General features: G+C 35.7%; 1 protein-coding gene across 1 annotated transcript; it reads left to right on the top strand.

Annotated features, from left to right (window-relative positions):
- The first annotated feature begins 35,750 nt into the window (after positions 1–35,750).
- Positions 35,751–95,034, top strand: LOC149578448 (triosephosphate isomerase, chloroplastic-like). The gene is made up of 9 exons (XM_089829188.1): positions 35,751–35,996; positions 37,137–37,163; positions 38,250–38,319; positions 53,299–53,422; positions 91,351–91,435; positions 91,696–91,828; positions 91,953–92,126; positions 93,987–94,069; positions 94,631–95,034. The coding sequence occupies exons 1-9, from the start codon at positions 35,826–35,828 to the stop codon at positions 94,685–94,687; spliced, it is 924 nt and encodes a 307-aa protein (XP_089685314.1). The 5' UTR covers positions 35,751–35,825; the 3' UTR covers positions 94,688–95,034.
- Positions 95,035–144,179: the final 49,145 nt, after the last annotated feature.

Here is a 144,179-nt window from a genome sequence, read left to right as displayed (position 1 = left end):
GCTTCCAATCTTGTTAGTTGTCCAGGGGTCGTGGCTAAAAGTCTTTCAAGGATTTGGTTCATAGTCTTAAGGGATACCCTATTAACAAGGTTGGTGTTGGATTCCTAGGAAAGAGGAGGATCAGGCAGCCCTCCACTAGATCCTGCCAGTGAATCCAAGACAAAAGATAAATCCTACTCCAACTCTTTAAAAATCAAAGCCTCATTTAGCCTATTCTTCTCAGGAGAGGAAATCCCCCCCTTCTTGACCATTTTGGGAATTGCAGTGACTTCATTGCTTTGAAGAGGGGAATCCTACTTCTCCAAAACATTATCTTTGTCTTTAGGCTTATCCCTACTATCATTTCCTATTACATCCCCTATATTCAGGTTCCCATGAGCTAAAACATCTAAAGGGCCATCTTTGGCCCTACTGTCTTTCCCTGTTGTGGCCCCAAAGTTCTTGTTATTAACATTTTCCCCTTTCCATACTTTATTGGGTGCATTAACTTTGTTCATGCCCACTTTGTTTTGGGCTTTTCCAGACTTTCCTTTCCCTTTGAATATTGGGCAGGTACTCGCTTTATGGCCTACCTTTTTGCAATGAAAACATGCAAAAGGGACACTTTCATAGTCAATCTACTAAACTCTTCTTCCCAAACAAGACTAGAATTCAATCACTTGGGGCATATCTTGTCCCTTGGTCACTGTTGTCACAAAAGTTTGCACCTTTGTCCAAAGTTTTAACCTAAGGACAACCTTGTGAAACATGGAAACAACCTCCAAGTTGTGGGACTTGAACTGTGAGGTTGAGTCTCCGAAGAAGGCTGACTTCCTTTACTATTAGGGTGTACCTAACTACTGTTGGAGAGGAAAAGGGAGAAGGAATGCATATAAGCAAACCTACCTATTCTAACCTAAGGGGGGTGATGCACCAAAAATAGAATGTTCAAACCAATCTCTACCCATACATGCACTATTGAACCATCATGACACCAAAAGATATACACATCCAGACTTGCTTTAATCTAACAATTACATGTAGATAAGAAAAACCAAAATGAATGACACAAGGAAAGAGAGGATTCACTTATATACCATTCATAGGCCAAAAGAGATACAGTCATGCAAGATTGCAAATATCTACAATACACCAATGAGAGGAAAATAGTTCTTGCACTTCACATCAATGGCTAAAGGAGATAAGAATGTCATACAATTCAAAGGCAAAGGAGATTTACAATGAAATTATAAAGCAATATCAGAGAAAACAAAGAAGAGTCAACCTCAACAAAATCTACAAAAATTGCCTTTATAGCTTAGGCATAACTGAGATGTTCTCTAACTGAAGTTACTCCACAGCCACTGCCATTAAGTATCTTTAGAGATTTGGAGAAAATCTAATTTGGGCACAAATTCAGATACAATGAAATCTAATATTTTGTTGAAATAGGGCCTTGATAGAAACATCGCCATTAAACCATTCTGACCAAGTGGATGGATAAATTGGGGTGGTGGAACATTCTCCTACTATTTACTAGGTTCAACATTCATTCGAGAGTAGTTGGAATTGATCGTGAGGATCAAATCATGCAAGAAAACTCGATTTCTGTTGTTTCTGGCTCATTAGTCATCAAAGTCAAAAGTCAACTGAATCTTGCAACCAAAATGGGCCACGCGAGCCAATAATTTCATTTCATTTTACCACCCCGTAAAGTCTCCACGTGGTTGACCACATCTTCCCAATTAACTAAGCCACCTTCCCAACTTAACCGCGATGTCACATAACCATTAGCCTTAATCGTTAATGCCTTAGTCGGGCCCATAAGGGCATGTGTCCTTCAGGCACTTTCCTGCATTGTTTAATTACCTTACATCTTCATAACGTGGGAAAGCGTTGATCATTGATCTTCATAAGATCAACAATCATGAAAGATCTTCATTATACTGTGCCTGCCCTTAATACTTCTGGGCCCACGAACTACTCAGCATACACCTCAGCATGACCTGGCCCCACCTGGTATCACCCTGCAGCTTATGAAATCAACCTAAACTCACAAAGACACATGGCAATGAGGCACTTTCTCGTATTCCTTAACATCCTTGCATCTTCATAATGTGGGGAAGCGCCCACCATAGATCTATTTGAATCAGACGATGGATCTTGTTGCACAAATAGAGTATCACCTTTTCAAACCCACGTGCTCTGACAAGTGCCATGATAGAGAATTCATTTATTACCTTTGAGAAGAACAAATGCATGATGTCATTATCAGCTACGTGTCACGAAGGGGCTTGCCCACATTACTTAAAACTCATGCACTTTCATATTATGGGCAAGTGCCAACCCTTGATCTTTGCTAAATCAATGATCACAATGCTTGAACTGTAAAGTATTAATATCATTAAAAGACCAACCAATGACATCGCAAGAAATTCAAAACGTGCACGAGGAACACTAACAACTCTGCAACAAGTCTTATTGCTTCTGAAAACCAAGAACTTTTGTGGCACACTGAGGTTTGAACGTCAACAAGGGCTACGTGGCATAAAGGTGCTTGCCCGCATTAGGTAAAGGTAGTGCATTTTGAGAAAGCGGGAAAGCTCCCACCATAGATCATGAAAGATCTGATGGTGAGGGAATTGCGGGCAAGCATAAACATTAAAGTGCACAGTCACTTAGAAACAAGGAAATACATTAAGGTTTTATTTCATTTATTTTCATATTTCCATGGCATTTTGAATACTTAAATATGGAAAGTGACCGTTGGGTGGGCTCAAGTATTTGAATTCAAATTTTTGGCAAGAGGCAAATATGGTTAACATTTCTGGCGACTCAGAGGGGATGCAAACCAGCTATGTGTATGACTAGCGACCCTACACATCCATTGGGCCATAGATTCGTAAAAAAGGTGGATCTTGTGCATTATGAAATCCTAACCCTACCTCTGTGGTAGTAAAAAACTAAAAGCTCTGTCTCTGCTCCTCTGCAAACTCAGCAAAACACATGTGCTTATGCACTTCTTGGAAAGCTGAAAACCAATAGGAAGAAAACTAAGCTACCTATGTACATGAAATCTTAACCCCTGTCAGAAACATGGTTTGAGATAGATCCCATTGACTGGGATAGGCAAAATTTCACTACCAGGCTTGCTTAATTGAAAAGCATTACCCTGCTTGCAACTGACAATCACATAGGGACCACTCCATAGTGCATCAAATTTTGAGTATCTCCCTGGCTTTGCCCTGACTGCATCCCATTTCAAAACCAAATCACCTTCTCTAAAGATTCTGACCCTAGCCTTCTTGTCAAAGCTCCCTTTCACCTACCGTTGATGTGTTTCTAGGGTCTGCATGGCCTGACTTCTTTTCTCTTTCAGCTCCATCAGCTCTTCCATTCTCATTGTCATGACATCATCTTCAATTAGCTCCAACTGATGAGCTAGTTATAGGGATGGGAATTCTAATGAAATTGAAAGCCTTGCTTCTCTGCCATATACCAACATAAATGGTGAATTTCCTATTGACCTCTTAGGTGTTATTCTGTCAGGCCATAGTACAGTCCTCAACTTTTGATGCCAACACCTCCAATTATCCTCTATAGTTCTTTTCATAATCCTAATCAGGTTTTTGTTGGATGACTCAGCCAAACCATTGCCTTGAGGATAGTAGTTTGAGGATGTGCTCAAGTAGATATTATGGTCAATTGCCCATGCACAAATCTGAGCTCCTACAAAAGATTTTGCATTATCTGAAATAATGGTTGAAGGGGCACCAAACATGGTCACAATTCTGTCAAGGAACTCAACAATTGAAGATTTTGTGACGTCCTTCAATGCAACTACCTCTGTTCATCTGGTGAAGTAATATGTAGTAGCTAAAATCCATTTGTGACCAGAACTAGAAGAAGGATTGATAGGGCCTATGAAATCCAATCCCCATCAAGCAAAATGTTGGTCCACTTGAATGGGATGAAGAGGAAGAGCTGCAAGCTTTTGCTTACCAGAGAAGAAGGCACATTTTTCACACTTCCTCACATACTTATGACAATCATAGAACAGGGATGGCCAGTAGTAACCAGCCCTCATGATCTTCATTGCAGTTGTCCTTGCCGAGAAGTGACCACCATTAGGACCATCATGAAGCTCTTTAATCATTCTTTCAATTTGGTCTATTTCAATGCATCTTAATAGAGCTCCATTATATTCTTTCCTGAAAAGGATACCATCAACTATGACATAAGGAATTGACTGTAATCTATACTATCTCCTTTTAGTTCTATCTAATCCTTGAGGATATCCGTTGCCTAATAAGAAATTCCTCATATCATCCATCCAATTCCTTGGGTCATCATTTCTTGTCTCTTGTTGTTCTGTTAGTATCATAACAACTTCCTTATCCGATTCCTGATATGATATCATATGTTTACACAACCCCCTCCCTCTTACCAGCTTGGTGATCTGGATGTCAACATCATATTCCATTACTTTAGTAATCCAACCATCTCTCTTCTCACTAATATCTTTGTTCAAAAGGAAATCCTTCACACTCACATGGGGTTCTATCAAATGAATTTTATTATGAGACAGGAGTTGTCTAAATTTCTTTAAAGCTCTATTGATTGCAAGGGCTTGCTTCTCTACATAGTTGTATTTGTTTTCATACTCTTTAAGCCCTTCACTAAAGAAGGCTATGGGATGCTCTTCATCTTTATCATTTGTTTGAGTCAAGACAACGAAAATGCTTGACTCACCACCTAGGGCATAAAGGATGAAATCCTTTTCAAAATTTGGATTAATGAGAGTAGGGGCTGAGGTTATGGCTACCTTGATCTCTTCAAAACTTTCCTTCCCTTCTTTGGTCCATGCAAAGACCATACTTTTCTTGAGCATAGCTGTAAGGGGTTTTACCATGGTAGCAAGATTAGGGATAAATCTTCTCACAAAATTTATCCTACCAAGGAAACTTTGCAACCCTTTCTTATGTTTAGGAAGAGGGAGAGCAAGTATTGCTTTTGTTCTTTCTAGATCAATGCTTAAACCATCCTTAGATACAATGTGTCCTAATAATTTTCCTTGATTGGTAGCAAAGACACACTTGCTTGGGTTAAGGGATACCCCAAACTCTCTACACCTTAAGAACACCTGTCTCAAATGATCAAAATGATCTTCTAAATTCTTTGAATACACGATGATATCATCAAGGTAAATTAATACAAACTTTTCAATCATGTCTTTGAAGGCCGTCTCCATTGCCTTCTGAAATGTAGCACCTATATTGGTTAGTCCAAATGACATCTTACAATAAGCATAGGTACCCCATTTGGTGGTAAATGCAGTCTTCTACCTATCAAACTCTTTGACCAGCACTTGATTGTAGCTAGAAAATCCATCAAGAAATGAAAACCTCTTTGAACCACTGACCTTGGACAAAATCTACTCCATGGAAGGGAGAGGATGATGATCTTTGAGGGAAGCTTGGTTAAGGTCCCTAAAGTCCACACACAATCTAATTTCTTCATTCTTCTTCCTAAAAGGGACAAGGTTTGCTACCCATGACGAGTGCTTGATGGGAAAAATTATACTGGCCTCAATCAATTTGGATAGCTCTTTTCTCATTAAGGGTTCAATTTTAGGATTCACTAGCCTCTATTTTTGTCTTACTAGTTTGACATTATCAATTAAATCTATGGTATGCTGAAACAACCTTGGGTCAAAACCCTTCAAATCATCATACATCCAGGAAAATACTTCATTAAATTCTTGAGATAGATGAATAAAACTTTCTCGCTCGATCTCAAAACATACTTTCCCCATGTTTAAGGATTTTTCGTTAGCAACCATGACTGGGGTGTGATCGTCTTCGTCAGCAGCTAGGTTCATGACTCTGCCTCTTGCTTGGTCATCATGATTGAATAAAATCTCTAAGGTAATGAGACCCTTAGGAAATTTTTTGGAATTGAGATTAATGATTTGATTACCATACTGATCTTGTAGTCTTGACTGGTTTCTATTTGAAAATTTTGCTTCATTCTGCAAGAAGCTTACAATTTGTTCATCAGATTCAAACACTTTCCAATGGATGTTGTTGTCAAGGATGGCAGGCCTTACTACCATTTTGATTTGTTGCTTCTTCTTCTCCTCAAGATTCCTTAGCACATCATGAGATGCACCTATTGTTGCAAGTCTATCAACATATCTATTTTCTTTTCTAGGGATGCTTTAAATATTAAATGCATCGAAACCCTCAAGAAAATCCCATACCCTATGTTTATAAGACTTAAGCAAACCGTTCTTGGTGATATTCTGATTTCTCACTTCATTAACCACCAACTCACTATCTGCATATACACTTAAGGCTTGAATTCCTCTTTTCTGAGCAAGTAGGAGACCCTGAATCACCACATTATTAGTGCAACTGAACTGGAGCGTAAAGGAGAAGTAGTACCTTACTTGTGCAGGAGAAATCAACATTACACCAGCCCCTGATCCATTCTTATTCCTTGATCCATCAAAGTACATACTCCGTATCTCACTCAGATCTTCTTTAGTCTCCACAAGATTGGGAACTAGAGCATCCTTTTGTAATATACAATATGTGCTGATGCCTGTCTCAAGGGTTTCTGACATAGGATCAAATTGATATGCATTGGCCCATTCATCTAAGAGAAAATCAAGTATCTCTACTAGGGAAGTAGTAGGCTCATTCATTATGTCATTCTCATCCATTTATAACATAGTGCAATTCATGTTGATGAGATTAGGGGTGTAGGGTTCAGTATGATGGAGGGCTAGAGGCTCTGCACTGATTGAAGCTTTGGTCCCATATCTTTTTCTAAAAGACATATATGACCAATAAGAAGATATGTAACCACCTATTTGGGTAGTGAAGTCTCTTGACAGACAGATGGCAAAATGTGTCTTGACTTCAGCAATGAATATATCTTGAGTTACAGTACAACTAGGGCATGCATGTAGGGCCATTTCCACATTAGGATCCCTACAATCTTGACAGTACTACCATCCAACTGTAATACATCTCTAACAATGGGCTGATATTTCATTTCCAAAACATCAACAACACACCTAGGCATCACTAAACTACTAGCCCCTGAATCAATCATGCAATTGTGGACTAGTTTACCCCCTATAATTAGAGAAACATAAAATGGAGGGGGTCTAACCTTTTTACTTATTTCTACCTCCTTTGATGGCTGTACTAGGCTTGTGGCACTTTCCATGCTGGGTGGCTGACCCTTTGGTTCAATACTTTCCAATTCTTGCTGCAGCAACCTCTTTTGCATGGGTATAGTAACAAAAGCATCCCACATGGAAATATTCACATTTGTCTTCTTCATTTGTTCTACCACACTTAATGGCATAGTAGGTACTTTGGTAGAAGCCTTGGGAGCTGCATTTGTAGAAGGTTGAGATGGAACAACCTGAGGATCACTTACATCCTTTCTGCCATTATTTTGCCTTTGCTGCTGAAAGGTATTTGATTGATCATTTATTGCTTGTTCATGAGGTATTGCATTTGAAGTTGAGGCATGATTAGGAGGAGGAGGGGTAGCATCTTCAATAGCTCTTCTTTTGCTCCTAGTGTTGTGAGCAATGGAATCTTGGTTTAAATTACAATGTTCCTCCACCTGATGATTCATAAAGGAGCAATCACCTTGTCCTTGCATATACAAGACATCTTTAAATTGGTCCTCCTTCTATGATTGTCCTGTTGTAGGCTCTTGGATGGTCAAAGCCAAATAAGATTCCACCTTCTGACACATGCAACGGGCATAGGAGTAGTTACAGGAGGGACAAAAATCTTGATCTTGGGCCATGTTGTTTTGAGGAACTATAGCCCTACTTTGGTTTACATTTGAGGTTGAAGCATGGCTATTCTACCTATTCTGATCAAAAGAATTGTTCCCATGATTATGATTTGGAGGCCTACCACTATTCAGAGTTTGATATTGCAATTGATGAGCCTTACTACCTTGAGCTTGCTGTCTCTCTAAAGTCACCACCTTGTTGCTCACTTTCTGCATCACAGAGAAGCTATCCTCCAACTTCTTCTCTTGGCCCTGCAATCTTTTATCTATGTTCTCTATGTTCAGCATCATAGATTGCATCATCTCCTTGATTTCATCTATTCCATTTGAAGATGTGGAATTTTGAGTGACTAGAGCAAGGGATTGTGATGTGGAAGTTGTGGGAAGAGGAGCCATTGTTTGTTGGTGATTTGGAACGTCATGGAAGAAAGGCATTGGAGGCCTTGGAGCTAGCTTACCTCCTTGTATTAGGATGTTTTCTAACTTTATTGCTATGTCAGCATTAGGCAAGGTATCTCCTCCCATAGTTTGGATTGTAGTGGCAATGTCACTGTTAAAAGCTCTGAGGTAATGCAAGAAGGCATTACCAGGGGTAGGCTTTACTGAAGTAAGTTTTCTATCCCATGTCTTTTGAAATCTATAGTTGAAATTAGTCATACATTCATGGGGGGCTCTTTTTATAGTAATCAACTGCTCTAAAAGTGACAAATGTTCACTTTTCTCCTCAAAGTGTTTGCACAGTCCTACTCCTAATCCATCCCAATCTGCTATAGAACCATGACCCAAACCTCTGTACCATTGTAGTGCTTTTCCTTTCAAGGATGAGGCTAGAAGCCTAACTGCAACATCATCTTCTATAATAGCATGGATATTGCAGATATTTGCAACTTCTTGAATGTGTTCTAAGGAAGAGATAGAAGTTTCACCAGTAAATTCTGGTATACTTTTGAGTGCAGCTATTGGTATGTCATGTCTTTGGACCAATAAAAGAGGACTTCCACCATTAAAGGTGGCAAAAGCATGAGCTCTAGGTTGTGCAATATAGACAAGTGATCTATTGATATGTGTTGATGGCAATCTAGGCTGAGATCTAACAACAAGAGGAGTAGAGATGGATTGCACTCCTAACTGGTGATAAAGATACTTTAGTATTCCTTCTGTAATCACCTAAAAATGGTCATCTAGACTATTAGCCCCCTTTTCAACATTTTGGCTAAATTAATTTAATCACTTGCCTAAGCCAAATTGCTAATAATCAATTTATTTGATTATAACCTATAGTTTGACTATGTTATCCTAAGTTCATTATTTGATTAAAAGAACATGTCCCCTTTTAATTAAATAAAAGACCCCATTCTTCTAACCCACTTAAAGTGCACACATAAAGTCCTTTTTCTATTTTGCAATTAAAAGAAAAGGCTTTGTGACTTTTGTCTTATATGACAAGTGAACTTATATTCTATTGGTTGACTTGTGTGTGCACATGGATCACTCCTCTTTTTGAATTCCACCGTTGATCATCCGCCATCTTCATCTTGATCTCCACCATCCGTACATCTTTAAAAGGGATAGAGCTTTCCCCTCAATCCATCCTCATTTGAATATTGTTATGCTGTAGGTTTTCTAACAGGTCTCTTTGGAGCTTTGCGGAGAACTTCTCATTTCTTGTCTCATTCTCTCATTCCATCACATTAGCATAAGATCATATGGCATTCTTAGCATAGTTGCATTTTAGTTTAACTTTGATTCCTTTGCAAATAATTATATCACATAACTTAATATTTGGATTGTAACATTCCCATCTCATTGTTAGCATAGCTTGCATTATGCATCTCATCCTAATCTAGTTTCATTTTTGCATTGCATGATCTAAGAGTTCTTTGACACTAGCACTCTTGCTCTTGTCTAAAGAATCTCCCATTTTGTGGTTTACTAGCAAGGGTTGTATTTCTAAGGCTCAGCTGAGAGCTCCTATATACTCATTTGTATGCCCCTTGCACTCCATGACTAGGGAGCTCTAAGTCGGCATTCGAGCTTTCCAATCTATGGAAAATTTCGGATAGAATGATTTAGAGAAGTGCACCTTTTCTAGTGTACATTTTTGGCGCCCACCGTGGGGCAGGACTGTACGTTTCGCCCTACTTTTTCTTGTTTTTGCTCACATTTTCCGTACTGCTCTGTATTTTCTTTTTTTTTACAGTCGCAGTATTGGGCGACATTTTTCCAGTATCGCGCGACAGTTCACAGTACTGTCATGCGACACTTTTTTGGAAATAGTGTCACGCTTGCAGCCTGTATATTGTCGCCCTCTGTGCAGAATTATGTCGCACGGATAGAGTAAAAACTGTCGCCTAGACAAAAATTGTCGCCCTCTTATACTGCGAAGTATCACGCGACTTTTGTTCAGCAAAAAGTATCGCTTGACATTTTTTTGCTCGTTCCTTGAGGAATTTGATCAAATTTCTTCGTAGCTGGCTTGCTGTCATCTTTAAACATATTTCTAAACTGTTTTACAGAGGTTTAATTCACGGTTTTTATGATTATTTTGTGCTAACTTATGGGCTAACGAGTTGTGATTGCAGGTTGCTTTTTTTTTTTGTGAAGAAAATATTGAAACCTTGCATACAAAAAGAACGCATGTCAAAGCTTCAAATGTGCAAGGGCTACTAACATTGTTTGCAGGGCTGCCCAAAGCATAAAAACCCAAACTTGCTTTATTTTTTGTTTCCATGTGCGGCATTGAATAAATTGTTCATCTTTTATAGGCACATAAAACTTGTGATTGGAATCTTTTGGTAATAGGAGAGTATGCTCTTCACCCTTGTGGTGAATCAGAAATCTTGACTTGCCATTTGATTTCAAAAGCAAGGGGTAATTGAATCTTCTTGGCATGCTTGGGAGAAAATGATTGGAATAGGAGAGTATGCTCTTCACCCTTGTGGTGAACCAGAAATCTTGACTTTCAAAAGTTGATCCACTTTGTGTAGTTAGAATCCTTTAGAGGGCCTGCTCTCCGACAACCTGAGAGGAACGACCCAAGTGGGGACAAGCTGATTACCTGGCTCTTCCAACCCACTATAAACTCAAGGCTACCAAGGACACAAAACTTTGGTAGATGTAGTGTTTGTCTTCGCCTAGTGTGATTGCTTATGGAATTTCGACCATAGGGTAATCACTAGGCAAGAATGTTTAAGGTACTCTTGTGATCGCGAGATCGGTTACTCATCGCAAGGTGAGGTGTCCCGTAATTGGGAGCAAGAGGAACACTATGAACGGAAGCCCTATCTAAACACCCTAAGTTAGTAACTACCCTTTTTAGCCGCTCAACTTCTTGGTGCAAGGATCGATCCTAGTGAACTACCCGGATCACCCCAAGATTTACACTCACCATATGTGTTCTCTTGGTTATGCTTGTGGCATTTCCATGACAAAGCCAATATCTCTTGTGGGAAACCACTTAGTGTGAGGCAAAGGAGCATCAAGCGTGGGCCAAGTTGTTGAGTAAAGAACTATGTCCTTTAGGTAGATATTGCTTGATGTGTTCTCGAATGTGCTAGACTTGTGGAAATCTTTGGAACATACACATGATGATAATTCTAGAGAATTCTTTTGAGATGTCACATATGCTTGTATCATGCAAGGTTGCTTTGTCCCTTGCTTGATTTTTTGAAGACTACTCCATGTGTCACTATCTTGCTTGGAAAGAAATTGCTTTTGAACATCAAACTTGCTATGCTATCAACTATTGTCAAACTTTGTCAACCAAGTCAAAACATCAAATGCAAACATTTTCTTGTGTTTCTTGCTAAGGGGAGTCTCATCATTTTATTTTTATTTTTTGTCTCTAGTTCTTGAACATGCTTGAAGTGGCTCTTTGGTCTTAGCGCTCTTGGTCTTTTTGTCTTCATGGTCTATGTCCACTTGCTAGTTATCTTTTTGCTGAAATGGTTGCCTTGATTTCTTGACTACACTCTTGGGTTGGAGAGTTGTTCACTTGTCACCCCGCTTGCTCTATCTATTTGGCTATTTGGGCATCTTGCCTAGCTATTGACTTGAGTCATTCATGTCATAAGTTTCTTGGACATATTGTTTGACAAGTCGCTTTAATCTCTCTCTAATATCTTGGCAAGTGAACACTCTACCTCCTATAGTTTCAACATCAAGTTATCTTCTAGACTATTTTATGCTTGCCTTTGCATCTAAAATTATGGGATCTAAACCTTGTGCTACCAAACTTCAACTAAATCTAGATGATCATGATATCCTTCATGTCACTAAAGAGTTTCAAGATCTATATGTGCAATATAAAGAACTAGAAGAGACAAATGATCTTTCTTACCTTCATCTCTCTAAGCACGTGACATAAATGAAGTCTAAACTTGAGAAAAGGTTAGAGGAGAAGATTGCATCATTACATCAATCTTCCTTAAGGTCTTTACATGCATGCGAGTCACCTTATTTGAGGTCATCCTCTTCTTCTAGGTCTACATGCTTTACTTCAAGCCATCAAATGTCTTCATCTTCTAGATCTAAAGACCTCTTTAGAGAACAAGCAAGTGATACCTCCTTTGAGCCTATGCTAAAATTTCATGATGGACCTATCTTTGACCAAGACAATGATGAAGACATGTATGCATGCTATTCACTTGGGAAGCAACCAAAGGACTCTAGACATAATTTTGAGAGAAATTTTACTCCCTTGGGGTATTCTTATGATGACATTTTGAGAACACTTCTTGGCACCAAGCTCATCATGTTGCCTAATTCTAGCTCCTATGTAAATCCGTTCTTGGATACCTATTGTGCCTATCACCAATCGAATGACCATGCTACTTCTAATTGTATGGAGCTGAAACATAAAATCCAAGATCTCATTGATGATGAGATTATTGATCTTGGAACCTCTAGTGACTCATGTGCTAAGGATACTTCTCTTGAGCAAGATTACATTGATGAACCTATGTCTAGTAGTGGCTCCATTACATCTTCCACTTCTTCCAACACTCGTGCATCTCCCAACACTTCAAATCTTTCCAACATGGCTCCATCAAATAAAGAACCTAATGCTTTCCACATTGACTATGTGTATCCTCAAGGGCTATCTCTAAAAGAAACTCAAGCTAACCTTCACTTGGTTGCAAACCTTTTCCATGCTACTAATCCTAAACATCCTCAACCTTCATGCACTACTACACCTAATCCAAGCACTACTCCATTCACTCTTCATTCTCCCTCGTCCTTATAAGTTGCTCCATGTCAAGAGGGCTCTCAAAATGAAAAAGCTATAAATGTTAAGAAAGATCAAGATCCAGCACCCTTTCATCTCCTTCAAAATGTCACTCCTCCATATCCTATGTCTTATCCACCCCCCAAGTATGATGAAGATACCACTTCCATTATCTCCCTTCAGCTTACTGAAAATTATGAGAAAAGTTCTCTTCATATGCTATCCAAAGCTACTTGTCAAGATCAAAGCATCCCCTCATGTTCTACTTCTCCACATCCACTTCAAAATTGTGCTCAAGCTTCAAGTGCTACTATTAAAAATGTTGTTCCTATCAAAGGTACTCATGAGTCTATTGATGGCTTTGACCACGTTGCTCACTCTGAAGATGTTGATGTCCCTTTTCACTATCCATTTGCATCTCCTAAATCTATCCTTGGTCCTTATCCATCAAAGCTAAAGCCTTCAAACCTTCCATCTATATTGGGACCTTATGTTCCTTCATCTCCTACACTTTCCACTCCTAGCTCTCCCATCATACCTCAAGATCAACAAAGAAACTCATCCTTGATGACTTTTCACCCATCTATACATCTAAACCAGTCATATCATCCTTATTCATTAACAAATCCCAAGTCCTTTGGAAGTGAGAATAAACATAAGAATCCATCAAAAAATGAAGATCACTATGTCCCATCTAATCGACATGTGAATGCTAAGAAGGAGAATGCACAAAAGAGACCGCAAAGGTCCACTATTAAAAAAGCCAAATCAAAGAAAATATGGGTTCCTAAATCCATTATTGAAGAAATGTGTTTTGAAGTATCCAAAGGAAAATCTAAAGCTATATGGATTCCCAAGTCTCTTTTAAAGGACTTGAATATTGGAAATACTTCAAAGTTGACATTCAAGCTTCCAAAGGCTTCCATTCCATCTTCTTTCAAAAATCTTTCTAAAAATATTCCAAAGCCTTCCACTCCACTTTTTTTCAAATCTCTTCTACCACCTCATACATCCAAACGTCAAGCTACTTCATCCATGATTCCTCCATCATTCCAATACCCTTCAAGGTGTGTGTCAATGTTGATCTTGTCCAATATTTTAGCTACATGAAATCCTCTAAAGCTTACACTTACTTTCTATACATGAACTATTATCCTCCATATACTCTTCCTACTTCCATTTCTCTTTCATCATCCTATCAACATCTTTGAGCATAACTTTCTATGGTCTTGTCTTATCATGACTTATCTTTCCTATAGGAGCACTGTCTACATTCAAAAAGCTTGAGCTCTTTCTAAACATTCAAAAAAAGAAAAAAAAATAGAAAAAATAGAAAAAATGAAAAAAATGAAAACAAGTAAAGAGAAATAAATTTATCCTGTGGTGAAAACTACTTCTTGTGGCACCTTGGATAAGTACCATGATGAAAACCTGGCAAACAGGCGTCATGCGTAATTCTTCCATCATCCATCTATCCCCTCTTCTCTCTTTGATCTTGACAATGTTGAGCTATCTTTGCATATTGGCTATCTTATCCACAAGATTTTCTATTGTGCTCTCCCATTCACTCATAGCCTCTATCTTAAGCTTTATTCTTATTGCTCTATCCCATTGCTATACTATCTAGTTGACCCCTTGGTCTTGATCACGATAAATCAAACATGGTTCTCATAGGCCTCTTGACATGTCTACTCTCTTGGATTGCACGCTTTCATGCTATCTTACTTATTGGCTTCCATCACTTATCTTATATGCTATTGCACTTGTTGGCTTCACCGCTTATCCTACACACTATCTTGCTCATTTCTTCCATTGCTTATCCAAAACATGCTTCATATGACTATTTCACCTCTTTCCCTAGCTTGGGTACTCTTGAGGAGTCAGTTCTTGAGGATCACTTTCACTTGCTTCATATTCCTTTCTTATGCATCTTTGCTTATCCATTGGCTTGTTTATCCATCATGTCCTATACCTTGCTAGACATAGGGAGAAAATGATGTGATCTTCCTTGAGAACTAGTGATCTCTAAAACCTTCTAAAAAACTTTTTAAAAAAAAAAATCATATATGATTGTGAAAAAATCCTAAAAATCAGAAAATGTCCTGAAAAAAAGATCTTCTTAGTGAAAACCTAGCAATAGGCACTTTGATGTATCACCAAAAAAATCAAAAATACAAAAATACAAAAAAATTGAAAAAAGTCCTGAAAAAAACTGTCAAGTGGTGAAAATCTGGAAACAGGTGCTACTTGAGACCCTTGCACCTCTGTCTATCAGTCTCAATCACCTATTTTGCTACACATTTCCTAGCTTGGAATTGTTTCTTGTCCTCATCTTGGGGGCACAACTGCTTAGCCTATTGAGGTATTCTTGTGCATTAGGGTTTCTTGGAAAACTCACAAAATAGTGTTTCTCAACACTTCCCCCACCTTGACATCAAGTGTTTTTCAACACTTTTCAGATAGTTTACCTACGGTCTCCGATGTCGCGATATTTCTCACTATCAGAATCAAGTCTTGAAGAAATGGTCAAGTGACTTGCACACACACACTTTAACACTTAAACGACTGAGCTATGCTGATCTTTATCTACTTTGTGTGTTGTCTATGATGATTTCTTTTCCATGTGTTCCCTCTCTAATAGTCTTTCAAGGATGTCATTGACTAGAAGACTGGGGGCATGTGACATATTTTCTTGATTTCTACTTGTGGGTATACTTTGTTTGTCTATAGTGTTGTAAGCATTTATGCTTGTCCTATTCAACACTTTGACTTATAAATGTATCATCCTTTACTGTTTCGCAAGACCGCACTCAGGGTTTATCGTGGTGCTTATGCCTTGATACAGGTGTAATCTTGCTAAATTAAACTTAGGGAATCTAATCATGTAGTTATCTTGACTTACATGTCTCTGATGCTTAGATTGGATTTCCACATACCTATCTAATATCGATCATATTCATATCCTCATAGTTATACTAGTGATGGTTGTATGATCTCATGATGTCCCTAATAAATGCTCAATGATGAAATTAAGAGTCTAAATGTTATGCACTTCTTGCTGGTAAACCACTTTGCATACTAGCTTGCATTTTAGGTTCATTATCTAGCTTAGTCTTGCATCCTTGCATATGGGGAGAGCTCTCTTTCTTCATCTTTTTGTGGACATATCAGCTAACTCCTTTCATATATTTCTTTACTTTCTTCTTGTTCATGTCTTTTCACCTTCTTAATCTTTCACTTCATCTCTTTTTTCTATCTTATCATCACATTATATAAAGTTTTGACCTCTTAAATAATTTTGACGTCCTAGATTCATTTTCGGGATTGAAATCCAAATTCGAGTTCATCTTGATGGTCAAAATTGTCTTTTAAAATTCTACTTTCTTCTGAGCAGTTAGCTGACCTTTTGAGGTCTAATCTCTGAATCATCACTGGGGCTTCATTTCTTCATGTCTTCATCATTTCCATACTTCATATCTACTTAAATTCATCATTTCATGTCTAAAATCACCTTTCTACTCATTTTGACCTAATTTTTATGCTATATCCTTCAAGGTCAACTCTAGTCAAACTGGGGTATTTTATCAATTTCTTATAGTCATTCTTGGGTTCTAATCATCTATCTGTCATCTTGGACATTTCTCTATTCTAATTTTCTCATGTCTAGCGAATTTTTGCATCCCCTTACCTCATTTCAATTTCGATCCCAAGGGGGCAGAAATACTCTATCACTGCTTAGGAGCATTTGTTTGATCTTCTCACTTGCTCTCACTCTATCCGCTTTTCTAAGTGTTAGCATTCTTCTTGAATTCTGACATCATCTTTTCCTAGTGTTCAGTACTACCACTATTAGGTTGTACATTCAGGACTTGCTATCTATTTTTGCATTTCATTCTTTGAAATCAGATATCTATATCCATCACTGCCTACTTGGCTTTCTATTTTCTTTGACTTAATGTGTTCCCAAATCGATCACGCATTAGTCAAAGAGGGGCAAATGTAATCACCTAAAAATGGTCATCTAGACTATTAGCCCCCTTTTCAACATTTTGGCTAAATTAATTTAATCACTTACCTAAGCCAAATTGCTAATAATCAATTTATTTGATTATAACCTATAGTTTGACTATGCTATCCTAAGTTCATTATTTGATTAAAAGAACATGTCCCCTTTTAATTAAATAAAAGACCCCATTCTTCTAACCCGCTTAAAGTGCACACATAAAGTCCTTTTTCTATTTTGCAATTAAAAGAAAAGGCTTTGTGACTTTTGTCTTATATGACAAGTGAACTTATATTCTATTGGTTGACTTGTGTGTGCACATGGATCACTCCTCTTTTTGAATTCCACCATTGATCATCCACCATCTTCATCTTGATCTCCACCGTCCGTACATCTTTAAAAGGGAGAGAGCTTTCCCCTCAATCCATCCTCATTTGAATATTGTTATGCTGTAGGTTTTCTAACAGGTCTCTTTGGAGCTTTGTGGAGAACTTCTCATTTCTTGTCTCATTCTCTCATTCCATCACATTAGCATAAGATCATATGGCATTCTTAGCATAGTTGCATTTTAGTTTAACTTTGATTCCTTTGCAAATAATTAGATCACATAACTTAATATTTGGATTGTAACATTCCCATCTCATTGTTAGCATAGCTTGCATTGTGCATCTCATCCTAATCTAGTTTCATTTTTGCATTGCATGATCTAAGAGTTCTTTGACACTAGCACTCTTGCTCTTGTTTAAAGAATCTCCCATTTTGTGGTTTACTAGCAAGGGTTGTATTTCTAAGGCTCAGCTGAGAGCTCCTATATACTCATTTGTATGCCCCTTGCACTCCATGACTAGGGAGCTCTAAGTCGGCATTCGAGCTTTCCAATCTATGGAGAATTTCGGATAGAATGATTTAGAGAAGTGCACCTTTTCTAGTGTACACCTTCTTCTAGGATTTGAAAATGAAAGCTCTTGGTACTAAAATTTACCTCTAGAAGATGCCCTTGTTTCAGCTTTGGGCATGAATTACTGCAACTTTGGTCTGGAACCAAATGTATTTGAAGCTCAGAGTCGCCAAGTACTTGAAGAATGAATCCCTTGAAGGCTTGAACACCGAAGCTAGTACTATCTCCTCGGTATTAATCTTAAAATCTTCCTTTTGACACCAGTAGACTTGAAATTTTCTGAATACAGTCCCATCGGGCATGCCAAAAACTATTGTCACAAAATTTTGCACCCTTTTCCAAAGTTTATACCTAAGGACAACCTTGTGAAACATGGAAACAACCTCCAAGCTGTGGGACTTGAACTGTAAGGTTGAGTCTCTGAAGAAGGCCGGCTTCCTTTACTATCAAGGTGCACCTAACTACTCTTGGAGAGGAAAAGGGAGAAGGAATGCATAGAAGCAAATCTACCTATTCTAACCTAAGGGGGGTGATGCACGAAAAATAGAGTGTTCAAACCAATCTCTGCCCATACATGCACTATTGAACCATCTTGACACCAAAAGATATACACATCTAGACTTGCTTTAATCTAACAATCACATGCAGATCAGAAAAACCCAAATGAATGACACAAGGAAAGAGAGGATTCACTTATATACCATTCATAGGCCAAAAGACATAGAGTCATGCAAGATTGCAGATATCTACAATACACCAATGAGAGGCAAATAGTTCTTACACTTCACATCAATGGCTAAAGGAGATAAGAATGTCATACAATTCAAAGGCAAAGGGGATTTACAGTGAAATCGTAGAGCAATATCAGAGAAAACAGAGAAGAGTCGACCTCAACAAAAATCTACAAAAATTGCCTTTATAGCTTAGGCATAACTGAGATGTTCTCTAACTAAAGTTACTCCACAACCACTGCCATTAAGTCTCTTTAGAGATCTAGAGAAAATCTGATTTGGGTACAGATTTAGATACAATTAAATCTGATATTTTGTTGAAATAGGGCCCTGACAGAAATGTCGCCATTAAACCATTTTGACCAAGTAGATGGATAAACTAGGGTGGTGGAGTGTTCTCCTGTTGTTTACTAGGTTCAACATTCATTCGAGAGTAGTTGGAATTGATCGTGAGGATCAAATCATGCAAGAAAACTCAATTTTCTTCATTTCTAGCTCATCAGTCAGTAAAGTCAAAAGTCAACTGAATCCTGCAACCAAAATGGGCCACGCGGACCAATAATTTCATTTCATTTTGCCACCTCGTAAAGTCTCCACGTGGTTGACCACATCTTCTCAATTAACTGAGCCACCTTCCCAACTTAACCACGATGTCACATAACCATCAGCCTTAACTGTTAATGCCTTAGCCGAGCCCATAAGGACACGTGTCCTTTAGGCGCTTTCCTGCATTTTTTTAATTACCTTGCATCTTCATAATGCGGGAAAGCACTGATTGTTGATCTTCGTAAGATCAACGATCATGAAAGATCTTCATTATACTACACCTACCCTTAATACTTCTGGGCCCGTGAACTACTCAACATACACCTCAGCACGACTTGGCCCCACTTGGCATCAACCAGTGGCTTATGAAATCAACCTGACCTCACAAAGACACGTGGCAGCGAGGTGCTTGCTCGCATTCCTTGCATCTTCATAATGTAGGGAAGTGCTCACCATAGATATGTTTGCATCAGACGATGGATCTTTCTGCACAAATAGAGTATCACATTTTCAAACCCATGTGCTTTGACAAGTGCCATGACAGAGAATTCATCTATTACCTTTGAGAAGAACATATGCATGATGTCATTATCAGCTACATGTCACGAAGGGGCTTGCCCGCATTACATAAAACTCATGCACTTTCATATTACGGGTAAGCGCTAGCCCTTGATCTTTACTAAATCAACGATCACAATGCTTGAACTATAAAGTATTAATATCATTAAAAGACCAACCAATAACATTGCAGGAAATTCAAAATGTGCACATGGAACACTAACAACTCTGCAACAGGTCTAACTGCTTTTGACAACCAAGAACTTTCATGGCGCACTAAGGTTTAAACGTTAGCAAGGGCTACATGGCACAAAGGTGCTTGCCCGCATTAGGTAAAGGTAGTGCATTTTGAGAAAGCAGGACAGCACCTACTGTAGATCACAAAAGATCTGACGGTGAGGGAATTGCGAGCAAGCAGAAACATTAAAGTGCACAGTCACTTAGAAACAGGGAAATACATTAAGGTTTTATTTCATTTATTTTCGCATTTCCATGGCATTTTGAATACTTAAATATGGAAAGTGACCATTGGGTGGGCTCAAGTATTTGAATTCAATTTTTTCACGAGAGGCAAAGATGGTTAACAATCACCCCAACGCATATTCTAGCATATGTGAGCAGTTTCTTGGCTGTAGTGACAAGATCAATAGACAACAGTTCTCCAAAGGATCTAGCTATACCATCAAAGACATCCTCATGCCAATATTCTAAAGGAAGTTCAAGCAGCTTAATCTAGATCGGTGCCTGGGTTAGGAAGTCGTTGTTCAAGTCTAAGTTAGAAGTCCACTTTTGGAGGATGAGAGTAGACTTGCCCAAAGACCAGTTTCCCACACACAGGATTATAGAGTAGTCCTCTAAGCAAGAGAACTCAAAAGTCATAAAGCCCTTAGCCATGGTCATAACCTCAATGTGCCCCTTCAACTCCCATTTGTTCCTGGCAAAGATCCTAACTAGATCTATGTTGGGTCTAAGGCCAATGAATTTGCTCACCAAGGTAGTCGCCATACTCAAGATATTATGGTCAATAATTTCTTTGGGGACTTCTAGAGAAAAGATTCCCTTCTCCTTATCTGATTTATTGATGATTTTGGGAAAGGCCAACTTACCTGTCAACTTAACCCTGAAGAGATTCAACCATTGACCACAAGCCCTTGGGGTCCCTCCTCCTGAAGACCTAAGGATAGGAATTTCACCTAGGTGAGGTTGCAGATCATGTGGGTCCCCATCCTTTTAGGCATCGACATCTTGCCCCGCCTTGTCCTGCTCTGCAACTACAACTTGTTCCGCGATTCCTATTTTCTTTAGATTCTTACTTAAAGACCAATTCAAATTTCTGCTCTATTCCTCTCTACTCACCATTTCTCCACATTAGATTTGATGTAAAATACCTTAGTTATTACCAAGTGATTACTTAGTTATTACTAAGTTGTAGTATAATGTAAAACAACTCGCAACACAAAAAATATTCACATAATTAACATCCTGATTTTTTAAATGGGAACTATGTGAAGAGAAAAACCACCTAGGACTTGCGATCCAAAAAATTTCACTCCTTTGAAGTGAGCTCTACTAGGAGCCAACCTTTTTACAGGTTAGAAACACATTGTTAATGTAACCTTGTTAGAGGATTCCACCAAAAGATCATCTAGACCTTATCACTCCTTGTACTTAACTAAAGAGTGGCTTGACTTTAAGAACTTGCAAACACCACTAATCAATGTTACCATATAGGATTTCATAGACTTGTTAGGTCCACTCAATTCTTTCCAAGATTTTTCGCTACAATGGTTAAAAAGTAACAATAGAAATGATTTGTCAAGAATAACAACTAGCTTTTCTTGTTTTGATCTTTGTTCCTTGCTCGTCTCTATATAATCTCCTTTCACTTTGAACTTCTGACTAGTTAATTTACTCCTTCTCTTTCTCCTTCCTCTACTCGGTTCACTTGGCTCAATTATCTTCTTTTACCTTCATCAACTTCACGCTTTGATCTCCTCTCTTGCATTCGATTAGCAACATCGACAACAAAACAAAACCAATAATACTTCAATCAACAATATGATCAGTAACCTAAAATTGTCTTAGTCTCCTCTGTAAATTATTTTCTCAATGCTTCCAGATCCTTCCATCTTTTACCACTCAATTACAATCATCGATCTTAGGTTCGTATTAAATTTCTAGATTCAAACTCCATACAATGAATTTAGACAACCAAAAAATATAACTTTCATAGAACTTTGTGTCCATCCTTATCCTTCTTTAATGACCGCCATCAAATCCTTCTTGAATTTTTTTGGTCGTAGATTTTGTAACAAAATTTGACTCGTGCCTTAGACCATCTCAAACTTTCCAAATTTTCATTAAAAGTCGACCTTAGATTTTAATTCTTCAAACTTGTTCTTCCAGTTGTTACTTGACAAATATAACATTTACTCAGGTAATATAGTACTTGGTTATTACAAGACTTGCTTAGGAAATACTATGTTTTCCTTCTCCTTTTCCAATCGCTCGGGCAACATTGTAGTTACACGATGAATGCAGTCTCCCTTCATTAACCTTATCACTCAGTTAAGCTTCTTCGATATATTATAGTAATATATGATTGTAAAATAATCAAATCAATATTACATTATCATTATCCAACTCATTCAACTACCCATTGAATACCTTACATATTACTCGTGTTTTCATCATACTCTCTTGAAATCCTCTGCATCAATCAAATGATATAGTGCTCTATATAATTAGCATAATGTTTAACTAACTAAGACTTCAACATCAATGCCAATATAACAACAATCATGACTCTCATACATACATTCATAGCATTATTAGTTAGGGCTAACAATCTCCCATTATCAATTACATAATTATTTGGGGCTAAAATCCCCCTGTTTGGCATTGATGGCAAAGCATAACAAATAATTTTACATTACACAAAATTACATAAGATAATCAAAAGTATGCATTGTTAACAATACAACTGTTCAGATCTTTGACTTCAATCTAGTTTAGCAGATGTACTATGTTTGTATCTTCAGAAACAATGATCTTCAACATTTTTCCCTTTAGAATATGATCTCTTGTTTTAGTTTCAGTCTTCAATCTAATCTTCATCTCTATTTAGTATGATCTATCCCCCTTTGGATAAACTTCTCTCTTTATTGTTTCTCTTTCCTCTCCTTTTGATCATCTTTTCAATCTTCTGATACACTTCTCTTCCTTTTCAGTATATTCTCCCCCTTTGACAACAAACTTGATACTTAATGCTTATTCCTCCCCTTTGACAACAATGCCAAAGGTCTTTATAAATTTCATCATGAAACATATAAAACCTAGTAGTTATCCTTGTACCTTGCATGTACTGATTACATCAGTTTCATCATAGTGAACTTCACAACTTCAAAATTTCTCCTAAAGCATGAACTCTATACATCAACTCCGTAAAGATTTTGCAATTCATCCATGAATTGATGCAACATGCATCTTCACCTAGTAAATATTAGATAGGGGCAAGACCCCTAGTTTACCTATTAGATACTCAAAAGCATCCTTAGGCAATGGCTTCGTAAAAATATATTATATTTTCTCCTTTTACTTCACATATTCAAGCCTTGTTTATATTTCACTCTCTTCTCCACCTGTATTTTTTCTGTCATCAACATTACCAACCCAATCAACATCTATATAAACTTTAAGATTAAAGTCATCCTCTTGTTTATACCATAGGCCATAATCTTTAGTTCCTTTTAGATATTTGAATATCCTTTTCACAATAGTCATGCGAGTCTCCCTTGGGTTAGATAAAAACCTTGCAACAATTCCAACAACAAGTGAAACATCTAGTCTACTATGTATAACATACTATAATTTACTAATCATGGTTTTGTATTGTGTCTCATTTACCTCACTAGTAGTGTCTTCTTTTGATGATTTCACTCCAGTCACCATGGGTATACCGACTAGCTTAGATTCATCCATCCCAAATATTTTCAAGATTTCTTTCATATACTTAGACTGAGTCACATATATACCTTTATTTGTTTGATAGACTTGCAATCCAATGAATTTTTTTATCTCACCAAATATTGCCATTTCAAATTTAGTACTCATTTGTTCCACAAATTACTTACTCAACATGTCATTTCCTCCAAATATTATGTCATCAACAAATATCTCAGCAATCAACACCGTATCTTCATATTCATTTTTCAAATACATATTACTTCTTTCACTTGTTCTAGCAAATCCAATATTAATCAGCTAAGAGTGTAATCTTTCATACCATGCTCTTGGGGCTTATTCAATCCATACAATGAATGTTCAACTTGCAGACCATGTTCTTCTTTCCAAGTTCAACGAATCCTTTAGGTTGTTCAATATATACTTTCTCCATAAGTATTCCATTTACAAATGCATATGTGACATGCATTTGATATACCTTGAACTTGTTGTAGATAGCATAAGTAAACAATGTTCTTACTCCTAATCTTGCCACAAGTGAGAAAGTTTCACCATAATCAATTCCTTTTTCTTGTGCATATCATTTGCAAACCAATTTTGTCTTGTTGCTTACCACTTCTCCATTCCCATTCAACTTGTTTATGAAAATCCATTTAGTTCTAATTACATTCTTATCAGAAGGTTTCGGTACTATTGTCCAAGTATTATTCTTCTCAATATGGTCAATCTCCTCATTCATAGCACTAACCCAACATTCATCATGTAATGTAGCTTTCACTATTCTTGGTTCAAAATCAGCTAGTAAAATGTACCTTCGCTTAACTTTCTTCTTGTTTGTACTTTGACACTTCTATCTCCAATTATGAGTTTAGGAGAACGATTCTTTCTCACATATTTGGCCAATACAGGTTCAGTTCTTTGATTTTCAACATTTTTTTCACTTGGCAGGAGTTGAATTTATTCTTTGAGTTCAATTTCCTAATGCTCGGATAAAGAATTTTGTAACTCGGGCATCATTATTTGGTTCTCGATAGCTCTGTGTTGTAACTTGGGTAGAATGTCACATACCTCTTCATAAACATAGACAAACTTGTTGTAATCTTCATGTTCCTTCTTGATTTCCACATTGTTCTTCTCTACAAACTCATCAAATCTTACATTTGCACTTTTAGTCATATTAGTAGCTTTGCTCAAACATTTATAAGATTTACTCTTAGATGAATAATAAAGGAATATACCTTCATCTCCTTAATATCAAATTTACCATTCCTTGCATCCTTGTGAATATAATACCTACTTCCAAAGATTTTAAAATAACTTATATTTAGTGTGTGACCATACCAAAGTTCATAGAGAGTTTTGTTCCTTCTTTCCTTCAATTGAACTTCGTTGAGAGTATACACATCAATAATAATTGCTTCTCTTTGGAATATTTGAGAAACCTCATTCTTAATCATCAAAGTCGTTGCACAATCCATAATTTATCTATTTCTCCTTTCAACAATACCATTTTATTGTGGTGTCCTTGGTGCATATAACTATCTTTTAATACCATTCTTAGCACAAAAGTTAGTAAATTCAATAGACATAAACTCACACCACCTCTATAAGATCTTAGACATTTCAATGATTTACCACTTTCCTTTTCAATTCTAGCTTTATACTATTTGAAAATATCAAAATCATGTGATTTCACCTTCATGAACATAACAATCATCAACAAACAATATGAAATGTCTATTACCATACTAATTATAAACACCAATTAGACCACATAAATCTATGAGTACTAGTTCCAGGATATCATTTGAAGTGTGTAACTTGCTAGAAAAACTAGCCTTTGTCATCTTATCGAGCTAACATTCCTGACACCTAGCATTCTCTAGTTTTTGCAAATTTATTAAGCCTCTTGAGATTTTTACCATGTTCTCAAAGTTTACATGACACAACCTTTTATGACATAGCCACGCATTTTCAATTTTAGCAAATAAGCATGTCTCAGCTGAATAAGTTACCTTTTGTTTGCATTCCTTTTCCAATCAAATTATTGTCATCATTAAAGATCTTGATCTTTCTTTTCTCAAATTCCAAGTTGTGACCTGAGTTATTCAACTATATAATAATCAAAAGATTATACTTAAGTCCTTAAACCCAATATGCATCATCACATATGATCTTATCATTCATCATTAGTGATCCTTTACCTTTCACTGGGCATGGAACATCATTACCTGGCTTAATTATTCCACCATAATCAATTTCTTCAAATTTATCAAACTTACTTAGATCACTAGTTATGTGATGTAATTAACCACTGTCAATAATCCATGAGTCATTATTACTAACATGTGAAATAAGGGCAGTTTCACTTTCATAACTTTCACCATTTAGATCTTCCTTGATTGCAATATGAACCATTTCAACTACTTCCTTGTCATCATCAAAATTGAATTTGGTGTGCTCTTCCTCAACAATGTAGCATGACTTCTTTCTTTTGTCTTTGTAGTCCTTGTTCTTCCTGTACTTGAAATCTTTCTTGTCATTTCTATCATTTCTATCAGACTTACTTCTATTAGGACATTTATCAACAAAATGACCAACCTCATTACATTTGAAACAAATCAAGGGAAATTTGCCTTTGTATTCACCTTTACCTCTTGACAAGCTTCTTGCAAGAAATGCTTCAAGTTCATGTAGATCATCTTCATATTTAGATTTTACTTTCTTCTTTACTTTTCTTCTTTTTCTTTGAATTTCCAATGGCTAGTGAAGACATAAATGCATTTCTAATTGTAACCATACTATTTTCATAATTTCTCAACTCAAATGCAGTCATCTAACCAACTAGACTATCAAGTGTCAATACAGGAATGACTCTCACTTCTAGGATAGATGAAACTTTGATAGCATAAATAGACAGGAGAATTCTAAGAACTTTACTTACAATTCTAGAATCAATGATAGTTCCTCTAGCAGCTCTGATTGCACTTACAACATCTTTAATTCAGTTTACATACTGAGCATCATTTTCACCTTCTTTAATTCTCATGTCATCATACTTACCTATGAGACTTTCAACTTTGGCTCTTCTTACATTATCATCTCCTCCATATACAAGTGTCGATTTATCCCACATATGTTTGGCATTAATACACTCCTTGATGTCATCAAACTTGGCATCATTGAGTGCATATGCAATCTCAATCATCGTGCTATTATGATTTCTTTTATGATTCATTTGCTCCACAGTTAGAGGACCAACAAGTGTAGCATATTCATGTTCCAACCAATGTGAGACATTATCTCCAATTCCAGATAGATGCAACTTCATTATGCCCTTCCATGATGAAAAATTCTCCTTGTTCAGTCTTGGTGCATCTCTGTTATACATCTTTAATAGTTTTCTCAAGTTCCTTTAAACTTCTTTCTCCAAGCATTGTGCTTTGATATCAATTGTTAGATAAATGAGAGGAGGGTGAATCAATTATGTTCACTTATCCACAATCCCTTCAAACAATTGCAACACCAACAAAACTTTATCTATAATTACTCGGTGTACGCATACAAATTGTCATTAAACTCTTTTAACCAATTTGCTTCAAATTGTCAACTTATTGTTCTTTTCATTATTGCGAATCAGTAAAACAACTTACTTATTATCGAATTGTAGTATAATGTAAAAATATGTAAAACACCTTGCAACACAAATAACATTCACACTATTAACATCATGATTTTTAACATGAAAACCTTGTGGAGGGAAAAACCACCTAGGACTGACAACCCAAAAATTTTCAGTCTTCTAAAGTGAGCTTTGCTAGGAGCCAACCTTGTTATAGGTTACAAACACATTGTTAATGTGACCTTGTTAGAGGATTTCACCAAAAGACCATCTAGACCTTATCACTCCCTGTACCTGACTAAAGCGTGGCCTAATTTAAAGGACTTACCAACACCACTAAATGATATTACCATATAATATTTTACAAACTTGTTAGGTCCACTCGGTTCTTTTTGAGATTTTCTACTACAATGGTTAAAAAGTAACAGTAGAAATTATCTATTAAGAATAACAACTACCTTGCTTGTTTAGATCTCTATTCCTTGCTCTTGTCTTTGTTTGATCTCTCACTTTGATCTCTTTTCACTTTGAACATTTGACTGGCTGATTTACTCCCTCTCTCTCTCTTTCCTCTACTCGATTCACTTGGCTCAACTATCTTATTTTACCTTCCTTAACTTCACACTTTGATCTCCTCTCTTGCATTCAATCAACAACATCAACAACATAACAAAACCAACATTCCTTCAATCAACGATGTGATCAACAACCTAAAACTATCTCAATCTCATCCATAAATAGTTTTCTTAATGCTTTCAAATCCTTCCATATTTTGCTAGTTAATCACACCCATCAATATTAGGTTCATACTAAATTTCCAAATTCAAACTCCATACAATGAATTTAGACACTCAAAAAATATATCTTTCTTAGAACTTTATGTCCATCCTTATCCTTCTTGAATTTTCCCAGTCCTAGATCTTGTAACAAAATTTGATTTGTGCCTTAGACCATCTCGAACTTTCCATGGTTCCATCGAAAATTGGCCTTAGATTATAATTCTTTGAACTTGTTCTTCTAGGTATTACTTGACAAACATAACAGTTACTCGTGTAATATAGTACTTGGTTATTATTATACTCGCTGAAGCAATACTCTATTTTTCTTCGCCTTTGCTAATCACTTAGGCAACACTGTAGTCACCTAGTGAATACAGTCTCCCTTCATTAACCTTGTCAGGCAGTTAAGCTTGTGTTCTTCAATACATTACAATAATATATGATTGTAAAACAATCAAACCAATATTACATTATCTTTGTCCAACTCATCCAAGTACTTGTTGAATACCTTACATATTACTTATGTCTTCATCATACTTTCTACAAATCTTCTTCATCAATCAAATGATATGGTACTCTACTGAATTAACATAATGTCTAGCCAACTAAGACTTTGACATCAATGACAATATAACAACTAACATGACTTTCTTATGGATATTCATAACATTATCAGTTAGGGCTAACAATCTCTCATTATCAGTTACATTATCAGTTGGGGATAATAATAAGGATTGATTAAAATTTAATAACAAAATTAAATAATGGATTTTATGGTCCAAATAGGCCCTATAGGAGTACCAGGGTCTTAAGTAACCACTAGGGAAAGCCACATGAGAGCACGAAGGTACATGATTTCTAGACATAATCTCAACATATAAAAGACTACATGATGGCACTCATATACCCTGCACCCTAGAGAACTCTCCTCTCATGTTTTGTGATGATACTTTCCAGGCTTTGACATTTGTGTTTTGATATTCATATTAAGATATTGGACCTTTAATATTCTCATTGTATTATGTACTTTGAAGTTAATACTTTGTTAGTTATACCTTGTTGGGCTTTGGTCTTTGTTGTTGAGTTGACATGGGATATCCTACAATCTTAGACAACCCTAGTTTCATGTTTGGGCTTTGCTTATATCTCCTAGCACAGGGGAGTGGACCTTTGTGGATCCACATGATTGATGGATGACTTGTATTCAATCTCTATTTGAAGCTGCTAAAGATCATTCTTTATAACTTACATTTCAAAGTGTTGCATTACAAAGTGATGATTCTATGCAAATGTTGAAAATTGTGATATATTGTGTACTAGCTTGTAAAGTTGTGGGAAAAAGGGTATCTCTAGGAGAAAGGAAAGGGATGAAATGCCATATTTTACATATACAATTTTCGAAGAAATTGTCTTGTAAATCTTTTGATGTTCATAATGCAAATAAGTAACTATAAAACAGTGGAACATGTGTTTATATAATATAAAAAGTTATCTTTATGTGTGTTGTCTTTAAGCATGTGGAATTCAATAAAAGCAACAATAGTTTCTTATTATAATTGTTAAACCTGATTATTTAAATATATACATATGTAAACTTAAGAACAAGGGGTGATCTAACACTCAAACAAAAGCTAGGATTTTATAAGAGCAAGTCTTGTTGCAAATTCTTCATATTTAATGTATGGAATATTTAAAGATGACCAATAATGTTCATAATAGAATGAGTTGAATGGATAAGAGTAAAACATGTAACTTACATTCTTATGGCATGTTTATCTTATGTAATTCTTAAGCTGATGGATTTCATTTATGTATCAAATTAAGTAGCTATGCATTGACAAATTGGATTATAGCATTGGTGTTAATGTTGGGGAACCTAAATTGATGTCTAATCTCACCTTAAATATAAAATTTGATATACATATTTGAGTAAGTAAGGTTTTAGAGAAATAATAGTCAAGATTTTAGTACTTTTAAACTAGACCTTCTGGATTCCTTAGTGGGGGCATTATAATTAGCCCATCATCTCATATAACACTGGCTCTTAAATACATAGCCAAGTTATATGTGTCAAAAGTAGGGAGAACATCCAAGACCTACACCAACATGTTGACAAGAATCATTATAATGCATTAGACAAACAACTCGACCCTCACTACATACCATAAATTCATGACAAAGATTGTGGTAGAGAGTGATATACGAGCACAAGAAACATCTCACATGTTGCAAAAGTTATCCTTCAAAGCTTTCAATTGACCTTTCACAACTTTGAATGTTGGAAAGAAAGTGTTACATTGAATAATAATGACAACATATGCAAACCATGTTCTCAACAAATAATTATATGCCTACTTAGAATGACACCCATAGCTCAAGGGAGTACATCAATTAAATCTTATTTATTCTACAAATCGCAAAAAGTACAAAGGAAAAATCCATGGTCAATGTTTATCCAAAGTTCTACACCATTCCATAGAAGGACTTCAATCACTACAAAATATTCTATTAGAGCGAGATACTCTTATACATACATTTTTGCCATATAGAAAGTGATACAAGACTTGTTAAAGCTACAATAATTGAAAATTGGAAGCTAAGAATGTGACCAAATACAATGTATGACACATTCAGAACATCATCTAAGAGGAAGGTATTAGGTGACAATGATGAAGAAAGTGTCAGTGATACAACCATGGGACAGATATAATAGATGAACAAATGAGAACTTGTTTCTCAGATGGGACCCTCAAACAATGCCAACCCAGATGAACTTGACATGCTTCATAGGTATGAGTTTGATACAAGCTGAAGATGGGATCAAATAAGAATACCTTACACAAAACTATAATGCAATTCATGAATGGAAGTAAAGCATATTGCCATGGGACGAGGCTATGGTATTTGACAATGAAATTTCAAACTATGCATTATTAGCAAAGTAAGAGGTAACACTTGGAGTAATTGCAAACTGTAGCAAAATCCCCTATGTTAGCCCACTTACACAATCATTGAAGAATTAGACTAGACAAGAAAATCCTATTGAATAATACGTGTAAGAAATGCACTCAATACTAAGCCACTATAACAAAAAATAACTTCTTACATTGATTCAATAGGAATAATTGTGTTCAATATATACATACAACAACAATACATTCACTGCTAGGATACCTATTAAAGAAATGCAACCACACCAAGGACATGCATTAACAACATTCTGAGAGGAAATGAAGGACATAAGATATATTCTTATTGATGAAATGAGTTTCATAGGGCCAAAATTGTTACTGAAAATAGGCAATAGGCTACATCAAGCATTTCCACTTACACAATCATTGAAGAAATAGTTAGGACAAGAAAGCCCTATTGAATAACACATGTAAGAAATTCATCAATACTAAGCCACTACAACAAAAAAAAAACTCCTCATAGTGATTCAATAGGAATCATTGCAGTCAATATGTACATGCAACAACAATACATTCAATGGTCGTATACTTATTAAATAAATACCAATCACTGCAAAGACGTGCATTAACAACATTCTGAGAGGAAATGAAGGACATACGATATATTCTTATTGATGAAATAAGTTTCAAAGGGCCAAAATTGTTACTAAAAATAGACAATAAGATACATTGGGAATTTCCACATAGTCAACACCTAAGCTTCAGTGGCATTTCCATAATCTTTGTAGGTGACTTTTTTCACAATTACCATATGTGATGGATAAACCCATATAAACATCATAATCACACATGAGGGCATTATGGTAATAGTTTTGACCTTGCAAATAATGTTTAGACAACATGAAAAAAGTACAACACAAACACAATTTCATCAAGTATTATAGAATATACAAAGTGCAAACATACATCACAAAGATTGGTAGCTCCCAATGACTCGCACAAACAAATATGTTGCATTAAGGAAAATGAGATAATTTGACAACTCGATGCACCTATTTTCTATCAATGATATAGTTAGGTTGCACAATAAAATAATGTAAAGCTATCTAATTGCAATAAGTAGAACAATAAACACCTAATACACAATAGATATTGTAATTGACGATGAATTGTTGGACACTACAATTGGAGAAATTGTTATGCTATCATTGATGTCAAACCTATTGGTAAGATAGAGTGTCAAACCTACTAGAGAGATATTTACTAACATTGTAGAGTGCCATATCATTTGATTGATGAAGAGGATTTGAAAAGAAGAGATCATGTGATGACCTCGTGAAAGGTTGAGTTGAGATGTGTTAAGTATCATGGAAATACAATGGGCACTTGATAAGTTAGTCCTTGACAAAATAATGTGTTGTTCAATGAATACATGAGGTAAAGAACACAATTGGATGAAGCTAAGAGATGAAACAAGTAAAAAGGATAAGTTTGACCGAGTATCAGTGTTGTACAGTCAATGAAGGAATTGAAGCAGAAGATTAAGGAACTTAGTAGAAGTCATGGGAAACTGTTCAAGTCGAGAAGTTAGTTATTTATGAGCAAATGTATATAAAAGTGTAGTTGCGATCGAGTGTAGTAATGGTCAAGCGAGCATGTTGATGTCGAGTAAGAAAGTGTAGTGATTACCGAGTTACACACTGATGATTGAGTTGAAGAACACAATGATTACTGAGTGACAACATAAGATATAGCTTTAGAAAGATTTGAGTTTGAGGCCAACACAGTTGAAATTTTGAATCAGTCAAGTGTGTAGAAGATAAGGATTGATGAGCTAACATATTTAATGCATGAGGAGAGTTTGTTATGTGATCAAAGGCAAGGATTTGATCAGAGGTTTCTAGAAGGAGAAAAAAAAGATGGAAGGATTCGATGAATATAATTTAACCCTAAGATCAACAATGATGTTTAAGTGATAAAAGATTGAAATTACCTATTTAAGGATACATAAGGAATGAATTTCAAGGTTGGTTCATGGTTGATTGGTGATCTTAAGGAGAAGCTATGAAGAGGAGAACAACAGTGGTGAAGTGTGAAGAGTTTGTGAAGAAGTGATTTCTTGAAGAGATGCCAAGCAAATTAGTGATGGAAATATTAATGAAGGCCAGCCAATGAACTAACATATGAATGAATAGAGATTTGAATTCACAAAGTAAGTTGTACTTTATAGATCAAACTTATTGTTCCATTCTAACCATTGTATTAGTCCAAAATCCTTTAATCAAGGTTGACCTAACAACTATTTTGTAAATCCTTTAATCAAGGTGACATTCTAATGGAATATTCTAAAGTCCTCTAACAAGGCCACTCCTAACAGAGCGACTAAATTCTTTAACATGGTCACATTTAAGAATGAGTTGTATAAACTTAAATAGGGCTGGCTATTAACTGAGCTCACTTTAGAAAAGTGAAAAGTTGGTATCATGTTACTTGGTAGTTTTTCGCAAATTGGGTTTCCATGTTAATCTTGGTGTCAAAGTGTTATTTTTATGAGTGGATGTTATTGTTTTACATGCTATACTTTACAATAGTTTATTTACTGACACACGACACATATAGAGACATAGAGTTAAGATATTGCATGAAACATTAAATTGCTGATGATATGCTATAGGGACTGAGTGGGTATCTGAGTTTGATTAATCTATTTGAAGTGATTAAAGGTTGAATTGGTACATCTAGACCTGAGGATAACTGATTCAGTAGATCCCTCTCAGTTATTCTAAATCATTATAACATGAACAACTTTAAAAGAAGGATTAAGTTACAAAGGACACCACATCATGTTGACCATAAATATATGGACACAAACAAGCCTTGTATATAGAGCTTTCGACGAAGTAATTGACATGGTTTATAGTCATGGCTTTAAACTACCAGATGTTCCAATGTGTGTTCTAGCAAGGATAAAAAATTACAACCTTCCACCTTGAAACCAAGCCAACCCCAAGGTTGTGTTGATACCAACAATATCACTGGAAAGTAGAAGGCTCATACCCCTCGCAACGACATGTCTTATAACAATGCACAAATATCAGGGGCTAACACTACAAAGATCAATAATAGACATTGCAAAGATAGAGATGCAAGGCCTAACATTCACAACTATGTCTAGATTAAGGTTATTACATGACATTCACATCTAATTAATGTCATCCTTTGAGAGATATTCCAAAATGGAAAATAACCCAATACATGATAAATACAAAAAAAAGATGAGGCTCTATTGCAATGACTCTCTCTCTCTAAGAAATCAAGGCATGACATAATTTTCCTACCTATGTGGTACAACTTTTTGAAGACATGACATACAATCAAGCATACAAATTCAAATGTAAAGAACAAGTCTACTATAAATTTTGCGTAAGAAATATGTATTGAAATGACATTACATATAACTTTGCCAACGTATAGAGATTGCATCCATAAATATTCAATTTTTCCTTGCATTCTTTGTTGCATCAGCTATAATCCAAACAATTGTACCCAACAAAAGTAATTTCAAATCTTCAAACTTCATGCTATTGGTGGTTATTAGTCCAACTCTGCTTCTATTGCGAGGGATAAATTGAGATTGGATCTAAACCTCAAGGGAACTAAGCTATATCAAAAATTTCTCTTATTTTCTCTTGCATCAACTATAATCAAAATAACTAATCCCAACAAAAGCAATTCCAAATCTTCAAACTTCTCCTCTTTGCCAAATGATATATACTAGAGAACATATCTAACTATCAACATCATCAATGCACCTCATAGGTGCAAGTGCCAATATTTAATTCAAAACGAGTAAAATATGCATTACATTATAGGGAATTAAGATTGAATTACACATGCAAATGTTGCATTTGTTCTATGTACTTTAGCTATACACTCATTCATTTATTTATACAATGTTTCAATTTTTTTGCTTGGTGGAGTCTATAATCTTGGTAGGTGACCTCACGCATTACCATCGTGTCAATGGACAAGCCTATCTACACATCACATTCACACACAAGAACATTGTGGGAGCAGGTCATCATAGTTGTCACCTTACAAAAAAATGTTGTGACAAGAGGGTGAAAGTACAACATAGACACAGTTTTGTCAATTATTATGGAATATACTAAATAGAGAGTCACAATAAGAAGATTGGTAGCCTTTAATGACTTGCACAAACAAACATGTTAAATCAAATAAAAAGAAATAATTTGACAACTCAATGCACCTAATTACTACCCATAATTTAGTGAAGCTCAAAAATAGAAAAAATGTAGGAAAATGTTTTAAACTATGTTGTTGCAATAAATATTGCGCCCCAAACACAATAGACAATGCAACAAATGATGAACAACTTGAAAAATGGGTACTAGTATGGAGGTCAAATTTAGGCGGAGTCGATGGTAGTCAGAGTGGTGAATGTACCCGTCGTTCAAAGAGAGAGTGGTGAATGTACCTACTGCCATTCCCCTCGTCCGAGGTAGAGAGAACTTACAAAAATATTGGGATGATCGCCGTTGGACTGTTTATCGTTTAGTCAGGCATAGAGATAGGCATTTCTATGTGTGACTCTGGAGAAAACAAACATTTAATGCTGTACGACCTCCCTTTCATTCAACTGCTAACTACTATTTATACGGATTGAGACACCGTTCTATATTTCGCTCTTCCGTGTGTCGTGCAACCCTAAAACTGTGGTGTATTTTCTAAGACACAGACGCAGAGCGAACAAGGAAGGATGGCGGCCATGATAACTGCATCATCTGCCTCGGCCTCTGCTTCTGCCTTACTTGTGAAGAGCTCGAGGCCACAAATCCAAATGCAGAGGAGGCTTCAGCTTCAGCTTGTGGGCACAAGCAAGGCCAAGCCCACACGCGGAGTTGTCACCTGTATGGCAGGGACCGGCAAGGTTTGTCAATATCTCTGATGTAGGACTAAATCTATTTAGATTACAAATCTTGAAGGATCTAACTTTAACAGGCCAATGCAGTTGTATGGCATAGCTTTTTCGATTGAATGCCTTTACCGATCATATATCACTCTTCCTCTGACGTCCTTGGGAAGTGGGAACGCTGTTTTGGGGATGCAAATTCTTTTGGTTTGGAGGTATTTACAGCCCAGATTTGCGATGGATTAGAATCTGGGTTCATCTCTTACATTGTCAGGCGTTAGGCAATACTTGATTTGACTCTGTGTGAACTAAACTTTCTTATCAATAGATCAATTGAACTAATTTCCTTTACAGAGTGGCGATTCAAATAATCTAAACATGTTAAACACAGCCAACGTTCAACATGTGCATATAATGCGCTGAATTTGCAATCACAATCCACTCATTTTTATTATTTGGTCTCTTATACGGTAAAAATCTTCTATTCTATTACAGCATTTAAGAATATTTTAAGATTGCTACAAAAAAATTTGCCTTTTAAGTTTTGAATTCTTATGTGTCAAATTAAACAACTATCTTGCTTTTAAAATACGGGCTGCTGGTCGAAGATGCGTCCTTATGTGTACTGGACTTCAGGGATGCCACCCAATCAGCGGAAACATGGAACTCTAGGATTTTATGGTCAAGAAGGTTTTTCTTTTGTTATTCACATTACAAATATAGAACTATTTGATGTTATTCCTTACCATACATAACGTTTACTCACAACCCCAATGTTTATAAGTGTGTGTGATGTGTACGTGTGTGTATATATTGCGATGAGCAGACATCAAGTTGAAGCAATCTACTCATGGATTTTATGAATTGATTTCTCTAGAAAGTAGTTGAATTTAGCTTTCCACATTGTTGGCTTGGTAATTATGTCAAACAGCTGTATTGCTTTATGGTAGAAGATATTCCTGTTTAAATTTTTAAGTCGCTGACTTGGTAATATTGAGTGAGAGGAGCATTTACCTCATGTAATCAAAATGACAACCTTTTAGGTAGGACTGAGTATAATTTCATTTGTTTCATGAGATTCCGTTTCTTAATTTCATTTTCCACTTGACTAATTTTTGTCCATAGCATGGCACTAATATTTTGCTTTGATTTTGACAGTTCTTTGTCGGAGGGAACTGGAAATGTGTAAGTATCATCATTTAAATGTCTTTTATTGTCAGTTTTTGAATAATTTATTTTTTCGATTGATGCTTGCATATTTCTTACAGCAAGATAATTCATTCAGCACATTATAATGTATATGCACTCCTCCTCTCTTCTAGTTTGCTTGGTTGGTTTGTTTCCTGTCTGAACTTGTGTAATTAAAGCAGAGTTATTTAGTTTTGGTGAGCAGTCAAGGATCTTAGTCCAATTCAGGGGCTTAAGTAGTCAAATGAGTCTGAGGAAAGTACAAAATGAACTATAAAGTGAAAAAAAACATTAAAAGAATTTTGTATAAATATATTAAATATAGTTTTTAATTGCTGAGTTTTGCCTAGGTTTGGTTGAGTTTCCATTTAGTCCAACTTGAAGTGCAAAAAGAGCTTGCAGAGTCCAGAGTCTCAACACTATGGATCAAAATAACACCAACACTGCAAATTACATGTGATGTACATTGAATATATATTATTTTTTCTTTTGTTGACGCGCTTCTTTCAAGCAACAGTATGCAGATCTAAGAGTTGTATTTTCTTATTTAATTTGTAGTTTTCTATGTAAGTACTGACATCTTGAACTGTCTATTGAAATTGTACCCAGAATCAAGATGCCACAGTTAGGAAGAATAAAGCACACATAGAAATTTGTTTCGTTCTTATCTTCTTCTTCCTCATTTCATTTTTGTCCTCTTACCTTTATGCATTCTTTACTGCAGACATGTTTTAATGGCCGTAAATAATATATTCACTGCCTCTTTTTTTCTTTGTTTACCATTTAAGGTTTCCCCAACTTGTCTAATTGTTGTTCTTCTTGCATTTCTTTGAGTTTTGAGTTCACTTTGAGTCTAGGGCCCTTTTTTCTTTAGTTCTTTGTTATTGTAAATTTGTAATAGTTGTATGTTTCAGTCCTTTTGAGACCTATTATTTGCCATTTGTGGACATTAATATTAGTTATTTCGTTCTTATTTGCTGAATCTAGAATCTAGAACCATAAATTTTTTTGAGCTTGCAGTGGAGAGTAAGTGATTGGCCTACACAAGCCTTATGATCCTTTTGAACTTCAACTGTATTACAGAATGGCACAAAAGCTTCCATTTCAAAGCTTGTGGCTGACTTGAACAGTGAGAAATTGGAAGACGATGTAGGTAAGAAATGGAAGCTGTTTTCTTGTTGGATATATCTTCCTATGCTGTCAACTGATTAGTACATGTCTTTATGCAATAAGTGTTTTCGCATTAGTTATGGAACAATGAAGAGAAGATTTATTGATTGTATCCCACAGTTGCAGTTTTTTCTACAAATATTAGTGTAGTTTTGATATGATTCTGTTTAACAATCTGTATGTGTTGGCAGAGTCAGGACATTAGGTTACTATATTTCTCTACTTATCATTTCTAGATTTGCCATAAAGTAAAAAAGATACAATTCTGGAAATTTTAGATGTATGTTCCAGTTATTTAGCTATGAAAAAGTTTTTAAGTATGGTCACATTCAATTCCTTTCTTAGGAAAAAAAGGAAAGGAAACTTGGAGCTACCTAGCCTTCACCTGTTTTGTTCCATTGTTTTCTGTTATACATTTTTTGGAAAGGAATTCTCTTAAGTTCTGCCTTTGCAAAACACAATTAACAAAAAGCCTTTAAAGATTACCACATTCAAATGAATACAGTTTCTAATATCTTGTTTTGAAGTATCAAAAGAGCTACTCATCAGATATTTGAGCCACACTGAAATGGAATACAAAATGTAATACCAAGTCATAAGTCAATCTTCTAGGATTGTATCACCATTGTTTGGAAATCCCAATTGATATATGGTCGGGATATTTTTAATGTTAAAAAAGCAAATGATTACTTGATCTATATTGTGAAGTTGGACTTGTATTAAAAAATTTAGAAGTATTTTGAAAGAAGTGATGTTTTGCAAGGATATATGTTTAACATTGTAATAGAGATAATGATCTTGGATTGGAAATTGTTTTATTCCAATCAGAATGGAGTGTTAAACAGAGTATTTGAATTTCTATTAGTGACAAGATCACCATCTACAAATAACATATTATTTGTGCGATTGTCATTGTGGGTTTTACTTGACAGCTGTGATTGTTTTTGCATGTTTCAAAAACACTTGAGGATTAATGAAAGGAAAGAATGCCATTAGGATGCTCCCAATGTTCCTATTTGTAAGAGACATAAGATTGGTTGTAAGCATATAAGTGTGAGGAAGAGAATCAATAAGCTAAGCTGGTTATAGGAACAAGAGCTAGTTCAGTGTAGAGAAGAACATGTGTGACATTAGGAAAAACTTGTATGACCTGCTTGATCGAGAGCTTTTTGTGGTTACTTTGGGCCTTTGATAATTAGAAGGAGAGGATTGATTTCTATTGGAACTAGGAGTAAAGCTTATTCTTATGGGGACAGTTGAAAACTATATTACAGGGGAAAAATCATCTTTATATGGTGTCAAAAGTGGAATATATGTTTACAATTATTCAATCCTCTTGGAAAGCTATGCAATTTTAAAAGAAGACATATTGCTTTGAGTCCATGTTAGAATGTTATGGCATTGGGAAAGTTGCCACTGAAGCTCATGGGATGTGGTTTGACCTACAAAAATGATGATTTGTTAATTTCTAATTTTTGACAGCTAGCAAAGGTTGTATAAGTGTCCTATGTGGCAAGATAAGCATCAAAGACTGACTAAACAAGGTTGTTTAAGTGTCCTATGTGGCAAGATAAGCATCGAGGAAGTGGAATATGTTTATAGTTATTCCATCCTCTTGGAAAGCTATGCAATTTTAAAAGAAGACTTATTGCTTTGAGTCTACGTTAGAATGTTGTAGGATTGGGAAAGTTGCCATTGAAGCTCATGGGATGAGGTTTGACCAACCAAAATGATGATAAGTTTATTTTAATTTTTGATAGCTAGTAAAAGTTGTATAAGTGTCCGATGTGGCAAGATAAGCATCAAGGACCGGCTAAATAGCCGAATATTTGTACAAGCTAGGCATTCGTCGGGTGTAAATGTTAGGCATCAATGTCTATCATGTGCCGTATTCCATGCTCCACATCCTTTGATATCTCCGTAATTGCACATCCCATTGTTGACAAAATTATTAATTCTGTCCATAACTGTATATATTTTTATCTGATGATAGAAAGGAAGTGGCCATTCAACAAAGATAAAAACCTAAGTGTCTCCCTTAGTAAAAAATGCATTTTAATTTGCTGCCTTTTAGATGTTGTGATGATAAAAATATTATATAGTTCAAATAAATTAAAAATTTATGTAAAAAGGATGATTGTAAAATATTGTTATATCTTTAATTTTTCTTATTGTATTGTATAAATTTATTTATTATTTTTGTATTTGTAAATCCCTTAGTGTGTTGTGCGCTCTAATGTACATATTTTAATAATGATAAAAAAATTGTATAGAAATATTTAAATAAATAGAATGAATGTAGAACATTAAGTATGTAGTATATATGTTTATTTTAATAGAATTTTTTTATTAAATTTAAATATAAGATTATGTAGCATATATTTATATTATTATTATATTAAAATATAATCTTTTTTCATTTTCTAATTTTTATATATATATTTAGTGATCGGTAAGAGGCCAAAGCCAAGGTTAATTATTATTATTTGTTATGATTAATTATTCCGATTATTAGTTAATCTCAAGTAGTTTGGAACCCAAGACCTCCCAGATATTTACCGTTGTGTTGTAGGCTCTGGCCTTAATCTTTATATATATTGTATATTAAATTGCAGCTAAATTAAGTATATAGTTACAATGCTATCAAGCTCAATATATTGTTGTTTAATAATTAAATATATAATAATCATTATATTTAATTTAAAATTTCAGTCCCTTTATATTTCTAATTTATTTTCATATAATTTACATTAAATAGCATTTATAATATTCTTTTATTTTTTAGATTTATTTTACCAATCTGAATTTTCTAAGATTCATTTTACCAATTCATTTTATTTATTTTTTGGAGGAGTTACGAAAATATTTGAAGATTCTATCTTATTGATTTTAAATATTTGAATTTCTTATAAAAATTTGAGACAGACTAATTTTTTAATCAAGATTCTTGAAGTAAAATTTATAATTGATGGATATCACAAATAAATTGATCAAAAGAATAAAAATTATAATATCAAATACAAATTAGCAAAACAAAAGTAACATTAAGATCAACATAAACTTTGAATAGAAGAAGGATAATAAAAATTAAAAAAAATTATTAATAAAAAATTAGATATATTTTATTCAATAATTTTTAATAGTGTAACTTAATTGTTTAATAATGAAAACTAATATTATAACATATATATAATAATAATAATAATATTTTACAATCATCCTATTTACATAAGTTTTTAATTTATTTGAAGTACATAATATTTCTATCATCACAACATCTAAAGAACAAATTAAAATGCATTTCTTACTAAGGGAGACACCTAGTTTTTTATCTTTGCTAAATGGCCACTTTCTTTCTGTCATTATATAAAAATATGTACAGTTACAAACATAATTAATAAGTTTGTCAGCGACGGGATGTGCAATTATGAAGATATCAAGGTGTGCGAAGAATGGAATATGACACAATGGCATACATCGTCGCTTAAAAATTACACCCGATGAAGGCCTATGTAGCTGGTGCAAATATTCGTCTATTTAGCTGGTGCCAGATAAGCAAAATGCCAACTGATGCAGATCAAGAGTGGAAAATCCCCAATGGAGATGTCCAAACCTTGTACCAAAGAGTCACACAACAAAAATAGATCAAGATGCAATAGAACAACAATATTTTATTAACGGGAGATCCAATTACATTGAATAATCATCTAAATGTTTTGGGCTGTAAGGCCTTCCCAGTTACGACCACTGCAAAGGAAATCCACTAAGATCCAATCCTAAATCTACCAAGTCCTAACCCCGCTAGAGCTTTTGCAAGGATTCTTTCTCGATCCTAAATCCCCCCTTTTGATGCCCTCATACAATCACAAGCCCTAAATTTATACACATTAACCACTGTAGGTTGGCATTCAAGATAATATATATCCCAAGACAAACATATTAGACTGGTTAGCCTAAATTCCAAATTATTACAATAATTAATTAATTTCTTAGGAGTGACCCAACCATTGGGTCACCCACACATAGGTCCACCCCGAGATCCAGTCCCATCAAATGAAAACTTCCACCATGATACTCATCAACAAACTGGTGAGCATGACTGAACCGGTGATGTGAAGGATACAACCAGTCAGATTGGTGAACATGACTGAACAGGTCATATAGAAAACACAACTAGTCAAACTGGTTGGCTAAGAATATGTTAGACCTCACAATTGACAACACTTGAAGAAGTGCAATTGTAGACACAACCTCTACGAATAACAAGTCATAAACCCTTTTCATCGTGCATGCTAGGAATCTCCACAAATCAACCACACACAAAATCTCTGTAAACTGTCCAAAACAGCGGAAGACCAAAAAAATAAATTCCTTCAAGATAATGCACAATTGCCAAGAACCCAAGATGCTCTTGCATCACCAACATCCAAAACATGACGACAATGATAATCATGACAAAAGTGCCATGTTCATATATAAATTCCCAAAGAGTGACTTTTGATATTCCTATGTATATGCTGCTTTGACTTTTCTTCCATTTGGCATTTGACCTTTTTATTCTAACCTATGGGAGGCTGAGGAGAGGTCTCAACTACTTGATTCATGCCATAGCAAAGACGACATAGCAAAGATGACAAGGAGAATTGTATGTTGTATATTTGAGAAGAAACTTAAGTATAGGCTGAACAAAGTTTATAAAAATCATTGTATTTGCCTATTTTGAGCCACACACTCCCATGAGAGCAATTCTTCTGACATCTGATTTTTTCACCCTTCATTGATTTTTTTCCCAACTCTATATATCTGAATGGTATTGCTTTTAATACTTAAGTACTTCATTTCTTTGTTAATAACACTTTGATGGCTCCATTAATAAATGTAATTTAGGAAACCAAGTAGAACAACAAATAAATTGTTTGATTCCCTAGGATTTAACTATGTAAGGGGAAATTGCAGATCAAGGAAGCTTAGGTATTGTCACTTTTAGCCAGGTCTTTCACTCTTTGTTTTCTAGTTTAAAATCTTTGTGCCAATCATAGATGAAATAATTGTCGAGATTGAAAGACTCGCCAGTATTTATGCCATTAATTTGGCACAAAAACCTGACAATCAAAGAATATAATACATGGGATGCAAAAATATAAATTCTAACTACATTTTGACTGATTTCTTTTGCTCTTGTGAAAAAACATCCTCACCTTCAATGAGGTCATTTGCAGTGATTTTGTGCCAATGAGTGAAGAACTGTAGCTCATCCAGTTGTAAGTGCAATTGGAGCTTGGTCGTGGTCAACCACATGAAGAAGAGGAATTATTTAGCTCAGAATTGCCTCAAATACCTTGTCTTTGTGTAATATAACCTTTGGTTGTGCACAAGGAAGTTTGAGGAAATATTAGGTGCTCCAACTGATTTGAATGATATTGGTCCTTATAATGATTGGACAATGGAGGAGCAACTTTCATTGTTTGCCAAGGATGACATATATGATTTGGAGAGGTAGGCTACGGAGGAGGAGGAGGGGGTGGATTTGGATTCACATTGGATGACATTGAGGAGGATGAGGAGGTTGAGGATGATCATGAGCAGTCATAACTAGTGCTAACAGTCACAACAGACTCTTGGGACTAGACCCTCTAGTTCTCTACCACTCCAGTAGTTTTTCCTAGAGCTGGTAAGAGGAAGATGCAAAATGTATTGATGTTGCATTTACTTTTACTTTCACAAAAACAGTTTGCTATTTTTTTTGTGCCTCAAACTACCTGGCTACCAGCTATCAACATTCCACATGAGGATGCCATTTTCTACCCAATTTGCATTTAAATCAATTAAATTATCTAGACTCAGCTTGTTTCTTTTATGTACTCATTTATTGATTCATTGGATGCATCTTCTCATTGAAGTTTGAATTTGTTTTGCATTTCTAATTAAATTTAAGCAATTTTTTCAGTTGCCATGTTTTCTGCTGAGTTTTTGCCTAGTTTTTCAATTATGGTGCCAATCTTGTTTGTGTTAGCATTTTTTTTTGTAGTTCCATTTATGTTTCGTACAATTGTTACTTTGCTTTATTTTGTGCTGCTAATCTTTGTTAAAATGAAGTTATATTTGTTCAATCCTTTTGGGACCATGAATATTGTAAGTTGATTTGCATTATAACGACAAGATCTTAGAATGAAGAATCACAGCTTGATCAATAAAATACTTTGACAAGTAAAGAAGATGGACAAATAAGGTGAAGAGAACCTTGGGAAAAGAGTTGCCTCACTTGAAGCTAATTTGTAGTTTATGATAAAAACCCAAGAAAGTTTCATCAAACAACAAGAGCTGACTTTTCACTTTAAGAATTAAACTTACATGCATAAGATGGAATATTCTTTGAGTGGAATAAGAGCAACCCCTTTCGAAGAGGATGAATAAACAAAAGATTTAGGGATAGTACTTGGATGGATGTTAGTCCAAGGTAGACAAATAAAAAGTCAGGATAAACCAAAATTTGAAAACAAGAGTAGACATTAAAGCTTTTGAAGGACAAGTTGCTTCTGAAATTCTGCTTTCAATGTTGTAACAATAATAGACATTGAAGGTTGATTTAGAAATTGTTGGCAAGGGGGTAAGCAAATGGAGGCTTAGATCAAGCAAAATGGGAGGTTTATGGTAGCATGCATGAAGTTGGTGAATGTTTCTTTTGCATATTTTGAGATGGAAGGACAACTCTCATTTTGTCGGGAAGTATCCTACATACTTTTAAGAAGAAGAATACGCTGGTAGGGTCTAGTTTCAAAGGATTTAAAGAATTTCTTTAGAAGCATTTCTATCTCATTGGGCACAAATAGGCTTGTAATGCCTAGTTGGGAAGGTTTTAAAGAATATAAGTAGAAGCATTTCTGTCCCATGAGATACAAAACTGATTAAAATTAGGAAGGGTTTAAAGAATATCAGTAGAAGCATTTCTGTCCTGTGAGACAAAAAACTGATTAGAGCATGCAGGTTCACACTATATAATTATATGAAAAAACCTTTGATGAATTGGCATTTGGAGGAAGAGGATATGATGATATTCATGGGGAAATTATACCCAAGCATAAGAAAAGAGTTGTCTATAGAAAGTCTTAAGACTTTGATGAAATGTTTGCATAAGCTTGGAGAAGCTAAATGAGGGTGGGTCATCTTAGCAAAATCAATAATCAATTAAGCCCAAGAAGCAACCAAAAAAGCCAAATAAATTCTACAAAGGTTAGTGACAAGGTAGGAAAAATGCTACTACACATTTTGGAAGGATCCTAAGAACCATTGTGGTCATTGTGGTAGAGAAGCACTACTCAGAACTTCTGCCAGACCTAATGAAGAACAAAGGAAGTTTTGGCATGTTTCTCATGGAAGAAAAGGGGGCAAAGGGTAGTTATTTTGCCAGTTGAAAAAGGAAAAATCTATGCTTGGAGGAAAGGAAGTAGTAGTGAGAATTGCTTGCATCATTGCACCTGCACAAAGAATGCAAAATGGTCTGCATTTTCAAAGTATTGGTGAAAGCAGAGGATTTTGAAGAAGGAAAAAGCTGGGAAAAAAGAGAATATGAGCATGCATGAACTTACCAAAGCTGACCGTCATGATTATAAAAGCAAAAATACCTACTATTTTTGAGATTCAAGAAAATTGTCAAGCAACATATGAGTTAAATATTTAAAGAAACAAAAGGTTCAATCGGTTTTGCATGTCAATTTTGAAAAGTTCCATAATAACCCCTTTTTTTATACATACAATAGGAGAAAGCAAAGCCTGAGCCATTATAGAGGAGTTAAGGAGAGACAGTGTCTCCTTGGCTCATTGCTTGAGCAAGGGAAAAAAGTAACCATTTAAAATTATGTAGAATTGGAGCTTCAAGATACAGCTTCAGACTTGCTATGCCATTGCTAATTTATATGACAGTGAAGGCAATAACCAAGCTTGAGAAAAGATAAAGGTTAAATGAGTTTTCCTAGGCTAATTCCTGAAGCAAGTGAAGAAACTAATAGGGCAGCTGGGAGTATGAAGAATTGGGGCCCCAAGATATTGCTGTAGATTCAATGACACCATTCCTTTGAAAAGACATTTCTCGAAGACTAATCTCAGTGTATTTTAGTCAACTAGCATCCTTTATGTATATCCATTTTATTTCCTATTGAGTATAGATAAACATCAGCGTTCACATGAATTTACGTGAGTTCACAATCTCATAAAGATAAGCTTCTTATAAAGAGACCAGTTTACAGATGATATTACACCATCATAATTACATATGTTTCAAACTAGGTTGCATGGGTACGTGTACTAACAGCCCTGGGACGCGTACCCACATACCCAAGTACTGGGTACACGTACGACAAGTACCACGTACTCAGTGGAGAGCATCATAGCTGAGGACCTTGATTAAGATTTCAGATTTTTTTTTTTTGGTTTTTTATTTGTGTATCAGCCTATGTTCCCCGGGGACGTGTACTTGGCCAAAATACAGGAGTTTCCGAGACGGGGACGTCCCGGGGACGGGGGGATGGGTATGGGACGTCCTCCAGCCGTCCCCCAAAAAGGCAAATTACTAGAGGACGTCCTCAACGTCTGTCCCCAGTACAGAAAGGGGACGTCTAGACGTTCCTCAACTGTACCGGGTATGGCCAGCCCGTTCCCAAATGTTTTTAAATTTTTTTTTTTGAATGTTTAATTTTTTTGAATGCAAAAAAAAAAAGAAGTGAATATTAAAAAATAATTTTAAGCCTCCTAACTAGGTCGCTGAGGTGGGCCCCACCACTGCAAATGCGGTAGAGGCAGAATAGGAGCAGCAGTAAGCTTTATTTGTCTATGTTATGTTTTTTATGTTGAATGTGAACATGATTATGATACATTGATACTTTAGTGCAGCCCTCTAGCCTTTGGGCATATAGCTTTAGGCATATTTAGATTTAGATTTTCAGATTTATCATGTTTATCATTATGATATTGTTCATTGATATTGATATGCATTTTGACAATTGAGTACGGAAATTGGATATTATTTCCTAGATGGCATTCAAATGTTGTATGTTATGGTTCTATAATGTTTAAATGACATGCTTTGTGCGTAGTTTCATATGAATGACATGTATATTTGCAAATTTCAATGTATATTTTAAAATTTTCATATATATATAGCAGTCCTCGTTTGCCCCCCCCCCCCGCCGTCCCCCCCTGTCCCCAAAATTGCCATAAAAATTTGCCATCCTAGAACCCCGTCCCCTGCCCCCATACCTGAAACTTGGGGTAACATAAGTATCAGCTTGTTGGTTATCAAGCTTAATTCAATACATAATCAATTTGAAACTTTGATACAATATTAATTTACAGTAAACATTATCAATGTTCGAGTCAAAAGTTTATCATTTGCAACATGTCATTGTTATATGATTTATGATCTTCTTGTTCGTGTTTCAAGTCTACCTTCTTTCTTATGCATCTAAACATTTATCATATATTATTATCACAAACGTATTGTAAATCTGAAACTGAATTCTATACATCACATCTGCAAGCTTTATCAATATTCTTGTCTTGAAAAACCATTGTCATGACTCATATTTTCAGACTTTCTATAAATATTTAATTAGATTTAAAAAAAGTTTGATGTACCCAAGTACCCCCGTCCCGATTTTGAAAAATAATTGTACCAGTACCCTAAGTACCCAAGTACACCCCCATCCCTGTGCAACCTTGGTTTCAAAATACAAAAAGATATCGATTTCTCAACTCAAATATCATTACCCCTATATCTACCAATGCAACCCATCTATATGATCCTTCAGTCCATTTAAGGACCTTGTTATTCTGTGCAACAACTCTTGGTTGTGGAGGGACAAACAATGGAGGCAAGACAACCAAAGGAGAGGCCTGAACTGGCTTACCCTTCTCAAGTATGGCTTTCTCCATCAAATCATGTAGCTATTTCTTTAGGTTACACTCTTGGTTGTAGAGGGACAAAAAATGGAGGCAAGACAACCACTGGAGTGGCCTGAACTGGCTTACCCTTCTCAAGTATGGCTTTCTCTGTCAAGTCATGTAGTTATTTCTTTAGGTTATTCAGGGCCAAATCAAATGGTGGCACCTCTCTCTGTGCCTAGGCAGTGGAGTGTCTGTAAGCTATCTCCTTTTTCAGCACTCTAACAACATATTCATTCAGCAGCTTGATGAACTTCTCATCTAACTTCATTATGATAGTCACTTGCATAACAATGCTATGATATATGGCTACTGGCTATTGGGCAACTCATTTGCACCCGTTCCCTGTGTTTTTGTGTTAAGAGTGTTATATTTACAGTCTTAGGAAGTGCATTTTTGTGGCACCGTAGACAACACTTGATATATGAGCCTCCAAAGAGACTCAGCACGGTTTCTAACTCTACCATTAAAAATGTCTTCATTACACATTTTCCATGTGGACCATATCATTTCAACAGAAAGAACAGACCCAACTGAACTGCTACTGCTTTTTAGGCCCAAGAACTTTCAAGTTAGTAAGTTGAAATAATGGTGCAAATATAGGCCAAAAATAACCCAAACTTTCCTGGCAAAGGAAAGTCAAAGAAAATATGGAAAATAGTAAGATAGGTTTTGCAAAAGGAACAAATATTAACATCTCCAATGGCTTTTTAACAGGCAGTTTATGCAGGAAGAAGCCCCACATGAAGCGGGGATTCTTGGGTTCAACAAGTCTATGCCACAAGTTAGCAAGGTGTTTGCTCCAATCTGATGGTCCAAGGTTCATGTTCTAATGGGAGTTAACATGTTTAATGACTTCTTGGCTATCAGAGAGGATTTTGTATACAAGTTTGGCTTTAGTGTTGGGAAGACTGGCACCATTAGGCCACTTAAGGGGTAATATTTAGTCAAGTTTGGCTTTAGTGTTGGGAAGACTGGCACCATTAGGCCACTTAAGGGGTGATATTTAGTCCTTTAAAATTTATCTTGTTGCATGCTTCTCTCATCATAGTATGTGTTCTTCAATGTGATTGAGGAATACCAAATTTACACTGCAGTTCCTGCCGACCGATAATCCTGCCCTCTTGGATGATATCAAAAAAGTTCTTAATACCCTTGCTAGCCCAGCTTCTTGCATAGCAGCCCTGAAAGAGAGCCAAGGCTTATCCCCATGCTTGAGATATCACCATATTGATTTTTCTCCACAGATCTTGTTATTCTCATCAATGCAACTGTTATTTTCGATTAGCTTCCTAACGTGCTCCCAGCTTTTCCAAATGGCTTTGAATGCACTGGTTCCTGTGACTTTGATTGCAAAATTACCAGACAATTAAGTCATTAATATGGAGACCCTTCCAGGATGAGGTATTATCAGGATTGGCTCTGGCTATATTGTTTCTAACCAGCACCTTCCAAAGGTCTTCAGCTAGTGTAGCTTTGGCAATCCACTTGATGACAAGAGTAAGCCCTTGTGTTGTAAGGTCTTTCAACCCCAACCCCCCCACTCTCCTTACCCATAGTGCCAGAGGGATTATTTGTGTTCCATTTGCTGAATTTTCTCTCAATTTTGCCCTTAATCCAGTTCCACATTCCTTGCAAGTTGGGATTGACTGAAAATGGGATACCTAAGTATTTTACTTGATGTTTAGGGTCTCCCCTTGCGAGATCAAGGCTGTTGCACCAGCTAGGAGGTTGATCTACGCAATCTAGCATAATTGATTTAGGCAGTGACACCTTGCTTCCCAAGATTGCACAGAATAAGTCAAGCTTGTTCGTTAGGTTACAGACATTATCCTCAGCAAGCTCAATGGTAATTGCTGTGTCATCAACAAATTGGACATTAGATATATCTTCCCCATTAGGAAGTTCTATACCCTTAACTCTTGGAGATAGAGAGTTGTCTTTATGTCTATGGTATAGAGCATCTGCAACGATGACAAAAAGTTCAGGTGCCAATGGGCAACCTTGCCTTATTGACCTTGAAAGATCAAAAGCTTCAGATCTCACTTCATTCACCTGCTCCCTTGCATTAGCTTCATTCAAGAGAGTTAGGAAACCCAAACTGTTGACCATCATGGCAATAAATTTCCATTCATTTCTGCTGTATGCTTTCTCATAGCCCAGGAGCAACATGCAGGCCTGCTGATTAGAGTCCCGAGCCTAATCCATAGCCTACAGAAAGTGATAAGGATTTCCAAGATATATCTGCCATTCACAAACCTAGTCTGGGAAGGCTTGATAATATGAGGAAGAACATTCTCCAGCCTTAATGGCAGGATCTTTGCCAAAATTTGGTAAGATACATTCAACAGTGTAATAGGCCTCCAGGTTTTGATGAATGTTCTATCTCCTTCCTTGGGAATAAGTTTGATGAGACTCGAGTTGATGTCTACCCCAAGAGACATGTTATGAATGGCTTCTGTATAAATCTGGAGGAGTTCATTGCCTGTCCAACTAATATTGTTTTCATAGAGCTCCATTGGGATTCCATTCAGCCCAGGGGCCTTTTCGTTACTCAAATTCTGAATAGCATTGTTCTCATCCACAATTATATAGGTTTGTCAAGCATAGCTGTCTCTTCAGTAGGCACCTTTTTAGGAATGATGCCACTGAGTTTTGACCTAGCATTTTCCATTTCCTGTCCAACATCTTCAGAAATGAAGAGTTTCTTATATTAATGTGCAAAGGCCAGAAGAATTTCATCTTGGGAGTTAAGGTCTTTCCCTTCTTTCCAAATAGACTCAATCCTCTCTCTAGCTTCTTTGGATTTGAGGATCTGGACGAAGTACCTAGCACCCTTATTACCATGGCTGATCCAATTAAGTCTGGCTCTAGTTTTGACACCTTGATTCTTGAAATATTGCAACCTCCAGAAGGAGTCTCTGGACTGGGTTGCAGACTCCTGTTTAGTAGCAATATTGACCAGGTTACTCTGCAGGCACTCTAGCATGAAATAGGTTTTTGGAGTTCAGATTCCATTCTTCTCTTATCTTGGCTTTCTTTATGTCACTACCTGAAAAAGGGTTTAGCAGCTATTGATGTTCTGGGATCATCTCTCAATAGCAGGTTGGTGCTTCACCACCACTTCATTAAACCATCTGATAATATTAACAATAGTATTAACATCTTCATCTTTTAGCTGGGTAAGTTTCAAAGCTAATCCATCTTGCCCCCCTTCTCCAAAAGAGCCCTACCAATTTGAAAAATATCAGCAATAACAGGGTGGGGATTCAATAGGGAAAAGGGGCTGACTTGAACACTAACACTTGTGTCATCCTTCCTAAAATTGAAAACATCCCTATGAACATAAAATCTCTCAAGTTCTCTTATTTCCATTTTGAAAACTGGACCAAGTATGCCAAAATGCCTTTATAACTGTATTTGCAACCTGCTAAGGGGTCAAAAAGTTTATGCTTATTAATCATATTGTACCAAAAGAGCATTTCACATGCCTTTCATTCAAACTTGTCACCTCCGATCTTGACTTAAGGAGCCTCAACCATGTTAAAGTCACTTCCGGTGATCTATGGAATTCTATCTAATTGAAACATCCATTTCCACAATTCAATTCTATCTCTATGATCATTGCCAGCATGCACATCAGAGATATCTGTCTCTTTATCATCAATTTTATATGTGTTCCAAACCAGTCAGTGATAAGGGGAACAATTCTAATTTGGAACGTGTTTGGTTCATTTAGGCCCTACTAAATTAGCATCTCCTCCCTTTCCTTTCTGGTGAGAAGTGGTGAATGCTCTCACATCTTTCCATATACATTTCAAGTTAATATCCAGAGAGAACCCGACAGCCTTAAACTCTTGGAGCATTAGTATGTCTATTTCTTTATCATCATACCTTGTCCTTAGATATTATTGTTGAGTACACAATTTAATGAGCTGCTATGATTGCATATAAAATTTCCTTTGCATCATATGTGACTGCTTTGCTCTTAAGATAATATATTTGGAAGAATTTTCTCAGCCTTTCACCGCTTTCTTTTTATGTTGTAAATGGTGTTATGCGAAGTATTAGTCTTGAAATCAGTATAACTATTGTATGACAGAATAGGAGGTAACAAAACCTACACTGAGATGTTGAAGAGGTTAGAATAGATTGGAACTCCTTGCCTGATTTCTTGAGTAAGTGAAAAACATGAGGGTAACCCTTCAAAATTACAGAGAATTGTGGTCCCAAGAGAGTCCAGTAAGTCAGTAAGTTAGTAACATATTTTCTTTGAGAAGCCAATAATTACTAATACTAACTTGAGAAATTCCAATCAACTGGGTTGTGTCTTCTACTGTTTGCTGCAAGGGTTTGTTAGTATTTTTTCTATAATTCTGAAATGCACATTTGGGCAGATCTTCTTGTATGCAAGTTGTATATGTGCTAACAATTATATGGTTGCAATCCTATTGTTTGATTCTAGATGCAAACTGCATCTAGTGCTTCATTTAAATTATGATTCTAAAATACATGATATTATTTGCTATGCTACAAGTGGTGTACTGTTGTGAAATTTAATTAATTGATATTTACATATTTACTATTTTTGCCCAAAAAGTTGCTTTTTTAATAGTTCAATGCTTTTAACATTAATTTCAGATTCTGGATAGTTATGTATTTTAACTGCAAATAATTTTTTTGTGCTATATTGTTGTTGTTGAAGTAATACTTCTTGCAATCTTATCTTGGATAATGATGCTGTACTGTGACTTTTTTGTGAGATATAGTTTGAAATACTTTAATGCATTCTACCCATTTCCTTGTGGCATGTCAAGGGATTTCTATTCAAAGTTTTCTATTTATGTTCTTCAACATTTGAGCTTCTGGAGAATCTGTTTCCATTTTCTTCTTTATTTGCAAGAAAATTTGAGTGCAGCATTTCTGCATTGCAAGAGAATATGTTGTATCATATTTGAAGTACAGTAACATTTCTCTATGTAAACTATCAAGTGTGGCCTCAATAATTGTTTGTCCTCTTAAACAGATATTGTGGTGGCACCACCATTTGTCTATATTGATTTTGTGAACAGCATTTTAAATGATCGTATAGAGATTTCAGCCCAAAATTCCTGGGTTGGCAAGGGCGGGGCGTTCACTGGAGAAATCAGGTAAACCAAATTTTTGAATAGAGCTGATTGAGAACTCTAGTTATGTTTCTGAGCAAGTAATAACTTCATTAATGATGCAACTAGTTATCCACAATTTTCTCCATTACTTTGAAATAGGTGTCTGGTGATGGAAATAGGTTGTTTCTGTTGATGACTGTTCTGTCTATTAATCTATACCAGCATGTATGCTTGAAGTGGGTTTCTTTTCGATGTTTCCCCTCAGATGGTGGTAGGGAATGTTGCAAATGCCATTTAACATGATTAGCTTGGGTCAAAAGACTTATTTGCACACAAAGGAATGCATGAGAGAAGGTCATTCATTTTGTGTTTTGTTTTGCAGCTAACGGCTATAGACAACAATGAAATTCTTAAGCACTAACAACCCAGACTTTTTAATGGATGTTATGTCATCGCATAACTTCTTGTCAGCTGTTCATAAACTAGAGACAGCTATGGCTTACGCTAGACTCTATTTATAGATGCTAAATGTAGAATTTAATGAACTGTTTGTATTTTGTAAAGACCTTAAGGTCTGAATGATCTGAATCTTTTGTTTTTCTTGAACTACTAAATTTGAAAATGGACTGCTCACCTAATATAGATTCAAGAAAGGAAACTGATTTCTAAATATCTTTTAGACCATTCAAACATTTAAATGTGCTTACACATATATGCTAAAAGCTGCAGATCCTGGAATTCTGATTTATTTATAAAAAACTGGCTCAAAATCTTTAAACAGCAGCTGTTGGCTTACATAACATAGAATTAATAACAGCCTTCAAGCTACAGATATTGCAGACCCAAAATAGAGTTTGCACAATAAATAGCAGAGCAGAAGTGATACATGGGAATTTCGTCCTTTCATCAAACATGCATAACTGCGAGCAAATTATTCAGCATGCCCAGAAACAAAGCAGAGGCTGCTATTTAAGCTAATTAAGGGAGGTTTTGGAAGCTGCCTTAACAAGAAACTCTAGGGTGGTTAGTGTGAAAGACAAACAAGAGAATTGTTACCTATGAGAACCTTAAGGTGGTTTGCTACTAGAGACAACACAAATCAAATTTCCTTCTAGGAGACAACTTTCACTACAAGGCAAACCAAATCGAATTTCCTACTAGGAGACAACAGTACAAAAATGGGCTCCTTCAAGAAGTTGGAGTTTCTTACTAGAAACTTCAAGACCAAAAATCTGATTCTTTTTTTCTTACACGAGATAAGACTGCTCATCTGACAGCAATCTGATCTCTTTTCGAATTTTCTGGAAGGAGACAAAAGTTGTCAGTTGGAAGCCAACACTGCTGTATAGGTCAAAGTGGCATCGACTTTATGGGCTCATTACACTGGTCTTGTTAGGCAAGTCATTCAACTTTGAACTTTACTAAAGTTTAACGGCAACAACATTATGAAGAGAAGACACCAGGATTTACCTTGGAGAACCTGCATCCAGGGAGAAAACTGCAGCAAAGGTGAGGTGAAGCACTCAGTTCTCCAGTCTTCAAAGTTAAGTACAATCTTAGTCCTCTTGGGCGTAAAGCCAACTTGATATTAACTTATTTCAGGCTACAAAATCACTCTGACTTGCACACTTTTGTTTTGCCCATGACTGTCTTTTTAATGCCGAAAAATGGCCAAGGACGAATGGGTGTGAACACAACCAACAATTGTTTTAGTCGATAATTGCAGCACAATAGTGTAAGATTGCATGCACGTGCACCAGTATCATCATCATTCATGAAAACAATACAACAAAACAAAAATACATCCCCATCTTCCATTGAAGGTAATACATTCCAACATGACACACGTGAAACACACATTTCCACTCGTGAAAGACTTTAAGTGTGGCAACTAAACAAGGGTACAAGTAAGAATAGGGACATGTCTGGCTGAACCCAAACACCAAATATAGGAGATAGATTACTTATCTCGACATACCTCGTGTCTAGGACCTAGTCATGCTCATCACCCCATACAAAATGAGAACCTAAAGTGATAGTGAAAAGATTAAAGCAATATAGAAAATAATTTTTATAATAGATTACTTATTGTAAGCATAAATGGAGAAGTGCATGAAGTAAGAAACATCATTTTATTCAGTTTAATTTGACAAGCATGTATATGTAATTGAACGAGTATAGCTAGTAACTTTTTTCACAATAAAAGCAACACTAGGAGACCCCTCTACCTCATAAGTTCACATATAGGTATGTTCTTTCTTTACAACTGAACAAAAACAGAATAAAGTCCATAGAATTAGAAATTTGCAAAAATTCCTTATTATACCCAATTCATTCTGAACCCTAGAAGGCAACAGCTTTTTGCCTTGAAATAAATCTCATTTCATGAGAAAATTGTTGACCAATTGTTGATCCAAATTTCAACGACCTTTTTGTATTTAAAGCACGTCAAAATCATTTTAAGATCCCTGAAATATGGCAAAAAAATGTAAAAAAGCATTGCAAAAGCCTGTAAAACGCATGAAAATAAATGAATCACTCGAAAATAGGGTTGATTTCAGGATGGAAGTGAAGTCAGTGCTGAATCAGTGTTTTTTAAAAAATGGTTATCATCAATGAAATTAGAAAAGGCCTGAATCATCGAGATAGTGTTGAAGCAGCTAATGATTTTGTTCTAAATTGTGGTTTCAATATTGACCCGAGCTCTTTAGACGTCTCACCTCATGTTTTCTGAATAGATCAAATATATAAGTAATTTTTAAATTATAACTATTATGCAGTATTATTATAGATGGGCCTTTAATGGGAAAGCAACAAACCTTTATAGTTTATAGTTAATATTATGAAGCAGTTTCAAAATTTAAGCTATTATTGACTGTTAATATGTATTAGTAGCATAGAAGTAGAAAATGACAAATAAATCGTGATCGTACACAATTAAAAGAGAGTCAGCACATGCAGCAATTTATTTCTAAAAAAATTGGAGATTTTTTGGTTAAAGACTTAAAACGTTTTTTTTTGCATATCAGACGATTAATTGGCAAAAATCAACAGTTAATCAACAAAAAAATTGTAGGAAACTTGTGGAAACCCTAAAAGCAACATTGACGAGAAACACCTATAAAAACATAACGTGATTCTCTACAAGATCGATGCATTATGTTGAAGATGCAACCAAGATAGTTGGGTTGAAAGCATTGTAAAGTTCTAAAGTGTTGCAGAGTTGGGAAGTAGTGTGGGAGAAAGATGATTACAAACAAAATGTTCCTTTCTTTCTGCATTGAATGTATTGTATAACTTGATTGATACTATTTCTTTGTTAGCATTGATTGAATATATTGTATAACTTGATTGATACTTTTTCTTTTTTAGCATTGAGGTAGTTCATATGTTTCATTTTTGCAATATGAAGCAAAAGAAGATACAATAAAGCTGCCTTATTTATTTGTTGCATTATGACTTAAAAGAGCTAGGTAACAACATTTTGCCTTATTTATCTTAGAGAAAACAAAGAACCCTCAATATTCAATATAATCATTTTAGGCTTTTCAGTTGTGACATATAAGTTCTTACAATTAATTAAATTGCTAGATATTTCAAATTCTACTCAAAATTAAATTAAATTATCCATAAATTCTCAACATTTATATAGTTATTTTGGTATATACATTTGTATATATCAATTCCCGTGTATATCATGTTGACTTTGTATATAATTGTTTGTTGAGTATATATAATAAAATTAACTTGAGATAATTCTAGAAAATGATATCTACTTGGATGAATATGAAGATTTTATTTTATTGAGAATATTTTGTGAAGAAAGCTTTCATCTGATTTTGTAGAATAAGAAAACTCACATCATATTTTGGCACTACTTCAAATCATAGCTTGATTGAAATTTATACAAATAAAATCAATGCTAAAACTTTCAGTCCTCCAAGTAAAAAAAATTGCTTTGCATAATCTTTGTAAGTCCTTTACATCTATGCTATGGAAATGTCCTTTAATTTGAAAAAAGTAGTCATCGACTTATTTCTCCAAATTTTGACAGTTTGTTTTGTAAATCCAAAATTTCCCCATTCTTTCAAAACATCCTACTTTGGTTTTCTGATTTATTCCCTAAACCTTATGTAAACATGCAAGTTGACATTTTAAGCATTCTGTGGTGTAAAGAAAAACATAGTGGATCTGGGGGATAAAGTTTCACTCTCTTGGTTTCTCAAAAACACAAGTTTTCATCCCATTGGTAGGGTAAGTTTTATGCCTGCCTTGTTAATTTTGTAAGTGCCTACTGATCTGATAACAGATCGGTCTGATCTGTTCTTACATGATATAGATTGATCAAATGTCCTTGCTTTATCCTCCTTATGATATCAGCGTCTATCCTTAAAATGCTAGTTTAGATTTAAACTAAAACTCCTCTGTGTTAGTATTAATTAAACTTGTTTTTTTAACGAAAAGTTCACCGACTTCTAGGGATAAGTTAAAGGATGTTTTGGAAGGGACATGTCCGTAGGTCTCTCTATTTATAGTGGGTATGGTTGATGTCTAAGAGCACACAAGAACAAATATTAGTCTGCTCCTTAGTCAATACTGCCCACATACGACTTGCAGAACAAAAGACAGTTTTCAGAAAATATTTCTAATTTAATTCAGGACAATAACTTGAAGCTATTCATAGCAAGCTGAAAGGAGAAGAAGAAGATAGAATCTAATCACTGATTCAGTCATAGAATTTGCAGAAACTTTACATGGTATCAGAGCTCTGGTAGTCGAACCTAGGCTCTGCAAATTTAAGTAATCAGACCTTAAACATATCTAGCACCTTTCTCCTACCTTCAATGGCATACACAATCAGACCAGAGAACAGGTTTGATGGGAAAGAACACTTTGATGCTTGGAAATTCAGAATCATGATGATTCTTGAAGAAAATAATGTAAAACAATTTGTTGATAAAGCATCCAAACAACCTCCGATTGAACCTTATAAATCTATCTGGAGCAAAGGAAATAGGAAAGCCATTCAAATCATATTAGATGGAGTAAAAACTGATATCGTACCCATGCTTACAAAACATCAAACAACATTTGATATAATGAATGCATTACTAAATGCATATGAGGTCAACAATGCCACTAGAGTTCTCACACTGAAAGACAACTAAATCACATACAAATAAAGAAAGGAGAATCAATAAATTCTTATTTCTAAAGGGTTGCCGACATTAGAGATGAACTATCAAGTATAGGAACCATTATTAGTGACACAAAATTAACCGTAATGACTATAGATGGATTATTAGATTCATGGGAAACTTTTGCACAAGGAAAAAGTGCTAGAGATAAACTTCCTGACTTCAACAGACTTAAGGGGGATTGTCTTCAAGAAGAATCCAAAAAATTAAAGGAGGGAAATTGAAAACAGAAGATGAAGAACTTCATGTTCTTAATACAAACTCCTATAAGGACAAGAAGAAGCATTTCAAGAAGAAAAAGGGAATTCAAAAGAATGGAAAACCCAAGAAAGATCTATCCAAGATAAAATGTTCCAAATGTGAAAAGTTTGGACACTACAGATCTAATTGTCTTGAGAATTCTAAACAACAAGCAAATTGTACAAATGTTACCAGGGAAGAAGATACCTATGATCCTGATAATTGTGTATTGTATTCATCACTATCAAATGAAATCTTAGATAAAGCATGGGTCTTCTAGACATATAACAAGACACAAAGAAGCACTAGACTCTATATCAGAAAAGGTTAATGGCGAAGTTACCATTGGTGATAATTCAACACATTCCATCGAAGGAATTGGAAATTGCACCTTGAAACTAAAATCAAGAAATTCTCTTCTCCTCAAAGGAGTACTCTACATATCAGGAATAAAAAGATATCTAATCTCAGTTACAACACTTGAAGATGATGGGCATAATGTTGCATTCATGGACGGTAAAGTAATAACTTGGGCAAAGAACTCCTCAATTAAGAAAGCGAAGTTGATTGGTCAGAGAAAAAGATATTTGTATGAATTAAATTCAGAATCTAGTCGACCTATTCAAGCCTTAATTCATGAAGCTGCAGACATAAATCAAATATGGCACAGAAGTTTAGGGCATCTAAATTTCAAAACCTTATCAACTATGGAGAAGATGGCTACTGGGTTACCTAAACTAAATAAAGACCACTCAAGCATATGCAAAGGGTGCGCTCTGGGTAAGAATACCAAAAGTTCATTTCACGATAGCACTAGAAAAACAAATAATGTGTTGGAATTAATTCACTCAGATTTATGTGGACCTATGTCTATTCCTTCTCTTGGAGGATTTTGGTAGTATATTTTGTCCATAGATGACATCTCTAGGAAAACATGGATTTACTTCTTAAAATGCAAAGAATCAAAAGAAATCCTAAAGAGATTTAAAGAATTCAAAACATTAACTGAGAACTTATCAGGACATAAAATTAAAACTCTTAGAACTAATAATAGAGGTGAATACACCTTAGATTTGTTCAAAAACTTTTCCAAAGAAACAGGAATTAAAAGAGAGTACACTGTTTCTCATAATCCAGAACAAAATGGGGTAGCAGAAAGAAAGAATAGAACAATTATGGAAGCTGCTAGAGCTATGATATTTGATCAAAACCTAGAATACTATCTTTAGGCAGAAGCCTCTTGTACTGCTGTCTATATTCAAAACATAAGCCCTCATTTTTACCTTAGAGATAAAACTCCTGAAGAAGTATTTACTAAGATTAAACTGAATATAAGTCATCTTAGGATTTTTGGGTGCCCCGTATATATCCATGTTTAAAAAGAAAAGAGAACCAAGTTAGAACCCTCTGGGAGGAAAGGTATTTTTGTAGGGTAACATCTAAGGCATATAGGATTTTCATACCTGGACAGAAAAGTACTGGAACTTAGTAAGGATGTAATTTTTGAAGAAGATCTAGCATTCAAAAGAGCCCTAAGTTTTGAAGAACTTTCTCCTTTACCTAATTCTGAAAGAAATACTGAGTCTGAGTCTTAGAGGGAGAACATAGAAGAAATTGAAGATGAAATTCAAAATCTAAATCTTGGAGAAACTCAAAATTCAAAAAAAAGACCACTTTGGGCCATTAAACCAGTCAAGGAAGCACAAGACTTTGCTGCACCTTCCGGAACAGTCAAAGAAAGCAAAAGACCTAAAAGATTTTCTAGTTATACAACAAACATGAGTGGTTTATCCAAAACAGAACCAACCAATTCTTCAGATGATATTAAACATACAACTTGGAAAGAAGCTATGACAGAAGAATACCAATCTATTATGAAGAATAATGTTTGGGAAATTGTTCCAAGATCTAAAGGAAAATCTATTGTTTTTTCCAAGTGGATATTTAAAATAAAGCATGCTGCTGATGTTAGCATTAAGAAATATAAAGCTAGATTTGTAGCTAGAGGATTCTCTCAGAAAGAAGGGATTGATTATGAAGAAACTTTTGCTCCTGTTGCCATATATAACTTTGTAAGAGCAGTCCTAGCAATTGCAGCATCGAAGGGATGGAAAGTACATAAGATGGATGTAAAAACAACATTCCTAAATGGAAAGACTGCAAAAGACGTATATTTGGAGCAACTTGAAGGATTTGAAACTCATGATCCTAACGTTTTTGTTTGTAGGCTCAAGAAAGCTCTCTATGGGCTTAAACAGGCTCCAAGGGCTTGGTATGAAAGAATTGATAAGTATCTCATCGGCTTAGGATTTTTCAAGAACGAAGCCGATCCAAATTTATATTATAATAGAGATAAAGATGATATGGTAATTCTGATACTGTATGTTGATGACTTACTAATACCAAGTAATGATCATCTTATAGATCAATGCAAGAAAGATCTAATTAGAGAATTTGAGATGAAAGACTTGGGACTCCTTCATTACTTCCTACGACTGGAAGTATGACAAAATTCTGACAATATCATACTTAATCAAGGGAAGTATACATCGAATATTGTGAAGAGATTTGGAATGTGGAATTTCAAGATTATGTCTTCTCCAATGGAGACTAATCTACATAAACTTAAAGAAGTAGCAACAGAATCACCTTCCATAGATTCCACTATCTACAGACAAATGATTGGGTCCCTTATGTACTTAGTAAATACAAGACTTGATAGTTACTATGCCATTAATGCCTTAAGCTAGCGTATGTGTGAGTTAAAGGAGATTCACTTAGTTGCAGTTAAGCACATTATGAGATACTTACAAGGCACTCTTAATTTTGGGCTCAAATATGAGAAAGTTGATTTAGACTTGCATGGATTCACCGACTCAGATTGGGGTGGAATGTTTTAAAGACAAAAAAAGTACTTCAGGATTTTGTTTCAGTTTAGGATCAACAATGATATCTTGGATATGCAAAAAGCAGTCCTCAGTAGCGCAAAGCTCCACAGAAGCCGAATACATTGTAGCAACGATGGCTTCTTGAGAAGCAGTTTGGCTAAGGAAGTTACTTGTGGGATTATTTGGGCAAGCCATGAATCCTATGATTATTCATTGTGATAATCCGAGTTCCATCAAGCTTTCGGTGTATCTAGTTTTTCATGAAAGGTCCAAGCATATTGAAATTCCTTACCATAATGTAAGAGATATGGTAGATAGGAATATTGAAAATTAGAATACATTTGCACTGCAGAGTAGATAGTAGACATACTCACCATACCTCTATCTAGAGTGAAGATAGATCACTTCAGGAGAAGATTTGGTATGGTTGAATTGTAATCCATTTATATTATTTAAATTATTAATAAAATAATTTTATTATCAGGCTATTGACTGTAATGGGCTCCACCATTTATCTTCATTATTTAAGAGGTGACAATCTCTGCGATAATGAACACATGTATAAAAAACATTATGAGAGATGACGATCTCTTAGATAATGTGCTAAACAGTATAGTTCTACTGTAAGATCTAGATGAGTTCAGGATCATATTGTGATATAGACATTGCTATGTCTATAAGTCATGATTTGAATAAAGGAAGAATTTTATTATTCACTGGGGTTTATCCTGTGTTCTGGTAGATCTTAACTCAAGATCATGTTGTGATATAGGAATACCAGTATCTATGAGTCACAACTTGGATAAATGAAGAACTTATATTATTCTTCAGATTTATCCTGTATATTGTTATCACTAGTAGTAGTGATTTGTTATATCACAGGTTTAGCAATATGACATTGTATCATGTGTTCTATGATACCACATGCTAAGAAGATTCAAATAGATATAGAGTATCAATTCTTGCTTGTTCATCTTTATTGATGTTGCTAGATATGATCTCTCTCAGTATGATTATCAAGTTAAGAGGGAGTGTTAATTCTGTAACTGGTAATCCTACTGATTTAATAACAGATCGGTCTGATCTGTTCTTACATGATATAGATTGATCAAATGCCCTTGCTTTATCCTCCTTATGATATCGGTGTCTATCCTTAAAATGCTAGTTTAGATTTAAACTAAAACTCCGTTATGTTAGTATTAATTGAACTTCTTGTTTTAATGAAAAGGTCGCCGACTTCTAGGGATAAGTTAAAGGATGTTTTGGAAGGGACATGTCTCTTGTAAGGACATGTCCTTAGGTCTCTCTATGTATAGTGGGTATGGTTGAAGTCTAAGAGCACACAAGAACAAATATTAGTCTGCTCCTTAGTCAATACTGCCCACATTCCAGAACAAAAGACAGTTTTCAGAATATATTTCTAATTTAATTCAAGATAATAACTTGAAGTTATTCATAGCAAGCTGAAAGGAGAAGAAGAAGGTAGAATCTAATCTCTGATTTAGTCATAGAATTTGCAGAAACTTTACATGCCTAGACATTCAAACAGCCTTTTAAATACGTATTAGTTAAATCTTAAAACTATGTTTGCAAAAAGATTAAAATCTACAAAATTTTCCTTAGGCAAGAAGTGAAAATGATCACCTACAGTATGCTTGTGATAGGAGACTAATCCTACTCAGTTTTACTAAAATAATTCACCTATACATGCTTAAATGACACACAAAGTCTAGTTTTTTAACACCAACATAAGTGGAGGCTAAATATGCATTTTATTCTATGACTTCATTAATTTAAGTTCAGGAATGATTACATAATATGATGATACAATTGAAATCACTATGTTCCCAACTACCCATTTTAGATATATAGAAACATGAAAAATAATACTATATCGACTTCAATTAGAAATAAATGATAGCTACAAAATTAGAAAAGATGGTAGCTACAAAATTAGAAAAAAATGATTCATTAATGAAGAAAAAAATCTTTTTTTTAAAAAATTACTAAAATTTCTATACAGTTTGAAAAGATGAGCAAATAAAATAGAGCTGGCTAGACCTGAAAAAAATGGATTTTGCTAAATAAATGTGACTTTGGTACCTAGAATAATCTTCTTTAGATGAAAGTTGAGTTGGGAAACTATCCAGGCCTCCTACAAGATGTGCTTGGTGCAGAATTCGATTTTATAGCTTACATAAGTATGTGCAAATATTTGAGATGCCCTGTGCTACACTTGGAGATTGAATTGAAGTGGTGAGCTTATGAATTATCATCATTGGTTGGTTTGTCACTAAATAGACACTTGGTGGAAAACTATATAAATCATATCCACATTACCACATAATGGTTGTGTTTGCTATTTTTCTTTGGTTGTGGCTGGTTTGTTGGTAAGCAACAAAGTGAGTTTATAATGTGCTTGGTGCAGAATTCGATTTTATAGCTTACATAAGTATGTGCAAATATTTGAGATGCCCTGTGCTACACTTGGAGATTGGGTTGAAGTGGTGAGCTTATGAATTATCATCATTGGTTGGTTTGTCACTAAATAGACACTTGGTGGAAAACTATATAAATCATATCCACATTACCACATAATGGTTGTGTTTGTTATTTTTCTTTGGTTGTGGCTGGTTTGTTGGTAAGCAACAAAGTGAGTTTATAATATGCCAAATCTACTCGTAATTGTGGCATTCTTTATCAAAGGACTGATGGCTAAGGTCAAATAGGATATCGATTCTCATTGAGATGGTTCAGTTGAAACTCAGAGATGTGGATATATTTTCTTTTTGGGTTCAGGAAATATTTGATGGCAAAGTAATATTCAATGCAGAGTAATAAACACACGTTTAATGCTAGTTGCAAGGCAATATGGTTAACCCTTTTTTCCAGAATTCACAGCTTCCTCATATTACATATATCCATTTTTTTCTGTGAATTTAAGGGGTCTTAGGTTTATTGAAGAACCAAATTAATGAAAATTATCATTTTCATACATAGATAATTTACCAATTTTTTCTATTTTCCCCTTTAGTTCCCCATTTATATATATATATATATATATATATATATAATTATTTTACTTTTTATATATATAATTTATTAATTTTCTTTTATCTCTTTTGTTCCCTTCATGTTTTAATATTTGTTATTAATTATAATGCTCACCTATTTCCTTATAGATGTATATTTTCTCGTTTATTTTGTTTTATGTTTTTGCTTTCTTTCTTTATTTGTTCATTTTTCATAGGTCTCATCTTTGGTTGATGTCATTGTCTTTCATATATGTATGTATATAGATATACTGCTTTTTTTTTTCTCTTTTGATCTTTATATATTTAGCTCTTTTGTTTTTTTAGTTTACTCTCTTTTAGGTCCTTTTTTTATTTTCTTCTTTTTCTTGTTTTTGTTTCTTGACATTCATTGTGTGTATATATATGACTTTTTTCTTTTGCTTATTTAGTTCTTTTAAGATTTGAGTTTGTTCTTTCTCTTCCTTTTACTTTTCTATTTGTGGATGTCTTGTTATTTTCTTCTTCTTTTTCTTGGTTTTGTTTCTTGGTGTTCTTTGTATATGTATAAGCCTATTTTCTTTGGCTTATTTAGTTCATTAAGGATTTGAGTTTATTTTTTCTTTTTCTTTTGTTGATGTCTTGTCTACCTTGCTTGCTGTGCAGGGCCCCTTCTATCTTCTTACCTTCCCTTTCTTCTTATGTTCTCTTGCATCTTGATGATAGATCACAATGTGTGATCTAAAATGTTGATAATAACTCTTACACAATTGATTTCATTTGTGTTTTTAATCAACATTTAAAGATTGGCCTAGTTCATATAGAAGTTGTAATAAAAATCTTAGGTATGTGGAGAATCTAATATTTTGGTTGGCGTGGTGATCTATTGCTGCTGGATGTGATCATGATTTATTGCTGTTTGATGTGATGTGATTTATTGAAGTTGATATGGTATAATTTTTGGTGTATGATGCCTACATGTGTCTTTATAATCTGACATCTGTAGAATTTGATTCTTGGCAGCTCATTAATTATTTATCCTTTTTGAGTGACAACTTCAGATTCTTCCATTGATTATGAGTGGGCTGGTTGATTGTTGTGTAATGTCAACATTAAAGAACCATTTTTTATAATTTGGAAAGGATTAATATAGATTTTAGCTGATATTTTGCTTGCATACAAATGAAGATGTAATGACTTCTCTTTAGCCTGCATCAAAGGATGAGTTATTAGCCCATCATTGTGACCTTTGTGGGCTAATGTTTTGGAGAGGGGGTCTCTGTATTACGAGGTAATTGGTAAATACTTGCTTATTAATAACAGAGACTGAAAGGTCAATTTATACAAAAGGAAGAGATGATGTTTCCTTAGGAAACGATCGTAAAGAATAGAAACATTCTGTTCCAGAGAAAGCAAAAAACGAAAGCAAACTAAAGCTAAAGATATTTACAAGATAACCATTAACTAATAATAGACGTCTTATCTATTATTGTAATACCCTTCCTTAATGGTTAATCTATCTAACACACCAAGCTGTCCTCTGAATTTGACAAACTTATCAGGACCAAGAGGTTTGGTGAGAATGTCTGCAATTTGATCTGTGGTAGGAACATACTGCAGATCTATAGTCCTGTCTTCAACTAGCTGTCGTATGTAATGACAATGAACATCCACATGCTTGGTTCGTTCATGGAAGACTGGATTCCGTGCTAACTTGATAACGCCTTCGTTATCAACAAACAGAGTAGTCGGTTCTGCTGGTGACATCTGCATATCCCCAAGCATCCAACGAAGCCAGACAGCTTCACATCCTGCCTTAACAGTCCCTCTGTATTCAGCCTCTGTAGAAGAGAGAGAAATTGCCTGCTGCTTCTTGCTGGTCCATGTGACTGCACCAGATCCCAAACTGAACACATATCTAGATGTTGACTTTTTATCATCAACAAAGCCTGCCCAATCTGAATCTGTGAACCCACTGAGTTTAGGATTAGAACTCCGAGAATACAGAAGTCCATAATCAGAAGTGCCTTTCACATAACGAAGCACACGCTTTGCTGCCATCCAATGATCAGCCTTAGGAGCTGTCATAAAGCGTGAAATATAGCTGACTGCGAAGCTGATATCAGGCCTAGTAGCAGATAGGTAGATGAGGCTGCCTACTAGTTGCCTATACGTAGTATCATCTACGGAAGGAGAATCAGACTTGGCTGATAACTTGAGACCTTTCTCCATAGGTGTAGATGCAAGTTTGCAATCCTGCATTCGGAATTTGTCTAACAAGGCCCTGGCATATTTGGACTGAGAGATGAATATACCAGAAGACTGTTGCCAAACTTCAACACCTAAGCAATAATGCATGAGCCCAAGGTCAGTCATATCAAAAGACTGGCATAAGTGTTGTTTGATTCCCTGAATCAAAGATGCCGAACTGCCAGTGATGATCAGATCATCCACATAGATAACCAGAAGGATGATGTCACTGTCAGTAGTCTTGATGTACAGATTTGAGTCTGAAGAACTCCTCTTGAAGCCTTGATCACTGAGGTACGTATCAATCTTGATGTACCATGCCCGAGGGGCCTGCTTCAAACCATAGAGAGCTTTTACCAATCTGAGAACCTGATGGTCTTTACCAGCAACCTTGAAACTAGGAGGCTGCGTCATGTAGACCTCTTCATGGAGATCACCATTCAGGAAAGCACTCTTTACGTCCATCTGATGGACCTTCCAGCCAAACTGTGCTGCCATGGCTAGGACTAATCTGATGGTGCTCATCTTTGTAGTAGGAGCAAAGGTCTCCTCATAATCAATGCCCTGACGCTGAGAAAAGCCCTTTGCCACTAAACAAGCTTTGTACTTATCCAAAGTACCATCTGATTTGTATTTGATTTTGTAGACCCATTTGCAGCTAATGGGTTTCTTCCCTGGGGGAAGATCAGAAAGGACCCAAGTGTTGTTCTTTAGCAGGCTCTAGTGTTCAGATTGCATGGTCTGTTCCCACTCTGGAATTCCTTTAGCCTCGGAATATGTTTGAGGTTCAAACACACTGTGAATGTTGGCCATAAGAGCAAAGTTAACAGAATCTATAGTTTTGCTCTTTTTTCGAGTAGTTCTCCCATCAATGAGCTCATCATCATGAAGATTAGCAAGTGTCTTAGCCCACCACTTAGGCCGGAGAGGAGAATGACCAACAGTAGTACTAGGAGATGCTTGATCAGCAGGATCTGGATCAGAAGAATCTGGATCAAACTCAGGTGAAGCATCTTCAAAACGAGGTGATCCTGCAGGAGAAGCCGGAGGTGGCTGTACAGGTATCACTGGCAGGACTGGAGCTGTAGGAGCTACTGGAGCCCTCCCATCAGGTGGACCTAATGGAAGCGGAACTCCCAAAACATGAACCTGCATAGGCTGGTCTGTTGGATCAGGAACAGGAGAAACAGGCATGAATGGTCCTCGCTGCTCATCAAAGACTACATCGCGGTTGTATATGAGATGAGATGTCTCAACATCAATAAGGCGGTAGGCTTTGTGAAGACTGCTATATCCAGCAAGCATCAATTTCCGACTCTTGGCATCCAACTTGGTGCGTGAAGCATCAGGGATCCAAACAAAAGCAAGAGAGCCAAAAACCTTCAGGTGACTGATTTTGGGCTTGCGACCTGACCAGGCCTCTTCCAGAGTTTTACCTTTGACCGCCACTGTGGGTGACCGGTTCAACAGATAAACTGCAGTGTTAACTGCTTCTGCCCAAAAACGCTTCGGAACATGTCTGTGTTCGAGCATGGAATGAGCCATCTCGGTGATTGTCCTGTTCCGATGTTCAACTACACTGTTCTGTTGTGGTGTGTGGGGTGTGGTGAACTGGCGTTGGATGCCATGTGTATCCAAGAAGCTGGAGAAAACATTAGAACAAAATTCCCCCCCATTGTCTGATCTAAGAGTAATAATAGATTTCCCAGACTCTTTTTCAACTAAGGGTTTAAACTTCTGAAATACAATAAATGCATCAGATTTCTTTTTAAGGAAATACACCCACATTTTTCTACTGAAATCATCTACAAACAACATAAAATACCTGTACCCAAGAACAGAAGGAGTGGCCATAGGGCCGCAGATATCAGCATGAACAAGCTGAAGTACTTGAGAAGCTCGCCAAGAATTGCCACTGGGGAAAGGTGTGCGATGTTGCTTCCCAGCCTAACATGCGTCACAAACTCCAAGGTGTTGGGTTTGAATCTCTGGCAAACCAAGAACAAGCTCATCCTGAGCAAGTTGTGAGAGATAATGCACATTTAAGTGCCCATATCGCTGATGCCAAAGTGTGCTGATGGAAGATCGCCGAGCAGCCATAGCTAAGTCCTGAGAATCACCAGAATCGGTAAGTCTGAAAAGACTATGATCCTCAAGACCAACTGCAATAGTAGACTTAGTCGCCCGATCAGTGATGGTGCACTGATGTGAACTGAAGGTGACTGCCAAGTGTGGAGAATGTCGCAACAACTGACTGATCGAGAGTAGATTTAGTTCCATCCCTGGAACGTAGTACACATCAAGGAATATGAGCTTCCTCCCAACAGATTGAATTTGAATGTTGCCTTTACCAACAACTGTGTACTCTTCTCCACCACCAAAGATAACAGAATCTGAATAAGGCTGGTAGTCAATAAACCAGTCTCTGCGGTGAGTGAAATGTCGAGAGGCACCTGAATCAATGTACCAGGCAGATGACTGCACATGATCTGCGGGTCTTTTAGCCATGAAGGCGTAAAAGGCAGATTCCGCCTGCTCAGTGTGCTCTGCACTGTTCGCTTTGGGTTGCGAACCTGATTGTTTAGACTGGGCAGCTATGCGTTTCCAACATGCAACCTTCATGTGACCATACTTGTGGCAATAGTTGCATTGAATGTTCTTCTTTTTGGTACCATTGGATGTTGGAGCAGAAGACTTTTGTTGAGATGGTTGCTGAAACTTGCCCTTATCCTTCTGAAAGGATTTCGCAGCAAAGGCTTGCTCAGTGGAGGTGGAACTGGAGCTGCTACCGAACTGTTGTTTCCACCGATCTTGCTGAAGTAGTAGGGTGCAGAGATCAGTGAACTTTAGATCAACACCAGTAGATGTGATGTTGAGAGTCTCGATAAAATACTCATAGGAATTTGGTAAACTCCGAAGAGTGATTACCACAATATCCTCTTCCTCCATCTTGCGACCGATGGCAAGTAACTGATCACGAATTTCTTGAATCTGATTCAAGTGTGCTTGGAGCGAGGTGCGCTCATCCATGACAATAGAAAACAGAGTGTTTTTCAGAAAGAAGGCTCTGCTCTTGTCGGAAGTCTCATGAAGACCTTTTAGATGTGTCCAGATTTCGGTAGCTGTCTTGCCGGATGGAATCTGAGAAAGCTGATCATCAACTACGGATAGTTTGAGAAGCATTATTGCCTCTTGATTATTCAGATCCCATGTATCTTGATCAGGACCCGGAGAAGTCGGACGTTGCGTAACACCCAAAACAAGTTGATCGGTGTTTCGATATTCGAAGATTGTGATGATGCGCTGCTTCCAGGTTCCATAATTGCGACCATTGAATTTGGAATTATGCTCGAGCAGAATATTTGTCAAAGATGCCATGGCACGTTTTTCAATGAAAATTGTGAAAATCTGTGAAGGCACGTTCTTCGAGGCAAAAATACGGAAGACCCAGAAGAATCAGAGAATGACCCAGAAGAGAGCTCGAAAAACCCAAAAGGAATTTGCTGTCATTTTCTGAATCCGCTGGCTCGAAAATCGAGGCACAAAAATTGAGGCACCAGAAAAAACGGACAACAACCCAGTTGAGCTCTCGAAAAACCCACCAAGAATTTGCAAGCAAAATTTTTTTTCGACCCCAAAAATTAGGGTTTCGAAAAAAAACGGCCCTAGCTGAAAAAAGCTTGAAAAAACTTCAGATTTCTTAATGAAAAATGGTCGAATCTGCTTCCCAGCAAATGATTAAAGACCGAGACGTTGCAAGATAGAGTGTGACCTCCAAATGATGGCGGATTTGCAAAGGTATGTAAAAAAAACGTAGAGCCGCGACTGATACCACGTGAGCTTGCTGAAGAGAGAAGCCACGATTTTCACCAAGCACAGAGCCGTGAGTCTGAAGGACCAGACAATCCGTGGTAAAAAATACCAATAAAAAAATGCGATTTGTAGATGATGTTAGGCAAAAAAAATCGCAATTTTTAGATACCAACTAAGAATGGTACAAAACGACCACAATTTTCATGCAATTTGCAGACCCGTAATTCGGGAATTTCTCCAAGCAGAAAACCCTAGGTGGGTTTTGGAGAATTTAACTGAAATAATTTTGGAAAAATTTAAACAAATAATTTCAAGAAGAAATTATAAATTTTTCCGAAAAAAGTTAAGTATTTAGCTCTGATACCATATTACGAGGTAATTGGTAAATACTTGCTTATTAATAACAGAGACCGAAAGGTCAATTTATACAAAAGGAAGAGACGATGTTTCCTTAGGAAACGATTGTAAAGAATAGAAACATTCTATTCTAGAGAAAGCAAAAAACGAAAGCAAACTAAAGCTAAAGATATTTACAAGATAACCATTAACTAATAATAGACGTCTTATCTATTATTGTAATACTCTGTTGGTTGAGCTAGGGGCTATTTTCCCACTCCAGTTGTTGGGGATGTTCAGGGTTGCTCCTTGTTTGGGTCAGATTGTCTCACTTACTGTTTATAGTAAGTGCCTATTTTGAGTCAGTTTGGCTCACTATTTCGGGGATGTTCAAGATTGCTCTTTGTTTGGATCAGATTGTCTCAGTTACTATAAATAGTAAGTGTCTATTTTGAGTCATTTTGGCTCACTATTTCAGGGATGTTCAGGATCGCTCCTCGTTTGGGTTGCTCTACTTGTTGTGACTTGTTGTAATATCCTTGACGTATATTGAAGTAAAATGACAAGAATAGTAAATATGATATTTATTCAATTCCACCACACAGTTAAATGAAACACAATTCATATATAGCAACCTAACAACCAAAGAAGCACCAAGGGATTGGGTTTATGAAAAGAAACTTGCACTCAGACAATTCATATACAAACACCTCTTATTCTTAGACTAAAACATAAAGAGTTTACTTATTCGAAATTTACAACTGCTTGAGTGTTGATTCCTTAACAGTCCTCCAGATTGGACAAGGTGTAACAACGGAACCTGGAATGCCCAATCCTTACGTACATATCCCTCACGGATGGCTTCCAGTTTGTGCAATCTATCCAAGTGACAGGGAGTGACTTGGTCAAGGGGTGCGATATTGTTGGTGCAAATGCTTGGAGATGTGTGTTGCTGGAAATAGTTACAAGTGGCTCACAAACTCTCACCCATTGAATGAACTGAGAGAAATATTGATGCTCTTTAATTAACAAGATTTAATTCTCCGAATGTCCTCGTGAATTGAGCAACTCAACCATATCCAATTTGATGCACCTCCGCTAACTCCAACGTGAAGTTCAACACTCCTCTGACTCAATATTGATGCATAGTTATCTTGCGAAACAAGGTGCAAACTTAGTGAATGATAGAAAATGCAATAAGTGAATGGGGTTTTTGTCCCAACACTGCAAGAAGGTGGTTCATCCTTCTCAGGCAACATACAAAGTTTACCTTCATTTATGTTTTCTTCTATCCTCTCGCTTTCCCACCAAGACATGCTCGAGCACCTGATATTGGAGCGGAGGAGTCATTTGGTGTTACAAAGACATCTTCTAGCCATAGAGACATGCGGACATGGTGCCACAGGTTGACAACAAGGCAGAGCATTACCTGATTGAAGGCGACCTCTAGACCCACGCATGCCCAGAATATGGAAGCTAAGAAACCGTCCAAAACAAAATTGGTAGGAAAGATATTAAATGTTATTTCTCCCTTTATATAACATTCCGTATTAAAAGAATTTTGCTAGCTTATATGAATGTTAGCATAAGCTGTTCAAGAAAAATGAAATAGAAATGTTAGGGGAGTCGGGCTTATGAAAAGAAACTTGCACTCAGACAATTCATATACGAACACCTCTTATTCTCATACCAAAACATACAGAGTTTTCTTATTCGAAACTTACAACTGCTTGAGTGTTCCTTCCGTAACTGTCCTCTAGATTGGACAAGGTGTAACAATGGAACCTGGAATGGCCCATCCTTACGTATATATCCCTCACGGTTGGCTTCTAGTTTGTGCAATCCATCCATGTGATAGGGAGTGACTTGGTCAAGGGGCTTGATATTGTTGGTGGAAACGCTTGAAGATGTGTGTTGTTGGAAATAATTGCAGGTGTCTCACAAACTCTCACCCATTGAACGAAGTGAAGGAATTATTGCTTCGATTAACAAGATTCAATTCTCTTGATGTCCTCGTGAATTGAGTAACCCAACCATATTCAATCTGATGCACCTGTGCTAACTCTAACGTGAAGTTCAACACTCCTTCGAGTCAATAGCCATGTATAGTTATCTTGCGAAACAAGGTGCAAACTTAGCGAATGATAGAAAATTCAATGAGTGAATGGGGTTTTCTTCCCAACACTGCAAGAGGGTGGTTCTTCTTTCTCAAGTAACAGACAAAGTTTACCTTCATTCGTGTATGCTTCCATCCTCCTGCTTTCCCACCAAGACATACTCGAGCACCTTTTACTGGAGCAGAGGAGTCATTTGGCATTACAAAGACATCATTGAGCCATAGAGACATGCAAACATGGTGCCACAACTTGACATTGAGGCAGAGCATTCATTGACAGAAGGTGACCCCTAGACCCACGTACACCCAAAATATGAAAGCTAAGAAAACATCCAAAACAAAATTGGTGGGAAAGATATTAAATGTTATTTCTCCCTTTACTTAACATTCCTTATTAAAGAATTTTGCCAACTTATTGGAATGTTAGCATAAGCTGTTCAAGAAAAATGAAATAGAAATGTTAAGGGAGTCGGTTGAACATGACACCCGGTGAATTATTGTAGTGGATGTGGTATAATTTTTGGTGTATGATGCTTGCATGTGTCTATATAATTCGGCATCTTTAGAATTTGATTCTTGGCAGTTCATTAATTTATTTATACCAGTCACAATTTTAGATTCTTCATTTCAATTTGAGTAAGGTGACGTATTCCCAACGATGGCTGTGTAACATCATCATTAAAGACATACTTTTTAATATTATGGAAGGATTAATATAGATTTGAGCTGATCTTTTCCTTGCATACAAGTGATGACATAATGCCCCCTTTTTTAGCAGGTGTCAAAGGATGAGTTAATTGTAAGACCATCATTACGACCCTTGTGGGCTAATGTTTTGGATAGGGGGTCTTAGTCGGTTGAGCCAGTGGCTATTTTCCCACTCCAGTGGTCAAGGATGTTTAGGATTGTTCTTTGTTTGGGTCGGATTGGCTCATGTACTATTTATAGTAATTTTCTATATTGGGTAACTCATAGTTTCTATCTTTAGTAGCACTTGGACAATTCACTAGTAGTATGGAGTTGTGGTGACATTGATAGAGCTTTCAAATTGGGACCCAATAAGTCATATTATGGTCAAACCTATATCTTGGCAGTAGTACCCAGACTCATGGTATGCACTGTGATTGACTTGTTTGTTAGTTGGCTTAGTTTGAGAGACTTACTATTTATAGTAAATCTGTTTTGGTCAATTTCCACTTTTGGCAGGGCACTTTGGGTGATAATCTCAATCAGTAGAATTGTGGCATTTGGTGTTCTACTCGAGGAAGGGTTTTAAGCTATCAGTTCAAATAATGTTATTAATTTGAATTCATTTAATTGATAACTATATGGACTATTATAAAGTACCAAGTAAATTAATGCTTATTTTAAAAGTGCATTTACTATGCCTAAATTGTGGAGGGAATATGATTATCTATTATTTTTCAAATGTTTCAAAAGCTTTTGCATCAAAAGAAAATATGTGAAATAAGGCTAAGTTTTGTTTTAAGTTATGCGAAGTGTGAATTTGAAGCTAGCTGGCCAATTTATATTGAGAGTTATAAAAGCTTTCACATGTGTAAATCAATTCATTCTTGATGCATGTGTTTTTTGTGTTTGGGTGGAGAAATTTGGACCAAGGGTTTTAAGTTTTGAGCTTGAAGAATTGTGAATTCTTCCAAGTTTTTCCAGCAGTTTGAACTGGTGAACTATCCAACAAAGTATGCCTAGAGTTGGTTTCAATCAGAGCCAACATTGTCCCATGAATTGTGATTGTTTGTCTGAAGGATTTCAGCGATTTTTTTCAGGGAACTAAAATAGAGAGGTTGGTAGTTATTGCAGTTTGAAGGTTCCACAAATGGCAGACCTGTAGCTCTTATTTGCAGGCATAAATATCAGATTTTGAGTTTTAATTTGATGCTACAGAACCCACATGAACAGTAAAATGCTTAGGTTTTGGGGTCCAAATCACCTTTGCTTGCGGCAGGTGTTGTAGATATCACTTGAAGCAACATAATATCTTGGGAAAAGTCATCCATTTGGCTATAACATTTGGGGTTTAACAGGCTTCATACAATTCCAGGTTTTTAAATCGGACTTTGTATTCCAGGCTTCGATCCTTTAGCATATATATCAGATTGTATATGGAATTGTGTTCATGCATTGGGATATGGCTGAATTATCGTTAATGCTCATTGCTGTTGTAGATATTATACTTCAAGCATTTTCCTTATTTCCCATATGTGCAATCAAAACCAAAGAAGGCTACTATGTCTCAAAATAAATACAAGTACCAAATCAAAATGCAACAGCAATATCAGTCATTGGCAAAGCAAATTTCGTGTTGGTAAAGGTTGAACCAGCAAGGTTCTTTATAGTGGTACCATAGCTTGCATGCAGAGTGTTTGACGAAATGTCAAAAATCCAAATTTATACCACTGTCTAGTGTCTGCGAGAGTTATAGAACCCCATGGGTTCTTACGGATGAAGTCGAGCATGCATGGGGAGTGCTGAAAATGTTTTTCTTTCTGTTTTGCGTTATCTTCTTTTTGGCACATGATAAAATTAGGTTTACCTTTTTCAGCGTGTGATTTATAAGAAGTCATGAACTGTTTTCAGATTTCAGTGCATTTTTTTAATTTGTGTAAAAACCAAAGTTGGTGCTTCGAAAATGGTTGTTGCTCTCTATGAGTTGGTGCTCACTTATGCAGTCGTTGGTCCCTATTTGTTTAATGAAAGCTACTGATTAACTGTGGTTTATTACCCAAAAGGGTTTTCCATGTGAATTTTGGTGTTCACCTTGTTGATATTCTCTCTCTCTCTCTCTCTCTCAATGTTCAAAATACCGACCCCTCTCCCCACATATTATCTGTGTGCCTTCCAGTGGATACCTAAATAAGCATTAAAATCAAACAAGATAGACAACCTAAAATATTGATGGTCAAACCCAATTTTTTGACTTGGCCCCAAAGATTGTCATTGATCCAAGAATAACTACCTGTCTGAAAACCCTATATTGCTGTTAAAATATGTTCAGGTGACACTTACGAAATAGATTCATTTCATAGCTCTTTTGGTGATAAATCCCTAAGTTACTATGTAATGTCCCCTTTTTGGGACATTAAAAAATTTAGAGACATATTCATAAAATATTAAAATTGACTTTGAAAGCATGGATTAAAATTATGAAAGGTCAATTTAGTATTTTAAAGTGGGCTAAAATGACAAGGGGAGATAAGATGAAAAGCCAGGAAGGGAGTCGAAGAGTCGCAACTTTGTGGATTAAAAGGAGAGAGACTCATTCATTCAGATATGCTTGATTTATGATTTAGATTTCAGTTTCTCTCTTGTTAGAGTTATTTAGAAAGCTTCAGCATTCAGCCACTGTGAGGACATGGCCCCTCATGCTGATAGACAGTGGACGCAAACCTGTTGTTCGTGGAGATGTCACATCAGGTGTCTCGTGTATGCTTACAGGTTCTTTTCTTAGTGTTCCAATCTGATTGTAAAATTGTGTTTAAGATTGGATTTTGAATGCTGGTTATTGTATTGCTGTTGTATAATGCAATAACATGTTTTAAGGAATTTTATGAGAATTTACTGGTTTTATGTTGTTGGTTTATAATGCATTTTCATATGCTTGAATTTTGAATATTATTTTGACAAAGAACATGTTAATGCTACTAGGGATATTTCAGTGGTATCAGAGCTTTGAACCTGCCATCCAGTTGGGTACAGTCAGAGGTTTCATCTAAGATGAAGTTATTGATTTATAAATGATATTTTCTTTTGATCACTAGTATTTGTGAAATATTTCCACTTGAGAAACAAAGAATTTCTATTTTGAAAATATGGCCCATTTTTTTCTCAGTGCTATGGAATATATCACAACTTATGTTTGAAGCGTATGATATTGGGTGGGTCCATTCCAAATCCGTGTTGAGCTTTGCAAACTGCAAATATTATGGATGTCTCAATAAATTATTTGCTAGAGGCTATCAATGGCTTGTGGAAATTTGTCAGAAGTGATATTTCTGGGCAATGATTTATGAGGGTTGCGTGGGGTTTCGAGGATTGAAAAAGTCAAATTTCGGAAGCTTGAGGGAGGAGAAAGCTTGTAGACGATTCACGATAGTTGTCATTTTGTATTTCGAGGCATTTCGTAGAGGGGAAGATCCAATACAATCCCATCGTGTTTATAATAAGATTTGCAATGATAGCTTTTAAGACTTTGAAGAGAACGTAGTGAAATTGTTATACAGAGACATCGACGATGGTCAGGGTAAATGATTGATTTAATCTCAAGATTTCATATCAAGCTTATATCATTCGTCAAGATTGTGTGATTCAATCTAGGATAGACTTTTTGTTTCCACTGCAAGCATCGGGGCACTCTCTATGCTCGTCTCATCCAACCGTTAGATTTTATGCAGAAGAATTACTCATGATTACTCTTTCTATGAGCGCATGATAACGGATGAAATACTCAACAATTATTTGGTTTGTGAGTTGGAGTTCGGGAATGCAATATACAAATTATTGCGCATCATGAGAGAGAAACTGGCACAGTAAAGACAAATATTTGAACAAATTTTGGCTACCAATGTTATGTATAGAATGGAAGGAGCAGTTGATAAGCGGAGGAAAGTAAGCAGTGGAATAATTGATGTGATAAATTTTTTGATTCGACTCAATGCATGTTACGGGAATAAATCAAGTAGAAGACATATTTGAACAAATTTTGGCTACCAACAGAGTTGGTATCATTGTTAGTAAGTGAGCTAGAGTGCTGGTAGAAGAAGTTCCTTGGTAGCGTTTTTCTAGTTGAAGACTCTTTCTATTGTGTAACCCCTAAGTACGTGATTGCAACGTGGATTCTCCTTGAATCTATTTCAAGCAAGTAGGCTTCGAAGGTAATTGAGTTACACCTGTTGAGGGTGAGATATTATTTGTAGAAGCGTTAGGAGTTGGTAAAACTTGGCAATTCTTAGAAAAAGAATGAGAAGAATCTTCATATTTACCATCAACAAAAGCATAAACGACAATTTATGATTTCATTTGTTAATGCTCAAGTTCACGTAGAGAATCTTCTGCTCAATTTAATGTGTATTTGAATATCTTTAGAAAATGTCAGTGAAATGGCCATACATTTCGTGAGGTAGGCAAAGTGGAGAAGCGTAACCAAAAGAGAGGATATTTGGGCGAAGAAATAACTCAAAAAATAATTGTAATACAAAGCATATAGGGATACAGATGGGAATTGCTGGAGGCTCACAAGTGTTGTTTCAAGTATCAAAAAACTGGGAAAGAAGCTGAACTCACTCAGGCTTGGGATCTATATTATCATGTTTTTAAACATATAAACAAGTAGCTTGGCAGTCTTTCTACATTAGAATTACAATATGTTTCCTCTAAATAACTCTCTGCTTGTAATTTGGAACTAGTAGTACCTAGAACATATCGTGCAGGATTTCCAGTGGTGACTATAGCAGGTTTTGCTTCGCAACTTGTTGTCATAACATCAAAGCAACGACTGCGGAGGTTGATTCGTCATTGAAGTAATGGTAATGATTATGCTTTTTTGCTTAAGGGTCATGAAGATTTGCGGCAAGATGAGCGTGTCATGTAGTTATTCGGTCTTGTCAACACCTTGTTGGCAAATTCAAGGCAAACTGTAGAGAAGGGTCTTTCTATTCAATGTTATGATGTAATACCATTGTCTCCAAATAGTAGACTAATAGGCTGGGTTTCCAATTGTGATACCCTCCATCTTCTTATTCGTGAATATAGAGAAGCAAGGAAGGTATTTGTGAATTTGGAACATCGCTTGATGCTAGCCTTTGCTCCAGATTATGAGCATCTGCTGTTAATAGAAAAGATTGAAGTCTTTGAGCATGCACTTCAGAACGCAAGAAGGCTGAGCCATTACATTGCCAGTGATTAAAGGATAACTCTCATTGCTAGAGAAGGGGGGGTAAGAGAAAGAAATTATTGAGTGATAGTTGTTGCAGAGAATACAGGTTTGTATTCACCACAGGTGCTATTTTCAGGGCTGAGAGATGCTCCCAGAATGGCTCGAAGTGTGTAAGAGGCAGACCTTGACCATAGACTAGTAGTAGAATGACAACGGTGGTTAGACTAGAGATGCCAGTTTGCTGAAGACGGTGGTTGGAAATAATATGCAAATGCCAAATCTGTGTGACCATAGGATTTGGTTATTAATTGGGCAACACAATATGTAATCAAAAGACGTGATTGGGTATTACCGCACCATAGGTCTGGTTCAGCATGGGATCATTGATTTTGAGGAAGAGGTAAACACTATCACACTTGATAATGTTTTGCAATAGATAACGTTGGGAAGGAGGATAGAACTGGTTACACCAACAGAAGAGTGCTAGTACAAGCTTACCTTGTAATTAAAAACAAGCTTGTTATTGTGCATGTAATTGACCTCTCATGGCAATTTGAAACACACAAGCAGTAAGCAATCAATGTTAGCAAAATTTAAACACAGGCACTCAAACCCCAACAGTCACTATAGAAGGAAGTACTTTCTTTAATCAAGCAACTTACAGGCAATTGAAGTAGTCATGGAAAGCTTGAAAAATCAAGCGTTTTCTTCAAAATTTAATGACACCTTTAATGGTGAACAACTAAGAAACTTGCAGAAAAAAAACAAATGGGTCGGCTATATGTACTTGGGTTGCAATTAGAACAAATGGAATCTTCAAATGATGTTTTCTCCAAACTGGAAGAGATAGAAGCCTATTTGGCCAATGTAGAGTAGGCAGATTGCAGACTCTTAAATTGGGCCTTACAACCCTCAATGGTGACCTTGGTCCAGCCTAGGTTTATGGAGCATCTTGATAAACGGGTTAACCTTGTGGTTGCTTCCTGTCTCAAGGTGATGAAAAAAGGTTTTGCAACTAATAGTGAAGAACTTGAAGGATTTACAAGTTAAAGGAATCCCCATGAGGCAGGAACAAATTTTCTCGACACACGATGACACTAGTACACCCGATCCTGTTTGTGGGAATCATAATAACGAAGAGGAGGCAAAAGAAATTCAAACCAGTGCAAGGAAAAATGTAGATTAGATGATTTTAGATGTGGATAAGGAACATACTAGTTTCTACATTGGTGATTTGGAGGTTAGCCTTGACAAACATGTTGATGAGGCTGGTTGTACTCAAAGTAACTACTGGCTAGAGTCTTTTTATGATCATTTATATGTTTCCTATACGCATGATATTAACTTCAATAAACAGTCCAAGATCACACCACGAGACGATGGGTTTTATCAACATGATAATAATGAGATGCATGCATTAAAAAACCAGTTGATGGTTAGTGAAGACATGGTTGTGGCATCTTTAGTGCATTATGACAACACTCACAAGATGGTTGAGAATCTATACAAGAAGGCTCAAAAGGGAGTGAAAGGAGATTTGCTTGTTGCTAATTTGTAGGTAGTCAAAACAGCCCTTGAATCTATGAAATCAAATTATGTATGTTTTCTGTCCGACATGGATTATATTCTTGAGATTGCTGAAATATATGTTGATCAGTTAAATAAAGGAAGGAATGAGATTATGGAGCTCAATAGGGAGCTTAAGTATACTCATGAGGCATTAGATGATGCTTAGATTTCTCTTCAGGAAGTAGAAAATCAGGTCAAGATCACAAACCATTTTTGGGAGCATGAGGGTAAACAGAGGCATGAGTTTTTTCAAGAAGTAATTGATAAACTTGACAACATTCAACAGACTTATGACTTGGACAGTTGTCCCAAAAGACCAAGTACCAAAATTTCAGATCACATTCAACTTATAGACAACCGCATGTTTGAAGTGGATGCTGATTGGACTTTTGATAATCCCCTTTTTGAGATAAACAAGGGAACTCCTTTTGATTGTCATGAAGAGGATAAACTTGACTTAAGAATATTGGACCCAGATATAGTTCATAGCGGTGAATCTTGCTCACAGGATTGGTGTGGTGAATTGATTACGGTCGCTCGTCCTTTGATCAGTCCAAACATGGTTCCCAATTTCAACCCATATAGGAGTTGGATGGATTTCATACATCAGCCATCGAATAGATCTTGGTGGAGTATTGATGAGAGTTATATTTCAATCATAGGGAATGTTTTTTCAGCTTCATTCTTACTCATAGCAGCTATGTACTTGGGGGTTCTCCAGATTGATGATGACAGTATGGTATTTGATGTGCCCTTGGTGTTGTTTTCAACTTTTGAGCAGCTTGTTTCTTACATCAACTTTTTTGGTCGGGTCGTCACCATTTACTAGGTTATACATAGCTCCTTGATACATTTCTACTTCATCATATCAGCTGGTCATGACAATAGGGTTTAGGATCCAGGTGTTGACTGTATGTATCTATGGCTTGTTGAGGATTTTGTTGTAGTTCTACTTAGTTTGAGATTGGATGCGATGATAATCAGATTTGTACAAACTATGAATGCAGGGATATTTCATAGATTAATATGGGATCCAGGGATTTGGTTGATCGATGGGTTGCATTCAGACACCTTGCTTCGCAGTGTGGTAGGATTTGTCTTCAGACTGTGCTACAGAGCTCCCTGCAGATTCATATGGGATCTTGGTACTGATTGCTTGAGGACAAGCAATCTCGAGGAGGGAAGATTTGTAAGGTCCCCTTTTTGGGACATTAGAAAATTTAGAGGCATATTCATAAAATATTAAAATTGACTTTGAGAGCATAGATTAAAATTATAAAAGGTCAATTTAGTATTTTAAAGTGGGCTAAAATGACAAGGGGAGATAAGATGAAAAGCCAAGAAAGGAGTCAGAGTCGCAACTTTGTGGATTAAAAGGAGAGAGACTCATTCATTTGGATATGCTTGATTTATGATTCAGATTTCAGTTTCTCTCTTGTGAGAGTTATTTAGAAAGCTTAAGCTTTTAGCTAGTGTGAGGACGTAGCCCCTCGTGCCGATAGACAGTGGACACAAACCCATTGTCCCTAGAGACATCACATCAAGTGTCTTGTGTATGCTTACAGGTTCATTTCTTAGTGTTCCAATGTGACTGTAAAATTGTGTTTTAGATTGGATTTTGAATGCTGGTTATTGTATTGTTTTTGTATAATGCAATAACATGTTTTAAGGAATTTTATGAGAATTTACTGGTTTTATACTGCTGGTTTATAATGCATTTTCATATGCTTGAATTCTGAATATTATTTTGAGAAAGAACGGGTTACTATCTACTGGGGATATTTCAAAATAACGGGATAATATCTACTGGGGATATTTCATACTGGTTTGAATCCAGATGCAGATGTGGATACGAGAACCCGATACATTGAAAACCCAGTACATGGATATGTGGAATTTTTGTTTTGGTTTTGTTGGATGCATTTGGGTACATTTGTATATATATACACAAAAAAATTACAAGAAATATACAAAATTAAATCATTTGAAGTAATTTGATTGATTGGATTTCCTAAAGTAAATTATATTCTTTTATGGAAATAAAAGGTATTTTATTATGAATAATTATGTTTTGATTGTGATCTTATTGGAGATTTATATTCTATTTTGAATATTTTATATCCTATATATTATATATTCTGAGAATTATGGGCAAATGAGTCGTGGGTCTCAAATCAATATTGTAAGTGATTCATATATAATTGAAGCATTTGCTATGCAAGGCTTTGTCATGAAGCATATAAAAATGTGAATGTTCAATTTGTCTTGTGAGAGTTTAATATTTTAATAGGCTTGAATGTAGTTAATGTTATTGCGGGAGCATTCATGGAAAAAATATTTATGATTCTTATAGTTGGCTTGGTAATGCCCAGCGGAGGTTGAAATTATTATTTGAGTTTGTCGTGGCAGCTGTGAACTTAAGGTTGAAGAACAATATTATTGTAGGTGACAATAATTGTGTCTTCATAATTCTCCAAATGCACCCACATGGAGTACACACCTCCTGCATCCAGAGGAAGGAGTGGGGTGCACAACCTTGAGTGTTTTCTTCCTTCACTACTATAAATGTTCATGATTTGTATGAATCATTTGAGATTCATTAGGTGGACTTGAGCCTATGCCTATTCAATTGGGCCATAGAGTCACAAGCAACAAGAAAGAGAATAATGAAAGTAAATTAGAAGAATTGATTTAGGCACATGTGCCATCAAATTATAAGCATCCTATATTGTTGGAACTTCACCCTCCACCAAGAACTATTTAAAAGCTTCTTATAAGATCTATTTGGTTCTTAAAATCTTGTTGAGAACTAGACACTCTTGGGAACCTCGATGATGCTAGAGTTGGTTTGAGAATTGCATGAAATTGTTGACAAACACCTCGTTCTTCTTCGTTTCAAGTTTGAGGTAGAGTTAGACTAAGAAAATGAACCTTAGGAAAGGTTCCTTGTTCTAAAGCATGCTTTGACAGCTTCCATTTGCAACTGATAAGTCTTTAAAAGCTTCTTATAATATCTATTTTGGATCTTAAAATCTTGGGGGAATTAGGCACTCATTAGGAACCTTGTTGTTGCTAGGAACCATATCAATACTTTACTTATAAAAACACTTGGTACTCATTGGGAACTTCATGTGATTTTGGAACCACCACAAGATTTTGACAGCACTCAAGCATTTAGATTCAATAAATGTAAATTTGATGGAGATCTATGATTGTAATTAAGTGACAAAACCTCAAATTCTGGAACGACAAAAGTTTTCTATTTAAAGGATCAAAAAGATGTTCTTTGTTGCTAATGTAGATGATTGCTGATGTTGGTTGAAGAAGAAAGATAAGGTGCACCGAGCATAACAGTATTGTGAAGATCAAGTAGAGGAAGAGCTAAGTTGAAGTGTGAAGTGTGTGAATCAGCCAAAAAGGGATCAAAAGAAAGAGATTGAGCAAAACAAAGCTCTGAAACAAGCAAGGCACTGCTAACACCTAACAGACCATTTGACTGTTACTTTCTTAGCATTGTAGCAGAAAAATATCTTACTCGAGTGGACCTTATAGTCTTTTGAAATCCTATATGGTAATATTCAATAGTAATGTTTGTAAGTTCTTTAGAGCAGGCCACTCTTTAGAAATGTCAAGGAGTGATAAGGTCTAGATGATCTTTGGTGAATATCCTCTAACAAGGTCATATTAAAAATGTGTGTGTAAGCTTAAACAAGGTTGGTTCCTAACAAAGCTCACTTCTGAAGAGTAAAAATATTTTGGTTGCTGGTTCCCAGGGGGGGTTTCCCTTTATAGGGTTTCCACGTTAAATACTTGTTTCAAAATGTGTGAATACTTATTGTGTTGTATGTTTATTTCAAGTTAATTGTTTAATGTTGCAACTTAGTATAAGCTGGATGTTTATTCTAATACACGGTGTGTTAAGGAACAAAAAATTGATAGTTTAATTTAAAGGTTTTATCAGTTAAGATTATGAAGTTAGATATGTTTACCAAGTTAATAATCTGAAAGTTTAAGAAAGTTAAGTTGGTGAAAAATGTTATTAAGGCCTATAGAATAATAGATTAGAACTGATTCACCCCTCCCCAGTTATCTAACATTTCAGCCCAAGAGGGATGGAGATGAATATGTAGTAGGGAGTAGACTTTGCGAGGGAATCTAGACTTCGAACTATAAGTACTTGGTTCAATTTAAAATTGAGTTGCAGAAGGGAATTGAAATGATTTCAAAAGAAGGTGCAAGTAGGGAGTGGGTTTAAACAAAGTTGGAACCTCATTTTAAATCCCAATCAAGGTTAGAAGCCCACAAGGAAATCAAGGACATGACCAAAATAAGGAATTGCTCACACGAAAGATTTTGTATATTTTTTTACTGAGCCCTAATGGGTGCAATAAGCTAGAAAGCTAGATTGCAAAATTTGAAAGAAAATTTAGGGTCAGTATTCTTTATGTTCATGAGATGCAATTGGAGGTCAAGTAATACAAGAATCTTGATGAGAACTTAGAATCAGAGAGGGAATAACAAGATGTGGCAAAGAAAGGAGCAAGTCTTACAATCGTAGAATATAGTTCTCATTTTACCAAAAGCAATACCTTGAGAGTACTAGTTAATTTCAAATTGCAAGAAAATTGAGAACTTGGAATGGAATGCTGCCAAGATTGAGGCATTGGGGTGATTTATTGTAAAAATCATCCATAGGATCAACCCCTATGGTGACATTGAGAGAGATGAGAACCTGAAGGTCTTTAGAACAAATGCAGATCTGATGATTAGGAAGATGAAGAAGACATTATTATATAAAATGAAGGAAATTCTCAATTATATTCCTTTGAAATTGGAATCCTTTGAAGTGCTTCTTACTGAAAGATACTTATATAGGATCAAGTTCTCCTTCGGGAGCTAGAAACTCATGTTTAAGGGATCAAAAATTCCTCCATAATTGCGAAAAAATCTTTGTTTGCTTAGGACAAGTCTAGGCTAGGTAAAGATGATCATCAAGCACCTTTCCTTATGTCTTTCTCCTAGGCTTGATTCTTATCAAGCCATTCTTTGACAAGGGCAATGCCCTACACAAGCTACACATAGGTGGCCGCAATTTCTAGGACCCATCTAACACAAAAAAGAAACAATTGAAAATAGGATCAAGGGGAAACCTCAAAATATTTTTCAATCAAGCAAGAAAATTGTACAATTTCCTCCTCAACCACAACAAACTACAACCTCTTGTTGCACAACAACAAGGATGAAGGATCTTTGTTGCTCTAGCAAAGGAGATGATGAAGACGAGGAAAAGAAAATGAAGCCTATTCTGAGTGGTCAGGGGGCTAGATTTCTATAAGGACCAGAGATTTCTCAAACGTAGATTAGGAAGACCATATCATCGTTTGTGATTCCAAGTTGTCCCACCTCCCAATTCTATAATCTATTGGAAACTCAGAAACATACTATGCGATGCCACGAATGCACATACAAGAAAGATGCATTACACAATATAATTGGGGTAAAATAGCTCACTTGATCCATTCAGATGAACAATTACATCCACTTTCTCATACTCACCATCCTTAGCTAATATTTGTTTATACATGTCAGAAACAATTGACAGTGCTGGGAACACTTTAATAACAAGAACACCCAAGAGGAACCAACAACTCTCCACAAAAATGTCCTTAATCCTTGAGTAGAACACTTCCTTAATGCTATTTCAGAAACTCACAAACCTCATTCAGATGAGCAATTACACCCACTTCCTCAAACTCACCATCCCTTAGCTAATATTCCTTTATACATGTCAGAAACAATTGGCAATGCTGGAAGCACTTATAATAACAAGGACACCCCAAAAGGAACCAACAACTCTCCATCAATATGTCCTTACTCCTTGAGTAGAACACTTCCTTAATGTCATTTCAGAAACTCACAAGCCTTATTCAAATGATGTACAAATATTATGCTCACACTTAATGCTTTCTCTTTTTCTAACTTACTTCAGCAGCAAGAAATTATCTGGCAAGATTCTTTTTGTGGCATATCGGGAACTTAGCTCATTTGTAATTTTGGACTCGCATAGCACCTCATGCTATATACTTTTTCCAAGAGTTTGACTTCTTCCCACAAAATTCCATTCTGTCAATAGACTCAATACTTTACCGGGTCTAAGCTGCCCAATGCAATTCGGGCCTAGGCCTTTCCTCAAGAAACATCCAACATTTGAACTATTAATAGCTCTAACTTAGAGTTTGTTTAGCTTCCCAATGTAGCAGTAGAATTCTCTGCTTACATCCTTCATGGGCATGACCTTAATCTCAAGCCACACTCCTCAGGATCCATTTAATAGCCCCCTATCCTGATCTGTAAATGCCAATTCCGAATTTTTTCTGAAGCTTCCATTTTTCTTATCTTTTTGGGATTTATTTTTGCAATTTCTGATAATTTTGACTTTTTGTCTTTTCAGATATAGAAGATAAAAAAAGAATTAATAGCAGCAACAACTTGAAAATGCAAACAATAAATTATTGAACAACTCAAGATTTTATTTGCAACAAATGAAGTTTGAAACAGACCTTAATTCCAACGCAAATAACCACATATAATTATCAACAATTGTGAAGTTATTCTGTACAACAGCCAAGTGTGGTCTCATAAGTCTGATGTTGAAATGATATTTCTGATTTCCAACACTTAGGGATTGCTAGGCAAGCCCAAAGTGAAACGTCTAGCTGGGGCTAATGTATTTGATGCTGATGAATCTGTATAGTCTGATGCAGCAACTGAAGGCTGATCTGTGTGTGCTCCAAAACCTGGGTCACCTCTAGATGCAGTTGTACTTGCAGACAAAGGAGCATCTAGCTGTAGGAATAGATGTTACTGGATGTATTGTGCCTGAATGTTATGATAATTATAAAACTCTGCCAATACCCTTTGTAGCAGTAGAAAAATCAAATCCTTCTCCCAGTTCTCTTAATGAAATAATAAATCAAAATCTTGGGAGGTCTGATCTGCTAGGGATCTCGTCCTTATAGCCTGTGATGCCTGCCCTAAGTGTCAGAGCTCTGCAAATTCCAAACTTCTCCTGTAAAAATGACTTCTTTTATTCCTTCACCAACTCTAACTCTATTTTAGGGTTTCATTATTTTATAATAATTTATTGCATTGCTCTCCTAAGTGGTGTCCACTTTACAGGCCTTCTTTATTTTAAGAAAAGAGTCTTTTTAAAACAACCTTATGCCTCCCTAGGTGGGCGTACCACTTGGGGGTACTTCTATTAAAACATTTTTATTAAATAATGATGAAGTTACTTTTTAATCAAAGTACTTTATTTTATTAATTTAAAACATTTAAGTTAATATTTTAATATTTGTTTTGAAGCCAACCACCTGACCTCTTCAACTAAAACTGATGACGCTCCAAATTCTCAAGTTATGTCTAAATATAGTAGGTCAACTGCCAATCTCCTCTCAAAAAATAGGACCCCTCCTAAAGATCAGGAAAACTATCTTTGATATTCCAAATAACTCGTACAACATAGCAGGCCATATCCAAGTATCCTAAAAAGTAAGTACTCTCCTAGAAAATAAGAGAATGTCTTTGATCATCTAAAATGGCTCATCATGTCCTCTGCAAGGCTCCACATGCTCAAAAAGTGAATCTACTAGTTCTTTAAAAATTAGGGCCCCTCCTAAAAATTGGGGGCTCTTGAAACGTCACACAAACTTCCTAAAGGTCTACAAGATGACTTAATAGACTCTCTATCCCCCGAACTAACCTACTGGACCCTTGCTGATTGGTTAATCTCTGCAAAAGATACCGACCTAGGAAACGGGGACATTACAATCCATTCAAGTTTCTCCAATTCCATTTTTGACAGAAATGGGGAGGAGTTTATTTAATTTTTTTTTCTGTGTGGTTTTATTACTTTCTAGTTCTTATTCATACAATAGCTTTTCAATTATGTTTTCGAGTCCCTTTATATTTGTTTAGTTTTTAGATTCCCTTTTAGAAAATTATTTATTATTGATTATTTTTATTTCTTAGTTTATTTTGTGCTTTTTTCTTATATTTGGCCCTCTTCTCTTTAGTTGCTCTCTCTCTCTCTCTCTCTCTCTCTCTCTCTCTCTCTATATATATATATATATATATATATATATAACCTTAAGGCTTTTTTATCTTATTGTATTTTTGTCATTAGTTTTCTTTAATTTATACTACTATTCTTATTCTTCTTGTTATTTGCTTACTATAGTTTATAGAGCGTGCTATTATAATTAATTTGCATGTATGAGGGTGTTCTTATTTTGTTACATTTGCATTTCTTCTTGTATTTTGTTCCTTGTTTGGGTTTTTCATGGCTTATTGTTTTTATTATTTTTTGTCCTATGTTTCTTCTTTTGTGATTTTGGGCTTTTGGGTTTATTTATCGGTTTATTTTTAATTGGGTTTTTTAATTCTTCTATTATTTTTCCTCTTTGCCTTGTGTTGTGTGTCATTCTCTCTCCTTGCCTTTCTATTTCTCTTTGTTTGGCTAGTCTTCATATCTTTGTATCCTTCTCACTTATCCTGATGATGGATCATGGAGTGTGATTCGAAACATTGATGCTAAATAAACACAGAATCGAATCCAGAAAAGGATTTGCTTCAAATTATGGATTGTGGAAATCTGATAATGTTGGTAGATTGGTCTCATCCTCAGCTTTTTGCCTCTTTGCAGAGCTTCTTAGAGTAGAGTCAACTCCTCAAAATTGTTGTGCAGTAACTTTCCCAAGAAGACATCCGTAAGGCTCAGTATGCCATGGACATAGTTATTTAGACTTCGAGCAACAAGACCATCTCAACTCAGTCTCTACTGGACTTGGCCTTTGTCCATCTCTATAGCTCAAAAACTTGCTATATAGACCAAAAGCCATCTTCAAAGTCCCTTGCTGAACTCTCAAGAACACTGCATCCTTGATGCATGATCCTCTACTATAAGAATACTTTCCAAAGCATACTAAACTGTAGAGCGACTATTCCCAGAATAGAATCCAGGCTTCTACTGACTTTCTCAATATGACTGAGATTCTCAGAGTTGATTTCATTTTTATGACACCTCATGTTTGTGCATTTCATCTATTGGTCTGGCCATTATATATAGGCTTGTAGCTAAAACCAAAGCAGCGAAGAACGACAATAGCCTACAAGCTTCAAGTTTGTAAATCAATTCTTCAATTCATTATTTCATGGGTAAGATCCTCCAGCATTCTTGTACATACTTATTCTACTTTATTTATTCATTTTCAATCTTTGTTGCCTATTATATTTCAATGTCTTCTCTGCTTGGATCTAGTTCTACTTTAACTGTAATCTTCTTTCTTCTTTTGCCACTACGAGCAATGTTGTTTTCACTTCAAACACTTTCAATACTAGGGCTTCTTCTTCTATCTCCGTTTTAGCTAGCATTATTGGCGTTGTAAACTCCAATACCCATGTAGTGTATTGCAGTATTAGGTTCTTCTTTGTCTTTAGGAAATTCATTTGTTTGTGTTCCCTGGAACTCCATTGCTGTGGCGTCTATGGGGACTTACCCCTTATTTCCTTTGTCCATTCACGTCCTCTTGTAAAAACTTATGCTTCAATTTTAATATATTCTCTCTTAGGCGTATCTTTCCATATAATTGTTATTATTATAAGTTTTCCTCAAGGTTCACAGTAATAAGTGTTTTTAACTTTCAAACCTTTTAATATGGATTTCTTTGACATTTCAGATGACACAGATGCATCATATGTGAAAGATATTAGTTTACGGAGTCTGTAAACTTTCCATCCTTTTAATATGAGGGTAATTGTTGTTAACCATGTATTATGACAGCCTCTGTTCTTTCTAGTCTGATATTTTTTTGTCTAAGGGATGAATATATTCCTGGAGAAAATAATGTTGTCCAGAAGCTGCTTGAGAGGAAGCACCTTGAAATTTAAGGTGGAAAGCATGGTATTCAGCTTTGATTGAATTTGTTTGTTTCTCCAGTCTACCTACAATTGTTTGCTGGGTGATAAAGAAAGAAAATACGTGCATGCATACATAAGACTGGAAACAGTAAATTGGTCCAGTGGCATCAATTGCAGAAGATTTTTCTGAACTTAGTTATGACATCAGAAAGATAATCCACAGAGTTTACAGTTTTAATAATATTTGCACCAAAGGCAGAGTTAATTTTGCATAGAGTAAGCCTGTGGTATGTTAACTTACCTACAATCCAGTTGGCAGTTTTCCAATCAATGTAAGGTGCTTTGTTTTTTATTTATCTGATGGATGAATACAGATTTTGAGAATACGAGGTAAAATCTTTCTGCAAAGTCACAGTGACACTAATAGAAATGCAAGGATTGAAAGCTTTGAAGTTCATCTTTCTAGTATGAAAAATGTGAATTAAATTAATGATAAAAGGACTCTCCGTTTCTCTTGTCTTTGGAATCAAGGTCTTTGATTGTTGATTTTCATTTGTAATGATTTATAGCTATCAATAGCTAGTCAACTATGCATAACCTCTCATATGCCAGATCCATTTGCAGTCATGTTACTTTCCCGCATAAAGAAGCTCATTATTGTAAACTTCAAACAAGTGCATTTGACATATAGATCTTTTGTTACTTACATTGTTCCCTGTTGTTTCCTTTGGTGTCCAGCGTGGAGCAGTTGAAGGATATAGGGTGTGAATGGGTTATCCTTGGGCATTCTGAGCGTAGACATGTTATTGGAGAGGACAACTTGGTAATCTTAAAATTATACGGTAGTCTTTTGTGAAAGTTGTGGATCCTCAGAGCTCTGTTGTACTTCTTATATGTTCAAAATAATAGGCAAGTGGTTTGATAATTTCCACATAATAATTAGTGGTCATCACAAACACAAGGATTATTAGTTTTACTTCTGTAATGTCTTTTTAGCTTTTTTAATACACTGGAATGGTGTACTGTAATGTTTTCCTTTAAGAGTAAGATATAGTACTTTATCAGTGAAACTTTTTTTGGCAGTTTATTGGGAAAAAAGCTGCATATGCATTGAGTGAGAATCTCAAGGTGATTGCATGCATAGGAGAAAAACTGGATGAACGTGAAGGAGGGAAAACTTTTGATGTCTGCTATGAACAACTAAAGGCATTTGCTGGTAAAAATTGTCCAAATCCTCTTCCTCAAATGTCTGTCGGTGTTGGTTGATTGTAGATTTTGGTTAAAATTTAGGATGTAGTGTATTGTAGTAAGTGTTCATAATATTATACATTGGATTGCAGATTGTGTGCCGAGCTGGGCTAATGTGGTTATTGCATATGAACCCGTTTGGGCCATTGGTACTGGCAAAGTGGCTAGTCCTCAACAAGCTCAGGAAGTGCATTTAGCAGTTCGTGAATGGTTGTCCAAGAATGTTTCACCTGAAGTTGCATCTCAGACAAGAATTATTTATGGAGGTATGTCACTTTAGATGGTCAACAAAGAAGATGCCATATCTAAGGTGATAATGAAAACTCTCTTTGCCACAGCCTCAAAATGATAAATGATTGGTAGTTTCTTTACAAACATTGCTTGTTGGAATCAAATATGCAACTCTTTTCCTTAATTATGCTGCAACTTCTTGGATATACTCTAATGTCGATAGTACTAGCGTGTGTTTGGTTAGTAGAATGTGTATGGAGTATGTGCATTTCTTGAATAGAAGAGATGCAAACCACATTAAGACAAAGATTTCATCTTGTAAATAAAAAGATGGGGACAATCAGCTTGAAGTCACAATTACAATCTTCTTATTCCCTTTTCAATGAATTCAATACAAAGAGCTCTTTGAGTGTAACCTTAACCTAATATGTTTTCTATCTTCTCAATTGTGATATGGACATACTTATAAGAGGCTCAGAGTAATTGTAACTAAGAACATCTGATTATTTCCCAATACATCACCTATTCACATCTCCCACACTTGCTCTCACTCTCATGCACTTGCACAGAAAACTGTTCTGGTCTCATAATGCTGAGGAGTGTCCTATCAGGCATGAAAGGACTCTCAAACATTGAAGAATTGAAGAGACATGCCATATGCAGTTATAATAACTATACATTCTTGTGACAAAACTGCTGCATACAGCAGACTGGCAGTTATATTTTTGAGTCACAGTTTCATAACTGTCAACTTACCAAATGTTGAAACAAGCATAATCAAAATCATCACCTGTATTACCTGGCATTTTTTATTACCATCGCCATTGGTCAGAAATCATCACCTATTGGCTATTGAACATGAGACTTTTGTCACCATGGAATAAATTTCTTATTGTAAGCCCTTTTGATGACTGATCCTGGGTTGGCCAATGCTTTTAGGAGTAGATGGAATAATTTGATTACTTTTTCAGATCTTTATGGATCAGACCTCTATTTTAGGTGGCTTTTGGTTCTCGAAAAGCGTACATTTTCATAAGTCATTGAAGGATCTATACCTCCATCTCTGTAATTTTTGGTTTTGGGCTTTGGTGCTAACCTGCCAATATATTCAAGCTCTTGCTTTCTTATTCCTGCACCTCCCTTGCGAAATTTTTCTCACACCTCTCCCTTGCAAGGAATTTTCCTGGCACCTCATTTTAACATCTAAATGCGTTCTCAGTGCTTTGTATACTCAAGTGTTCAAGATATTAGGTATTAGTGAAATATTCTTCCACATACAACAGAGAAAGATCCTAAAGATGTGTTCAACCTTCATAAAACATGCTTGAATCCAGCTGCTCACCTCTATTGACACCTATTGAATTGGCCTTACATATCTTTTCCAATCTCTCGTATCCTGACCTGGGGTTCCAAGGTTTGTTCAAGTTCCTGTTTCATATTTGATATTCAGTTGTCATACCTTTCTGAAGACATGGCATCCATTGTTTACTTCACACTGGTTGCGACTAGGCATTTTGGCCTAGCAGGGTTTGCAGAAGTATGAACTGCAATCTGTAATCTAAGCTAATCAATTGTTTCATAGAAACATTATTGTATCTTTTGTCTTTATCGCTATGAACGCTCAATGGAACTTCCTCATGCTATATAACTACAATTTTGGAAAACATTGTTATACAATATTACTATGTACCCTGTCTAGCCTATGTTTCTAATTCCATGTATCCACGGGAATTCAGCTAATTTTGTTTGTTTCTTGTTTTGATAGAGTTGGTCTACTGAATTTTATCATGCTCTTGGCCATTTTTCATGTATCACAGTTCTTTTTATCAGCTTTTAATTTTGTGGTTTTATTTAATTTGTTTAAAACCTTTTTGTGTCAATGCTATTACCTGCAGGTTCTGTAAATGGAAGCAACTGTGCAGAGCTGGCTAAGAAAGAAGACATAGATGGTTTTCTTGTTGGTGGTGCTTCTTTGAAGGTAATCATCAACTTAAATGAGTTAATCATCACATGAGCTGGATGAGGGGATCGCTATGTTTTAAGGAATTAAATTTATTTGTATCTACGTTATTATGGAAGGCTTTATTGCTAGAATCTGACATTTAAATTCTCTTAAGCTTGTTGTTGCTTGTTTATATCTCCTTTTCTTGTATTGACATGATACTTAACTGCTTTTTATCAGTTCTCTAAAGAATACAAATATAATTAGAATTTAAGGTCATTGGTTATGTACTGTATATATTTCAACTTTTTTTTTAGAAACATCCTTGGGGGAACCTTATGGAAATGTGCGATGATCAGTTTGTAAATTTCACCATATGGGAGTTAGCAGTGGCTGCTAGTTGAATAGTTTGATTTTTTTTAAACAACCTTCTAGGATCCTTGTGTGAACATGCAGTGAGATATTCTTCAGTTTTTCTGTATGTGGGAAAACAGCTGCTCCTAGTTGAAAAGAGCTCATATTTAGAACATCTGACAATCAATTACTCGAGATAAAACACTCTAATATTTCTTTATTCGACTTTTATGCTGTTAACAGGGACCGGAATTTGCTACAATTTGCAACTCTGTCACTGCAAAGAGGGTGGCTGCTTGAGGTCATTTAGATTGTTATGCACAATAGATTGCTATGCTTATTGCAGAGGGACATCTGGGTTCTGAATGTTTGGTTCCAAGGCAGCTTGATTTATATCATTGATATGATCAGATCAAAGCAGAGGCAACTGATGATACACCATTTGGCATAGCTACATTCTCTTGACTTGTCTAATAGGCAGCTCGCTAAAATAATATTTTCTTTCATTTTTGATCAGTATTAATTTTGAGCTGTTGAACAATTTGCACTTACATGTGCATTTTGCTTGTTTTTTCATGAGGAGGCTTGCATTGAAAACCATGTTTATTATATTTTAATTGGATGATTGCATCTTTTTATTAGAATAACACATTGGTTCCTTCTATTAAGTTTGCTTTTGGATTTTGAAACTGGAACTAGCATTCATTTGGTAGTAACTCATCATTCATTACATAAACCAACAAAGAAAAAATGAAAAAATACAGAACCAGCAAAATTTGAGAGAGCTTTGGGAGACAAATTTAGGATAAGAGGAATATTTATATAATATTATGCTATGTATAATTTATTTCTCTGTGGATTTGCTTGGAGTGAACTTTTATGCCGCAGAAACCCACGTTTCAATGGTATAGAAGTGACCATGAGCTTGAATGCAAAATCATAACGGCATAATGATAATAGACAGTTATTAAATCTTAACTGAAAATTTGATAATCTTGTGAGAGCCTCATCAGTTCTTGTCTTCATTAGTCCGCTCAGCCACTTGGCTGTGACCAAGATGTGGTTCTCTTGTGCATTCTGAAGAAGGGGGTCAGCATTGATTTCGTGACTAAGGCAATCTTTTATGCTCTTGCCAAAATACCCGTGATTTCTGGATATTGAAATATTACTTCAGGCTGTGCCTGAGACAATTTTGAAGGTGCATCTATGGTCCAAAACATTGTTCATGCTGTCTGGGCCGCATTGGAGTCTCTATCAATTTGTTCGAGGACGTGTGAAGGAGTTTTATGTTAAAGCTTACCTAAGGTAGCCACGTGTGATTTCATCATCGTCACAACTTTAGTAATGTAATTCCAGTTCAACATGTGTCAGTAGTATAATCTCTCTCTCCTGTTGGCAAGGTTTTCCCAATTAGCCTTTTTTATGTCTGAATTCTAAATGGAGCTTAGGAGCTCGTTCTACTTGATATAGTCTGTCTCTATATTGATAGATTGTTGTTTATCACCTTTCTTTGTAGCTGCATTGTTCCTTCGTTGCTGTTTCTATCTCAGCCAAGAAATCTTGGTGGCTGGTGCTTGTTGAATAACTTGATTACAAAATTCTTATTGCAAATAAAAGGGACGATTCCCTTTTTTACCTGAATTTGTTTCCATTCTTGCTATGGCAGTATTAATTTCTTACTTGAACTACAAAATTTTGTTTGTACTTTTCCAGATCCTTGCCAGCCATAATGAGTTGATAATTGCTGGCAGGGTCTCTTTCAATAACAGAATAGAGCTTACATTTGTATTCCTAAGTCTTATTGTGGAAATCTGGTCCTGGTTTGAAGACAGACAGCAAGTTATTACAAGCTTTTAGTATTTCGGTGTACAGAATGGAATTTTGACTATCTGGAGTCAAGAGTTTCCACAACCTATAATCTTAAGTTTGTATGATATGACTACTTTCAGACGTGGAGTTGTAGGTGGCCAAATGCAGCCTGCTAGTGTGTTTATTTGTCTATCATAAGCTCTAATTGATTTGTGTTGGTGTACTCGTAGATTCTTCCAGTTACACCCTAGGGTCTGAATAAACTTGTATAGGTGATGGTACCTTCAGCAACGTAACTCTTGATGTTCCTGCAATAACACTGAAGATGAGGTCATTCATCGGCTCTAATAAGGATTCCATTCGAAGGCATATTCTCCTTGAAGGAAATTTCAAGACTGATTTGGAGTACAGCTGATTACTAGATTATTATTCCTTGTATGATATGAATAATTATTAATTTCAGACATGGAGTAGGGGGCAACCAAATGTAGCATGCTAGCCTGTTTCTTTGTTTATCTCAAGCTCTACAATTTTGTGTTGTAGATTATCTAAATTACACACTAGGGTTTGAATAAACTTCAAGAGGTGATGGCATTGATTCAAGTGAATGTCTTGACCAAAAGAGCAAGTGTTCTAGATGCTTCAATAAGCAATACAATATTGAAGTGCTCGCCAATACAAATCCAATGCAACTCAAATGGGCTTGAAAAAAGTAAGTATGCAGAAATTGTGCCTAGTCAAAGTTTGGTCAAAACACAAAAATTAGGCTAGTATATGTAGTTGAAAATATGAGTCTCCAAATCTGGTGAAAGTAGTCTCAAATCAAGGGGTTTGTCATATGGGCCCAACACAACTTGAATCATTAAAAACATAATTAGTTTCCTTGAGATACCGATGGTCAAAGTTTGCAAAAAGGTAGGTTGATGATGTCAGAAAGTACAGTAAAGATGGATGCTGATGTGCTTAGCGAGGTGGCTGACATGGAAGCTAGGGTGATATGAGTGCTCAATTGTCCTCGTTTGGGTATGACATGTCAGCCAATGGCAAATTATAGTTCCATGTGGCCTAATGTGGGAACAAGTCAATGGTTGAATGAATTGGTTTCAACCAAGACTTAACATGTACTACAAACTCCTCTCAACATTGCACCATGTGGTCGACATTGTTATATGAAGGTGCATTTTATTATTTGAATTCAAACAAAAGCCTATTTGAGGTTTAAGGGGGGCCAACAGTTTGAGCCATGGCCCCCAATATCCCTTAATGTGTACCCTACCATAAAGCTGCCTGAGGTTAATGTATTTTCGCATTGTAAAGGGTCAACGATTATATTTAAGCAATCGTCTCCCTTATTTTAAATCGAGATTAAAACAATAGTCATTAAGTTTTAAACTCTATTATTTTGTTAGTCTCAAAATTGTAAGAGCCCGTAATGTTTGGGGTTGAGTTTAAATTTCAAAAGATTGTGAGGATTTTAATGTTAGTTAAAGGGGGTTTGTAAAGATGGGATAAAATTAGTAAATGTGGGAGAGATTGTGAATTGTCATCCTTGTGCATTTGGAGCTTGAAGTCGAAGCTTTTTGCATGTGTAAAAGGAGTTTCTTTTATGATTTGTTATTGTTCGAGAAGTGAATCTTGAAATATGTAAGACTTTGTAACCATTTTCTGAAAGTGGAATCAAGGATCAATCACTCCACTAGAGGGACTTAGAGATGTAGCCAATTTGTGTTTCATCTCGTCTCATCATTCTCTCCTTTGTTCAATTTATCACTATTTGATTATTATGTTATGAAAGCATTTCAATTATGTTTTAAAGGCCTTCATTTAATAGTTGTAAAAAGTTATTATTCACATGTAATAGTCTTTTGTAGGACTTCAACAGTGAATTGTTGTCCTTATGCATTTGGAGCTTGAAGTCAAGCTTGTTGCATGTGTAAAAGGAAGATTTTGTTTTATAATTCATTATCTTTGACAAGCGAATCTTGTAATAGGTTAAAGACCTTGTAACCATTTTTTGGTGCGGAATCAAGGATCAATCACTTCACTAGAGGGACTCGAAGACAACCAATTGGCAAACTCTATTATCAAGTTGTCTTTCCTCTTCTCCCATCTTCTCGTCTTTTGTTCAAATTTTCACTATTTGTTTGTTATGTCCGTGAAAGCATTTCAATTATGTTTTGAAGATAATTTGATTGTAAACAAATATTTTTCACATGCAACAGTCCTAGATCCTAACATGACATCATGTGCCTTCATTGATTGTAACTCTTGATATTTTTGGTAACAACATTGACAAAGAGGTCTACCATTGGTTCTAAGAAGGATTCAATTTAAAGGCATTCTCCTTTTAGGGAAATGAAATACCAAACAAGCTTGCTAAAAGGAAATTTGCACTGCCATTATCAAAATCTTAGAGAATTTTTTAATGCGTGATGCATACTAAAAGTAAGCAAACTGGACAATTTTCTGCAGTAACTATAGTATGTAATAATTCCACATTATACATATGGAAAAAGTTTCCATAATGGTATTAATGAGCTATGCGAATTTCTGCAACATTTTGGCATAAAACACATGTTAACATGGAAGAAAAAATAAAAATAGAACCAAACGAGAGACATGTTGATCTTCCGTGGGAGATCCCTCTTGGAGAAACTCTCAAACAAAAAAGAGATCATGCAAGATTATTTAACCAATGTATTTCAAACAACAAAATAATTATAATAACATCCTGAGCTTTGAGTCCATGAAGATCAACACTCTCAAACAAAGAAGAGATCATGCGCGGAAGGAAGATCTTCCAAGAGGAAATGCTTTAATTAATGTCTGAATTTGTTTCTTTAGTTTTTTTGGGGGGTTGAGGTTCGAACTTGAATCATTAGCCAATATAAATAAATCCTTGAGTGATTCTTTCTTTCTATTTTAATTGTTTACTCTTTCAATTTTTTGGGCTTAAAAAGAATTCTTACGATCCATCTAGGGCTAGCTATTGCACTCGACTCAATACCCTTTATTATAGAGTTTATGAATTGCAAGTTTCCTTGAGCTAAAAGATCAAGGTCTTAGGTGTGCTTATCATCCCCAGCCTCATCCCTTTGAATGTAGTGCATTCTTCACTTCATCCTAAGTGGGCTATTTATGAGCCAGCCAACTTCATCGTGGCAGCTTATTGGAGTTTCAAGTATGGATTATTGTAAATTATATATATATATTTTAATTCACTCTACACATTCTCATTTTGAACTTTTAATCTTTGGCTGTCGTTTCTTTGATTTGGATTTTTTCTTGAAGCTAACATTCATTAGTTCCCATGTCTTATATTCTTCCAAATTGCCTTGTTTTGCACAGAGCATTGCTTCTCTAGTGCTGAAAAACCTTTTGAAGCAACAAAAGGGGAAATCTCACAATCACAGTTTCTCCATTATAAGTGTTCCTTACAATGTTGCTTGATTTTTTATATGCTTCCTTTATTCTTCCAGGTGAAGTTTATTCACAAAAAATTGAAAAGCATTTGCTTTAGCTTGAATTTTAAAGGTCAGTTTCATGTGTCTTTTAAGCATAAAGTGGGTCTAGTACTCTTCCAATGGAATACAAAACTAATAAAGCTTAACAAAACTAAGCTTGTACTAGTATTGATTCTAATTTTAAGATTTTTACACAAATAAGTTTGTATTGGTGTCAATTAATAATCTAATTTGAGATGAAAGAAAGATAAAAAAAGAGATAAAAATTTTAAAATCATGATTGGACTTCAAATTGTCATAAGAAGCTTAAATTTGTTTACGTCAAGGAGACTAAAGTACTTTTAGATCAATTTGTTCTATTTTAAACTTCATTTATCTTTCTTTGTGAATAAGAACGAAGTTTCAGTGTTCTTGTATTCTTGAACTTGTTGAAGTTTAGTACATGTCTTATACATCATGAATTGGGCAGTGACCTTCATAACTCATGAAACCATTGTTTCTTCCTAAGAATTGTTAGAGCTTTCTATTGCTTTTCACAACTTTTGTTCTTGGTATTCAATGTCTAATGCATATGAACATTGGCATTATTAGATTCTGAGTTTTCTCTCTACCCCCACCAATGGTTGTAGCTTTCTACTCTGCACGGGATATACATCTATGGTTGGTTTGTTTATTGTGAGCCTATTATGTGGTTATCTGAACTTAAATTCTGATTTTAGGCTAAAATACAAATATTTATGTTTTTGGTGTAAAATCACTCAGCTCCAAAAAAGAATTGCCCTACCAACCAATACCTAAATCCCTCAACCCAGACTAATAGCTTCATTTTTTCATTTGATCCCAATTTGGTTGCTCTCTTGTTTTACTCATTCTCTCAATTGCATCAGTATAATTTCTTTCTGGAAAACCATGAAAACTTTATTAAGTCTGAGTCCCTCATCTTTCCCAAATTTTTGGCTTCATTTTTGTTAATAGATCCCAATCTGGCTGCTCCCTTGTTCTACTCATGTTCTCAGTTACAACAATTAACACTATTACACAATTTTCTTTCTGAAAAAACATTAAAACCCAGTTAGGTCTAAGCTCCCTCATTTGTCCATCTTGTTGCACATAATATATCGCCATCTATGAAACCTTTATCAAATAATATAATCAAATTATCAACAAAGAAAACTGCTTGTTTCTTTACACATTACTGAAGAAGCTTTTCCACTTTAACTCTCTTATGGGTGAAGGATAACATACTAAATAGAGGTACAAAGCTTCAAATGTCAATGATAAAATATAAATAATTAGAAGAATTTTAAAATATTATCAAAACACACTATAAAGTGATTTTACAACCTCACAACAGTAACATCTTCCAACTATTTTAGTGTATCTGTTGAATGTTCGGTCAAGTCACAACATAGATGTGTTGTTTTCCTATTATGACATATATGTTTGCATAACTACAACTTCTATTCTCTTCAAAACATATAGTTTTCTATACTTAGCTATCAATTAGCAAGAAATCACCTTGTGCTACTTTGACCCTTTCCCTCTTATCGGTTTGCTTTATAAATGATGAGACAAGAAAATGATATGACCATGTGCACCCAGCCTTTCCCTCCTACTTCAATATCCTTGATCAATAAACAATGAAAGAAAGGTGGACAATTTCTGCATGGGAAAGATGATGAAAAAATACGCCTAAGAATTCTTGTAACTGTTGAAATGAGTTAATATCTATAACATGTGCCACATTTACATTATCTCTGGATGATTATCTTTGGGAAGAATTTATTACATAAATCAATTATAGCTCTTTCATATAATGCTATACAAGAGGACCAAAGATATTTAAACTAACTGAAGTTAGCAAAGGGTATCTATATCAAGGGTTTTCCCAGTAGTCAATTGACAAAAGAGAAGAGCACTGGGGTGGGAGAGCAACATGGAAAGTTGGTTGGTGCAATAACCTACACCAAGATGGGAAACAAAAGAAGGATTGACATCTTTGGTGATGTAGTATTGAATATTTAAGGTATCGATATCAGAAGATTTTAGCTATTATAGTTGTTTTATGCTCAGTGTTGGAGTTTTTCTTTTACTAGTACTCATGCTTCGGGTATTTCTTCAATGGTTGAGGGAGTTGAGTTAGCTACATTCAGTAGGGCTTTCTTGATTAGGAACTTAGCAACTATTGACAAGACTCACAATCCAAAAATTATGATCTCCACAAACGGCAAAAGCAATGTGTGGAACTGGAAAGTGAACTAGTTTAGAATAAGGAGGATCAACCTAATAGCCTCTAGAGAACTAAAATGTGAGGTTTTCAAAATAGATAGGAAAAGCAACATAATCATCTCATGAGAGCTAAAATGAACTAGCTAGAAATGTACTTATCTTTTGATCACGTGACACAATCAACCTTTATTCATGGAGGATGCTACCATATTAACTTGGGGATTTGAACCCTAAAATCATGCTTGGGAGATTGATATTTTGAAGATGTGTTTTTGTTTTTAAAATTTTAATTGATCTTCTTTTGACCATGAAAGCAACACACCCTTGGCTTTGTTGCCATAATTAAGGGTTGTCTTTTGCACCAAATTCATTTGGTCCCTTTTGTTTTGGCTTTGTTGTGTCTAGGATTGGATCTTGGTTTCAGAGTTGGATTCTTGCTTAAAAAGCTCAATCATTTACCATTTGTTTTCAATTAATATTTCTATCTAAGGATCTAATGCTGAACTTTTGCTATGAAAGCCTATATATGAACTACTTCAGCTTCTCCTTTCCTCTTGTTGGCAATTGTAATGATTTTTATGCATCCATAAATAAAATCCACATCAACCTTTGATTGAAGACAACACAATTTACAATTTAGAAACTATCATGTGTATGCCTATTTCTTAATGAAGATAAATATTGACTTAATTCCTTTATTTTGTCATCTCCTATGCTACATCTTTTTAGTGTGAAAATAGAGGTTGTGATGTGTTTGACCATGGTCAAACATGTAGATGGCAGGGTGGGAGGGAAAGTGGAGTATATTGGGAGGTATCAAGTGATATGTGTGAAAGGGAAAGCTTGTGGAGGTCTATTGAAGGGGAGCTAAGAGAACCTGGAGCCTGGTCATGCAAATGCCTTTTTTGCATTGTCACACCAAGAAATGTAGCGTAAGAGATGACACTTATGCTCATCTAGATGGAGCTTATCATTGATTTGTTGGACATTACCTATAATTTTTAAGATATTCTATTTTTTTTATAGTTCCAAGCAAATGAAACATCATCCCATCATCTGATACTTTTTGAGGCACTTCTCAATATCTTCCAGTTTATATTCTACACAGTGATGGAATAGATGAGAAATTGATGCTTCAAGGACCAAATTATTGAGTTTTCAATATGATAATATAACATTTCCACTAATCTACCAAGTTTCTTAAATGGAGTGTGTAGGATTCCATTGAACTTGAGCTCCCAGTTGACACTTTACTACAAAATATAGCTCACTATTGGCTTATCATTTAAAATCTCTTTATTGTTGTACACTCGAAAGTGTCACACTCTAAACCATTCTATCCAAACGATTCCATGAGTTTGGAATGCATGGATGCCGGCTTAGAGCTCCCTATCCACGGAGTGCAAGAGAGTATATTTCAAGAATAAGAAGGCTCTCAGATGAGCCTTAGAGATACTCTTCTTGCTAGTAAACCATGCAATGAGAGGTTCCAAAGACAAGATGCAAGAATGCAAATGTCCCAAGGAGTTCCTCAAGGATGCAATGCAAATAAAAATTAAGCTAGAATGAATATGAAAAGTGCAGCTATTCTAAGCATGGATGAGAGTGTTACAATACCATTATTAAGCTATGTGAGATTAAGCTACATGTAAAAATGAAAGCTAAGCTAGGCTAGAATGCCATGATGCCATGGATGAGAGAATGTAGACAAGAAATAGAAGTTCTCCACAAAGCTCCAAAGAAACCTGTTAGAAAACCTGCAGCATAACAATATTCAAAATGAAGATGGATTGAGGGGGAAAGCTCTCTCCCTTTTAAAGTTGTATGGATGGTAGAGATGAAGATGAAGATGGTGGATGATCAACGGTGGAATTTGAAAAGAGGAGTGATCCATGTGCACACACAAGTCAACCAATAGAATACAAGTTGACTTGTCATATAAGACAAAAGTCACAAAGCCTTTTCTTTTAATTGCAAAATAGAAAAATGACTTTATGTGTGCACTTTAAGTGGGTTAGAACAATGGGGTGTTTTATTTAATTAAAAGGGGACATGTTCTTTTAATCAAATAATGAACTTAGGATAGCATAGTCAAACTATAGGTTATAATCAAATAAATTGATTATTAGCAATTTGGTCTAGGTAAATGATTAAATTAATTTAGCCAAAATGTTGAAAAGGGGGCTAATAGTCTAGATGACCATTTTTAGGTGATTACATTTGCCCCTCTTTGACTAATGCGTGATCGATCTGGGAGCACATTATGTCAAAGAAAATAGAAAGCCAAGTAGGCGGTGATAGATATAGATATCTGATTTTGAAGAACGAAATGTAGAAAAAGATAGCAAGTCCTAAATGTACAGCCTGATAGTGGTAGTACTGAACACTAGGAAGAGAACAATGTTAGAATTCAAGAAGAATGTTAACACCTAGAAAAGCGGATAGAGTGAGAGCAAGTGAGAAGATCAAACGAATGCTCCTAAGCAGTGATAGAGTATTTTTGCCCCCTCGGGATCGAAATTGAAATGAGGTAAGGGAATGCAAAAACTGGCTAGACATGAAAAAATTAGAATATAGCAATGTCCAAGATGACAGATAGATGATTAGAACCCAAGAATGACTATAAGAAACTGATAAAATGCCCCAGTTTGACCAAAGTTGACTGCGAAAGATAAATCATAAAAATTAGGTCAAATTGAGTAGAAAGAGGATTTAGATGTGAAAAGGTGAATTGAAGTAGATATGAAGCATAGAAATGATGAAGACATGAAGAAATTAAGATGCCCCAGTGATGATTCGAAGATTAGACCTCAAAAGGTCAGCTAACTGCTTAGAAGAAAGTAGAATTTTAAAAGACAATTTTGACCATCAAGATGAACTCGAATTTGGATTTCGATCCCGAAAATGAATCTAGTACATTGAATTCATTTAAGAGGTCAAAAATTTATATAATGTGATGATAAGATAGAAAAGAGATGAAGTGAAAGATTAAGAAGGTGAAAAGACATGAACAAGAAGAAAGTAAAGAAATATATGAAAGGAGTTAGTTGATATGTCCATAAAAAGATGAAGAGAGAGCTCTCCCCATATGCAACAATGCAAGAGTAATCTAGAAAATGAACCTAAAATGCAAGCTAATATGCAAAGTGGTTTACTAGCAAGAAGTGCATAACATTTAGAGTCTTAATTTCATCATTGAGCATTTATTAGGGACATCATGAGATCATACAACCATCACTAGTATAACTATGAGGATATGAATATGATCGATATTAGATAGGTATGTGGAAATCCAATCTAAGCATCAGAGACATGTAAGTCAAGATAACTACATGATTAGATTCCCTAAGTTTAATTTAGCAAGATTACACCTATATCAAGGTATAAGCGCCAAGATAAACCTTGAGTGCGGTCTTGCAAAACAGTCAAAGATGATACATTTGTAAGTCAACGTGTTGAATAGGACCAACATAAATGCTTACAACACTATAGAAAAACAAAAGTATACCCACAAGCAGAAATCAAGAAAATATGTCCCATGCCCCCAGTCTTCTAGTAAATGACATCCTTGAAAGACTATTAGGAAGGGAACACATGGCAAAGAAATCATCATAGACAGCACACAAAGTAGATAAAGATCAGCATAGCTCAGTCGTTTAAGTGTTAAAGTGTGTGTGTGTAAGTCACTTGGCCATTTCTTCAAGACTTGATTCTGATAGTGAGAAATATTGCGACATCGGAGACCATAGGTAAACTATCTGAAAAGTGTTGAAAAACACTTGATGTCAAGGTGGGGGAAGTGTTGAGAAACACTATTTTGTGAGTTGTCAAAGAAACCCAAATGCACAAGAATACCTCAAAGAGGCTAAGTAGTTATGCCCCCGAGATGAGGACAAGAAACAATTCCAAGCTAGGAAATGTGTAGCAAAGTGGATGATTGAGATTGATAGACATAGGTGCGAGGGTTTCAAGTAGCGCCTGTTTCCAGGTTTTCACCACTTGACAGATTTTTTTCAGGACTTTTTTCAATTTTTTGATTTTTTAGCATCATATATGATTTTTTGAAATTTTTAGAATAATTTAGAGATCACTAGTTCTCAAACAAGATCACATCATTTTCTCCCAATGTCTAGCAAGGTATAGGACATGATGGTGAAACAAGCCGATGGATAAGAAAAGATGCATAAGAAAGGAATGTGAAGCAAGTGAAAGTGATCCTCAAGGACTGACTCCTCAAGAGTACCCAAGCTAGGGAAAGAGGTGAAATAGTCATATGAAGCATGTTTTGGATAAGCAATGGAAGTAATGAGCAAGATAGCATGTAGGATAAGCAATGAAGCCAACAAGTGAGATAGCATGAAGTGTGTAGTCCAAAAGAGTAGCCATGTCAAGAGACCTATGAGAACCATGTTTCATTTATTGTGATCAAGACCAAGGGGTCAACTAGATAGTATAGCAATGGGATAGAGCAATAAGAATAAAGCTCAAGATAGAGGCTATGAGTGAATGGGAGAGCACAATAGAAAATCTCATGGATAAGATAACCAATATGCAAAGATAGCTCAACATTGTCAAGATCAAAGAGAGAAGAGAGGATAGATGGATGACGAAAGAATTACGCATGATGCCTGTTTGCCAGGTTTTCATCATGGTACTTATCCAAGGTGCCACAAGAAGTAGTTTTCACCATAGGATAAATTTATTTCTCTTTACTTTTGCTACCAAGGTGCCACAAGAAGTGGTTTTCACCAAGGCACATTTCCATTTTTTTTCATTTTTTCTATTTTTCATTTTTTGAATTTTTAAAAAGAGCTCAAGCTTTTTGAATGTAGATAGTGCTCCTATAGGAAAGATAAGTCATGATAAGACAAGACCATAGAAAGGTATTCTCAAAGATGTTGATAGGGTGATGAAAGAGAAATGGTAGTAGGAAGAGTATATGGAGGATAATAGTTCATGTATAGAAAGTAAGTGTAAGCTTTAGAGGATTTCATGAGGGTAGTTGAAATATTGTACAAGATCAACATTGACACGACCAGATCGAGATGGCGCCCTAGAGATAGTCAGGCCTGCCCGGAGTTTCTCCTCGGGGCTGACTTTAACGCAATGTTTCCTCTTATCCCATGTGTTCTCATCCCACTCAAGCATCCATTCAAGAGTTATGCTGTTCCCCTGCAATAGAGCCCATAAAATGATAGGACAATGCCTAATGAATTGAGCACCTTGAAGTGTATTGGAATGATGGAGGAATCATGGATGAAATAGCTTGAGATTTAGATGTATGAGGTGGTAGAAGAGATTTGGAAAAAAGTGTAGTGGAAGGCTTTGGAATATTTTTAGAAAGATTTTTGGAAGAAGATGGAATGGAAGCCTTTGGAAGCTTTAATGCCAACTTTGAAGTATTTTCAATATTCAAGCCTTTTAAAAGAGACTTGGGAATCCACATAGCTTTAGATTTTCCTTTGGATACTTTAAAACACATTTCTTCAATAATGGGTTTAGGAACCCATATTTTCTTTGATTTAGCTTTTTTAATAGTGGACCTTTGCAGTCTCTTTTGTGCATTCTCCTTCTTAGCATTCACATGTCGATTAGATGGGACGTAGTGATCTTCATTTTTCAATGGATTCTTATGTTTATTCTCACTTCCAAAGGACTTGGGATTTGTGGATGAATAAGGATGATATGACTGGTTTAGATGTGTAGATGGATGAAAATTCATCAAGGATGAGTGTCTTTGTTGATCTTGAGGTAATATAGGAGAGCTAGGGAATGAGCTAGGAGTGAATGCAAGAGATGGAGGAACATAAGGCCCCAATATGGATGGAAGGTTTGAATGCTTTAGCTTAGATGGATAAGGACCAAGGATAGATTTAGAAGATGCAAAGGGATAGTGGGAAGGGATATCAACATCTTTAGAGTGAGCAACATGGTCAAAGCCATCAATAGACTCATGAGTAGCTTTGACAGGAGCAACATTTTTAATAGGAGCACTTAAAGCTTGAGCAAAATTTTGAAGTGGATATGGAGAAGTAGAACATGAGGAGACGCTTTGATCTTGACAAGTAGCCTTGGATAGCATATGAAGAGAACTTTTCTCATAATTTTCAGTAAGCTCAAGGGAGATAATGGAAGTGGTATCTTCATCATACTTGGGGGGTGGACAAGATATAGGATATGTAGGGGAAAAATCTTGAAAGAGATGAAAGGGTGCTTGATCTTGATCTTTCTTGACATTTATAGCTTTTTCTTTTTGAGAGTCCTCTTGACATGGAGCCACTTCTAAGGACAAGGGAGAATGAAGAGTGAATGGAGTAGTGCTTGGATTAGGCATAGTAGTGCATGAAGGTTGAGGATGTTTAGGATTAGTAGCATGGAAAAGGTTTGCAGCCAAGTGAAGGTTAGCTTGAGTTTCTTTTAGAGGTAGCCCTTGAGGATACACATAGTCAATGCAGAAAGTATTAGGTTCTTTATTTGATGGAGGCATGTTGGAAAGATTTGAAGTGTTGGGAGATGAATGAGTGTTGGAAGAAGTGGAAGATGTAATGGAGCCACTACTAGACATAGGTTCATCAACATAATCTTGCTCAAGAGAACTATCCTCAACGCATGAGTCACTAGAGGTTTCAAGATCAACAATCTCATCATCAATTAGATCTTGGATTTTATGTTTCAGCTCTATACAATTAGAAGTATCATGGTCATTAGATTGATGATAGGCACAATAGGTATCCAAGAATGGGTTTCCATATGAGCTAGACTTAGGTAACATGATGATCTTGGTGCCAAGAAGTGTTCTCAAAATGTCATCATAAGAATTTCCCAAGGGAGTAAAATTTCTCTCAAAAGTATGTCTAGAGTCCTTTGGTTGCTTCCCAAGTGAATAGCATGCATACATGTCTTCATCATTGTCTTGATCAAAGATAGGTTTATCATGAAATTTTAGCATAGGCTCAAAGAAGGTATCACTTGCTTGTTCTCTAAAGAGGTCTTTAGATCTAGAAGAAGAAGACATTTGATGTCTTAAAGTAGAGCATGTAGACCTAGAAGAAGAGGATGAAGTCAAAGAAGGTGAGTCACATGCATGTAAAGACCTTAAGGAAGATTCATGTAATGATGCAATCTTCTCCTCTAACCTTTTCTCAAGTTTAGACTTCATTTCTGTCATGTGCTTAAAGAGATGAAGGTAAGAAAGATCATTTGTCTCTTCTAGTTCTTTGTATTGTGCATATAGATCTTGAAACTCTTTAGTGACATGGAGGATATCATGATCATCTAGATTTTGTTGAAGTTTGGCAGCACAAGGTTTAGATCCCATAGTTTTAGATGCAAAGCCAAGCATAAAAGAGCCTAGAGGATAACTTGATGTTGAAACTATAGGAGGTAGAGTGTTCACTTGCCAAGATATTAGAGAGAGATGAAAGTGACTTGTCAAACAATATGTCCAAGAAACTTACGACATGAATGACTCAAGTCAATAGCTAGGCAAGATGCCCAAATAGCCAAATAGATAGAGCAAGCAGGGTGACAAGTGAACAACTTTGCCAACCCAAGAGTGTTGTCAAGAAATCAAGGTAACCATTTCAGCAAAAAGATAACTAGCAAGCAAACATAGACCATGAAGATAGGAAGACCATGAGCACTAAGACCAAAGAGTCACTTTAAGCATGTTAAAAAACTAGAGACATAGAAAATAAAAATGAAATGATGTGACTCCCCTTAGCAAGCAACACAAGAAAATGTTTGCATTTGATGTTTTGACTTGGTTGACAAATTTTGGCAATAGTTGATAGCATAGAAACTTTGATGTTCAAAAAAAATTTCTTTCCAAGCAAGATAGTGACACATGGAGTATTCTTCAAACAATCAAGCAAGGGACAAAGCAACCTTGCATGATACAAGCATATGTGACATCTCAAAAGAATTCCCTAGAATTATCGTCATGTGTATGTTCAAAAGATTTTCACAGGTCTAGCACATTCAAGAACACATCAAGCAATATCTACCTAAAGGACATGGTTCATTACTCAACAACTTGGCCCACGCTTGATGCTCTTTTGCCTCACACCAAGTGGTTTCCCACAAGAGATATTGGCTTTGTCATGGAAATTCCATAAGCATAACCAAGGGAACACAGATGGTGAATGTAAAATCTTGGGGTGATCCGGGTAGTCCACTAGGATCGATCCTTGCACCAAGAAGTTCAGCGGCTAAAAAAGGTAGTTACTAACTTAGGGTGTTTAGATAAGGCTTCCGTTCATAGTGTTCCTCTTGCTCCCAATTACGGGACACCTCATCTTGCGATGAGTAACCGATCTCGCAACCACAAGAGTACCTTAAGCATTCTTGCCTAGTGATCTCCCTATGGTCGAAATCCCATAAGCGATCACACTAGGCGAAGACAAACACTATGTCTACCAAAGTTTTGTGTCCTTGGTAGCCTTGAGTTTATAGTGGGTTGGAAGAGCCAGGTAATCGACTTGTCCCCACTTGGGTCGTTCCTCTCAGGTTGTCCGAGAGCAGGCCCTCTAAAGGATTTTAAACTACACAAAGAGTGGATCAAATTTTAGAAGTCAAGATTTCTGATTCACCACAAAGGTGAAGAGCATACTCTCCTATTCCAATCATTTTCTCTCAAACACACCAAAAAGATTCAATTGCCTCTTACTCTTGAAATCAAATGGTAAGTCAAGATTTCTGATTCACCACAAGGGTGAAGAGCATACTCTCCTATCACCAAAAGATCCCAATTGTAAGTTTTAATGTGCTTAAAAATAAACAACTCGTATATGCTGCACATGTAAAAGTAAAGAACAAGCAAAATTGGTTTTTTATGCGTTAGGTAGCCCTGCAAACAATTGTTAGTAGCCCTTGTGCATTTGAAGCTTTGACATGCGCTCTGTTTATGCAATGTTTCAATTTTTTTCATAAGGATGGCAACCTGTAATCACAACTTGTTAGCACCAAAAGTTAGTGTGAAATAACATAAAAATCTGCAATAAAAAGTGGTTAGTTGCCTCAAAAATCCAATTTATCTTTCAACCAAGTGCATGCAAAGAAAGTGCAAGTTAATCACAAATGCTCTCATTTTTACTCTTTGATTTTGCAAAAAGAGGGGTAAAAATTTATTAAGACAGAAAGGAATACAACAAGGAGAGCTCAACAAGGAGCTCGATCCTGAGCAACAAGATCATCAAATTCTTGCACCATCTCAAAGGACAGTTGCCCCCTATCCCTAATATTCCAACCCAGATCATGACTAGAAGCCCATTTGGCTAAACAATCAGCAGGTCTATTCCATTCTCGCGGAATATACTTGAACCTAATGAACTGAAAAGAGGAAGAGAAGAAAAGAATCTACTTAACAACAGTGGCCAGCTGCCAACTAACATCCTCAAGCTCTTGCGAAGAAAGCATGTTCACCACCACCTGGGAATCAGACTCACAAATAATCTTACTCCATCCCCACAAGCAACACTGTTCCATAACATATAAAATAGCCTGAGCTTCCATGAGATTGTTAGTATAATCAACCTTATGAATTGAGAAGAAAAATTTAACATTCCCAGAACTACAACGAGCCACTCCGCCAATACCAGCTGGACCAGGATTCCCACGAGAAGAACCATCAGTGTTAATTTTCAGAACTCCACAGGGAGGAGGAGTCCAGTGCCCATCCCGATTAACTCGACCCTTCCTTTGATGGTGAAGCTGCCTGGACATAGAAGGAAACCTATGAGCCACAACCCCATCCTGCAGATGAAAATTGAGGCGATTACAGATAGCAAGATCAACTGGATCCATACCCCCATCAAGCTTACACTTCACTAGAATAGTTTCCTGGAGAGAATGTGATATTTTCCACCAAAGATGCAAAATAGCAAGCCGAACATCTTGGAATATGCGACGATTCCTCTCCAACCAGATATGCCAAAGCATGAAAGATGGGCCAATAATCCAAGCAACATGGAGAGAAGAAGACTTGGAGGGAGCACTACCCAAGCGAGCCCAGAACTCAAGCAAAGAGGAAGCATGCCGACAAGAGCAACCCCAAGCGCTCCACCAAAGGTGCCATATCTGAGTAGAATAGGAGCAATGGAAGAAAAGATGGGAGAAAGACTCCTCTCCATTACCACACAAAACACAATAAGAGGGGCCCTAAAATCCACGTTTACAAATATTATCCCAGGTAAGACAACGATTGTGAGCCACTAGCCACATGAAAAAATTGCACTTGGACCAAGAAACTTTATTCCAGACTTGCTTCCACCAAGGGACCTCAGCATCCCCAAATAATTGTCTAGTTATCTCCTGATACCCAGCAGAGACATGATATTTACCAGACAAGGTACCGCCCCAAGCCAATACATCTGGACCAAGCAAAGAGGAACACTCTCTAGAGGCCAGAATTTGAGAAAGCTCCTGACGATCCATGTCTGTACCTCCAGGAGGCCAATCAGAGGAATGCTTCCATCTATAACCAACAACAGGTCCCAATTGATAAGGAGTCTTGTAATGAGCCACTTTATCCCATCCAACGACCAGAAAAGAGTCACAAAGAGGCTGAAGATGAGGGTATATGGATAAAATGGAAGGGAATCCATCCCAAGCATCAGACCAAAACAAAGCTTGAGAACCTCCTTTACATATCCAGAACAGACCCCTCTTCACCAACATCGCACCTGTCTTCAAAGTATGCCAAACCATTGAGCCACGACCTTTAAGAGGAAGTGCAAAAACAGAGCAAGGATCAGCACCATGAAAATATTTATGAGTGATAATACGAGCCCAAAGTTGATGCTGTCCAGAGCACCATCGCCAATAAAGTTTAGCAACCAAAGCTTGTCTACTCAATAGAGCAGAACGAAGACCAAGACCACCCTCCTTTTTAGGCCTACAAACAGTTGCCCAATTAACCAAGCTCCATTTAGTACTACGCAAATTACCACTCCAAAGGAATTGTCGAGAAAGAGCATCAAGCTCCTTGAGAAAGTAAATAGGTGCAGCATGAACCATGCTTCTATAAGTAGGAAGAGCTTGGATTACAGCTTGAAGAAGAGTAACCCGGGCAGCAGTAGAAAGCCATCTATGAGTCCAATGATTTACCTTATCCTGAAGCTTGGTAATCAAATTTTTCCAGAAGAGACGTGGCTGCCTGGAAACAGCAATAGGAATGCCAAGATAAGTCAAAGGAAGTGAACCTATCTGAAACTGTAGGATACCAACAATCCTGTGCTGAATAGAATCAGGAGTGTTAAAAAAGTAAATGAAAGATTTGTGCTCATTAAATTTCTAGCCTGAACCTGCCAAATAAACGTCCAAAGCATGTCGAAAGGCTTCAACTTCCTTGATCCTAGCAAGACCGGCAAGAGCAGAATCATCAACAAATTGAAGATGGGAAAGAGAAGGTAAGCCATTACCCCACCGCCAGCCTTGAATAGAATTCTGGGACACCTGATGCTTAACGAATCTGCCTAAGCCTTCAGCCATGATGATGAATAGATATGGGGAGAGAGGGTCACCCTGGCGAAGGCCTCTAGAAGCACCAAATAGTTGTGAAGGTTGACCATTAATAAGAATAGAAAAAGAGGCAGAAGTAACGCAACTCATAATCCAACTCACCCAGTCAGAGCTAAATCCAAAAGAAAGAAGAATACTCCTTAGGAAGCTCCATTTAACTCTATCGTAGGCCTTAGCCATATCCAGCTTAACAAACATGGCTCTCTCCCTTGAAGTAGCCATAGAGTGAATAGCCTCAGTAGCAATAACCACCCCATCCAAAATTTGTTTTCCAGCAACAAAACCCCCTTGTTCTTCTGAGATAATAATGGGAAGCCACCTTTTCAGTCTCTCAGCAATCAGTTTAGTAATAACTTTGTAGACCACATTACATAAGGCAATTGGTCTAAAAAAGTCCAATTGATTAGCACCCTCTCTCTTAGGAATAAGAGTCAAGAATGTAGAGTTCAAAGCTCGAAGCATCTGCTTGCTAGCATAGGATTCTTTAACCACCTCCAACAAATCATGATTAATGGTGTCCCAAAATTCCTAAAAGAATTCAACTGGAAAACCATCAGGACCAGGAGCCTTCCCCTTAGGCATGTCAAAGACCACCGCCTCCAGCTCTTCCAAAGAGATAGGATGCATGAGATAATCATTCATTTCCTGAGTGATAAGGGAAGGAATACAAGACAAAATAATGTTTTCTTCATTATCAGCAGGAGGAGAGTCCAAAGAGAAGAGGGTAGAGAAGTACGAAATAGCCTCCTGGAACAAAGCTGGCAAGGAATTTAGTTGGATACCTTGAGAATTAACCAAAGAAGAGATAGTGCTCTGATTTCGGCGAGATTGCACTGTTTTATGGAAAAAGGCAGTGTTTCGATCACCTTCCTGGAGCCAATCAACTCGAGCCTTTTGCTTCCAAAAAATTTCCTCTCGAAGTTCCCATTCTTCTAGAGCTCTAGAAGCAAGGGATTCAGCCTGGCCAAGATCCTCCGAGAAACGTCGATCTCTAATCTCCCTTGTGATGACATCAAGATTTTCTTGAGCAAGCCTCTTCATAAAGTGAAGATTCCCAAAGCATTCCCTATTCCATATCTTGAGCTGCCTTTTAACATATTGAAGCCTTTTAGAAAATGAGAACATTGTAGTACCATATGCAGGGGCACCATCTTTCCACCAACAAAAAACAAAATCACGAAGAGAGGAGTCACGAAGCCACATCAACTGGAACTTAAAAGGAGGATGCTTCAGAACATAAGCCCCTATAGCGGAAAATTTGATTGGCCAATGATCTGAACCCCTCCAATCAAGGATTTATGAAGAGATAGTAAGGGTGCCACTAAGCTAGAAGCAAGAAACAAGAAATCTATCCAGGCGTTCTGAGATAGCAGCAACACCAGTCCTGCGATTATTCCAAGTATAGAGGCCATTAGAAGGCTTAACATCAGAGAGATGCAAAAGAGATATGTGTTGCCGAAGAAGAGCAGAAGAAAACCCCAATCTAGCCAAACCACCATGCTTCTCTTCCAGACTTAAAACTGAATTGAAGTCCCCTGCTAACACCCAAGGATGATAAGGATGACAATTTCTAACATATTGAATATGTTCCCAAAGTTCCTCCTTTCCCACAAGATCAACAGGTGCATACACATTAGTAACCATGATTACCTCTCCTGAGTCTAGAGCAGAAGCTACCATAGAGAGAGCTGAGCGAGAAGACATCCAGCCAAGAGAAGTTTTTTGAGGATCCCAAAATATAGCTAAACCACCAGCACTGCCTGTTGCCCGAACACACTGGCATTGGCCACGAGACCAAATACTAGAGGCATGTTGGACCATAGACTCCACAGAGAGCTTAGTCTCTTGGATACAAAAAACATCAGGACTATGATCAATCACCAAGTTATGAATAGCCTTTTGTCTAGGGATGCTATTCAACCCCCTTACATTCCATGAGAGAATAATCATCATTGGGTAGATTTGGGAAAATGAGAATCCAAAGGTTTCACTGAACCAGACTCAATCAATATATCTCCTGTGAGTTTAATCTTCTCTTGGTCTGTTTTGCACCCACTCTTTAGAGGGGGAGAAGAAGAAGCCTGCTTAAAGGGTCGAGGCAGCAACCCCAAGGGGAGAGGAGATCCCTTGCCCTTACCTGATGGTAGCACATCCTTAACCAAGTTAGCCAAAACAACATCATCATCTTCCAACACTGCAGGAGTCACCAGAGCCGCTGTCACAAGAGCTACAGGAACCTCACAATTCTGATATACTACAACTTGAGATGCCCCACAAGCATCATTAGGAACAAATCTCTCATCTGGGCAAGCTAGATCAGAAGAGATAGGAGGAGGAATACCCTCCTCTAGAACCATACTATCCAGCACCTCAAAATGGTTAAAACCTGAATCTGATAATCTTTCTTTCAAAGGCCTCTTTTGACCACGTCCCTTAGCTCGAGGACGAACAGGGGTAAATCCATCCTTATCCTGCATTGGAGCCTTACCCTTACCTGTAGCATCTTGTGGATTCATCCCTTTGGTAGTATTAACCATTTGAGATTGTCCTTTCCATGTAGTATCTGCCAAACCACCAGCATTTCCAGCTGTAGATCGATCCACTCCTTTGAAACTCGAGTTACGGGGGCACTGCCACAGTAAATGACCATACTCATGACAAATCCGACAACGAAAAGGGAGGGATTCATAATCTAACTGCTGCACCCAAGAAGAATCCCCTAGAAAAATTTCCAAAGAATTTGGTAATGGGTTATTCAAATTAATTTCAACACAAATTCTAGCAAAAGAAATAACCTTTTTATCGAGGGTTTGATGTGCGATCGCAGCTGGCTTCCCCAACAAAGCAGCAATTTGTCGAAGGATGTCTTCACGCCAAAATTCCAAGGGAAGACAAGGCAAGCGAACCCAAACTAGCACTGTTGAAGGGAGATCCTCAGCAGAATTAAAACCTGAATGCCAAGGTTTGACAAATAACCCCACATTGTTGTAGAAATAAGGGCCTCCTTCAAAAACATGATCATGATCAGACATGCAAGAGAATACAACAAAAAAATAACTATTCCCTGCCAACATAATCTCCATATCGCCTTCCACCTGCCAAGAGCGGCGGATCCATGCCTCAAGAGCGGATAGGGAAATCCAGATTCCAAGAAATTTGCATATCAAAGCATGATTGGTCCAATAATCAATGTCCTCCATTACTGCCGTTGGAGGAATAACCAGAACAAGGCGATCATGGCTACGCGGAAGACAACCATTAACTTTTTTCAGCTTGGAGCTCTCCCCTGAATAAAACAATTCAGATCGCATTGCATGCATAGTTGGAGAAGAACCATCTGTTCTCACCAACGGAGAAGAAATCCCAGGCCTTGCCATGCAAACAATAAAACCCCCAATCCACAATTGACTGCAGAAGATCTCCAAAAACACCAACGCAAATTATGTCCAGTAGCTAACAATCCAAACAGAACAGAAAAATAGTAAAGATCAAACACCAAGAACAGGCTAGGGGAAAAACCCTAGCCCAGCCGGCAATCGACGCTTCTCAAAGACTCCATCCCGAAAACCATGCGAGCTACTCTTTGATTTTGACCTAGTCAACAAGTTATGATTTCATATCCAAAAATAAAAATGAAAAGAAGAGACCCCTATTAAAAATCAGAGAGCTTTCCAAAAATGCAAGAAATTTAAAAAAATCTCTTCATTTGGGCTCTAGAGATCAATTTTGTCAAAACAGGCCAAATTTATCAAATCGAGTTTTTGATCCTTAATATGACCTCAAAATTAAAAAAACAAAGAAAGAATTCCCATTATAATTGAAAACCCTTTTTGGAAATGTAAGTTTTTCTGAAAAAGACGCTGATGTGCGACCAGAAATGACTTTTTATGAAAAAAAAAGAAAATATCACAACTTTCGCAAATAATGTCAAAATGCTCTGAAAATTGGATTGAATTTTTTTGGATATATATCCAACGTACAAAAAAAAATTTAGAATCAAAATCCAAGCGGTTTAAAAGATACAATCAAATCTTTAAACCAACTAGATTTTTGGCCTTCGAACCAATCTACTTATGGGTTGGCCTTAAAATCAAAGTGATAATCTTACAAAATATCTTAATTAGATCCAATATGCTATTGTAAAAAAACTAGAGATGAAAAATAAAAGCAAATGGAGCTAGAAACTTGATTCAAGCCCCACGGTGGGCGCCAAAAATGTACACTCGAAAGTGTCACACTCTAAACCATTCTATCCAAACGATTTCATGAGTTCAGAATGCTTGGATGCCGACTTAGAGCTCCCTATCCACGGAGTGCAAGAGAGTATATTTCAAGAATAAGAAGGCTCTCAGATGAGCCTTAGAGATACTCTTCTTGCTAGTAAACCATGCAATGGGAGGTTCCAAAGACAAGATGCAAGAGTGCAAATGTCCCAAGGAGTTCCTCAAGGACGCAATGCAAATAAAAATTAAGCTAGAATGAATATGAAAAGTGCAGCTATTTTAAGCATGGATGAGAGTGTTACAATACCATTATTAAGCTATGTGAGATTAAGCTACATGTAAAAATGAAAGCTAAGCTAAGCTAGAATGCCATGATGCCATGGATGAGAGAATGTAGACAAGAAATAGAAGTTCTCCACAAAGCTCTAAAGAAACCTGTTAGAAAACCTATAGCATAACAATATCCATTAAGCTACATGTAAAAATCAAATTGTTAGGTAAGGAAAGAGTTTGGCTCTAGAATAAGCTTTTTAAGCACATGGTACTCATGTATGCAGTTGATAACATTGTACTCATGTGTGATAATTATGTATTCAATTGAAAACATTGTACTCAAACTTCTTCTATTTAATAAAAGAGATATTTTTTGGTGTGGTTGGGTTTTATCCTTCAAGCTCGAGGGGTTTCCCAAGATAAATTATTGTGTTTCTTTGCGTCAGAAAGTTCTTAATTTGGTTATTGTTGTTTATCTTAATTTTTGGGAAAAATATTTTGTTGCTTTTCTTTGAAGTAATCGTTTCCCTTTCATTATTGTTGTGTTTCTTTATGTCTTAAAGGTCTTTCTTGTGTTCTAGCTTTGTTTCCTTTTATGTACTATTTTTTGTAATTGTATACAAAATAGTTCAATTTTATAACTTGAAATTTAGAGGAAGGTCTTGATTACTATTTTATTTATGATTGCCCATTTGTAAATATTTTCTTTTCTTTGGAAATGTGCTGATTATTTTTTCATTTACTAAGAAAGCTTTTAATTGAGAATAAATTTGCTGAATTTTATTTCTTTTTCATGTCAGGAGAATATTGAAACTAAAGCTGCAAAAACTGGAAATCATAAGGCTTGAATGATTTTTTGCATCATTAGAAGGGGCTTCTTTTAGTGCAAATTCATCTATTGAATTGAATCTTTCACGTCCATTATTAAGGGCATGCGAAAGTTTATGCTATCAAAAGCCCACTCCAATTCAAGTTTTGGACGACCTAATAGCATTTTTAAGTGTGTTTGCATGTGTTGATGTGTTACTTGTCATTACACTTGAAAAATTTGTTGTAGTCATTATTTGACATTTCTTGATTTTTTAAAGATCTTCCAAGGTATTTTCAGTCATTCTTTGCAGAAAAACTTAGTTCTTTATGCAAGTATTCTATACTTTTTGTACAAAAATTCTTGGCAATGCAAATATATTATACTTTTTGCACGGATATTCTTGCACTTCTTTGTTTCTTGAAAGTCACTGGGGAATTTTCTATTTATGTTTCTATACACATTTCCATTTTTTGGTTACAAAGGGTGTAATAAATAAACAAGATGTAATTAAAAAAGTATGCAGCAATATGATACCATACACAAAGAAATGGGAGAAGTTGTGGCAAAATTTATCATGTATGCTGAAGTATCCCAAAATATTAGAGATATGAAATTGGCTAAATAGACAGACATTTCATATTCATTTTAAAGATTTTTTTAGAAAATTCTCTTTTCTATTTAAATTAAGGTTGAGATAATAGTAAGGCTAAATGATATGCCTACCCCCTCTCTATTGTACCAGATATGGATGTGGACATGATACAGTTGAGATATGACTTGGATATTGTGTGCAGATGTATCCCAAAAATATTTCTTTTCTAATAGTTCCCTTTTCATGTAGATACAACATTGTCATGAATCATGATATCCATGGCATATCCAAAATTACTGAAAGATGTTAAACACTTTAAGCACTATGCAGCTAGAAAACCATCTTAATCATTTTCAAAATAAAATTACAAGAGATTAATTTAAATAGGAATCAGATAGGTTTTGTATTCATTAGCCAAATGTTCAAAAGTTTACAATCAACATGAATGGTAAATTCCTAAAAATACAAATTTATTTTAGTTTTATTTAAGAGATGAAAGCTTTCAGCTACTAGCCTTGGTCGCTTATGGTCTTTGCTTAATATTTATCCTACAACTCAGTCAAGTTCCACCACTAACCCTGCTATGCCAACACAAAAAGAAGGATATTGTAAGGATAACTTTTTGGTAATCAATACTTTTAAACATAAACTAAGATTAATGATTTGTCAATACCTACATACTGTATGTCCTCAGTGTCTTTTCTTCCAATTGAAGAATCAACTGGCTATAGAAAATATAAATGATCCTCACTATTCAATGGATTCAAGCCTAAACATGAATATTGGGGAAAAACAATATAGATTAATGCCTTATCCATTTTCTATTTAATCTTGATTGTTAAAAGTAAACCTTGAATATAAAATAAAAAGAGAATAAGCAAATAATCAAGAGTGACCTTTCTGAACAATTAATAGTAGTATTCAATAGTTATCTCCTAAACAAGACTATCTCTTGAACAAGACTATTACAAATTTGATTGGTCCTATACCTTATCGATTGTGTCTTGATATGCATTTTTAGGACCTCATTAAGGAAAAATTAGAAAGAATGAAAGTATGCTTTATATTTTATTGCTGTAGCCTGCCATATGTTCTATATTTTATCATTACAGCCTACCAAATTTCCTAACCTCTTGATACTAGTCATCTACATATGTATGTTGTTAGATAGCAAAGCAACTGAAACATATAAATGCAAGCCTTTGAAATTCATCCCATGCAATGCATTTGAAAGCTAGAAGAATCAAACTAGAGGAATATTGTAACTGCCTCTTGAGCTGTGCCTAACTTCAGCAAGCTAGTTAAACCTATTTGTTTTCTATTACACCTCTCTGGGGATCACTAAATGTGCTCCTATCTTTTTTTTTTTAATAGAAGCTATATTATGTAAATTAGCTTTTACCTTCCTAAGAGTTAATACATATTACCGATAATGTTTGTTGAATGTGACTTTGTATTGATTTATGCTTGTATAGTGGCTTAGTATGGTTTAAATAGTATAACTCACTATCAAACTTTAATGGTTTCAGTGGTTCCTACAAAGTACGAGAGTGAAAGGAATCAATGACTATTTTTACAAGTGGATGTGGAAAGTCAACTTTATCTTCTTTATTGGTATCTTCAAAATTCTTTTGATAGAAGATCTATCTACTAATTTTATTATGAACCCAAAAGATAAAGCTTGATGATTGCAAAGGACTCAATCATATAAAGATGTTATTGAATGATGATTGCAAAGGACTTGTACCTAGTACTTGTGTATGGATACTTGGGTACTTGCACTCTACAAGTTCTACGAGTGGTAGACTTTTATGTTAATTAGTATTGTATCAAAGTTTCAAACTGATTACATATTGAATTAAGCTTGATAAATAATAGGCTGATGCGAAAACAAGAAACTGAAACAAAATCAGAAATCCTAATTAAGGTCCTTAGCTACAATGCTCTCCAATGAGTACTTGGTACTTGGGGTAAATGTACCCAGTACTTGGCTATGCGTACCCATGCAACCAAGTTAGATTTATATTAGAGAAAATAAGTTGGGAGGTCTAAATATTTCACAACATTTGGCAGCATCCTCGCTATTTGTGTCAAAACACAAGCTTTAGTTTGAGTATGGATGTCCCTCAAAGCATAAATAATAAAGATTTTGTTGCATGTTGTAGCTGCCACTAGCCTGGTGGACATATATGCTAGTTGTGGAAGAATACACATGGCATGTATGTGTGTGTGTATGTATGCATGTTTTTTTTATGTACATATATAATATCTATATGTATGTATATAGCTATGTGTGTACATGGATGTATACCATTTTTAATGGAATGTCTCAAAGAAATGTGGTTTTATAGCATTCCATAATTGTAGGATATGCACAAATTGGGATATATATGTGGATACATGCATGCACTACAATCACATGTACGTATGTAGATCTATATGGGCATGTGTGTTGCATCTATGTATACATATGTGCATACATACACACATAAATATATACATATATGTATGAACACACACACACACACACACACACACACAATTTTTGTGTTTATAATTATATGCAAGCAAATGCAATTGGTAGATGTGAACTTAATTCCACAATCTCTACCAGTATTCTTCCAATTTATGCTCAGCTAAATTTCACAATCTCTACCAGCATTCTTCCAGTTTATGCGAAGCTAAATTCCATAATCTCTACCAGCATTCTTCCAGTTTATGCAAAGCTAAATTCTACAATCTCTGCCAGCAATATCAACACTGCAAGCCCACATATGATCTACACTACTTGGGTAAAGATGTGTATTGCTTCAAGTTTATGTGATTTGAAAATGTAATTTCTTGAAACTTGGTTTATGTGATTTGAAAATGAAATTGTTTGAAACCTGATTTTATTTGAAAATGAAATTGCTTGAAACCGTAAAAAATCTATGCAAAAACTCCATCAATTACACCCTAAGAATAGTGTAACCCTTGTCGCATTTGAGCAACACAATTTGTGGCACCAATCTTTTTGGTATTGACTTCATGTCTACACTAAGTTGGAGCACAATTGCAACCCCCTGCCCCAACTGTACAACATTCCCATGGCATTCATATATTCATTTAGTATATTTGTTGACACTGAATATGGTTTTTGTTTTCCTAGTTTGTGAGGTTTTGATGTATAAAGCTAGGTGGGATTTGATGAGAAATAGCTAGGATTTTTCCAAGATGGGTATGAATATAAAGTCATGAATGACCAGGCACTGAATAGTGCAGTTCGTTGTTGTACATGGATTTGATGTGATGTTCTGACCACAAGCTCTTCTATCTCTCCTTTTTGCATACACACAAATCAATGATAAAGAGAAACTAGGGGGCTACACAATGGAAGCTTTTGTTGAATTGGGGGAATGGAACGAGAATTAAAAGTCATTAAATTTTGATTGATTCTGTTATAACTTATGCCACCACCTAGTTTTTCCCTTCATTCATTCATTTACGATTCAAGAGTGGATATATATTTTGTCTTTTTTTGTTCCCTTGTGATCTATGTTTGTGCAGTGATCTTTTTTAGTGGACAAGGAAGAAAGGGAAAAGGAAAAGGAAGGGTCTTGTGTACATTGTGTAGTAGAAGTGGCTTACATACAATACTTGTCAACAGGAGCATTAGGAGGCTAGGTCAGTCAGTAGTAAGAATACTAACTATACCATGCTATACTATGAAGAGGTAGACTATGATTCCACATTTTGCATGCATGTCTACGAAGCTAATGGAAACAACATCCAACAATAGTTCTCTATCATTTATGCTTTGAGAGATGTCTATAACCCATTTCAAAGGTTCCATTTTGGCACAGATGAGAGATGTTTTCAAAGCACATATATTTAACTCATTTTCTCTGATATAAATATAAACATGCATATGTGGATACATGTGTGTGTGTGTGTATGTGTAGATATATTCAACAAATCAATATACATATTCTACAATATTGGCTTTCCATTAGACGACATTTCATGGAGGCAGTCAATAAAATAGTTCAAACGCCTTACCTATGATTCCACACTTTGCATGCATGTCTACCAAGGAAGTTGCAACTTAAACAAATATATTCTCTCAATATATCTATTTTGTGCATATCTAGCAACCATGTCTTTTGATGACCACATTACGTTTAGGCATCCTGTCAAAAAATTCACATTACTTATCTATGCTTCCATTTTGCAAGCATGTCTCCCAAGGAAAATGCCACTACTTCATCTACACTGTCTGACAAAATCCTTTATGCTTTGATGCTCATGTAATCACAAAGCTACAATATATGTGTTGTGGATGGAGCTACAATCGCGAACAAGTTATTTTATTATGTTCTGTTTATCTCAGGCACTTTAGTGCTCTGTTCAAATTTTATTTCACATCCTTCGTTAGATATGTTTCCTAAATCTTGATTTGTTATGAGACCATGGAAGATGATTTAACATGAATATCAATGCTTTTAGTATAGTACAGTACAAAGAGTATGTTTTTGAAGTTTCTTTATCTATGTTTCTTTTGTGTTATTGATTTCTTTGTTGCGACGTTAGTGCAAATATTATCATGCAATTTTTAGAGGATTATCAATTATAAAAGTATTTTGAGTATTTAAAAATATTGAGTTTATATTACTGGTATACAGTGTAAGATAACGAGAATCTAATGAGAATTTTAATTTGTTCTTAATGCAGGAGATGAGTTTCCTCATGATTCTATCCATGTAGCATATTAGTTTTCTCCTTAGCAAATAATTTTGTGTCATATGTACTTAATCACTACAAAATTTACTATAACTAAATAGAAGAACAAAGCATGTAAATCTACAATTTTTCAAGAAGAACAAACTTGTATAGTTGTAAGCATGGGAGCCACTAGGGGCTTTAAAATCTTTGTTTCAACTTTAGCATTTTCACACTTTCAAAGACAAAGGGTGGAAAAAAAGGTGTGCTTTGGAACTAAAAAAAATAGTTGATGCATGGAGACTCAATCTTTTGCCCTTCCCATAACACAGTGGAAGTATATTTGTAGTCTCTTTACATAAATATTATTATGCACACAAGCAGTAAATAATTGATATGACTTGAAGAGGCCATATATTGTTTGGAGCATGTTTTAGACTCAATGCCTATTGTGGGTTGCATGTTAATGGCTGCTAGTTTCCAGCCTTTTGGTGACTGCCAAGTTATTTTTTTAGCAGTATGAATGTTAGGATTTTACACATCTCAGGAATGGAGAGCCACAAGATTGTATTGTTTGGATCATCCTGCTTTCTTTACGAATAATCTTCAACTGAACAATAAAGTTTTTTGCATCCATTTTTGAGTTCCATTAACTCCATCTACTCATCTTGCAACAACAAAATGGAGTGGTGAGTAATCATTAAGATGATATATAATTTTATATTTATTCAAAGAAGCTTTAAGGTGGATTGTTTTGATTTGTTCATGAATTTCATTCTACAACTAGTGAAGATATTGGATTGAACACTTGTTTATTATTTAAATATGAACTGGATAAATTCATCTTAATGTAAATATGAACTTAATAAATATTGACATCTAAATTTTTATGGTGCAGGTATAAGGTAATCAAGCTATTGGGGGATGGCACATATGGAAATGTTTGGAAGGCTGTTAATAGGCAGACTGATGAAATTGTAAGTAGTATGTGGCATCAATTTTGATGGTATCTTGGGAACATACAAGACAACTAGTTTGATTCTAATATCTATTTTCATAGAGCGTTTGCTTGGATTGTATTTTCATAGAGCGTTTGCTTGGATTGTAAAAGCTGGTATTTGTTGTCTCAAGTTGCTATTAAAAAAATGAAGAGAAAATATTACTCTTGGGATGAATGTATGAATCTTAGAGAAGTGAAAGTATGTTTTTCTTCACTCTTTGAAGTTGCTATTATTTTTTCTAGTTAATTTTGATCAAGAATAATTCCGTCAGTCAAGTGGTATTAATTATTCTTTGGATGCAGTCTTTGCGCAACATGCCAATATTGTAAAGCTCAAGGAGGTTATAAGACAAGATAACCACTTATATTTCTCTTCGAGTATATGGTGGGTTCAGCTATTTTAATACTTTGTTTTCCAAATCATTTCATGCTTGTTATCTGTAGCACTGAATAAATGCAATTTGTTATAGAACATAAAAGATATTTGGTAAGGACCCTGATATTTATTGTTTGCTAGACAAGAATACAATCTATATCAGACAATAAAAGATAGACTCAAGCTTTTTCCTGAGTCAAAAATATGGTATTGGTGCTTCCAAGTGTTCCAGGGTCTTGCTTATATTCATCATCATGGATATTTCCACCATGACCTTAAACCTGGTAAAATTTCTGAACTTGTTTTTACATTTCAGCAAGGTTTCTCAAAATAGATGTGATGCATTCTTCTTGTTTACAGCTAATTGCTGAAATCCACTAGATTGAAATATTATTGATTCTATGCATTAGCTATATCAAAATCTTATAGTTGACCAAAAATGAAAATCACTGGTGTACCTAGAGTAGTAATTTTTCACATCTTTGTTTACTTAGATACTTGTTGTAATTGAGTTATCTCCCTGGGTCCTTGATTATCAAGATTGTTGTTTATTGTATGCTAGCGATATGATACTTGGTATGATTCATGTTGGTAAATTAATAGTATTACAAATATATGTAGTATGTTTTTCATTTTTAAATAATGTTTTTGTTTTTGTTTTTGTTTTTTGCATATTATATTCTGTTAGGTTTATATTTTTCATCTTAGCCTCCATCTTTATAGATCTATTGCCTTCTTCATGTGTTCGTGATTAGGATTACTTTTCTCATTGATGTAATGAGCTATTCACTTTGTGGGATGAGTTATACTCTGTTTTCATAGCTTCTTTTACTTTTTGAAGAAAATTGTCTGAGGTCCCTTTATCAATCAAAAGAAAGTGGTTCATCTGTTGTATTGAAGTACATTGATTTTTTTTCACATAAATTTACTGTATTCTTGTGTACTCTGGACCACTAGATGGAATGCCCTTACTTTTCATGATGTTTTAGCTGCATTCTCCATCCTTAGCTCCAATGTTGCCATTACTAGGATTTTGATATCTACACCTTTAAAGAGAAATGCAAAGCTTGATCTTTGTATTGCCTTGTTTTAGGTTTAAGCTCTGTATGACCAGTTTGGGGCATGGGTTCAGATTTACATTGCATTTTTCTTCATTTATTATTTCACACAAGATCAATGAGGTTGGTGATGACAAGGAGTGTGAGCACTGTAACAATGCAAAATGTGAGTAGTATATTTGTAAATCATGTTTTGTTGTGTTTCATTGTGCACTATTTTAACATAAGCCCTTTCTTGTTAAATAGTTGTTAATTGTCCATTGTGTTTAGCAATGTCATTGGAGGAATTTTGCACTTGAAGTTAAACATTTCTTCTATTTCATATTAAAATATATTTTAATTTTTAAATATTAATGCATAGACTTTTTGCTTTTTCTTATGAGGGTTTATTTTCTGATCAATTTTGAGATATTTCCCCCCTAAAGCTAATTCTAAATTTCAAATTTGTATATATGATTTGTTTCAAGTTTAGATTGATCTAGTTTTTTTCAAGCATAGAAATAGCCATAATTCAAATGTACAGCTAGCATAGTGCTACTAAGTCAGGTAAGGATTTTTTTTGTAAATCCTTACTTAGGCTATGAAGTTTGACAATATCTAAATAGATTCATTTCCTTTGTTATTCATAATTCACACGATGCATTTATTCTATTTATTTTAATTTTCTCAATATAGTTTATGACTATAATTAGAGTGAATTCTATATATAGTTTATGATATTTCTTTGAGGCATTCTATAAAACAGTTCACATGCCTTGTGTATGATTTGACATTTTGCATCCATCTTGCACTCTCATTCGGCTAATGATGGATTACAGAGAGTGATCTGAAATGATGATGTTAAAAAACACATATAGTAAAATCCAAAATAAACTTGCATTACAAATGGATTGTGGAAATCTGATATTGTTAATTTTGCACGCATGTCTACCAGCACAGTCACAACTTAAACATATATAGCTGGTTGCTTTAGTAAGTTACTAAAGCAAACAACCATATAACTGATTTTTACCTTCTTGAAGACTTCTAATATTCAACTATATAATGACATACCTCATAAATTTGATATGCCTTTAAAACATTTTTAATAAAAGAAATAAACTTCGTCCAACGATTGAAACATCTAGGTTTTTCTATCTTAACTAATACCCCGTCTATTATATCTCTTAGCAAACTTAGAAAATTGACGAGTTTCACTCTAATTTCACTTATAAGGTTTTTTAGAAACCTCATAAAGTTGATACATTGAGTTTCCAACTTATTTATGAGTAGATCTATCAATTTTCTCAGTTTTTTTTAAAGCGTATCTAGAAATATTTTAAATTGAAGTTTAAGTTTAGAAAAAAGTTCTCTAATTGATTTGATATTATATATGTTTAAGTTGTGACTGTGCTGGTAGACATGCATGCAAAATTAACAATATCAAATTTCCACAATCTATTTGTAATGCAAGTTCATTTTGGATTTGACTGTGTGTGTTTTTTAGCATCATCATTTCAAACCACTCTCTGTAATCCATCATCAACCGGATGAGATTGCAGGATGGATGCAAAATGTCAAATCATATGCAAGGCATGTGGACTATTTTATAGAATGCCTAAAAAAATTTACACCCAGGCATTGGTCAAACTATTTCAACCAATGCATGGTAGTTTTCTACTAGCATTGGTCAAAATTTTGACCAATGCCTAGGTGTTTTCCACCATCTTGGGTATTTTCCACTAGGCCTTAGTAGAAATTTTGACCAATGCTTGGTGGCTTTTGACCAATACCTGACCAAGCATTGGTCAAAATTTTGACCAATGCCTGGTGGAAATTGCACGAGGGGCTTTGGAAAGTTTTCAACCAATGGATTTGTCAAAATTTTGACCAACCAGTATGTTGATTGAAATTTTGATGCAAAAAATTTCAACCAACTTGGGTCAAAAAATGAGCCCAAATGTACTAGTGATATCTGATCTAAGTGTCATATCTAATAGATTGATGAAGAGGATTTGAGAATTTGTTCATAACAAAAGAATCTAGAGGACAAGTTGAGTTATGAAGAGGAAACTACAAATGGACACTTGATTAATTGGACTTTGACAAGATGTATTGATTGTTTAAATCATGTTGCAAGAGGAGATGATAATTTTCGAGTCTTGAAAGTGTGAACAAAGATAGATCAAATACATAGGCTTGACCAAGTAATAGAGTAGAAGACTAATGAATTTTGATGTATATGTTGAGTGATGCTAGTGTCAACCAAGCCATAGTAAGTGCCAAGAAAAGTTAGTGTTGAGCGAGCATCAGTATGGACTGAGTGATAGTGCATGTGTTGAGAGAGAAGTTTTATAGTGACCGAGTAAACCAATGATGACCAAGTCTTAGAACAGGAACAAAATTTTAACTATTTATGAGGAATCATAGTTTCCAGCCGACTAAGTTGATTTCTTGGAATATGGAAAGTGTATTGAAGATGAGGATCAATGAGTTAGATCGTTTAATTCTAGGAGAGGATTAGGCAAATGACCTAAGAGATGGATTCCAAGAGAATTTTCTAGAAAAGAAGAGATAAACATAATGGAAAATAGATACAATGTATTTGATGGATCTAATCATAAACCCTAAGATCTACGGTGGTGTTTAAGTGGTAAAAGATCAGAATTACCTATTTAAGGAGGTATAGAGGAAAAATTTATGTATGGATAGAGAGGTTATGCATGTGTGAAGGAGTTCCAAAGAGTTGGAGTTATTGTTGATGTTGTTGACTGGTGAATCTAAGCAGAAGGCCGAATTGAATTGAGAAGTGAAGGGTGATTGCTTGAAGGGTTTCCAAGTGAATCAAATATTGAGATGACAATGGAGGCTAAACAATGAACCCATTTATGAATAGAACAAAGATCTATACATGCAAAGTGAGTTGTACTTAATAGATAAAACTTGTTGTTACTTTCTAACCATTGTGAATAGTATTTGAAATCCTTTAATCAAGGTTGACCTAACAGTCATAGTGACTTAACGATCTACATAAATCCTTTAATAGGGTGACATTCTAATGAAATGTTCTAAAGTCCTCTATCAAGGCCACTCTTCACAAGGTGATTAAATCCTTTAACAAGGTCATATTTAACAATGTGTATTGCAACCTTTAATAAGGTTGGCTCCTAACAGAGCTCTCTTTAGAAAAGTGAAAATTGGTGATATGTTGTTGGTGGGTTTTCCCAAATTGGGTTTCCATGTTAAATCCTAGTGTTAAACTTGTGTGGATGTTATTTTGATATTTACATTTTGCAAGTTTGTTATTTTAGAATAGTGGACAACTAGCTAATGTTATTGATAGTTTACAATAGAGAACAAGAAATGAAATGATGAGATCTGAAGTTGTTTAAGTGTTTTTTTGTTCAATTGGTACATCTAGACCTTGAAAAATTGATTCATTCCCCCCAGTTATTCTAAATATTCCAACAATTGGTATCAGAACATTGATACTTGTATAGAGAAGTTTGAAGCTACTCAAAGCTAAAGATCATGGCGTATCAAAGGCAAGTACCAAAGTTGAAAAAAGAGAATTTCCCTACATTGAAAATGTTGATGAGGCTACATATAGCTAGTATTGGTGATGTTGCAGTGGATTTTATAGACAATGCATATGTGGACATAACAACAGTCCCTTTGGTTGCTCAACAACTAAAAGAAAAGCAAGAACATAATCAGTCAATGTTGGAGATTGCTTCATCCCTAACCCATGTTGAGTTTGATGACCTAAAAGAGTGAAATAATTCAAAAGATATGTGGGATAAATTGAAGACCATCTATGGAGTAGATGATAATGTCTTAAGAGCCAAATTAGAAAGTCTAGGAGGTAAATTTGTTGAAATGAGAATGAAAGAAGGTGAGAACATAGTACAGTATTGTATAAGAATCAAAGAAGTTTTCAATGCTATTAGAGGAGCTAAAGGAATGATTGAAGATGAAACTATAATAAACAAGTTATTGAGAACTCTACTTCCTATATATGCTATTAGGGTTTCTACAATACAAGAACTAAGATGTACACCAAGTAATGCCCTAACTCTGGAAAGTGTAATTAGTAGGCCTACTACTTTTGAGATGTCTAATATTGATAATTACACTCCTTCTACTATTGAATATGATTTTAAATCACAACTAGTTCTTAGCAAGAAAGGAAAGAGGAAACATGTGAAAAGTGATAGTGATACTTCTAACGATGAACTTGATGAACTTGAAGCACCGATAACTAGGAAATTTGGAAGAAGCAAAGGAAAAAAAAAGGTAAACTTCCCATAATCTATTCTTCATTCAAAAAATTTAGTCATATTCCCACTAGGTGTCCTAATAGATAAGAAAAGGATGAAAGGAATGATAGAAAGTACAAAGCAAGAAGAGATGACTGAGACTTCAAGAAGAACAAGGACTACAAGGAAATAGGTAAAAAATCTTGTTATATTGTTGACGAAGAAACTGATACTAAATCTAAAAGTAATGATGAAGAGGTAGTCTATGTTGCTATGAAAGAAGATTCTAATGAAGATGAGAAAATTACTTTAATCTCTTATGTGAATAAAAGTGATAGATGGATAATTGATAGTGTTTTCTCTAATCACATGACTTTTGATAGAAGTATATTTGAGGGAATTGGACCCTACAAGGGTGGTTGTGTTAAATTTGGTAATTATGTTCCATGTCTTGTAAAGGGTAAAGGGACAATTCAAGTAATGGATAAGATAAAATGTGAAAATGTTTATTTGGTTGAAGGACTTAACTATAATCAGGGTACAAAGTTGTATTCCATCATAGAAAGGCCAAAAAAAATTATAGTGATGGTAAAATGATTGGAAGCGGTGATCAAAATAGACATAACCTTTTCTATCTATATTTATCTAATGAGACATGTACATTTGCACAACATGAACATATATGGTTATGGCACAAGAGGTTATGTCATGTAAATTTTAACAATTTGGTTAACATTAGTAAAATGAAAAAAGTAAGAGGTTTTCCAAAATTGAAGAAACATGACAACGCTATAAGTAAATAATGTCAACTGGGAAAAATGACAAAGTCTAGTTTCAAGAGTAAAACATATTCATCTAATGATATTTTGAAATTGGTTCATAGTGACTTATGTGGACCCATTGGTGTCAAAATTTATTGTGGAGAAAAATATTTCATTCTATTTGTTGATGACTATTATAGAATGATGACTGTAATGTTTCTTAAAGAAAAATTTGATTATTTTCAATTGTTTAAGTGGTATTTGGCCAGAGTTGAAAAAAAGATAGGGAAGAGTCTAAAGTTCTTGAGATCTAATAGAGGTGGTGAAATCATTTCCAATGAGTTTAACATATTTTGTAATGATAGAGGAATCAAAAGATAGGTATCTTCACCTAGGATCCCTCCTAGAAATTGAATAGATCAATTATGGATTGTTCTAGAACATTGATGATGGAGAAGAATGTGTCACATAAATATTAGAGAGAAATTGTAAGTGCAGTTGTTTATACTCTGAATAGATTACAAGTTAACAAAGTTGTGGGAAATCCAAATGTGAAAGTTGATAAATATATAGAGAAGAATGAAGTTGAATGTAATACAGATCTTGAAGATTATAGTTCATTCATATATGTGAATGATAGTGCTCCAAGAACTCCACTTGAATAAGAAAATAAAGTTGCACATCCTCAACAGTCTGGGAGTGTTAAGTTGCAATAGCTAGTTGTTGAGTAGAAGACAATGGGTGCTGAGAAATAGGTAAATGGTGCTGAGTCACAAATAGAGGAAGAAAAACATCAGAAAGACAATGCTAAGCATGCAAAACATGAACTAGAACTTGAGCAAGGGAGAGATGATGAGCTTGAAATCATTTTTCAAGATAGATCTTGTTGGTTCCCAAATTAGCAGATTATGTTTCCTATGGAATAATGATCCAATTATGGGAATTCCTAATAGAAATTTTCCAACTGATAGGTTCCACTCTAACTGAATGCAAATGTTTGTAATTTTGGCTCTATAGAAAAAAGGCTGGTGCACCTAAACCTCACACCCTAGAGGCTTCTTAAAGAAAATAACTTGGGGGAATTGGGTGTTTTAAGGGGTTTTAAAAGTAGATTAAAGTTTGTGGATGTAATATATATAAGTATAAAATTTATGTCAACCTTTTTCACTTGGATGTATGCCATTTCTACAATCAGCATGAAGACTCAAAACAATAATCAATAGACCAGTGCCTTAACTAATGGATTATTTATCATTCTTCTATCAATCATTCACATCACCTAGGTATAGTGTGTTAGCCACAAGATGGACTCATTGGGAAACTCAATATCCAATTAGAAGACTTTGAACTGGCACTTCTACTAGTTGATTAGCAATTTCTTGCCCTTTGATAGCTTTCCATTCGACATGCTCAATGTCAAACTCACTCAAGATCATGACCCATTTAGCTAACCTTCCTTTAAAGGAAGTCTTACTGAGTAAATATTTCAATGGATCACTTTTTGCAATCATGCGTGTAGTATTAGCAAGCACATAGTGGCACAACTTTTGGGAAGCAAAAACAATTGCTAAGCAAGCTTTCTTAATCATGTTATACTTTATCTCATATGAGATCAATGTGCAATTGAGGTAGTAGATAGCTTGTTCTTTATTATCATGAGCCAACAAAATACCTAGAGATGAGTCTATCACAGAGATCTATAAGATCAAAGGCTTCCCATAAATGGGAGGCATCAATACTGGTGGATTAGCAAGATACTACTTTATTTGTGTAAAGATTTTATCACAATTGGTGTTTCAATCCTATTTCACACCTATATGTAAAGTTTTATTGAATGGTTGTGATTTAGTAGCCAATTGTGATATCAATCGACTGATAGATTGAAGTCTTCCTTGTAGCCCTCTCATCTAAATGATGTTGCAAGTTGCAAGATTTTTTATTATAGCATGAACCTTTTCTGGGTCCACCTCGATTCTCTTTGAAAATATAATGTAACCAAGAAACTTACCTAATGTGACACCAAAAGCACATTTCTTTGGATTCAACCTGAGACTAAATCTTTCCATGCAATCTAGGATAGGTCCCAAATCTTTAAGATGAGTAATTCTTTGCATACTTTTGACTAAGGTGTCATCGACATAGTCCTCCATTGTTTTATGCATCATGTCATGGAAAATTGTCTTTGCAGCTCATTGATATGTGGCGCCAACATTCTTTAGACCAAATGGCATCACATTTCAACAAAAAGTACCCCATGCACAAGTGAAAGTAGTTTTCTCCTAATCTTTTGTTTCCATTTTTATCTGATTATAACTAGAAAAACCATCCATTAGTGAGTACATTCACTATCATGTCAATGTTGTGGAGTGGAAAGTCATCCTTAGGACATGCTTTATTCAAATCTCAAAAATCTGTGAAAATCTTGATAGACTTATCATGTTTGGAGACTGGAACTATGTTTGAAGCTCATTCAACATAATCAATAGCATGGATGAAACCAAATTTGAGGAGCTTTTCTAACTCATCTTTAACAAGTAATGCCACATGAGGATGCATTTTTTTGAGCTTTTGTTTGACAGGTTTCACTCTTGGTGCAATAGACAAATGATGCATTGCCGGACCAAGATCTAAGCCCGACATATCAAAGTAAGATCATGAAAAGTTAATTTTCTTCTCCCAGAAGAAGGTGAAAAATTCTTCTATTTATGTGAATGATCTGGGGATGCTCTTCAATTCCTAGATTGATGGGCTATGTTGGCTCTATCAACATTATTGATCTTTCCCAAAAGTGACTTGGAAGTGCATCAAATATCTCATCTTTAGGTACCTTAGAGAGGTTTGCACCATCAGATACATCTTTTATTGTGACTATTTTTTGTTTTACCATCGAAACATCTATTCTTTTTTCTTTTAATTGTATGACTGAGATATTTGATGTCAACTTCAATCATATTAACACTCTATGCATTGGTGGAAGATGCTATCGGTTTGACAATGTTTAAGTAGAAGGAAAGATCATAGTCATTAAGGAACATAGGGACTTCACTAGATGAATTTTTGGAGGTCCAATCTATTAACTCGAGATATGTGAGTTAGAGAGAAGTGGTGGGTTCGATGGAATTCACAGTATAGTCACCAAATGTGTGGATAAGTAATTTGAGACCTAGAGAGATTTTATCCAAAGGTTTGTTTGAATCCCTTTGGGTTCTAACTACATTAATCAAAGACACATCAACATTAGAAAGATGAGACTCATCCAACCAAACCCTAGATTATTCACCTATTTTGACTTGATTTTTATATGCATGCACAGAAGTTGCCTATGAGAGAGAATCAAATTCATATTCTTGAGAGTTTGTGTTGCATGAAATTAGATCATAAAATTCTCTAGTAGTTATTGGAACCCATTCTTTGCTCTCATTATCATTCTATTTTTTATAGAGGTGTTCCTCAATTACAGTATGACTAGATTGATCATATTCTTGCTAACTTTGGGAAGCATCATCAGTATCATTAGAGGCATCACTATCAGCTCCAATAGTACTGACACATTGTACAAAATCGTCTGGATCTATAAAGAATGTAGTAAGATATAGTGGAATAGGATGAGGAAAAGTATCCTCATCATTGGACCTTTCAATTTGGTTATCCAATTTAGGTAGTGACTCATGTTTAGATGAAGTATCAAATTCTAGAACAAACATATTGATCCCTAGATGAAAAGGAACCTTCTTGAAGCCCAAACCCATTGTGTTATTAAGTCTTCTAAATTTTGCTTTAATTGGACTGATCAAACCATTTTTGTTGCATTCTATAGGACCCTTTCCTTCATAAACAAGGTTTTTTATCAGTTTAAGACCTCATCCATACTTTTTTGTAGTGATCTCATGAGCCTGATTTACGAGATTGGCTAGGGTTTCCTCTTTTTATAAACCTATTGTGATAGATCTATCTTTATCGTCATCCTCTAGAGGTATTATGGCCTTGACAAAGGATCCATTGAACTTAGTCTTAGGTGCAAACAAAAAGAGTTCCTTTGTTTCAAAAGGTCTCTTATAATGGCAGGGAGATTCAGGAAGAGAAGTCAAAGATAAAATTATTTCAATTTGGTACCCTTCCATCCCAGCTTTAGTTAATTTGAGAGTCTTCTTTATTTCTTGAAGCTTGATGACTTGACTATCTATAGACTCTCTATTGGTAGGAACAAGACTATTAGTAGTTTTAAGCATGTTGCAAGTGTAACCAGTATTGTAACTTTAGACCCCTAGAATGGAAATTTGATGCATTGATGGTACATTGAAGATGTTTCTTACATTTCATGAATCCATTGCTACCCTAACAATATGTTGTATGCTAAGGGAATGTCAAGGACTTGACATGTAACATTTCTTTCTATAGGAGCAACTTGTAAAGGAAACACCACAAGACCTAAGGATTTGCATTCTACTCCATTATAAGCTTTGATTGTTATCTTGTGATGAGGATCAATATATTCTTCTACAAAACCTAGCTACTTAAGAAAGGTGGCAAAAAAAATATTAAGGCTAGCTCCATTATCTATTAGCACTCATCGAACATGTTTTTGATGTATCGTGACTTCAAAATGCAACAGTTGATTGTGAGTATGACTCAAAGAATTATCATCTTCCTATAAAAATGATAGATAATGAAGTCAAGTCAAGTGACCTACCATAGACTAAAATTTTTCAAGATCAAGATCTTGAGGTACACTTGCCTCGTTGAGGGCTTTGTCAAGAATCTACCTATGAGCAGATGAGATCTTGAGTAGTTCAAAAATCATTATTTGAGCATTTTTCTATTGCAATCTTCATGTTTTTGCTAGAAGGACCAGCAACGGGGTTGTCTCTATTTTGTTCTAACTCGGGAGCATAAGGCATAGGGCCTTTGAGGACTACCTTAGTGCACAAGCACATGACTACATTAGCACAAGATTGGGATGATTCTTGAATTGATGTGAGAGATGTAGCACCTCTGAGGATGAATGGAGTCCTAGGTTTTGTATTGTCTTGTTTCCCTTTGATTGTGATAACATCACAATATTTGAATTCTAAAGGTTCAACCATGTTGATGATGGGATAATCATTGGTGTACATGTAATTGACCTTTTGTTTAGATCTCTCCACCTTTCCATAGGGTGGAAAAGGTTCTTTAAAAGCTTTATGGTTAGAGTTCCTTTTATGTCCATCCACAATTAATTCACCATTATCAATGAGATTTTGAATCTTATGACACAAGTTAATACAACCTTGTTTTGATGAAAGTCACAATATGCATTCTCTTTCCACCACATAGGTTGAGGTTGTGGATCATAAGGACATGTAATCCATTGGAGTAAGAGATTTATTCTGGAGTAATATTTTGTAGACTACATCGAGGGGTTCACCTAGAGGTGTAAATTTGTGTGGGGCTCGAGAAACCCAAGAGTTATTCTTTGCTTTATTTCTAAACATCTTGTTACCCATAGTGAGTTGTTCAGTGGTTTTAGACACTTTTAAGTTATTAGTGAGGTTAAATATTTTTTTAGATGGTTTAGGAGTGATATTGTCCACTACTCCATCGTGAACTACCTCTCAATTTTTGTTAACAAACCTAGGCTTGTCTTTGGTAGAATGATATCCTTGTTTAGTATCCTTTTGAAGGGTGATTTCACCCTTTTTCACCATGAATCCTTCATATGACTATTTCACCTCTTTCCCTAGCTTGGGTACTCTTGAGGAGTCAGTCCTTGAGGATCACTTTCACTTGCTTCACATTCCTTTCTTATCCATTTTTGCTTATCCACTGGCTTGTTTCTCCATCATGTCCTATACCTTGCTAGACATTAGGAGAAAATGATGTGATCTTGCTCGAGAACTAGTAATCTCTAAAACTTCCAAAAAATTCCAAAAAAAATCATATATGAGCCTGAAAAAATCTTAAAAATCAGAAAATGTCCTAAAAAAATGATCATCTTAGTGAAAACCTCACTTTGATGTATCACCAAAAAAAAAAAAAATCTGTCAAAGTGGTGAAAACCTGGAAACAGACACTACTTGAAACCCTCACACCTATGTCTATCAGTCTCAATCATCCACTTCGCTACACATTTCCTGGCTTGGAATTGTTTCTTGTCCTCATCTTGGGGGCATAGCTACTTAGCCTATTGAGGTATTCTTGTGCATTAGGGTTTCTTTGACAACTCACAAAATAGTGTTTCTCAACACTTCCCCCACTTTGACATCAAGTGTTTTTCAACACTTTATAGATAGTTTACCTACGGTCTCCGATGTCGTGATATTTCTCACTATCAGAACCAAGTCTTGAAGAAATGGCCAAGTGACTTGCACACACGCACTTTAACACTTAAATGACTGAGCTATGCTGATCTTTATCTACTTTGTGTGCTATCTATGATGATTTCTTTACTATATGTTCCATCCCTAATAGTCTTTCAAGGATGTCATTGACTAGAAGACTGGGGGCATGGGGCATGTTTTCTTGATTTCTGCTTGTGGGTATACTTTGTTTATCTATAGTGTTGTAAGCATTTATGCTTGATCTATTCAACATTTTGACTTACAAATGTATCATCCTTGACTGTTTCGCAAGACCGCACTTGGGGTTTATCCTGGCGCTTATGCCTTGATACAGGTGTAATCTTGCTAAATTAAACTTAGGGAATCTAATCACGTAGTTATCTTAACTTACATATCTCTAATGCTTAGATTGGATTTCCACATACCTATCTAATATCGATCATATTCATATCCTCATAGTTATACTAGTGATGGTTGTATGATCTCATGATGTCCCTAATAAATGCTCAATGATGAAATTAAGAGTCTAAATGTTATGCGCTTCTTGCTGGTAAACCACTTTGCATATTAGCTTGCATTTTAGGTTCATTTTCTAGCTTAGTCTTGCATTCTTGCATATGGGGAGAGCTCTCTCTTCATCTTTTTGTGGACATATCAGCTAACTCCTTTCATATATTTCTTTACTTTCTTCTTGTTCATGTCTTTTCACCTTCTTAATATTTCGCTTCATCTCTTTTCTATCTTGTCATCACATTATATAAAGTTTTGACCTCTTAAATAATTTTGATGTCCTAGATTCATTTTCGGGATTGAAATCCAAATTCGAGTTCATCTTGATGGTCAAAATTGTCTTTTAAAATTCTACTTTCTTCTGAGTAGTTAGCTGACCTTTTGAGGTCTAATCTCTGAATCATCACTGGGGCATCTTCATTTCTTCATGTCTTCATCATTTCCATACTTCATATCTACTTAAATTCACTGTTTCATGTCTAAAATCACCTTTCTACTCATTTTGACCTTATTTTTATGCTATATCCTTCAAGGTCAACTCTAGTCAAACTGGGGCATTTTATCAAATTTTTTTATATAGTCATTCTGGGGTTCTAATCATCTATCTTTCATCTTAGACATTGCTATATTCTAATTTTCTCATTTCTAGCCAATTTTTGCATCCCCTTACCTCATTTCAATTTCGATCCCGAGGGGGCAGAAATACTCTATCACTGCTTAGGAGCATTTGTTTGATCTTCTCACTTGCTCTCACTCTATCTTCTTTTCTAAGTGTTAGTATTCTTCTTGAATTCTGACATCATCTCTTCCTAGTGTTCAGTACTACTGCTATCAGGCTGTGCATTTAGGACTTGCTATCTATTTCTGCATTTCACTCTTCAAAATTAGACATCTATATCTATCATCACCTACTTGGCTTCAATTTTCTTTGACATAATGTGTTCCCAGATCGATCACGCATTAGTCAAAGAGGGGCAAATGTAATCACCTAAAAATGGTCATCTAGACTATTAGCCCCCTTTTCAACATTTTGGCTAAATTAATTTAATCACTTACCTAAGCCAAATTGCTAATAATCAATTTATTTGATTATAACCTATAGTTTGAATATGCTATCCTAAGTTCATTATTTGATTAAAAGAACATGTAAGAACATGTCCCCTTTTAATTAAATAAAAGACCCCATTCTTATAACCCACTTAAAGTGCACACATAAAGTCCTTTTTCTATTTTGCAATTAAAAGAAAAGGCTTTGTGACTTTTGTCTTATATGACAAGTCAACTTATATTCTATTGGTTGACTTGTGTGTGCACATGGATCACTCCTCTTTTCAAGTTCCACCGTTGATCATCCACCATCTTCATCTTGATCTCTACCATCCATACATCTTTAAAAGGGAGAGAGCTTTCCCCCTCAATCCATCCTCATTTTGAATATTGTTATGCTGCAGGTTTTCTAACAGGTTTCTTTGGAGCTTTGTGGAGAACTTCTATTTCTTGTCTACATTCTCTCATACCATAGCATCTTAGCTTAGCTTTCATTTTTACATGTAGCTTAATCTCACATAGCTTAATAATGGTATTGTAACACTCTCATACATGTTTTAGCATAGCTGCATTTTGCATTATCATCCTAGTTTAATTTTCATTTGCATTGCATTCTTGAGGAACTCCTTGGGACATTTGCATTCTTGCATCTTGTCTTTGGAACCTCCCATTGCATGGTTTACTAGCAAGAAGAGTATCTCTAAAGCTCATCTGAGGGCCTTTGAATTTGAAATACACTCTCTTGCACTCCGTGGATAGGGAGCTCTAAGTCGGCATCCAAGCATTCCAACTCATGGAATCATTTGGATAGAAGGGTTTAGAGTGGTACACTTTTGAGTGTACAGTAATCATGTCCTCAAAAGTACGTGGACCCTAAAGTTGTATTTTATACCCATAGTTAGGTAAAAGATTGTCTATGAAGATATCAAGCTTTTCAGTTACAGGGATCTTTTGCAAGTATATAGTATACAATCGTCACCATCTTTGGAGAAACGTTAGGAAAGGTTCTCCACTTCTTTATTTTATGTTACAGAGGTATCGTATGTTGACTAGATGTTGATATTGTGTGAGTATTGTTGAATTAACATGTTCATAGTCTCATCAAAAGTTTTGATTCCTATAGGCAATCTTGAAAACTATTCCATGGCTCGACCACCTAAACTTTGTGGCAATAAATGCATAAGATACAATTGATTGTGCATGAACTCTATTGATAAAGAACTGAACTCCCTCAAGTGATCTTGGGGGTCAAATGTCCCTAAGTATTTTTCATATTTGTGTAACTCTACTCCTCTAGGAAAAGGAGGCACAAGTAAATCCTTATCAAAAGGAAATGGACAAATAGTATCTAATGTAAACTGTTTAGTTGGTTTGTCTTTATCGCACAAAATTTGGGTCAACTTATAATGAACCTGCTCAAATCTAACCTCAAAAAGATGATTTCAAATAGCCAAGACTCTTGGAAAAATTACAATGACATACAATCATGGTGTTTTGCTGAAATAAAAATGCAAACCTACAGTTGCAAATTAAAAAAAAAAAAACTATGCAATGACCATGATCTCCTAATGCACTCTTATGAAACACTAATGACTGAAATTTCACTACCTCACTAACATATTTTTTAACAATGCAAAATAGGTAGATTAAAGATTACTATACTAAGATGCAAATGTCTAGAGTAATCCTGGAAATGAAGAATGTTGCAAATCAAACCCTAATATTGCCAGTAGATGAAAAATTTGATCACACAAATATCCCCAACAATTCATCCAATTGATAACACCACAATGTTTTTCTTTATAGTACAAGTAGAAAGTCTGAAGAAACTTCCTCAACTTTGCAATAATTCAAGTGATCTTTCACACCCTCAAAATTGCGTACCAATTGAGAGTTTTTGTTCTCAATGGCCAATGGTGACTACTTACAGAAACCCTAGGCTCCACAATGCACATCGACAAATATCAACAATAAATTTGGATGATATACAATGAGCCCTCAATGCTTATTTATTCTTTTTTCCTTGATAGGTCAACCTCCTTTTTAGTTTTTTCTCTGCTTCTTCCAGCAACCTCTAGAACATTATTTTATTAAATGACTTTATAAAATATATCACTTTATTAAATTAATTAAATATAAAGTTACCTTTTAATTTGATAACTTTATAAATAATTAACTTGTCCAAAATGGGAACATTATAGGTCCGCTCCTCCTAAAATTGCTTGGCCTCAAGCAATCTTAATGTTGGATTCTGCAAAATCACTTCTCCTTCCCAAGTAGCATCTTCAACAAGTAAATCTTTCCACTTAACTAGATACTCTCTGATTACTCTCCTGCGAAGCTGCTTCTCTCTATTATCCAGAATGGATTCTGGCACTAGGATCAATTTCCCCTCATCATCCAAGGGAGGTAATACTGTAGAAGGCATCACATTCTGACCCAATGCCTTTTTGAGGCATGATACATGAAACACATTATGCACTCTACTGTCTGTGGGAAGCTCCAACTCATAAGCCACCTCACCAACTCACCTGACGATCCTAAATGGTCCATAAAAGTGTGGCTTGAGTTTCTCTACACCACTCTTCTTGAGAGTGGTCTGCCTCTATGGCTGCAACATGAGGTAAACCATATCATTTACCTCAAAACTACGCTCATTCCTCTTCTTGTCTGCATACTGCTTTTGTTGGTTCTGAGATCTAGCAATGTTGTCCTTGAGAGTAGCAACTATATCCTTACTCTCTTGTAATAGTTCACCTGCACGAGGTACCCAACTGTCTCCCAACAAAAAATCTAAGAAACTAGGTGCCTCATAGCCATAAAGTGTCACGAAGGGTGTCATTTGTATAGTCATATGGCATGCAATATTGTAATAATACTCACAGAGATATATCCATTTGACCCAAGCTTGTTGTTGATCTGCCACATAATTCCTCAAATACCCTTCCACCCATTTGTTTATAATCTCTATTTGACCATCGATCTGTGGGTGATAGCTAGTACTATGTGTAAGCTCAGTGCTACACAATCGAAATACCTCCTGCCAAAAGTGACTCATGAAGCGGCTGTCCCTGTCACTCACAATGCTTTGAGGAAAACCATGTAATCTGAAAACCTCCTTGAAGAAGACCTTTGCCACCTGAGTTTCTGAGTATGTAGTAGTGATAGGGAAGAAGTGAGCATATTTTGTTAGCCTATCCACCACCACATAGATACAATCGCACCCCTAGGCCCTGAGCAAGCCCATGGTAAAATCCATAGAGATGCACTCCCACTTCCTGTCAAGAATAGGAAGTGGTTGTAGGAGCTCTGCTGGATAAGTGAGCTCTTGTTTATTTTGCTGGCAAATAAGACACTCACGCACATACTACAAAACATCAGCCTTGAGCCCCTTTCAAGTGAATCGCTCCTGTACTAACCTATAAGTCTTGAAATACCCAAGATGGCCTACTGTAAGTGAATTATGGAGTGCTCTCAAAATCAGCTGCTTCACTTTCGATCCTGGGACTAAGTAAATCCTATTCTTGTAAATGATTAAATCATCTACAAGAGTGTACCTGGTGTCGATTTCTTTTCCCTCCACTATATCAGAGGCCCATGTGACTCTGGCATATTCTTCTACAATCAAGTGTCGCCAATCCTCTGATATCTGAATCATAGAAGTGAGGTGTGGCCTACGGGATAAAGCATCTGCAACAATATTTTGTGTCCCCTTAACATAGGTGATATCAAAATTAGAGGCCTGTAACTTACTCACCCACTTTTTCTAATGATCATTTAGGTCCCACTGCCCCAAAAAGTGCCTCAAACTATTATGATCAGTTTTAATACAAAATTTTCTACCCACAAGATACTGTCTAAATTTGGCCAAGGCATGCATGATGGCCAACATCTCCTTATCATATATGCTAAATCATCTCTCAGGCCCTCTAAGTTTCCTACTCTCATAAGCTATAGGATGCTTTTCCTACATGAGTACATCACCAACTCTCTCTCCAGAAGCATCACATTGAACCTCAAATGGCTTCATGAAATCAAGCAATGCTAATACTGAGCATGTAGTCATTATTTCCTTGAACCACATAAAATAGTTTTGTGCCTCCCGAGTCCACACAAATCCCCCTGTCTTTAGAAAATTTGTCATGGGTGTTGCATGTCATGAGTAGCCACTGACAAACCTACGATAGAGTCCACATAGACCAAGGAAACCCCTTAACTGTGTAAGGTTCTCTAGTGGTGGCCAATCAAAAATAGCGCAGATATTTTTAGGATCCATTCACACTCCTTTTGCACTAATGATGTGTCCAAGATACAACAGTTCTGTCATCCCCAAATCACATTTGGACTCCTTGGCATACAAGGACTCCCTCTGTAAAATGCTCAATACTGTCTCCAAGTGCTCTAAATGTTCCTGCCATGTCCTGTTATAGATCAAAATATCATCAAAGAACACCAGCACAAATTTCCTCAATTGATGGTGGAAGACCTTGTTCATAGTATACTGAAAAGTGGTAGGTGCATTAGTCAAACCAAAAGGCATGACTACAAACTCGAAATGCCCACAATGACATCTGAAAGTAGTTTTTTCAATATCCTGCTCTCAAGCTTTGATCTGGTGATAGCCTATTCTCAAATCAATTTTTATGAAATAACAAGCCCCATGCAATTCATCTATCAACTCATCAATGTGTGGGATGGGATACCTATTTTTTATAGTTCTCTTATTCAACACCCTGTAATCAACACACATCTATAGAGTACCATCCTTCTTTTTTACCAAAATAATAGAAGATGCAAAAGGTGACTTAATTGGTCGGATGTGTCCCATTGCTAGCAACTCCTTGATGGTCCTCTCGATCTCATCTT

The sequence above is a fragment of the Cupressus sempervirens genome, chromosome 1 (genome assembly GCF_028749045.1).
Source record: "Cupressus sempervirens isolate cs-2001-9-10 chromosome 1, ASM2874904v1, whole genome shotgun sequence".
Classification (NCBI taxonomy): Eukaryota; Viridiplantae; Streptophyta; class Pinopsida; order Cupressales; family Cupressaceae; genus Cupressus; species Cupressus sempervirens.
The sequence above is the reverse complement of the archived record's forward strand: the minus strand, read 5'-3'. Positions and strand labels throughout refer to the sequence as shown.

Excerpts from the sequence above, each read along its gene's own strand:
- LOC149578448 (XM_089829188.1), top strand. The coding sequence starts at position 35,826 with ATGGCGGCCATGATAACTGCATCATCTGCCTCGGCCTCTGCTTCTGCC. Across the intron at positions 91,436-91,695 it reads TTATTGGAGAGGACAACTTG|TTTATTGGGAAAAAAGCTGC; the intron begins GTAATCTTAAAA and ends TTTTTTTGGCAG. Across the intron at positions 91,829-91,952 it reads ACAACTAAAGGCATTTGCTG|ATTGTGTGCCGAGCTGGGCT; the intron begins GTAAAAATTGTC and ends ATTGGATTGCAG.